Genomic DNA, 121,896 nt, shown 5'->3' with positions numbered 1-121,896 from the left:
AGGAAAATCGGAATGCTGTGAACCAAGAGGTTGTACATTCAAATCCCAGGCAGTAGCGGTGCGTGGGTAAAATGAAGTCAGGGACAAAAATATAAACGCAACATGCAACAATTTCAATTTTTTTTACTGAGTTACAGTTCATATAAGAAAATCAGTCAATTGAAATAAATTCATTAGGCCCTAATCTATGGATTTCACGACTGGGAATACAAATATGCATCTGTTGGTAACAGATACCTTTAAAACAAAGTAGGGGCTTGGATCAGAAAACAAGTCAGTATCTGGTGCGACCACTATTTGCCTCATGCAGCGCGATACATCTCCTTCGCATAGAGTTGATCAGGCTGTTGATTCTGGCCTATGGAATGTTGTCCCACTTCTCTTCAATGGCTGTGCGAAGTTGCTGGATATTGGCGGGAACTGGAACACGCTGTCACATACGTCGTTCCAGAGCATCCCAAACATTCTCAATGGGTGACGTCTGGTGAGTATGCAGGCCATGGAAGAACTAGGACATTTTCAGCTTCCAGGAATTGTGTACAGATCCTTGTGACATGGGCCGTGCATTATCATGCTGAAACATGAGGTGATGGCAGCGGATGTATGGCACGACAATGGGCCTAAGGATCTCGTCACAGTATTTCTGTGCATTCAAATTGCCATCGATAAAATGCAATTGTGTTTGTTGGCCGTAGCTTATGCCTGCCTATACCATAACCCCACCACCACCGTGGGGCACTCTGTTCACAACGTTGACATCAGCAAACCGCTCGCCAAATTCTCTAAAACAACATTGGAGGTGGCTTATGGTAGAGAAATTAACATCAAATTATCTGGCAACAGCTCTGGTGGACATTCCTGCAGTCAGCATGCCAATTGCACGCTTCCTCAAAACTTGAGACATCTGTGGCAATTTGTTGTGTGACAAAACTGCACATTTTAGAGTGGCCTTTTATTGTCCCCAGCACAAGGTGCACCTGTTTAATGATCATGCTGCTTAATCAGCTTCTTGATATGCCACGCCTGCCAGGTGGATGGATTATGTTGGCAAAGGAGAAATTCTCACAAACAGGAATGTAAACAAATTTGTGCACAACATTTTTAAGAAATACGTTTATTGTGCATATGGAACATTTATGGGATCTTTTATTTCAGCTCATGAAACATGGGACCAACACTTTACATGTTGTGTTTATATTTTTGTTCAGTGTACAACCTATATGTTGTTATAATTGCGTTGTTTGCTCTATAACCTTTCTACCAGATCTACCTGATAATTAATTGCACCCACCTGGTGTCCCAGGTCTAAATCAGTCCCTGATTAGAGGGGAACAATGAACAAAAACCAATGGAACTGGCTTCGAGGTCCAGAGTTGAGTTTGAGGGACCTACGGCATTTTCAAGCAAATTGTGAGTGTGATGTGGCTGTCCATGGTACTGATTTGTGTGTGTGTGTGTGTGTGTGTGTGTGTGTGTGTGTGTGTGTGTGTGTGTGTGTGTGTGTGTGTGTGTGTGTGTGTGTGTATGTGTGTATGTGTGTATGTGTGTATGTGTGTGTGTGTGTGTGTGTGTGTGTGTGTGTGTGTGTGTGTGTGTGTGTGTGTGCAAGTAGAAAAAACATGTTGACTAACCCTGCTTGTAGAGGAACGCCAATGCCATCCTCCTCTCTTTCATATTGCCGAAATGATCTATGACCTTGTCATACATTACACGCTTTTAGTTTTTCTTGTCCTAGACTACCTGGCTAAAATGCTTACTCGCTAGCCTAACTTCCTTTCATGGGCAACGATGAGCCAGCTAGTTAATTTTAGCCTACCACTTCTAGCTACATATTGAACTTCCATCCTTTCAGGCCAGGGGCACAATGTATGAATTGATGGTTGGACCAGAGAATCACTTTATAATCATTGGCCAGTACAGAGAATTAAGTAAAACCACAAGTCCAAATCCCTATCTCCATCCATGGCTAATTTAGGACAAGGAAGATTTTAGCTAGCTAGCCACCGGAGGACAAGGACAAAACGAGATGCAACAATTGATGTTTTTTTATGTCAATTATGTTTTGCTTTTGATGTGATGTGATTGGTGTGAAGCCAAATCCAAACTGACTTCCCTTGACACTTTCTTTTGATGCGCCAGGTAGGGCTGTGGCAGTCATGACATTTTGTCAGCTGGTTATTGTCATGCAAACGACTGCCGGTCTCACTGTAATTGACTGCAATTAACATAAACATGTTTAGCATCTCCAGCCCTCCAAGAATACAAGCTGCTGTTGCGCACCTTTGGAACATCTACATTTAAAAAAGTATAATAAATGCAATAAATCCATGATTAATTTTAGGCAGGTCTAAAGAAACATTATTATATGAAGAAAATGTATTTCAGAAGAACCTAATATGAGTCGGCCTACTGTATGTTATCTGGCTATGTGCCATGCCATAGGTTGTAGGCTAGCTAGTTAATTTAGCAGGCAAGATATGCTTATAAGTCCCATGTATGGAGTGATTTCAGTGCCAATATTTTATGTTATATGATTTTATCGTAAGAATTATGTAATTGAACTTAGCTGAATAAAATAGAAAGGATATTTTTCCCATTCCGGAGCGAGTGCCCATATGAAGTGGCTATGTTGAGCGTAAGGAGAGATAATTTGGAACAGGTCGCTAGATTTGGTTATTTTGCTAATTTAGTTGTGAATGATACAAACCTTAGAATGTCTTAGAAATCAAAACATACACTGAGTATACAAAACATTAAGAACACTTGCTCTTTCCATGACTTTAACCTGTCTAGGTAAATCCATGTGAAAGCTATGATCTCTTATTGATGTCACTTGCTAAATCCACTTAAATCAGTGTAGATGAAGGGGAGGAGACAGGTTAAAGAAGGATTTTTAAACCTTGAGACAATTGAAATATGGATTGTGTATGTGTACCATTCAAAGGGTGAATGGGCAAGACAAAATATTTAAGTGCCTTTAAACAGGGTATGGTAGTAGGTACCAGGCGCACCGGTTTGTGTCAAGAACTGCAACGCTGCTGGGTTTTTCAAGCTCAACAGTTTTCTGTGTGTTTCAAGAATGGTCCACCACCCAAAGGACATCCAGCCAACTTGACACAACTGTGAGAAGCATTGGAGTCAACATGGGCCAGCATCCCTGTGGAACACTTTCGACACCTTGTAGAGTCCATGCCCCAACGAATTGAGACTGTTCTGAGGGGGGGAATACATGTAATCCGTATGCACTCAAATAGCAGATGGAGGCCGCTTTCCCAAATTGCTGGGTAGGCTACTCCGGTTTTAGCAGTTGAGAAATAGGCCTACATATAGTAGCAGCTGGGAACCTCCTCTTTTTAGTGGCAACCATCAAAACTCTGCTTTCACATGGGATTGCATTTAGAAATATCTGGGCTTATTTCACTTCACGCATCAACCACTGTTTCAGGAGCATGCAGTCTCTCGCTGTGCGACAGGTGATAATCTGGCCAAACTCTGTATGCCATGGATTCTCCAACCATGTTCCTGCAGCTACCCAGTTCTTAATTTGGGAAACCAAGTGAAATCTGTTCGGAAACATTGATAGTAACATGTTTTCACAATGAAACATATTTAATTCAACTGTTTACAGCCCCTATCTCTGCGTGCTCGAGAAAGGAATGAAGGAGTGAAAGGAGGAATGGAACGCATGGTGGCGCAGGAATACGTAATATTTTTTTTTATTACTCAATCCAACATAAGGTACGTCATGGAAAACGACGTGGACGAAGCCCAAAACAAACACGTGTATATATATATATATATATATATATATATATATATATATATATATATATATATATATATATATATATAACAGGGCTGTAACCCAAACAAAAGAACGAGGTGTAAACCTCTAAATAATACACGGGCGAGACCCGTAATAACAAGTGCAGAATTACTCGGCATGTAAACTGTGATACAATGTACTCACGAGACCAACGGAAATGGGACAATAATCGACAAGGACAATGGGGAACAGAGGGCACATACAGTGGGGAGAACAAGTATTTGATACACTGCCGATTTTGCAGGTTTTCCTACTTACAAAGCATGTAGAGGTCTGTAATTTTTATCATAGGTACACTTCAACTGTGAGAGACGGAATCTAAAACAAAAATCCAGAAAATCACATTGTATGATTTTTAAGTAATTCATTTGCATTTTATTGCATGACATAAGTATTTGATACATCAGAAAAGCAGAACTTAATATTTGGTACAGAAACCTTTGTTTGCAATTACAGAGATCATACGTTTCCTGTAGGTCTTGACCAGGTTTGCACACACTGCAGCAGGGATTTTGGCCCACTCCTCCATACAGACCTTCTCCAGATCCTTCAGGTTTCGGGGCTGTCGCTGGGCAATACGGACTTTCAGCTCCCTCCAAAGATTTTAGATTTACATTTTTTACATTTTAGTCATTTAGCAGACGCTCTTATCCAGAGCGACTTACACTTAGTGAGTGCATACATTATTATTTTTATTCATACTGGCCCCTCCGTGGGAATCGAACCGACAACCCTGGCGTTGCAAACGCCATGCTCTACCAACTGAGCTACATCCCTGCCGGCCATTCCCTCCCCTACCCTGGACGACGCTGGGCCAAATGTGCACCGCCCCATGGGTTCAGGTCTGGAGACTGGCTAGGCTACTCCAGGACCTTGAGATGCTTCTTACGGAGCCACTCCTTAGTTGCCCTGGCTGTGTGTTTCAGGTCGTTGTCATGCTGGAAGACCCAGCCACGACCCATCTTCAATGCTCTTACTGAGGGAAGGAGGTTGTTGGCCAAGATCTCGCGATACATGGCCCCATCCATCCTCCCCTCAATACGGTGCAGTCGTCCTGTCCCCTTTGCAGAAAAGCATCCCCAAAGAATGATGTTTCCACCTCCATGCTTCACGGTTGGGATGGTGTTCTTGGGGTTGTACTCATTCATCTCTCCCAGTTGAAGTGTACCTATTATAAAAATTACAGACCTCTACAAGTAGGAAAACCTGCAAAATCGGCAGTGTATCAAATACTTGTTCTCCCCACTGTATATACACACACTAATCAGGTGGAATGGGAACCAGGTGTGTGTAATGACACAAGACAGTCCGGGGTTGGTGGTAATGAACCAGGTCAGTGACGCCTGGAAGGCCAGTGACGTAGACCTCCGGAGCTGGTGAATGGAATGAGCAGCAGTACCGGGGGGATCCGTGACAGGTGAGATATTCTGTCAGCCTATTAATTATGAAAATATAAATAAAATGCCCTATTACTAGGCTATTAATATTCAAATACAAATTCACTATAATTGTAGGCTAACTCTGTAAGCCGCCCTGCGCAATCAATGACCCAACAGCATCGCCTAGGCCTAGAAGTTCTCTTCCAGACTCATGGATAGAAAGTTTGGAGCTTAGCATAAGGTAACCAGTCCATCCAGTATGCATAATAATACAGTCCACACTCAAAGGCTAGACCAATTATGTACCAAAGACATCTTAAATGCGTTTTTTTTAAATGTTTTTCTGCCGTGCATAATATGCGGTAGGCTCTTAGGCTATGTATTGTATAATGGCACAATCGTTATTTTAATTCATATTTTTTGGGGCATATGCGTATGCATAAGCTCTACTATACATATGGGTGTTCTACATGCAACGTCTTAAATGTTTTGAATTAATCATCACCTTAGAAACAACATCCACAACAACAATTTTTTCCACTTAGTTTCAACCTGTTGTTGAACTTCTTTCTTCAAATTGATCACAGTGAGGTCCAAAAATGTAGTCTAATGGTGCATTTTAAAAGATACTGTTTTGATGATGTGTTTGTGATTTTGGATTGCATTTGCACTGATGTCAGAGTGGTTAGAGGGACAATAGAGCACTGAGTCCCAGGCCATTAGCGACCTGATGGTCGTTAGCGAGTTGGGTACTACCAACGCATGTCCAGAGTGCATAAGAGGAGATTACCGTGACTCCACAGTCACGTGGAATTTAATTGCGGTCATGACTCATGACTGCCGATGTGGCGGTAATATGGTCATTGCAACAGCCCTAGCGCCAGGACCTTTCACATTTGAGCTCACTCAGTTTAGCTCAACGCTAATTGGCTATTATTTTAGATTATTTATTTTTATCAAGGGAGGCCAAATGCTCACTGGCTTCCTTTGCTATTGAATTCAATGCTACGGGCAGCAACAATGTCATACACTTTTAGGCCAGACAGCTTCAGATACATAGGCTACACATACTGAGACAGAGGGCACTGTTTCGCTGCTCGGATGCTTTCTCCTGTGAGATAAATTCAGCCTCTTGCGAATTGAAGGAAAATTATGAAACACAGAGACGAAAGATACATTATTTTATACATTATTTCGTATTTTTCTTGGTAAATATTTTGGGGAAGACTGGCTTCCCTTGGCATTCACGAATACACAGCACTGATCCTAGGTAAGGACATGTTGAATAATAATTACTGTATAAATAAACATGCACAATGTCGTCTTGTATGTCAGTGTGTCAGATATGTAAGTTGAAAACACTGTATGTTGAAAGCACTGTCAGTGTATAATAATGACTCATTTTTGTTTGCAGGGCAAACTCACGTGAAAATGTTAATCCAAATGTGAAAGGTTATGTAATCACGTGCAAATCTACATGTGAAACTTCATGTGAAATATCAACACATGTGAAGTGTTCCAAAACACATGGTTTCACATGATTTCACATGTGCAAAACATGTGGAAATGTCACATGTGAAATCATGTCGTTTTTCGTATGGGTTCTCTTATCTGCTACCACCTTGTCACGCCCTGGCTCTGGGGACACTGTTATGTTGAGCCAGGGTGTGTAATTCTATGTTTGTATTTCTATGTTGGCCTGAGTGACTCCCAATCAGAGGCAACGAGTGTCAGCTGGTTGTCTCTGATTGGGAGCCATATTTAACTGTCTGTCTTTCACTTTGTGTTTGTGGTTTCTTGTTCTTGTTTGGTTTGTGTTAAACCGTAGACATCACGTTATCGTCCGTTGTTTTGATCGTGTGATCATTCTATTAATAAATATGTACGCTTTCAACGCTGCGCCTTGGTCTCTCCCTGACGTTCGTGACAGAAGAAACCACCAGAACTGGACCAAGCAGCCTAGTGAGGAGCAGAGTGGGTGGACTTGGCAACAGTGGAGGCAGAGCTTCGACTGGGTCAAGCCGAATGAGGAGCTGAATGGCGGAGATTGGAAGCAGAAGAGCGAGAGTTGGGCGAGAATTATCGAGGCCTGGCCCACGGGAGGAGAGACTCCCAGAAAATTTTTAGGGGGGGGCTCACGACGTCGGACCAGCAGGAGGCCGCGATAGAGCGGCCCAGCGGGTTGCCAGAGGAGGCCGCCAGGTTACGGGGGCCACTGGTCGAAGAGGGGATGGAGGATGTAGAGGCACGGCGAGAGGTACTGGCGTGTGTTGCCAGTCCGGTCCGGCCCGTTCCAGATCCCGGTGTAGGGCCAGTGGTGTGTGTCCCCAGTACGGTCCGGTCCATTCCTGCTCCCCGCACCAAGTCTGTGGTGCGTTTCGTCAGCCCTGTCCGGCCCGTTCCTGCTCTCCGCACCAAGTCTGTGGTGCGCGTCGCCAGCCCAGTCCGGCCCATTCCTGCTCCCCGCACCAAGTCTGTGGTGCGTTTCGTCAGCCCTGTCCGGCCCGTTCCTGCTCTCCGCACCAAGTCTGTGGTGCGCGTCGCCAGCCCAGTCCGGCCCATTCCTGCTCCCCGCACCAAGTCTGTGGTGCGTTTCGTCAGCCCTGTCCGGCCCGTTCCTGCTCTCCGCACCAAGTCTGTGGTGCGCGTCGCCAGCCCAGTCCGGCCCATTCCTGCTCCCCGCACCAAGTCTGTGGTGCGTTTCATCAGCCCTGTCCGGCCCGTTCCTGCTCTCCGCATCAAGTCTGTGGTGCGCGTCGCCAGCCCAGTCCGGCCCATCCAAGCTCCCCGCACCAAGTCAGTGGTGCGCTTCGTCAGCCCGGTCCGGCCCGCTCCTGCTCCCCACACCAAGCCAGTGGTGTGCGTCGTCGGTCCGGCACGGCCCGTGCCTGTTCCACTGGTGCCTGGTCCGGCACCGGTCAGATGCGTTACGCCGGAGCTAGAGCAATCCGCTCCATCAGTGTGCAGTCCAGCTCCGGCCAGCGGGGCCAGACCGGACCAGGGGTACTTTGGGGGGTTGGAGAGGGAGTGGGGATCAGGCCCGAGCCGGATCCGCCGCCAAGGCGGAGTGCCCACCCGGTCCCTCCCCTGTGGTAGCTTAGTTGGCGCGGTCGGAGTCCGCGCCTTTAGGGGGTACTGTCACGCCCTGGCTCTGGGGACACTGTTATGTTGAGCCAGGGTGTGTAATTCTATGTTTGTATTTCTATGTTGGCCTGAGTGACTCCCAATCAGAGGCAACGAGTGTCAGCTGGTTGTCTCTGATTGGGAGCCATATTTAACTGTCTGTCTTTCACTTTGTGTTTGTGGTTTCTTGTTCTTGTTTGGTTTGTGTTAAACCGTAGACATCACGTTATCGTCCGTTGTTTTGATCGTGTGATCATTCTATTAATAAATATGTACGCTTTCAACGCTGCGCCTTGGTCTCTCCCTGTCGTTCGTGACACACCTCCCCTTCCCTGCTGGGTGCATCTCAGCTCACTGTGGCAGGTTCATAAAAAATATTCAGATGTTGCACCGGTATGCCCCCCCCCAAAGGTTACAGACAATTGTGATACAATGCGAGATTCAATGGTTTTTTACTTAGAAGAAAGACTGTTTAGCATCAGGACATAATGGAGAGCCCTTAACCTCAGAACGCAAGAAAAATACACTGAGTTGCTATTAGATTTGTAAACCAGGAGGAATGAGGAGGATAAGGCCAATGTTTAGACTCTCGAAAACATTTGGTCAATATGTGGAGCAGGGCTGTTGCTTTCTATGAACAAATCATTGATATCTATCACGACTCAGGATATGACCCAGATGCAGACACAGGAGGCATATGGTTCAGTTCTCAGATAATTTATTAAAACACGGGGAGAAGGCAAAGGACAGGTCGAGGACAGGCAGAGGTTCGTAACCAGATCAGAGTCCGACAGGTACAGGACAGCAGACAGGGTCATGGCAGGCAGAAGTTCATAAACCAGGTCAGAATCAGGCAGGTACAGAACGGCAGGCAGGCTCAGGGTCAGGGCAGACAGAAAGGTCAGAACCGGAAAAGCTAGAAACAAAAAACTATAGAGCAGGGAAAAACAGGAAACAAGCTGGGACGACCTGACAATACAAGACGAACCGGCAACAGACAAACAGAAAACCCAGGTATAAATACACAGGGGATCATGGGGAAAATGGGAAACCCCTTGGTGGGGGGTGGAGACAAGCACAAGACAGGTGAAACAGATCAGGGTGTGACAATATCTCAACACCAGGGACAAGTCCATCCATCTTCTTAACAGTCCTGTCACTCCACCCTGACTAGAATGTCAATACAAACCTGCTCCATGTTTTAAACATATAGTGGTTTCAATCCCTGCTGCCATCGCATGGAAAAATAAATCAGAGGTTGTAGCTGTTGCGTAGTCTAATGGGTTGGAGGTTGGTGTTCTAGGTGTGTGCACCATAGGTGATGGAGAGTAGAGCCAGCATTCAACCAGCACTGGCTCTCTCTGCATGCTGTGACAGCCAGCGTCCTCACATATTCATGTGAAAATAAAACTAGTAAAAGTCAACCATTAAATGTTTAATGGCCGTGCCAGAGCTGAACTTTCGGGATGCTGGTTCGAGGAACAAACAAGCGTGAGGCAGGAAGAGAGTGCTGTTTGCTGTGGCCGCATGAAACAGTCAGCAAATGGAGAGAGGCGGAGTTATGGCCTGCTGTAAACAGAGCTTGTGTGTGCATCACTGAATCACACAAAGATGTTCAGGCCTTTTTCTTTGTTATTTATAAACCAGGGAGCGGACGATAAGAGCCATCTTGGATGATCACATGCGAGTGGAGCTGAGACCAGAGAGTAGTGTTCTCCTTCTCCCAGAGGAGCAGAGGGATCGGCGATGCTGCAGAATCACACAGTATGGCCTGTATTCAGGCGAAATGGAACTCAGTCTCTGAGCCGATGATGCATTGCTAACGTAACGCTAAAACAGTGGATGCTTTATCAGGGTAGATTTGTAGTGTTGTTTGAGTGGCACTTAGCTGTTTATCAATATCCTGCTACTATGTCTGAGAACCCATTTCATTCCAATCTGTTGAGGGAGCTGAACAGTAAATGGTCTGATTATTGAGATTCTGGCCACATACATTTCTCTGGTCTCAGTTGAGTAATGCTGCATTGAGACTGGAGTGCCCTGTAATAGCCATGCAAGCCACAGCAGCAGCAGCTGGGCTGGCTCATACAGTCAGAGCCCGAGCCACAGGGGTTAAGGTTGTAACCCACATCTTTAATTTGGGATATATCCGGTGGACTTAATAACAGGCCTGTCTGACACTGATGCACACTGACTGCCATTCATTACCAACACAGCCCTCCGCTCGCTGCCCTCCACCCTGCGCCAGCCAACCTCCCCCACCAACCACCCCAGCCCTCCTCAGTCTGCCTCCTCACGGCCAGTGGTGAATGCCTCATCTCATCCCATCAAAGAACCCCCCTCCTCCTCCTCCTCCACCATGCGGGGTAGAACCAGAGGCTGGTACGGGCATTGCATTGGTCTGCCCACTATGAATAGAATAGTAGAGGGATGATGTCAGCGTAGAGAGGAGAGTCCAGATGGGTTCTCTGTCTGTCACATCTTATTGATGTGGGTTAGGATGAGGCAATGGTGGTCATATAGTTCACTCTGTCGGCTGTATTTCCCACATGATGCCTGGTTGGGGAGTGTCTCTATTTCTGAGATTAAAGACTCCTCTCCATCACTGCTGTTTTGTCTCTGTGACCAGATGAGGAATAGATGAGGAAATACGATCCCAATATGACTGTAGATTCTAGAGGCTGTTGCTTTTTCAATTGTGATTGTAATCCTTATTCTGGCCATAAAGACAAACAAGAGTTGAGGGGTGGGCCATAGCTAGGACCATTTATTAAGGCTTTAGCAGTCTGTGCAAGCGTATCAATAAATAACCATTTAGTTAAATGACTGCACACACATTACACAATAATTTAGAAGGTCAGGATCTTGGGCACTGCCTTTGATCCTAGGGGAGTTGGGAGTAGGGTTGCAAAATTCCAGGAACATTCAATAAATTCCATGGTTTTCCCTGCTTATTCCCTCCTGATTTCGGGAATCCTCCAACTGGGATTTTGGGAAAACCAGGGAATTTATTGAAAGTTCCTGGAAATTTGCAACCCTAGTTGGGAGTGGGTCAAGCACTGTGTCACATTAATGGTAAAAGTCAAGTGACAAGGCAGGGCAAATCGCTTACCAGGATTCCCCATATTGAGACCCAGTACTACAAGGCTGTATCAATGTCCATGAGCTGTACTGTAGGTCTGTCTCTATACATGATCTATGCTGTGATGGCCAGGCTATTTATGGTCATATAGAGGGTTGGATGACTAAGATCCTCTGCTCAATGCGTTGTGTAACCAGGCGTGATGATGCTCAGCTCTGTCGAGCTCCTGTTTGCTTCGTGGGGATTGGCATGTTGGTGTTCTCCTCAAGCCCTCAAATTCTTCCTCTCCATGGGGACCTACTAGAGCGGAAACGATGTTCCTGCATGCGTTAGGCATTCCGTGCACATTCAGCCAGCGCCCGCCATACTCCCTCCCGAGGAGGTTCTGTGACATCAGACAGAATTGGGTCTGTGATTAGTAGTGGTGGGCCTCAGGCTCCAGGCCTGATGGATGTTGATGCTGCAGTAGAACAACCAGGGTCCTGTTCTTTTTAAAGGGTACAGTGGAGGGATCCCCCAGGCCAGGCATGCTGAGTCACACGGCTCCCAGTCAGCTCTGCCCACACATCTACACAACCAAATGTCAACATTTACAAACACACAGTTGGAAGCCTAGTTATAGAGCGATAGTATAATGAGATACAAGTCTCTTTGTGGCAAACGGTAAAGATGCAGTTTGTAGAATGGGTGTTTATATATTGTAGAATGTGTGTATATTGTGCATACAGTGTATATGTTGTTGCATGTATGGAGTTACGTATGGAATCTGGTAGTTGTGTATGTACTGTGTTATTTAAGATTTTGTCCTAAAGCTGAGATCCGCATAAGGTGAAACAGCGCCACTAGTTGCCCTAGATGCAGTTGTTAAGAAGTACATACTCTGCTGTTCTATCGCGCGTGCAATGATGTCTGAGGGACAAAAAGCAGTATTCGTTGTTTGAAGTAACTTTGTTGTAATATTGCAAACAAACCGCAAACTCCGCTATGGATTCCAGCTTTAACTGTCTGTTCTTCATTATGTACTGTCGCTGCGGATGGACCCATCTGGCAGGCTGATGTCTGTGTCTCTGCTGGAAGCCCTTAGGCAGCACAGTGAGTCCACAGAGTGAAATCCCAGCTCCCTGTCATCCTCTCTACTCCATCATGCTCCTGCTAAGGGGAAATGTGAGAACCTGATAGTATACTACTGTGTAAGAAGGCACAAACAGAGACATTTATTTGGGAAGGGCAAGTGGCTTGGGAAGGGCAAGCTTGGCCCAGTGGCTTGGGAAGGGGAAGCTTGGCCCAGTGGCTTGGGAAGGGCAAGCTTGGCCCAGTGGCTTGGGAAGGGCAAGCTTGGCCCAGTGGCTTGGGAAGGGCAAGCTTGGCCCAGTGCCTTGGGAAGTGGAAGCTTGGCCCAGTGGCTTGGGAAGTGGAAGCTTGGCCCAGTGGCTTGGGAAGTGGAAGCTTGGCCCCCAGTGCAGCATCAATGTCAGGGTGTGATCTCCGTGCAACTCCCATAATGTCACTTTAACCTGTGAAGGAATGCACATAATTGACAGTAATTGACTTGCATGTTATCAATAGACAATAAACTCTGCACATACAGCGGAAGCACTATGCTTCCGCTCCCATCCTGTGGCCCTTAGTGTGTATCTGGAAACACAAGCACCACCACAGTCATCAAGCTTGATAATCTCTCCATCCTTCCCTACTGTACATTCCTCCCTTAAAAGCCTCTCCTGGCCACGCTTCAGGATGCATGAATGCAAAGCGGAGAGGCAAATGTGTGGAGACAGCGAGTGCAGTCTGTCCACTCAATCTGGAGGAAACGCTCTTCTCAATGTAACAGCATGAGAAGCAGAGCAAATGGCTGAACAGAGTGGAGCAGGTAGTAAAACCAAACCTGAAAAAGCACCAAGAAACAGAAAAGTGGCCTTCAGAGACCTTTAAATTATCTCGTTCCTGTAAAATCACACAAACTGAGCAGCCAGTGAGGAGTCCGAGTTGTTGTCCTCTGTTGAATAACACAGTGTACTGTTGGATAACCGTCCGCAATGATGCTGGGTGTGAGACAATTTAAGAGATTATTTCCGTTTTAATCTGGATTAATGAAGGGGCTGAGGAGCTGCCATTGGGCCGGGGCCATTTAATCTTTAGTGAGGAGGAAACAGGTCTCAGAGGGACGAGGGGGTGTGTGAGTGCAAACACCCGCTTTAAAGTAGCTAGACACCCCACCAAGATAAGACCAGCTAAATACGAGGCTCAATTATTTAGCGTTCATGGGGTTTAATAGAATTGGAAGAGTTTGTGGGCGTTGGGGGATATTGAGGCCTTTGTTGCCGGGGTGAGTTTTAAACGATGGCCGCTGAGCCGAAGCCACAGAGGTCACTTCTAATCTGTGTGTCGTTCATTCGCACCTCTTCTTCTTCCTGCTCACCCCGCCCTCACCACCGTCCGGGTTCAGACTGAGGACTGCCAGGATGCACATTAACAAACTAGTGACTGTTTACTGATCACTATCACTCCTTCAGTTTGTGTTGCTCACTGAGATTACTTTTTGGTTCATGCTCCACTTGCATCTTGGTTCAAAGCGGTTGTATATATGCTGCAAGTTGGTACAGATCTCTTAAATTGGAGAAGACCGCTCAGTAACGTGTTTTCTCTTTGATGTGGGAATTAAAATGTAAAGCCAACAACAATGACCACCGAAGACATTATTGGTAGAGTCATTTGCACTTCAAAACATTTGAAATTGGAAGGAAAATCTTGCAGGTAATAAAAAGCCTCACTCTGTATCAACACAATCTGGTGGTAGAAGAATCAACATGATCTTACATGTGTAAACATACAGATGGGATTCCTTACATTGTTGAGAATTTGACAGAGAACCAGATGAAATAGTCTTATCATTCACGAGTTTCACCTATCAGAGCACCTATCTGTCTTAACTCCTCTCCTTCTGGGGACCCGTTATCATTATGTGAATCTCAGGTTGGCATAGCCATAACGATTAGCTAAAAAGATGGCACATATTCTTCTGTTTCCCAATTTATTCAAACACAAGTAGCATAGAGCACTAGCCAGAAGCCAAAACATGTTGATCTGTAAGAACATGTTTATTTTGGTAATATGAGATTGTGTCTGTTCTGTTTTGCATGCATCGCTAAATCAAGAGAGAGTGAAAAAAACATATTGTAAAATGAACATGCACTGCAAGAGGCCAGATGGCAAATCCTAAAAGAATCGACCCAGATTTAACTCTTGCTTTTATCCCCTCAAATCTGGCTTTAACTGTACGTCCTTGGTCTGCAGTCTTTTATTTCCAAAAGTACAGCATGGGTGTTTACATGCTATTACAAATTAACTGTGGTTTGCTAGTGTCTACCTGCCTGGCATATGTGTGTGTATCGTGTAGGAAGTTGTTTTTTTTTGCAAAAAAGGAGCATAGATTCTGAGCTTATCGGAGCTGACAAATATAAAAGTGAAATTTGAGCACATTACAGGGAGAGGAGACAGAGCTGTTGGTTGAACAGCTGAGGAGGCTATTGAAAGACCAATGTTGGGAGGTGGGAATCTGAGCCAACATGGATTCCAGGCAGCATGGCCACCCCATCCACCATATCACCCCCTCCATCCCCCCTCCCTTCCAGTATGATAATCCCTCCACTCACTATAAACAAATGCTTTTAATATTATAATCTCTTAATTTCCATCAATACATTTGGGGGAAAGTCAAAGCTCAACTACAATAAGCTGCGAGGGAGGCTGTCTGACTCTTGCAAGGGGTTATATGTATTTCTTGCAGGGTTGTATAACGATGCTGTATGGGTTAAGCATTGTGCCCCAGATCTGTGATCAGGCAGTGCTGTGGCCGAGGCTAGCCTAGGCAGGGCTGTGAGAGAGCGACAGCTGCCTAGCTAGGGGTTGGAGAAAGGAGGGAAAGGGGGGGGATTGGTGGTCAGCAAGCATCTATTGCTTCTCTCCCGATGGAAAACTGGAACCAGGAGAAAGGGACAAATGTTGCAGCTGCCCCCCCTCTCTCTCACACACACACACACACACATGGGAAGAGCCCCAAAACTTCCCATCCAACTCTGCACCTGGAAGTGGACTACTAGCCTACTGTAAGAACTCACTGTAATCCTCCTCCCCCTTCCTACCCCCATGCAGATGACTGTATATTGTATTGCATCTCACAAGCTACTGCAGTCTTTTTAATCTGGAATGCTCACTGACCTGTTCTAAGAACGTCACGTAATGTTGCAACATGTTCCTGTTTGCAGCTGTTGTGAATGTGACTTTTTATGCTAAACAGGTTTTGTACTTGATACAGTTCTGAGAATGCGCAAGTGTTCCATTTATACATCAATGTCAAGTGCATTAGCATCACCTCTGCTTTCTGTAAGGTGAATTGGACAATGACCTGTGCACTGCCCTAATGGTGCCCTTCAGAAAGTAAGGCATTGGGTATACTATATATAATGCTTGTGGATAGGTTGCTGTGTATGAACCCAATGGTCCCTGGCACTGAGTGTCATAGAGTGGTTCTGGAGAAGAGAGAGAGAGAGAGTATCAAAGTGGGCCTGTCTGTATGTTTATTTATTTAAAACACTGATGGAGTTGTGATACAGATTTAGACTTACTTTTTCCTGAGTTGATGCACAGGAGATGACACGCTTCACACTAACCAAATTGTCAGTCATGCTACAGCACTTAGACCTATAGAGAATGCAGGGAGCAGAGTAGAGTAGGGCAGAGTCAAATCCCAGAACTATTCTCAGTAAAGGGAAAGCTTGATCATAGTCTCAGAGGGTACACTGTATGTGGTAAATCTGCCATTTCAATTATATTTAAAAAATATCCCCCCAAAAAACTAAGAACTATTTCAAATATAAACATAGCGAGGCAGACTAATTGTTTTGAAGTATGTTGGGGTGTTAAAATCACCCAATAAAAATGGGTCACCGATCAAAGAGTATATTTATGTTTGGAGTATACAATAAAAATTTCCAGTCAAGAAACCAGAGCGGCACGTCTTTTCAGAAAACAGTTTAATTTACAAAGAGTCAGTGACAGTTTTACACTCAGTAACACTTTGAAGTTCGCAGAACCACAGTTTTAACAACAGTGCTAAAATGACAATTACAGCTGTAAATATGAAGAAGACAGGCTCTTATAGCATTACAGTCTTTGTAGAGACGGTCAGACCATGTGTGACTAATTGAATATAATCTGACCTGAATATTGAATCACCCACCATATGTGTATAGAGATATTTAACACATCCATTTCTGTTGAATGCATGGATGGGGTGATGTTTCACATCGAAATCAACTTCTCAGGCCACTCTTATTACTAGTGAGGGCTGAGGATTGTACTTGCATACCATATGTTTTCTAAAATAAGATAATACGTTTTTGTCATTTCAGTGATTTCCCTGAGGAAATGATGTGGAGCTCAGCTCTGGGAAATGATGGTAAAGGTTGCTAAACCATTCTGACACCACGCTGCTCTGTGAGATCTCCCCACAACGCCTCCTCCATACAGTTTCTTTCATAAAGAGAGCTAGGACTAACCACAGATCTACTGGGTTCAATCTCCCTCTCTTTAAGTCCCTTTAAATAGACTTTGATGACATCATTAACATGTTCATTAACATGTTCTCATGCGGTTCTAGGCGCTAAAACATATGTCTGACTTCATTAGGTATGGTACTGTATGTACATGTGGAAGGATTCACTGTAAACATTCTCCTCCTCAGTCCTCTGCTTTCTACTTGAAATCTCCAGGCCCTGCTTGGCATTACTTACATATTATATACACATGTAACGTCAGCATCGCAGTTTAGGGTTGATTTCAAAACGCTTGACAGCCTACGCTGAATGACTGCACCTCTTGTCTGTGCTGCTGGCTTGTCCTTATGTAACTGTAGGCAACCAGATGGCACACAGCTCTCGCTCTCTCTCTCTGCCATGTGTAATATACTACCCAGGCAGATTGGCTGTAGAGTCAAGATGTGCCATCATGTCTACAAGGCAGAGTTAACCCTATCCTGGAGTGGCTTTGTGTGTGTAGGTGGATGGTGAATGGTGAAGGTGTAACGGAGGTGGTTCGGAACCAAGGATATGTGATGAGTAACCTTGCCTGAGACCTGAAGACTTGTGTTAGCTCCCCAAGCTAACGCCTAGGCTTTACCTCAGCGGGCTAGAACAGTCTTGTGGTGCACAGGAGATCCAGGTTCAAACCCAGTTGGTCACACAGGCCACATCCCGATCCCTGAGTGAGGCTGATGTAACAATATTAGACTCTGTGTGTTCATCTAGCTGTCTGACTCTGGGCAGCGAGGCAGAGAAGCACCTGTGGTCGTGTTTAGTGGCAGTTCAGTGACAACTGTTTCACAACGTCATAGATAAAACATTTACTAGTGCCCATGCAGTACGCGTAACAGCTGTGTTCTATTACTAGATAGAAGTACGAGATGAGACATGAGGGTGGGGATACACTTGGGTGGGACCTAAAGCAGAATTTAAACATAATGAAACAGATTGAGGTTTGAACTATGATGATGAAATTCAGAGCATTTCTGAGCATCATGTCCATATTGAAGTACCGTCTATCGTATAGTCCAGGGCACTTATGGACTCATTCGAATCCTACCAATTTTGGTGAACCCATCTATAAGAGGAAGTCCTGCTTGCTCTCTCAGTCACAGCCAGAGAGGTCTTAGGATTGTCAGACAAACAGTTGCCCTGATAATCTCTCTGTTGGGAAATAGTGTGGATATTCATCCCTCAGTCAGTCCATTCTCTGAGAGGAGACAGACAGACACACAAACCTCCCAGAGCTCCCAGCCAAATCCCCAACACCTGCCACCACCCTGGAGCAGTGTCAGCATCAGACCCACACAGCCGTGTTGTAGTCAAACAAGGGCTGCATTTTCTCCACTCTGGCCTCCTGTCTCCACTCTTGTCTCCTGTCTATGTAAATCCCTGAGAACTGGCCCTGGCTCTGGCTGTGTCTCTCCTCAGCCAGCTGGGGACATGGCCGGCCCTTACCCTGCTGCTGCTGCCCTACACCTGCCCAGAACGGGAGGTAGAAGCTCCCCTTGGTCTGCTGCTTGGCCACTTTCTTGGGCCTCTTGAAGAGCTCGGTCTCCTGGTTCTCGGGGACCATCCAGCCTGGCCTCTCCTTCAGGAGCTTGTCCCTGTCGGGCCTCACGCTGCGCAGGAACTTCTTGAAGATGTTGGTGGTCAGAGAGAATTTTCTGCAGATCTCCTGGGAGCGGCTGAGACGGAGAGGGTGGGCCGGGGTGTCGGGCCTGTCGGCAACGTCCGCCCCCACACCAACACCCCCAATCATCTCCTCCTTCTCCAGCTCAGGCAAGTCCAGCCAGTTGCCCACCAGGTCGGCGAAAACGTTGTCCCCCAGGACCAGGGGCTGCCGGTTGCGGCTGCGGCTCATGAGCGAGGAGGTCCAGTCGCTGGAGTCATCCATGCTGTCCTGGGAGTAGTCGCTGTCCAGCGAGGGGCCTTCCCTGGACAAGCTGTAGAGGATGCCAGGCAGATCCACCACCTTGGCTGGGTAAGCCGGCTGCTGATGCTGCTCTGGAAACACTTGGCTAAGACGTGGGCCACAGTACTCCACCTGTGGGGCGGTGTATCCAGACACTCTGCGGGGGAGAGGGAGAGGCTGGCTCTCACTCTCAGTCTCCAATGTCTCCAGGCTGGAGGAGGAGAGAGAGGTGCTCAGGCTGCTCCGGTGCCCCAACCGGCTCTGCTGCTGCTGCTGCTCCTCCTGACTGGTTGTCTCATCGTGGCCAGGGCCGAGGGTAGGCTTGAGGCTGGGGATAGGGCAAGGGCCACATGTGTCTGCTGCTGGTGGTGGGACCGCCCTTTGGATGGGCCTCCCTGAGATGTCTAGCTGCTCCAGCGCTGTCTGCACTTGTAGAAGCTTGAGTTCCTGAAGAGCCCCCATCATGGAGTTCATCTGAGCATGGAGGCCATCTCCTGCCTCCTTCATAGAGACCTGTAGGGAAAGAGAGGGGAGAGGGAGATGATGAGGGAGAGGAGAGGGGAGGAGGAGGAGGAGGAGGAGGAGGAGGAGGAGGGGGGGGGAGACAAAAACAACAGGGAAATGGCTAGTTAGCTTCACCCGCAAAACTCATCCATTCAAGCACTTGACCTATAACCCTCTGTCAAACATCGACCACTGTTTACATTGACCCTCTACGGTTGAACTTAGTTAGATCACAGCACCTCTTAGGCAAAATTAATGAACTCAAAGACAAACCAAAATGTACACATGGTACTCACATATTTAGCCCTCACAAATAATAATTAGTTTTCCATATCTCCATTGGTGTTGCTACAACTTATCTCTACAGTTTATCTCTCTCTGCACCGTAGCCCTTCTGTGTTTTCAGGCCAGTCATGGTTTTTATTCGGTCACGTGACCCGTTTTGAATGACAGGGCCCCCATATGGCCTGCGTATGTGAGAGGACCCTGTCGCTTGGCAGCTGTAGGGAGGAGTATCTCTGGCTTCAGCTCTCCCAAGCTCTCTCTCTCTCTCTCTCTCTCTCTCTGTCCCAGCATCCTGTGGGACTGAGCTTACGTCATGTGACCATGTTATAACCGTTTCCCCTGCAGCCAAGCAGTGCCTGAGGCAACAGCCTGTCTTTAAAAATGAAGCCATGCTTACTTTGAACTTGGCTGTTGATATGACAGTTATGTCTTTGGAATTAAGAATACACAGATGTGAATTAAACTCATTAAAAGCAAAGCTGTGTGATGTTACAGAAATTGAATAAATCATCTTACCTTGTTATAACTTTTACACAAGTCTTTCCCTCTCTCTTGGCTGCTCTGTCAGTCCGTCTCTACTCTCCACTCTCACCTTTCAAACAGCCCTTCCTGCCAGCTTCTATATGTATCCCCTGCCAATCAGGGCCAGTCTCTGTCCTGGCAGCCAATCAGCTGTGTCTGTCTAGATGTTAATCCCTAAACGTGGGGGTGGGTTCACTCAAGCACACATTAATTGACAAAGACCGGGTGAGAGTCAGCAGCAGTGGAAGTGGTGTTTGGGGTAACAGCAGGGTGAGTTGGGGTGGTGGGGGGGTGTGAAGGGTGTTGGGGTGGGTGTTATGGGTGGGTGTTATGGCGGCCTTGCCATATGTTTAGATGTCTAGAGGGATTCAATTATTGAAGAACAGGAGGGGGGTGGGTATCATAAGTAACAAGGTCAATGATATTGTATCTGGGGACTCTGGTGCACATAAGTGCCAAGTGGGAAAGCATTGGATGCTGTTGTACAGTAACTAACACAATAGCATACGACAGACAGGAAAGTATCACCAGAAGTGATTGAGCTGTGAGAGGTGAATATAATAATCTGCAGTATGTCCTGATGTATGACATTTCAACATGTTACAATATGTTAATAACCTGTTGTAATACTTAATACGAAGAGCGAACTCATAAATCATATCGAAAAAACCTGCAGGCCTACATCAAAATAATAAATCAAGATAATTTGCATGAAAAATAATTCAACATTTTGCGGAAATTCTTGTTTAGAACTGATAAGACAACATGGTCAATCCGTTGAATCTTGTAATTTGGCTGCTTTCAACAGTTACAAGAGCCACTGCACTGACCAACCCTAGCCTTTCATTCCTGCATATTCAAACAAAGATAATTATGCATGAAGAAGCACTTGAAAAGGTCTCACAGAAGATATCATAATCCCATATGCAGTTCAGTTGACATTTCCACCGAAAATGAAAAGCAACATCAGTAGGCCTACTCTTGAAGCATATGGGTAGATAGTGGAATGACTTAGGGTATGAATAATAACACTGTCAAAGGTCATATAATAAGCCTGTCTATGCATGGTTTGTGGCCCCGTGTAGCTCAGTTGGTAGAGCATGGCGCTTGCAACGCCAGGGTTGTGGGTTCGATTCCCACGGGGGGCCAGTATGAAAAAATGTATGCACTAACTGTAAATCGCTCTGGATAAGAGCGTCTGCTAAATGACTCAAATGTAATATGCTGGAGACAAAGGAGTCTTTGTTCCTGAGTAGCCATTATAGAAGGAGAAGGTAATTGGAACAATGAGGTCGTCTCTGTGTTCTCCCGCGGTTCTAGGCGCTAAAACATATGGTTGACTTCATTAGGTATAATTAGCTGGAGTCTTTAGAAGCTGGTGAACAGGCTTTATGTAATTACTGTTTACCTCCAACCACATCAAAGTTCAACCAGCATTGCCACATGATGCACACAGTTGGGTTTTCCCGATAATCTCCATAAAACAACGTGGTATTTTCAATAACATTACATCAGAATAATTCAAAAGATGACATCAGAAGGTGTAGAAGCTGACCTTCTACAGCTGCACTGCAGCCTCTGTTTGAAGATGCTACTATTCCTCCTATTCACATGGAATCTAGCTGGCTAACTTGTTCATGCATGCAATGTTTTTTAACGCCCTGCTTACTCCTCACATGCAACTCTTCTTCCATCCCAAATACATGAATCCCCTCCAATTATCCAAAAGCACACGTTGTTTACCCCATGTGATTCTCTGGCTCTCTTAAATTATTCATAATGTGCCCTGCGGAGCAGCCCCATTGTTGACCTCACTGTGCCAACTAAGGCACTTAATTGACCTCACATGACCCCAAAACGTTGTGGCCCAAATAGGTCAGACGTTTCCAGATGATAGCCTAGCTGGAATCAGCTTTCTGCTGGATCAAATCAAGTCACATTCTTTGACTGACTGTCTCCCCCATGGCAGTGTACTGTCCCACCCCAGATGTTTACTGTATTGTGTTGCAGAGATGGCTTGAGTCAGTGGTTCATAGAAATGTGCTGATAATCACCCCCTTCTCATTAACTGGATCCTCCTGGTCTAAAACTCAGCAAATGGAGAGGATAATGGTTCCAATCTACAATCTCATTTTGGGGGGAAACTGTGAAGCGGGAGCTTCAGGGCATCGAACGCTGTCTCTCTGGTACCATTAACTTATTAAAGCCATATGTCAAATACTGAAGATAAGTCAGCAGCTTTCCGTAATGTTGGTATGTTAGCGTTGCTTCAGCAGTTTGATCTGTCAGTGTCTACCTGTTAGCATTACATTTGACATTTTAGTCATTTAGCAGACGCTCTTATCCAGAGCGACTTACAGTTAGTGAGTGCATACATTTTCATACATTACTTCAGCAGTTTGATCTGTCAGTGTCTACCAGTGAACTATAGACAGTTGTTAGTGACTGAAAAAGTATTAAGAAGTAAAAAGTGCAGGTTAAGGACAATCCAGCCATCCCCAGACAACAAATGCAGTGATGCAAACTGAAGCTAATTGGCAATTAAGTACCGAATGCTTCAGATTTGGGGAGTAATCGCTGGCAGTCCAGAATTAATGTTGGATGATTACCCATTAAAAGTTATGTCTCTTAAAAAGGCTATGTGGTGCTTCTTTCTGCAAAGTCATATAAAGTGTGCAAAGGAGTGTTTGTTCAACTATTATACAGTTAACATTCACGCTAGTCATTGAATATGCATGAATGTGAATTAAATCCCACCCAGCATAAATAAATGAACACTATCCTTGCACTCAGTTGAGATTAGGGTCTCTGCTTTTACGTGTTGTCTCCTCATTCAGTTAAGTGGGAAATAAAATGTGAGCAAGTGTGACGCATTTGGTACGGTTAAATATATCTCCCTGCATGTACACAGAACCCTTATTGACACGGTTTATCTGGATAAATTGAAAAAATGAACAGCACACAAACACATTTCTTTAAGTGGCAGTTCAGTCTAATAAGGGAGTGTCAACTAAACATACGTACTTCATGTCATGAATGGAAAGAGAGCCATTCAGTGTTGATGGCCAGAGGCAGGAGAAATGAGAGGCCAAGGAAAGGTTATTAAACCCTGGGCTATTAGAGAGGGCATTTATCACACACACACACACAAAATCCCCATAACCCCTCACACACTTATTGAGTATGAATGGTAGGTTGTGTTGGTCAAGGGCAGTAATGGGATCTGTGTCCAGGGCATTCAGGCTATGCCTCTGTACTGCCCAGAGACCAGAGGTGGGGGTGAGCCAGGCCTCCTGGTGCCTTTAACACTGGGAGGTGGTCTAATGGGCAGTTTCCTGGCCTGGCCTTGTTTCTGCCTTAAATTATATGAGTAAAGCTGGAAGGGACCAGTGGGTTGCTTAAGCCTTAGAGGACATTAGCGACTTCTTTAGAAGATAATGTTTGTAGACAGTTGGTGGTCAAATCTGGAGACTTGGCTCATAATGATCGACAGCAGATTTGAGCCTGGAACAGAAGTCAGTAGATGTTGTGTGCTGTGCAAGTGCACATAGGTCTCTCCAAATGCATAACAATAAAAATATAAAACGTTACTGGATCATTGTACTGCAAACACTCAAGATAATTGTAATTACTTAACCTACTACCATGACATTCATTATGTAGGTCTTGAGCAACTTGCTTATATTTTCGGTTGAATCATTTATTTTCACTGTGAATCACTTTCATCCGATCTCAATGATCACATCATACAAACCAGCTGCCACCGTGACCCCGGACAATTTTAGCCAAGGGGAAGGAAGGGCCAGCTGGAGAATGGAACCACAAGAGAGGCTCCAAACAAACCAACTGAGACCACTGCTCCGACTCAGGTCCGTACCACTACCAGCCCTACGCCCTGGAGTAACAAAGAACAAAGAGAGTCTCCGTGAGTATAGTAGCTTGGCTCACCACCTCAGGACGTAACGGCATTGGCAAAGTTTTTCTCCAAGACCTTACAGCTCACGCACACCCTCCCTTGAATAGAATTCCAAACTGACAGACTGTTATGTTTCAAATGTGTTGAGGCGAATAAGAGATAAAGATGAACCATAAAAGTGAAATTAGTGTTAGTATCGATGTCAAAAGCTTTGATATCCGTTTACAATCTGAAGTTACAGCACCATGCAGGTGTTCTGGAGGTACTCAGAGGAACATTAGTTGTCTTGAAAAGGACTGAATCTTTGTATGATACATGATGTATCATCGTCGTTGTGCTTAGCAATGTTCATTGTTATACACCCAAGAATTTGTTTTGCCATGCAGGACTTTTATATGAAAGGAAATGTAAGTAAAGAGTCATGCCACAAGAGTCATGGTTAGGAGATCTATCAGTCTCTGGTATCAGTGGAGGCTGGTGGGAGGAGCTATAGGAGGACGGGCTCATTGTAATGGCTGAAATGGAATTAATGGAACGGTATCAAACACATCAAACATATGGAAACCACATTTTGGACTCCGTTCCATTTATTCCCGTCCTCCTATAGCTCTTCCCACCAGCCTCCACTGTCTGGTATGTTTCCAGCAGTCAGCAGAGGTTTAAATAGTCCTACAGAGGTCATAGTTCATAGTTCACTGTTCAGCTTGACACTACTCCACACATACTGCACTTCCTGAATCCATACACTTACAGATGACATGAAACACTTTCCATTTAGCAGCTATAGGGGGGTGGGGGTGATGTTAGATTGTTTTCTGGACATTACAGACTCTCATATGATAAAACAGTCCATAACATGAGATAAAACATCCACAATAAGATGATCAGACTTAGGTAATTAGGCAGCATAATCTACAGCCCTTATTCTATTATATTATATTGCCCTTATTCACACACCCTTGCTTGTTCTCTGCACTGGCATAATGGTAAATGGGGGTTCAGGGGAACCAGCATAGGCAGACACAGACAGCCATGTGGGAACTTTGGCATGGGCAACACCTTGTTGGAACAAGACACTCCAACAGATTGTGCTCTGCATGGTACAGGAGTGGACAGACTGGGAGAGTTTTTTAAACTTGCATCTGGTATCTGTTTCTGCTTCAACACAGGGATGACAGACTCCCTCTTCTTTTGGGTTTGCAAACTGTGATATGGCAACCATCACTTCACACAACATGCTGTACCATGGCTCCCTCCTATTGTGATTAGGGTGCCAAGCCAGTTGACAGACGTGGAGCTAATTCAGTGCAAACAACCCAGAAGCCACAGAAGTGTCATGTTACAGACCGTGCATGCTTTGCCCTGGGCATGAGGGTTAAAGAACATTCTACCCGTTTGAAGAGCGTTCCAATAGTTGTGCCAGTTAATGCTGAATTGAAAATGCTGTGTGTGCATCTGCCAAAAGATCTGGAATGTGAGCAGTGTGAACCCAGAATGTGGTTCGTACATTTCAAACTGAAAGAATACCATTTTTTTCCTGGGTATCTTTGACCAAAGAGTCTTACGGCAATAGCCTATCTATTTGAGAAGACTGTCTTCAAAATCCATCACAGTGTCAAGTGAGTGTATAGCCTACACATGCCTCTGTGTTTGAAAGTTAGGAATATTAAAAAAGCAATATTAAAGCTGCAATGTGTAACCGAATTTACATACAAATGTGATTTATAGATTCTGTCATTCTCATTGAAAGCGTCTAAGAAGCGGTAGATCTGTTCTATGTGCACTATTTCTATGCTTCCCTTTGTTAAGTTTCGTTTTTGCTTCTTTTACTTTCGGTTTTGTACACCAGCTTCAAACAGCTGAAAATACTGTGAAATATATTTCACAGCGGTTTCGATGGTACAATGATTTTCTACACTTGTTTTGTCACATAAACTGAAATTAGGCAAACTATTAGAATTTTTGTGACCAGGAAATGGCTGAGCGATTTCTGCATATTGCACCATTAATACAGACATCAGTTGAATATGCATTGAATATATGAAGAGTTTCATTCCAAAACACTATATATCCATTTTCAGAAATGTTGATGAATTAGCTTTTATTGTTTAAAGAAATTATGAAAGAGATGGGTGTGTTTTTTCAATATCTAATCATGGCATGGGGTTGTTCAATGACAGACATGTCACTTGATGGTTTCATTTCAGAGACAAATAATCATGTTTTTCTGCAAAATGCTATATATCCACATCATTTTCAGATAAATAAGTAGTACTGATAGGTTTTACACAGTCAAATGTAACAAATAACTGTACAAATGCTACATTTGTGACATCAATGTTTAAAAAATGTTTTACTAAATAATTAGATACAGTAATATGAGATCTGTATGTAAAACATTTGACATTTTAGTCTTTTAGCAGATGCTTTTATCCAGAGCGACTTCCAGTAAGTGCTTTCATCTTAACATAGCTAGGTGTGAGACAACCACATATCACAGTCAAATATATAGGATACGAACATTCCATTCCAGCGAAACAATGGATATATAGAATTTTGCAAAAAAACAACAACATTTTCATACACGACTAAAATCTACGAATTAAAAATCTGAAAACAGTCATTTTTACACCACATGAAAGTACCCATAAGCAATCATTTCTGATGAAAAAACACAAAATGTGAAACATTGGTGGATATAGCGTTTTAGAAATAGTCTTCATAAAACATTGAGCATCTCATGGAAAGAAAAGAGAGCAGGAAACTGCTTGACCATTCATTAGTCTGTACTATTTCTTCCAGTCCATGGCCCCCAGACGCATGAATAACGGTCTGCTAAAATTATAGGATCGAATGTTCGAGCTGAGCTATTTGATTTGCTTGAGTTAAGTTATTTATAAACGGAGTCAACGGCACTATGCCTTATTATGCAACCTCAGCTGTATAACAACTCAATATGAATAATTCAATATTATAATTTATATTTTTTGCAGCTGTTTACTTCTTTTGTGACCCAGTTACATTTGCATTTGAACTTTCCAAAACACGCTAAATCTGAATGCATATACTCAAATTGGATATCAGAACAATAGTTGCAGTAGAAACAGAAAACAGACATTGTATAATCAAAAACTCAAATAAGATGACATACCAGTTCCTGCTTCAGACGTCTCAAGCAAGTATCCATATTTTTGCGCTCTGCCTTGGAAAGCTGTCGTTCCATTTTTGTAAACTTAAGTAGGCTTTTTCAAATAAAATACTTGCTCATTATTTGAAGCATGCCTATCGCAAATGTCACAGTCTAAGTCACTTAATTGTCCGCGTCCTGATGATGGAACAAGCAAAAACTATCGATTCTGTCGCTCTGTGTAGGCTATATTTACTCCAAATAAGATTGATTGTTTAGTCCAAAGGAAGATTTAGGTTTGCGCGATTGCCTGTCGATATCTCTGAGTTGTCATCCCCTGCTTTAAGTACGGTGTGTAACCTATTATTTTTCTCATTCATGGGGGCGCTTACGTTGACCATTCCATTTCCTCCAATGAGGTTGCAATGTTTTTTTTTATGGCACAGTGCTGACGTTGTTAGAGCTGTAATAAAAAAAATGAATCTATTTGCAATGGATTTTATGAGTTATGGCCATGTGGTATTAAAATAAATAAATCTACATTTCATTAACAATATATAGTAGATAGGCGTTGACAGTGTTTTAGACTAGACAAAATACACATTTGAATGAACTAGCAATTGCACTCGTGTGTAGACATCTGCTCATTTGAAATGATTGAAATGGAATTTAAATGGAATGGAATTGACATTGTAATTGTAATGGAATTGTACCAGTGGAGGCTGCTGAGGGGAGGACAGCTCATAATAATGGCTGGAATGGAGTCAATGGAGTGGGATCAACCACATGGAAACTACGTCTTTGATACAATTCCATTTACTCCATTCCAGCCATTATTATGAGCCGTCCTCCCCTCAGCAGCCTCCACTGAATTGTACATACTCTCGAAGGATGGGCTCTAACACTGGACAACTTGAAGCCTCCACTTTCGATACACAGACAATGATTGGTTGAAAGGCGAGTTGGGTTATGCATTGAATTGGTGTTCCTCAGAAAAATAAACCAAAAAAGCATAATTCACATGACCAGTGCTGGTGTCCTGCCACTCAGGTCATACACATAAGATTTCCAAGTCATTTTATGCACTGCAAAAAGGTTTTACTCAGAGGAAGTGTTCAAGTTAGGTAGGTAGTGGCAGGAAGCCTAGCGGTTAAGAGCGTTGGGCCAGTAACCAACAAGTTGTTGGTTCAAATCCCCAAGCTGACTAGGTGTAAAATCTGTTGATGTGCCCTTGAGCAAGGCACTTCACCCTAATTGCTCCTGTAAGTCGCTCTGCTAAATGACTAAAACTACAAAGTGTTCTTCTAACATGAGCAGCACATACTGTAGGTTATCTCAGGAGGGCAGAGCATTGTCACCCTTACAGTCAGCAAGGAAGCACCTGAGTGACAGTCCTTTGTTGTGTGACCTGGATACAATACTCCGTGGAGGAATGAAGGGGTTGATCTTGTAAATATCCCTCTCTTGCTCAATTGACATGCTCTTTGTATTGAGACACTTGGACCAGACTTCAGAAATGGAACTTGGAGTTGGAGCTCCAGAGCTCCTTGTGTATGACCCGATTCCATCTAAATTAGCACTATTATCATCTTGTATCTGCCACATGTTGGGCTTTCCCAGATGGATGAGAGAGGAGGAAGTAGCTCTGATGCCAATTCCAAAAGCAAGGAAATGGGGCTGGATGTATGAATAAATCATCTGAAACATCGGTGTACTTTAGGGAGAAGAAGAGAGGATGCCTTCAACACGCAGTCTCCTTTTATTAGCCAGCTTGATTTCTCACTGTTATTATGGATTATGCAAATATATTTGCAAGACAGACTTGTACAGTCTGTCCTTTTGTTGCATTCATTAATGTGCAACGAGAAGCTCTGTTACCATTGTTGGGTTTATGTCTTTATGCAGAGTTTCTTGCCCAGCAGCGTACTGTAACTGGATGTATGTTAAATATGACAACCTGACTTTCTTTTAGTAAAGAATGTGAACCCATGCCTGACCCTGACCTGCAGCTGCCCCCCAGCTGTCCGCAGGACTAAGCCGTCTGAGGAAACGTATCCAGCGCCAGACCACACAGCACACATTACTGCAGACACATGCAGCAGCAACAACTGTTCTCCTTCCATCATCCCACTGCAGAGCCAAATAACATGCTTTTGTATAGCATTTATTGAGTTTAGTAATAGGAAGTGCATCTTGTCTTCAGTTTCTGGCCAACCACCTGCTTCAAACCCAGTTCCATGTACTCTTCTTTCTGTTCTTAAAGGGGTCACTGCATCAGCCCCTCCCTGTTTGGCAAGTTGAGGGTCACACCAAGTCAACAGTTAGTGCGCAGATATCAGTATGCTTCTTAGTTAGCATTCATTCATGACGCAATGCAGTAGTAGCGTCCGAGTCTTTTTCAATTGGTGTGCTCTGGGCTGAACTGTTGTGTGAGCTAGAACCAGGAGCCAGATTGTCATCAGTTTATGTTGGATTGCATGCTCACCCAGTTTGAGCAAAATTGGCCCAATGCGCCATCATCATAACGGGCGGCAGGTAGCTTAGTGGTTAAGAGCGTTGTGCCAGTAACCGAAAAGTCGCTGGTTCTAATCCCCGAGCCGACTAGGTGAAAAATCTGTCGATGTGCCCTTGAGCAAGGCACTTAACCCTAATTGCTCCTGTAAGTCGCTCTGGATAAGAGCGTCTGCTAAATGACTAATTATTAATTATTGTCTTGCACAGTTTTTCCTCATCATCGTTGACTGTTCCTGGCATTAAGGGATTAAGGGAATAGATAGGGCCTGATCAGATGTTACCTTGTTTTGAAATGAATATGATCTCCACAAGCCGCTTTCTAAAATGCAGGAGCGTTGGCTCAATGGTTGAAGACAGGCCTGACCCCTTATGGCTGTCATTGGAATAACACAGTATGAGATTGATAACACTATTTTACATTGAACGAGAATTCTAACCATTTCAACCATGAAATGAATCATTTGAACCACCAAGAAGAAAAACACATGCAAAATATCTTCATATGTCTCTCCACCAGTAATAACTTATAATCATCGCCTCTGAATTTGTGCTTTTCATCTAATTCTCTTCAGTTTTCTCTCTTATAACTTAACAAGCTGCTCAGTAGCTGTGTGGTCACACTGTCAAGTTAGACACAATCTGACCACATAGAGTTGAGGATATGCAACGACTCTACGGGGTGGCAAAGCCGAGCACGGAACCCCCAGATAGAATTTGTGCCCCCATAAACATAACAAATGGTATATGAATTACCTTGCCAGGTTTTGCCAATGTAGCGCTGCTGGGCCTGCCAGTAGCGCAGACCGGGACAGAGGCTATGCCGGGTGTGCTCATGATCTGAGGAGGGTGGATGTAATAATATAATATTTAGTAGTTAGTTAAAATCCAAAAATGCATTCTGATTGGGCACCTAGCCATGCAATGTCATAAGGCTCCGCCTTCATTACCTTGTTTAGGAAGCTCATTGGGTCCCAAGGCGTTTTATTCGCTCACACAAACTAGGTTTCCATCCAATCTGCAACAGATTTCCATGCAAATATTCTGCATGAATTTTTTTGCAGATTGGATGGAAACCTAGTTTGTGTGAGAGAGAAAAACAAACTATTGTTTATTCCATATGTAACTCTGTGTTGTTGTTGTTTTTATCGCACTGCTTTGCTTTATGTTGGCCAGGTCGCAGTTGTAAATGAGAACTTGTTCTCAACTGGCTTACCTGGTTAAATAAAGGTGGAAAAAAAATAAAAAAAACATCTGCATAAAACAATACGCGCATTTTCCCACCAGAGAAGTGTTTCCATCAAACGGATTTATTGTGAATGAAAGTCTGTGCATGATGACATAGTGCATATAAAAATAACCTTTGCGGTTCAATTTCCATGTACCGAATGAAAAATACAAGTTAAATGGGTTTCCAGGTCATTTTGAACTCTACAGATGGTTTTGTCACAAAAACTGTTACGTTATATTATAGCAAACGTAGCCAACAGTTCGCGTTTAGGATACATTTTACATTTACGTTTTAGTCATTTAGCAGACGCTCTTATCCAGAGCGATTTACAGTTAGTGAGTGCGTACATTTTCATACTGCCGGGATACCTGCATTATGAGATTATATTGATAAAAGCAGTATTATTTTTATTTGTCAAAAGGCGGCCAAGCATCGATCATCATGTCACCAGAATAAGATATTTATTGGAAAGGAGCATCAAGCTCCTCACATGCACTTTCAACACCCTGTGAAGTTCATCATCATTTATTTCATCTGTAGCCTAATAAACTACATGGTTTCCCGAGTCAGTAGCTAGGTTTCCATCCTATTGGTGACAGATGTTCATGCAAATATTCTAAAATCTGCATAAAACAATTTGCTCATTGTCCCGCCATACATTTCCATCAAACTGACGTATTGTGGATAAAAGACTGTGCGTGATGACGTAAGGCACTTAAAAATACCTTTTGCGGTTAAATTCACATGTACCTAATAAAAACTACAAGTTAAATGATTTTCCATCATATATTTTCAGCTCTACTGTTGGTTTACAAAAATTTCATTATATAGCTTGCCCTCAATATGCTCTAGCCAACCCCCTACATGATGAGATTATTATCGACTAAAGAGCGAGATTATGTTTATTTGTTCAACGGCAGCCAAGCATCGATGATCATGTCACCAGAATAAGACCATCGATAGAGTGAGGGAAAAAAGTATTTGATCCCCTGCTGATTTTGTACGTTTGCCCACTGACAAAGAAATGATCAGTCTATAATTTTTATGGTAGGTTTATTTGAACAGTGAGAGACAGAATAACAACAAAAAAATCCAGAAAAACACATGTCAAAAATGTTATTTATTGATTTGCATTTTAATGAGGGAAATAAGTATTTGACCCCTCTGCAAAACATGACTTAGTACTTGGTGGCAAAACCCTTGTTGGCAATCACAGAGGTCAGACGTTTCTTGTAGTTGGCCACCAGGTTTGCACACATCTCAGGAGGGATTTTGTTCCACTCCTCTTTGCAGATCTTCTCCAAGTCATTAAGGTTTCGAGGCTGACGTTTGGCAACTCGAACCTTCAGCTCCCTCCACAGATTTTCTATGGGATTAAGGTCTGGAGACTAGCTAGGCTACTCCAGGACCTTAATGTGCTGCTTCTTGAGCCACTCCTTTGTTGCCTTGGCCGTGTGTTTTGGGTCATTGTCATGCTGGAATACCCATCCATGACCCATTTTCAATGCCCTGGCTGAGGGAAGGAGGTTCTCACCCAAGATCTGATGGTACATGGCCCCGTCCATCGTCCCTTTGATGCGGTGAAGTTGTCCTGTCCCCTTAGCAGAAAAACACCCCCAAAGCATAATGTTTCCACCTCCATGTTTGACGGTGGGGATGGTGTTCTTGGGGTCATAGGCAGCATTCCTCCTCCTCCAAACACGGCGAGTTGAGTTGATGCCAAAGAGCTCGATTTTGGTCTCATCTGACCACAACACTTTCACCCAGTTCTCCTATGAATCATTCAGATGTTCATTGGCTAACTTCAGATGGGCCTGTATATGTGCTTTCTTGAGCAGGGGGACCTTGCAGGCACTGCAGGATTTCAGTCCTTCACGGCGTAGTGTGTTACCAATTGTTTTCTTGGTGACTATGGTCCCAGCTGCCTTGAGATAATTGACAAGATCCTCCCGTGTAGTTCTGGGCTGATTCCTCACCGTTCTCATGATCATTGCAACTCCACAAGGTGAGATCTTGCATGGAGCCCCAGGCCGAGGGAGATTGACAGTTCTTTTGTGTTTCTTCCATTTGCGAATAATCGCACCAACTGTTGTCACCTTCTCACCAAGCTGCTTGGCGATGATCTTGTAGCCCATTCCAGCCTTGTGTAGGTCTACAATCTTGTCCCTGACATCCTTGGAGAGCTCTTAGGTCTTGGCCATGGTGGAGAGTTTGGAATCTGATTGATTGATTGCTTCTGTGGACAGGTGTCTTTTATACAGGTAACAAACTGAGATTAGGAGCACTCCCTTTAAGAGTGTGCTCCTAATCTCAGCTCGTTACCTGTATAAAAGACACCTGGGAGCCAGAAATCTTTCTGATTGAGAGGGGGTCAAATACTTATTTCTCTCATTAAAATGCAAATCAATTTATAACATTTTTGACATGCGTTCTTCTGGATTTTTTTGTTGTTATTCTGTCTCTCACTGTTCAAATAAACCTACCATTAAAATTATAGACTGATAATTTCTTTGTCAGTGGGCAAACGTACAAAATCAGCAGGGGATCAAATACTTTTTTCCCCTCACTGTATCTATTGGAAATGAGCATCAAGCTCATCACCTTGCACTTTCACCACCCTGTGAATTTCATCATAATTTATTTATTCTGTAGCATAATAAACTGACGAGTCATAGTGGGAGGACCACACAGCATGTCATTGCATGACTCCAAGTTTACTTTGATATGATTGTTATTATATCAATATTTGCAAATAAAATTGTTTCCACCGACATTTCTCGCATAATTCATTTTTACCAACACAAAAGATCCCACCTTGTCTAGCATATTTTGTTTAGTCAACATTTGCTAAGTTTACTGAAAAAAAGTATCTTTCTATCAGGCCTGTAATTAAATTTTTTCCCGACATGTACATTACTTTACTGGCATAAAAAGGTTGGATGGAAGCCTGGTTACTGGGGGACAATTTTCATACACATCGCTGCATTTTGTATAGTTCTGTTGGTTGGGAGTCTCTGACTACCAGAAAGGCCCATCATTGGCTACTTTTTGAATATAAAGTGGTTATTCTGAGACTTCTCCACTATCTCAGCTCACTTATTAATTGGAGAACCAGCATTTGTCAGACCCGCTCTCTGGACTGACTTATTCTGGGGGTCCGGTGGGTCTCCACTGAGCTGGGGATGTTTTTATTTTTATGCCCCAAGCTCATGGATTAGCCTTCAGGCCACCTTGAAGCTGTACTAGCTGGTCTCCATTGGACAGTTTAGATACATTTTGAGGGAGATAATATGTGATAGTAGTGTTTGTTTTGATGAATCTTGTTGTATTTTTTGTATTGTGTTGTTGTTATGTTGCTTTATGTTGTATTGAATTGTGTGTTCATGTTCACAGGGCTCCCTTGAGAATGAGACCCTGGCCTCAATGGTGATCCCCGTCTAAATAAAAGTAAAAAATAAAAAAGTAGTGGGAGGACCACACAACATATCATCGCGTGACTCAAAGTTTACTTCGATATGATGGTTATTACATCAATATTTATGCATTAAAAAAAAGTTGACACTGCCATTTCTCGCATGATACATTTTACCGACTCAAAAAGATTCCCACCATGTTGAATGAACAAATTGTCTGTTGGCATTTATAAACTGTAACGGCATACCCTGTTTCCATCAGCCCAGACTTTTTCATGAGTCAGGTAATTCATCCGCATGAAATGGTTGGATGGAAACGTGGTTAGAGAGGGGAAAAAGTTGTTCACTTTTGCAGACAGCTACAGCTATAGGCTACCTAGTAGCTACTGGTTTTGTTAAGTTTTGGTAGCGGCGCGTTGAATAATTATAGCTAGTTGGCTAAGCTTTGATCAGCATAGATATCCGAAAATGGCTGGGCACTGCCAAGAGCAAAAACCACCATGTCGAGGGCGATGCCAAGCTCACCAACCAGCCTGTAGGCCCAATCACCGAAGTTTAGGAGCCTAGAAGCAAATGTAATACCCGCCCATCCCCCACACCGCCTGCTGACGAACAAGATCGAGAACAGCCAGGGCTTAGCACCAGGAGCATAAGGGTAACATCACAACAAGCACCTGTACCTCCGTTACCCCAGCCACTAGCACCTGAAGGCCTGTTGAATCGAACCAAAACTGAACCAGTGGAAGCAGAGTTTATTGTGGCTCGCACATTCTTGCAAAATGAAATCGCAACCACAGTGTTCTTCAAAGATACGGCGGGCCTTTGTCAGCAATGCCGACTGTGCTGTTGGCACTGAAACAAAATAAAACATTTTAGGCATCTATAGCAATGTGCGAAAATGTGTTCTCCACCAAGAAGAACGTATTCAGTGAACACAGACTCTGAACACCGAGCACGTTAGATAAACGAAAAGCCCAGCTTGTCCAGCTGGCATTTGAGAGGGACCTGACAAGCAAATTTTGCCAGAAGGAAAATGGAATCAGAAACTTCTCATGAGGTTCAACACAGCATCGAGGAGGCTGCAACTCTTCTAAATCAGTGTTTCCCAACCCTGGTCCTCGAGTACCCCCAACAGTACACAGTTTCGTTGTAGCCCTTGACAAACAGACCTCATTCAACTCATTGAGGGCTTGATAATTAGTTGACAAGTTGGATTAGGTGTGCTTGTTCATGGTTACAATACAAATGTGTACTGTTGGGAGTACTCGAGGACCAGGTTTGGGAAACACTGTTATAAATGGTAAGTTACAGCCTTTATGGCCATGGCCACGTGCCATAATTATTTATTCATTGGTTTTCCCTCATGTACAGGTAAGCCTACTGGTTGTTTGGCTCATTTGTTTATGTAATGTATAGTTTAGACCTTTGCTTTTTATTTCAATGCATATTTTAGATTTATCTGTGATAAAGATTCTTTATGCCATTAGCCTACTTGCTTTTGCGGGTCTAATTGCTATTGATTAATACACAGTTTTGCGTTATTTGATGGGTATAGGGACAATGACCAATGTAGCCTAATTGGTTGTGCTCTGAGGTGAGCCTGTTGTCCTGGCGGTCCACTCTGGTGGTGCTGAAATTGACAGCGCATCTAACATTATCCTTTCATCGCGCTGACTGCCGGTAGCCTTCTGTCCATGGTCCTGAATCGATGGTTACAGTGTTTGCTGTTTTAATGAACGCATCTTGGGCTACCAGTCTTCGGTGCTTCTCTTCAACATCACGTCCTTTCTTGTGTGCAAAATGACAGTTGTTGTGTATATGGCTGCATTTCAGATAGGCCTACATTTTTGTACATTTTGTATGTTGCAGTAGTAGGACCAATACCGTGTGTAGCCTACTAAAAGAAGTAGGCAAACGTTCACTCTGTTATCATTCATTTGCATTACACAGTCGTTGTGTGATAGGCTACTGTAAAAGTGATGTCAATACTAGGAAAACAACAACTAGCCTACTTTTTCACCCAGTCCCTAATATCTTGCTACAGCATGTGTGTGTGAAACTCCCACACATAAGATATTGCGCACCTGGAGAAGTGGCGGCTTGGTTAGGCTCATTGCGTAGTGTCACAAATTCGACAGCAATGTAGCCTATCTATCTAATTATTGACGTTTAAGCTATGAAGTCTGTAAGAATCTTTGATAGGGTTGCTCATACTGTGGAGCTGATCTGTGCGTGTTGGTAGGCGCAAATTATGTTTAGGCCTATGGCATCTACGGCTGCATTTCTTATACACGTGTATGTCGAAGTGGGGCGCATATCTTTTTTGTGTTATAATATAAAACGACGATTGTTGATGTGTACCGCTACATTTCAAATACATTTTTGTACATTTGAACTGTAGTAGGACCAATCTACCGTGTTTTATTAGGTTTATAAAGCAATACTAGTTGTGCCCACCAATGGATATTTTTTGTAATAAACCTGCCATATCACAAATTATGTTATACACCCTACCACATGTGTTTTTAAGACTGTGTGAACATAGCAAAAATGAGTCAAATTAAACTGTTTTTGATATCAAGTTTACATGCAAATTGCCCCACCATATGGCTCAATCTGCTCCAGCTGTGGTTTCACTCAGGGTTACATTGGAAGGGATAAACTGTGTTTGTGTGACAACACCCAGAATCCATTCACTTTTAATGAGGCAGGATGCTAAGCACCTGAAGAACAGAAGACAAGACATGATGTGCAGTAATATCCCACTGGGCACATATGTCAATTAAATGTCTATTCCACGTTGGTTCAATGTAATTTCATTGAAATGATGTGGAAACAATGTTGATTCAACCAGTGTGTGCCCAGTGGAATGCTTCAGATGTCTCCATTACCTCTCTGTTGTAGTTCTTTGTACCAACTTCATGTGTGAAAAATAACATGGACATTTCCACATCAACCACTGTTTGAGCAAAAGAAAGCTCACAAGCCAGGTTTGGGTGGCAGATGTAAATCTTTATCTGACACTAGTTTATAGTCATTATGACACAAGGAAAAGTCAAATGATAAACAACATCGGACATAGAATACGGAGCAGACAGAAAAGCCCTATTAAAAAAGAACCAAACCTAAGGAGGCGAAAGGTAAGAAACACACACTTTTTGACAAGTGACCTTTTCAATTCCTTCTCAAATGGATAAATGTGTCTATTATCCTTCCAACATAACACAGTAATGAGACCACATCAGTGTTTACTGTAGAGGTTAGCCTTGTATTCTCTGATGACTTCGCTAAGCATGAAACAGTACAGAGAATGTGTAATAGGCCTACTGTTGAATTCACATTACTAGGGGCAGCAGAACAACTCCAGGCACTAGTCCAGGACATACAGTATACTATACAGTGCCTTCAGAAAGTATTCATAATCATACCCCTTGACTTATTTCACATTTTGTTGTGTTACAGCCTAAATTTAAAATAGATTACATTGAGATTTTTTGTCAATGGCCTATACACAATACCCCATAATGTCAAAGTGGAATAATGTTTTTAGAAATATTTACATTTTAATAAAAATGAAAAGCTGAAATGTCTTGAGTCAATAAGTATTCAACCCCTTTGTTATGGCAAGCCTAAATAAGTTCAGCAGTAGAAATGTGCTTAACAAGTCACATAATAAGTTGCATGGACTCACTCTGTGTTTAACATGATTTTTTAAGGACTACCTCATCTCTGTACCCCACATATACAATTATCTGTAAGATCCCTCAGTCGAGCAGTGAATTTCAAACACAGATTAAACCACAAAGACCAGGGAGGTTTTCCAATGCCTCACATAGAAGTGCACATATTGGTAAAAATCAGCCATTGAATATCCCTTTGAGCATGGTGAAGTTATTCATTAGACTTTGGATGATGTATCAATACACCCAGTCACTACAAAGATACAGGTGTCCTTCCTAACAGTTGCCGGAGAGGAAGGAAGCCACCCAGGGATTTCACCATGATACTAATGGTGACTTTAAAACAATTACAGAGTTTAATGGCTGTAAGGGGAGAAAACAGGCTGGTTCAACAACATTGCAGTTACACAATACTAACCTAATTGACAGAGTGAAAAGGAGGAAGCCTGTACAGAATACAAACATTACAAAACGTGCAACCTGTTTGCAACAAGACGCTAAAGTAATACCGCAAAAAATTTGTCAAAGCAATTAACTTTTTGTCGTAAATACAAAGTGTTATGTTTGGGGCAAATCCAATACAACACATTACTGAGTACCACTCTCCATATTTTCAAGCATAGTGGTGGCTGCATCACGTTATGGGTGTGCTTGTTATTGTTAAGGACTGCAGAGTTTTTCAGGATAAAAAATAAATGGAATGGAGCGAAGCACAGGCAAAATCTTACAGGAAAACCTGGTTCAGTCTGCTTTCCACCAGACACTATGAGATGAATTCACCTTTCAGCAGGACAATAACCTAAAACAAAAGGCCAAATCTTCACTGGATTTGCTTACCAAGAAAACAGTGAATGTTCCTGAGTGATGGAGTGACAGTTTTGACTTAAAGATGTTTGAAAAACTATGACAAGACTTGAAAATGTCTGTCTAGCTATGATGAACAACCAATTTCACAGAGCATGAATCATTTTGGTCAGCTTACAGTATATAGTCAGGCAGCATTCTTTATTAAAGGGTATGGTAAATGTGACAAGGCCTTATCCTGCATGGGAGACAAAATGATCATTTTTGGGACTCCACCTCCAAATACACTGAGTGTACAAAACATTAGGAACACTTTCCATGACATAGACTGACCAGGTGAATGTAGAGGAGGCCTGTTCACATCATAGCAGAGCACTAACCAGGTTTCCATTCAACCTTTTTATGCGAGTAAAGTACGTTGGATAAAAAATGTCATCACAGGCCTGATGGAAACAGAACATTTGTCAGTAAACTTTCCAAATGTCGACAAAACTAAATATGCTAGATAAGGTGGGATCTTTTTGTGTCGGTTAAATTAATAATGCGAGAAAAGGTGGTGGAAACGCTTTTATGCGCAAATATTGATATAATAACCATCATATCGAAGTAAACTTGGAGTCATTTCAATCAGTATAGATGAAGGGGAAGAGACAGGTTAAAGAATGATTTTTATGCCATGAGACAATTGAGACATGGATTGTGTATATGTGCCATTCAGAGGGTGAATGGGCAAGACAAAATATTTAAGTGTCTTTGAATGGGGTAGGTGCCAGGTGCACTGGTTTAAATGTGTCAAGAACTGCAATGCTGCTGGGTTTTTCATGCTTAAGTTTCCCGTGTGTATCAAGAATGGTTCACCACCCAAAGGACATCCAGCCAACTTGACACAACTGTGGGAAGCATTGGAGTCAACATTGGCCTGCATCCCTGTAACACTTGACACCTTGTAGAGTCCATACCCCGACGAATTGAGGCTGTTCTGAGGGCAAAAGGGGGTGCAACTCAATATTAGGATGGTGTTCCTAATGTTTTGTACACTCTGTGTATATTCAGTTGAAGTCGGAGGTTTACATACACCTTAGCCAAATACATTTAAACTCAGTTTTTCACAATTCCTGACATTTAATCCTAGTAAAGATTCCCTGTCTTATGTCATTTAGGATCACCACTTTATTTTAAGAATGTGAAATGTCAGAATAATAGTAGAGAGAATTATTTATTTCAGCTTTTATTTATTTCATCACATTCCCAGTGGGTCAGAAGCTTACATACACTCAATTAGTATTTGGTAGCATTGCCTTTAAATTGTTTAACTTGGGTCAAACCACAAGCTTCCCACAATAAGTTGGGTGAATTTTGGCCCACTCCTCCTGACAGAGCTGGTGTAACTGAGTCAGGTTTGTAGGCCTCCTTGCACGCAAACGCTTTTCAGTTCTGCCCACACATTTTCTATAGGATTGAGGTCAGGGCTTTGTGATGGTCACTCCAATACCTTGACTTTGTTGTCCTTAAGCCATTTTGCCACAACTTTGGAAGTATGCTTGGGGTATGCATTGTCCATTTGGAAGACCCATTTGTGACCAAGCTTTAACTTCCTGACTGATGTCTTGATATGTTGCTTCAATATATCCACATAATTTTCCTTCCTCATGAAGCCATCTATTTTGTGAAGTGCACCAGTCCCTCCTGCAGCAAAGCACCCCCATAGCATGATGCTGCCACCCCCGTGTTTCACGGTTGGGATGGTGTTCTTCGGCTTGCAAGCAACCCCCTTTTTCCTCCAAACATAACAATGGTCATTATGGCCAAACAGTTCTATTTTTGTTTCATCAGACCAGAGGACATTTCTCCAAAAAGTATGATCTTTGTCCCCATGTGCAGTTGCAAACCGTAGTCTGGCTTTTTTATGGCGGTTTTGGAGCAGTGGCTTCTTCCTTTCTGAGCAGCCTTTCAGGTTATGTCGATACAGGAATCGTTTTACTGTGGATATAGATACTTTTGTACCCGTTTCCTCCAGCATCTTCACAAGGTCCTTTGCTGTTGTTCTGGGATTGATTTGCACTTTTCGCACCAAAGTATGTTAATCTCTAGGAGACAGAACACGTCTCCTTCCTGAGCGGTATGACGGCTGTGTGGTCCCATGGTGTTTATACTTGCATACTTTTGTTTGTACAGATGAACGTGGTACCTTCAGGTGTTTGGAAATTGCTCCCAAGGATGAACCAGACTTGTGGAGGTCTACAAATTTTTTTCTGAGGTCTTTGCTGATTTCTTTTGATTTTCCCATGATGTCAAGCAAAGGGGCACTGAGTTTGAAGGTAGATCTTGAAATACATCCACAGGTACACCTCCAATTGACTCAAATGATGTCAATTAGCCTATCAGAAGCTTCTAAAGCCATGACATCATTTTCTGGAATTTTCCAAGCTGTTTAAAGGCACAATCAACTTAGTGTATGTAAACTTCTGACCCACTGGAATTGTGATACAGTGAATTATAAAAATAAAAATAATCTGTCTGTAAACAATTGTTGGAAAAATTACTTGTATCATGCGCAAAGTAGATGTCCTAACCGACTTGCCAAAACTATAGTTTGTTAACAAGAAATGTGTGGAGTGGTTGAAAAACAAGTTTAAATGACTCCAACCTAAGTGTATGTAAACTTCCGACTTTAACTGTAGGGTTTATATACTATAGATATGATTTTAACTCATCTTTCACGTGACATGGTCAACAACAAGTTAACTATCTCTTTTTAACATCCATAATTACACATAGGCTCACAACCATGGACTAGTTGGGGATAGTGTAACTGCATGTCCTAACCTCTGATTAATACATGGACGGGTACACAAAGTCAAGTCAAAAACATACTGATACCTCAAATAGTATTTTCATTTTCATTATTCAAAAACCTACAGAGTGAAATAATAAATTTACACATAAAGAACAAAACAAAATGTGTTTATCTGTTATAATTTTACTGTAGCACATCTTGGCAAGTTGTCACAAGCTATTCCAAACACCAGGCACCTACAGTATGGACCTCCAATGGACAACAGTTAATGCAACATGTAGAGGATGCCTGTTCACAACATAGTTTCCATCCAACATTTTTATGCAAATAAAGTACATGTCGATTAAAAAAATATCACGACAGGCCTGATGGAAACAGAACATGTCGGTAAACTTTCCAAATGTCGACAAAACTAAATATGCTAGACAAGGTGGGATCTTTTTGTGTTTTGCTTTTATGCGCAAATATTGATATAATAACCATCATATCGAAGTAAACATGGAGTTATGTGATGACATGTGTGGTCCTCCCACTACGACTTGATGGACTTCGCAGGATGGTGAAAGTGCAAGGTGATGAGCTTGATGCACCTTTCCAATAAATATCGAGGGTCTTATTCTGGTGACAACTAAAAATATTCTCGCTCTTATCCATAATAATCTCATCATGTTAACTAGCCTACCAGCACTGACAAAACTATCGGTAGAGTGGAAAATGCGATGGAAACACATTGAACTTTAGATTTTTATTTGGTACATGACTTTTTATGTGCACTACGTCATCACGCCCTGATTTTTATCCGCAACAAGTCTGTTTGGTGGAAACATACCACTGGTGGGGAAATGCGCATACTTTCTTTATGCAGATTTTTTAATATTCACATGAAACTCTGTCGCCAATTAGATGAAAACCTAGCTAATGACTCATGGTTGCATGGGACCATGGTGATTATACGGTCTTCCACTGAGCTGAAAAAACAACGACTAAACTGCTATTCTAAAGTCTTAAAAATGAGGACATTCTGGAAGAGAGAGAAAGAGAGAGACAGAGATAGAGAGAGAGCAAGGGAGAAAGGGAGAAAGCAAGGGAGAGACAGAGTTGGGTAGAGCATCAACAATGGTACTGTAGTGTGTCTGATAATATATTTCTAGCAAAAAAATAGTTAGCCCATAAAATATTTGTCTGAGTAGGCATTTATGTTACTTTGATTTTAAAAGGGCGACTGCACTTCCTGATTTGGCCTTGTTTTAGATTTGGTTCATTAAGAAATGCTAGCGGCCATGACTGAATTCAAACGTGAGTTGGTTTCAGGGTGTGGTTTGATGTGGGTGTCTCGTGTGTGTTTGCAGGTGGGAAGAGTTAGACAAATTATTTTGGTAATTAGCTTCAGCTGACTGGTGTGCCACCGTGGCAATGTTGGTTGGCTTTGGATAGCCTATCTCTGGGGATAGTTAGGGACCGTCAATGAATTACACAATGTAAATGGGACACTATTTTCATGTTGCCCATCTTTTAGTTCTCTCATTAAATGCTTTAAATATTTGTATATGAATTTCTACAATTTATAATTTGTTTGAGGTTTTAAAGTTATTGAAATTTGGAGCTATTGTGGTCCCTAACTAGCCCCATAGGGATATCGAATGTCAAACCAAATTCACCATGGGCATTACAATCTGGGCTTAGGTGCTGCCAGCTGTAGGCAGGATTAAAATAAACCCAACCCAAGGAAAACTGTTACGGTACCCTTCATTCCATGACATACATTTTTTTCCTATCATCTCGTAAATCTGAATGAGACCCTAATTATCCTATTCACATTTTGTAGTCAATTTTGACAGTAGAATAAATGTGTCTGACTCATATCAATGCCATATAGGCCATTTTCAAAACGAGAAATTGCTTTTTAGGGGCAGTCGCTCTTTAAGGGCATTGTGGACAGATGAAAATCTAATCAGGTTAAAACCCACTAAAATATTAACATTTCATAAAAGTATCATCACACACATACACACAAAATCACAACAGTCATATTAACCGACACACCTCGTCCACTGGAGAAGTGAAAAACTCCAAAACTGTATCAATCAAGGTAAAACTAGATACGACAAACAGAAAAACGTAAAGAAGACCAACCAAACTCAAGTTAAAACATTGATAGTTGTCTTCATCCTCCTTTGAACCTTGTAAGTGTAAGAAGAATATCTTTCACACATTTAGGGTTGAGCTGTAGCCAGAAAATAAAGTGTAGGTGCGAAGTGCACAAAAACACAGTGACTTCCTTTGTCCTGTCGAATCCCAGAATTCACACATACTGGCCCGTGTTTGGGAAATGCGCACACCGTAGCCTACCATCAGCTGCCTTGCCTTGCAGCATTTCTCTCAGTATACAGTAGCCTATCCCCTGGCTGCTCAAAAGGCCAAGTACATTCCTTGGAACACGGGGGTTCCCTCCCATTTCTCTACCTCTAAACAGGCGACAGGGGTCCTTCAAGGCAGAGTTCAAGTGAAAGTCCCCTTCACCTCTCCTCCTGCTCAGTCAGTCTGTCGATTGGGTTAGCCACACAGTCACAGAGCGGACACTTTAATGACATTGGAGCTGGCGGTGGTGTTGATGCTGGGGGCCTGTGGGCCGGTGGGGGGTGGGGGGGGTCTGCGCTGGGGAGGTCCGTGGAGACCGTCCCCGTCAGTGGTGTCGGAGGGGGCCATGGGGATGCTGATGATCGCCGTGGTGATCTGACTGCCCTTGCAGTTGATCAGGCCCACCTCGTCTGTCTTCATGTTGAGACTGGAGCGACTGAGAGAAAGAGAGAGAGAGTGTGAGAGAAGAATGAGAGAGTAATGAGATAGCGACAGACACAGACAGACAGAGGGAGGGAGAGGGTGGAAAAATACTGTAAAAGTGCAGTCATTTTACAAACGGCCCAACAACTTGTTGTAACAAAAGCAATCGATACGATCCTACAGTGCCCTCTAGTGTTTTCTATGGGGACAGCATGTGTGCATGACGCACATTTATTTTACCTTTATTTAACTAGGCAAGTCAGTTAAGAACAAATTCTTATTTACAATGACGGCCTACACCGGCCAAACACGGACGACGCTGGGCCACATCTGTGCTGAGTATGATGAAGTTGCCCTAAGACACTGATCTAAGATCAGTTTAGTATATTAATGGTAAGGGATTTCCCCCATAAGTTGATTGTAGATTTGTGTCAACTTCAACCTGTATCCATGTGCCTGGCTGCCTGCAGTCTCTAACCTGGTGGTATGCGGCAGCTTATCCCCACACTGGATGTGCAGGGCGCTGAGCTCCTGTAGTAGGCCCTGCTGATGGCTGGGCTGCAGGGGCAGGCTGGAGTTGGGCAGGGGGGAGTTCATCTTCCCCCGGCGGGTACAGCAGGTGCCTATGGGCCCGTCCTGGCTGGAGAAGGAGGGGCTGCGGGAGGTGTAACTCTGGACCGTGGTCTCCAGGCAGTTCTGCTCATACAGCTGCTCATCCACAAACTCATGGGCCTGCGGAGGAGGAGAGGGATCAAAAGACAGCTGCTGCCGGGTTGATTATATATTCACACTATATAAGTGAATATATAAGGTTTATATAGTGATATAATAGTTGTTATCACTATATAAAATAAGACCTCAGAGGATGTGTTCCATGCTAGGTAACAAGTCAACCAGTGTTTCCCCTAGGATTGTTTTCAGCAGTGGTGGCAAGGTTAGCATGGGTGGGGTGCTCCAGGGGGCATCCTTTTGCTGGGGGGAGAGAACATTTTACGGTTTTAAAGCTAGTTTCCTGCAATTGTACACATTTTGCCATGGGGCTGAGAAACAAAAATCTGTTTTAAATAAAATGTTCTGCAATTCTACACAGTTTGCTGTGGCTTATGCCGTGTGCTTATGCTATCTGAGTGACTCAAACATAACAAAATCTATGGCCCCCGAGCATGACATTTTTGGAATTTTAGATTGTCCCTGCTGTCTACTTTTTATTTAGGTGATTATTAGTTCTCAAAGACGATCTTATTAAAACATATATATAGGTTAATTTACTTTTGTACATACTCAATATCTGGTTTTAGTCATTTAAGTTTATACAGAACACGTTTTATTATACTGAAAACTATTTTCAAGGGGGGGAAGGGAGTGGCGGCAATGATTTAGCAGTGGCACTTTGTCATCTCCTATCTCAATAACAACATTGGATAACAATACACTGCCCCTCCGTTCACAGTGGGAAGATGTCACACTTCCGCGTTGTCATGCTGCTGTGCTGTTTGTTGCGACTTGGCTACCTGCCAAAATGTTTACTTTTAATAACCGTTTAATCAAAACTCTGCATTTAACACATTTACCGACGTCTTAGATTTTTCTTCGCTCAACTATTTACATTCAACTTTTTCACCCCGGACGCTTTAGTACCTGGATACCAACAAGCGAGCCAGGCTACCAAGAGCTCAACTCATACAATGCTCTCTATAGGACCACTAAAGGAATTTGCTTATTTCCAGCGTGTGAGTGTGACTCCAATTGTTGGCCAGTACATGCTGTAACAGTATGTTTTGTATCCCCCATGACTACAGACACTGGGGACACGCTCTGAGAGGCTAGACCAAACGCTAACACACAGCCGGGCCGGTGCGTAGCAAGGAACAGCCGGCGACCTGCCACTGACAACCGACCCAGCCATCACACGCCCCATGCGCTTCTCTCTCGCTCTCACATTCAATTAGAGACAGACAACAACACAGTTGTGCGAGTAGGGGCATCCGCGGCCATGGAGGGATCATCTAAGTCCCCGGCGGCGCTGGGAAATGTTTGTTCCCTTGGACTGTCGGCGTTCAGCAGTGAAAACTCCTTTGAATCTGCTGGGGACTCGGTTGCTATTAAGTGTATAATCTGCAACATGTTCGTGTAATATTCATATGTGTCACCATACTGAATTGTAATTGGATGCATCATACTGTGCAATGATTGGTTAAGACCACCCAGGTGGTGAGGTCATTCTAAGATGATCATGGCCAGAGACACATGGACATGCACGTTATAGCTAGTTAATAAAGAGCTACGTTTATAAATATCCTGTCGTCCTGCATTTTATTATTTTGTACAAAGCGTACAAAACAAGACAGTTCGTAGTTGTCACGGGGAAAGGTCCGATGGATACCTTAATTTGTGAAAAATGTATTGAACTCGATGCAGCTAAAGAAAGGCTTTTTACTCTTCATGAAGAAATATAACATTTGACCAAGCGCCTTGAACTGAATAAGGATTCCATGAGACTATCGGCATCTTTAAATGCTTCCTATCAAAACATCCAAGAGGATCATAATGGGACCTTCCTGGACTATGATACATTTACTCCACTGCACCCCTCTACTAGCTTGAACCAGAAAATGGCTGCTCACTGTTCGACTCCAGGTGAGCGTAAATGGATTAGTGTCGGAACCAGAAAGAAGGAGAAGAATTGTCCTCGGCGCGCCTGCCTTCTTCCTCCTGGCCTCGCAGTCAGCTTCGAGACATGGCAGAGGCCAGATCATTCCAGCTATTGTGATAGGGAGTTCGATGGTGAGGCATAGATCTGTACCTGGGGCAAAAGTTCAGGATATCACCAGGTTGCTTCCCGAGGCTGTGTGTCAGTCACCGGGGGCTGATACTGTCATGTTTCATGTGGGGTCGAATGACATTATGAAGGGCAGCTCAAAACAACTGAAGATGGATTTTAAAAAACTGATTGGGTCACTACCTGACACCAACAAACGCCCCATAATACCTGGCTCTCTGCCCTCCCTAAATCATGGCATTGAACGGTTCAGCAGACTTTTAGCCCTCCATAAATGGCTATGAGACTATTGCAGCTCTGTGGGTGTAACATTTATTGCCAATCTCTCCTGGCTCAAAGTGGAGGAGAGATTGACTTCATCACTACTTGTTTTTGTGAGAGGTATTGACATGTTGAATGCACCGAGCTGTCTGTTTGAACTACTGGCACACAGCTCGGACACCTATGCATTCCCCACAAGACATGCCACTAGAGGTCTCTTCACAGTCTCCAAGTCCAGAACAGACTATGGGAGGCGCACAGTACTACATAGAGCCATGACTACATGTAACTCTATTCCACATCAAGTAACTCATGCAAGCAGTAAAATTAGATTTAAAAAACCAGATAAAAATACACCTTATGGAACAGCGGGGACTGTGAAGCAACACAAACATAGACACATGCATACAAACACACAATAACACACGCACTATACACACACGTACACATGGATTTTGTGTTGTAGATATGTGGATTAGAGTAGGGGCCTGAGGGCACACACTTAATATGTTGTGAAATCTGTTGTGAATGTATTGTAATGTGTTTTAAATGTATAACTGCCTTCATTTTGCTGGACCGCATAATGAATACAAATACAAACATGTCTCCATTATTTGAATAATGAATAAGACAATTTTTTTATGAAATGGTTTGTACAGAAGAATCCTAATTTTTATGGTTAGAGTATGGTTACAGTATGGTTTTCTAGTCATTGAGTATGGTAAAGTATGGTTAGAGTATGGTTTTCTATTAATTGAGTATGGTAGAGTATGGTTTTCTAGTCATACAGATGTAGGATCTTAATTTAAGACAGTTTGCTACAGCAGGAAAAGAATCCCGCAGCAACAGGAAATGTGAGTTATTATGTGGACATTTTTGTAGAGGTTGATACATTTTATGTAAGGTAACATCAAGTTTCGAAGTTGAAATTACAAACTTCAGAAGCCTTTTTAAACCTCAAATACACTACAAGTTGTATATTTCCTGCATCAGGGTGATCAAATTAAGATTCTACATCTGTAGAGTATGGTTGAACTAGAGACTCACAGTGGTCTTCTCCAGACAGTGCAATAGGTGGTGGTGTTGGCTCTCTAATAACGACATGCTCTTGTTGAGCGGCTGTTCCTCTTCCTCTGACCCCTTAGTGGACAAACAGAAAACACACAGAAATATAGAGAAAAAATATACAATGCAAACACTGTTAACAGTTACATACATAGTAGTAGAAGTGTGTTGGTTAGCTACTTGACCTCCAGGTATTTTGTTTCATTATCAATATGGCTACTAAACAAACAGGTAAAGATTGTATGTGCCACTGATGTTTCAGTCTTTTCTGACAGAATTAAGTGGCTATAAAATGTTGCACATGTAGAATTTCATTGTAACGTCATGTGATGGCTGATTTAAATACCTCGTGGATATTGTTTTGCTTGTAAGGTTGTTGCTTCAGAGAGTTGAAAAGGAGAGAAGAAGCAGACAAAGAAACAAAAAAAGCAGAAAGTGCTTTACTTATCTGGACAATTCTCTACATTCCTTTCATGAATTACTAGTAAAAAAAAAAAAAATTGGACTTGATTCAATTTCAACTGAACAAAATTGTATCTATCATTTTTAACTGCTTTCAACAACAATCACATACAACACATTTTAAAAACAATATGCAGACACACCTCCCGTTTGCAACAAATGCTGCTAGGTACAACATTGGAACAGCTGGAAATACTTTCATCAACAGAGATCTGTTCCATTTACTGTCATTCAAACTACACACAGTCAGTTCAACGGTGGACAGTAACACAGTGTTTGATGCTTCTGAATGATTACTCTTTGAAGGTTTTTCAGTTGGATGAATTCATCTGGAAGTATAGCCTATCTCCTGTGAGAGGGGTACACTAAATGACCAAAAGTATGTGGACACCTGCTGGTCAAATATCTCATTCCAAAATCATTGCCATTAATATGGAGTTGGTCCCCCCTTTGCTGCTATAACAGCCTCCACTCTTCTGGGAAGGTTTTCCACTAGATGTTTTTGCGGGGACTTGCTTCCATTCAGCCACAATAGCAATAGTGAGGTTGGGCACTGATGTTGGGCGATTAGGACTGGCTCGCAGTCTGCGTTCCAATTTATTCCAAAGGTGTTCGATGGGGTTGAGGTCAGGGCTCTGTGCAGGCCAGTCAAGTTCTTCCACAGCGATCTCGACAAACCATTTCTGTATGGACCTCACTTTGTGCACGGGGTCAATGTCATGCTGGAACAGGAAAGGGCCTTCCCCAAACTGTTGCCACAAAGTTGGAATCACAGAATCATCTAGAATGTCATTGTATTCTGTAGTGTTAAGATTTCCCTTCACTGGAACTAAGGGGCCTAGCCCGGACCATGAAAAACAGCCCCAGACCATTATTCCTCCTCCAACAAACTTTACAGTTGGCACTACGCATTAGGGCAGGTAGTGTTCTCCTGGCATCCGCCAAACCCAGATTCGTCCATTGGACTGCCAGATGGTGAAGCGTGAATCATCACTCCAGAGAACACGTTTCCACTGCTCCAGAGTCCAATGGCGGAGACACCACTCCAGCCGACGCTTGGCATTGCGCATGGTGATCTTAGGTTTGTGTGCGGCTGCTCTGCCATGGAAACCCATTTCATAAAGCTCCTGACGAACAGTTATTGTGCTGACATTGCTTCCAGAAGCAGTTTGGAACTCGGTAGTGAGTGTTGCAACTGAGGACAGACGATTTTTACGCACTACGCGCTTCAGCACTCGGTGGTCCCGTTCTGTGAGCTTGTGTGGACTACCACTTCGCAGCTGAGCCGTTGTTGCTCCTAGACATTTCCACTTCACAACAACAGCAGTTAAAGTTGACTGAGGCAGCTCTAGCAGGACAGAAATTTGAGGAACTGACTTGTTGGAAAGGTGGCATCCTATGATGGTGCCACGTTGAAATTCACTGAGCTCTTCAGTAAGGCCATTCTACTGCCAATGTTTGTCTATAGAGATTGCATGGCTGTGTGCTCGGTTTTATACACCTGTCAGCAATGGGTGTGGCTGAAATAGCTGAATCCACTATATATACAGTGGGGGAAATTAGTCAGCCACCAATTGTGCAAGTTCTCCCACTTAAAAATATGAGAGAGGCCTGTAATTTTCATCATAGGTACACGTCAACTATGACAGACAAATTGAGAATTTTTTTTCCTGAAAATCACATTGTAGGATTTTTAATGAATTTATTTGCAAACTATGGTGGAAAATAAGTATTTGGTCACCTACAAACAAGCAAGATTTCTGGCTCTCACAGACCTGTAACTTCTTCTTTAAGAGGCTCCTCTGTCCTCCACTCATCCTGCAGTGCCAGACGTGTCCCCCTGCTTAAGCCAGTACATGTCCAGGCCCGTCTGAAGTTTGCTAGAGTGCATTTGGATGATCCAGAAGAGGATTGGGAGAATGTCATATGGTCAGATGAAACCAAAATAGAACTTTTTGGTAAAAACTCAACTCGTCGTGTTTGGAGGACAAAGAATGCTGAGTTGCATCCAAAGAACACCATACCTACTGTGAAGCATGGGGGTGGAAACATCATGCTTTGGGGCTGTTCTTCTGCAAAGGGACCAGGACGACTGATCCGTGTAAAGGAAAGAATGAATGGGGCCATGTATCGTGAGATTTTGAGTGAAAACCTCCTTCCATCAGCAAGGGCATTGAAGATGAAACGTGGCTGGGTCTAGCATGACAATGATCCCAAACACACCGCCCGGGCAACGAAGGAGTGGCTTCGTAAGAAGCATTTCAAGGTCCTGGAGTGGCCTAGCCAGTCTCCAGATCTCAACCCCATAGAAAATCTTTGGAGGGAGTTGAAAGTCCGTGTTGCCCAGCGACAGCCCCAAAACATCACTGCTCTAGAGGAGATCTGCATGGAGGAATGGGCCAAAATACCAGCAACAGTGTGTGAAAACCTTGTGAAGACTTACAGAAAACGTTTGACCTGTGTCATTGCCAACAAAGGGTATATAACAAAGTATTGAGAAACTTTTGTTATTGACCAAATACTTATTTTCCACCATAATTTGCAAATAAATTCATTAAAATCCTACAATGAGATTTTCTGGATTTTTTTCCCTCATTTTGTCTGTCATAGTTGACGTGTACCTATGATGAAAATTACAGGCCTCTCTCATCTTTTTAAGTGGGAGAACATGCACAATTGGTGGCTGACTAAATACTTTTTTCCCCCCACTGTATATAGTGTATTTTTGCCTGTTGATGTGTAGGGGTAGTCAGAAACAAATAACCAAGAAGACCTAACGGAGGTTGTCATCTGACTGAGAATAACTACAAGGGGAGAAAATATTCCCAACTCCGTAGAGGACAGAGTTAGCTACACTGTAAAAAAGCCTTGACCAATTGCTTAATCAGCGTTATTCTGTGAGTTTAGTGGACTTCAAAAAGACAAGAATTTGAGCTAATTTGTTTACTCAACAGTCTTCTCGAAGTGAGCTGAATTTAAAGAAGCTTGTTGAGTAACAGTTGGTTTTTCAGAATTGTTTGTTTCAATACCTGTGTTTTTGCATATACTGTGATTGGTTGATTAATCTTATTCTACACAAACATAAATGCCACACTTAAAACATTTTTTTTTTACTAATCCAATCTGTAGGTAGTTGGATTTATTGCACCTGTTACTGAGATGGCTGTTCCAGTTTATATGATTTAGGTAGTCTCAATAATTAATTTTCCCCGGCAATCATTCTGAATGCAGGTCGCGGGTGATTAAAAGTTCAAATGTTTGGATATCCTCACTCTGGCTGGATTCCAATTGGAATTACACATCACTTTGCAAGCCAGCATAATGTGACTTGCAGGCTTGATGTGGCCTGTAAATCAGGAGTTTCAGACTACTGTGTTAGGGTGTAACTAGGCCCTCAAAGAAAGGCCTTATGATACATGTAATGTATTGTCATAAAGACTTTAATTTGAAAGATAACATATTCACTTAGACACTCACTTGGTGAAGGCTACAGTACTGAACACCAATGAATACAACAACCATGTTGCTAACAATCAGTCATTGGTGGTAACTACAATTCAATCGAAAGGCAAGGCACTCTGTGAAATATGCAAATAAGGTTAAATAAATTCTCAAGTTGAATTGCATGTTCACTCAACCGAAAATTCAAAGTTGATTGAACATACAATTTAACTTGAGAATGCATGTTGGTTCAGCTATATGTCCAAATGTTGAGCAAACTCACAATCCTATTGGAGCTGGTTGACTTAAAATTGTACGTTGAATCAACATCTTTTACAGTGCAATTCTTCGGTCAGATATGTGGGCCCACGCAGCCCTAGCTTTCTGCAGTGACATTAACATAATTATAAGTGCCAGAGCACTGGCAGACTCATCACAGCCCTGGTAAAACCACTGACTAAATTAAGCCTCTGAATGCTTTTTTGACACTTCCAGAATTCCCATGGACGCTCAGCTCCAAGTCTTTTACAGAGTAGATGTGAATGGAATTCATCCCGTGACGCAATTTAACAGACTGTTGCTGTGAGCATGTCAGTCACGTCAGTCTGTATGGATGTGTGCAATTTGTTATTGTAATCGATCCACCACGCCATTAATATAGAAGACGTGAAGCAATATGGGAGGTCTGTCCATAAACACCTGCTCTGACGAGCCTCATCTCTTAATTCATCCCACAACATGAATACTAATACCTGATAATTGATAGCGTCGTTTTGAGCCATTTGCTAATGGAATATTTCAATGTAATATCCAGCACAATCATGGACAAAAATGAAGCGTAACACATACAAAAGCAACGCAAATGTGACTGTGGTGCTTAGACACAATAACAGTTTTCCATCTCCATCATGTTTAATTAGGGCTATAGAGAAGACAAAATGCCTGGCTAGGCTTAATGACCTGTAGAACGAGACACAACAGACTTGTGAATTGAAACAAGACAACACAATAGAGAGAACTAAAACGCACAGCAGGGTGAAATGGGAGCAAGCCAAGACATTTAGTAAATAGAGAGGAGATGGTCAGTAATGAAGAAGCCCAGACAATCACAATATTCAGTCTATTCAAAGACATTACAGCTACACGGTGCCTCAATGAATTGATTCACTGCTGTTCAATTCTGCTGTTCTGATGAGTAACCGGCCTGAGATCTGAAAACTTGCGTTAGCCCCCCGAGCTAATGCTTGAGCTTTAGCTCAGCGGGCTAACTCAACCTTGTGGTATGCACCACTTGTGTGCATATCTCAAACTAGGATTGGGTCTTCAGAGGTCAAAGGGCAACCTTACCGTGAGCTCCAGCAGTTCGTTGAGGAGGTCGTTGCGTTTGCTCTGGAGGAAGCCTGTGCAGGAGCTGCCCGCCTGGGCTATCCTTATCCTGGCCAGTCTGGCTTTCTGTGTGGGGAGAGGTCAACGTGTCAAACCCAGACAGGGATGAGAGATCATCTAATGGTGAGAATGTGCAGCCTCATTATCACCCCTTCCCTGGATGATGTAAGTGTGTGACCATGGATTTTTAGGGCTAGAGTGATACAATTATGACTCTTATTATTATGGCTTGAAAGGTTTTAGAATACGTTGAGTTTCCTATGGTATGATTTATTTCATGTTAGCTATTATGATCTATTTCATGTTGGTGCAATTTCTGCTTTTGGCAGGATACTGAGGCACTTCCAATGGATCAGTTGATGGGGCATAACAGAAGCTAATTGAAGAGGGAAATTAAAAATAAGCAATGTAAAACCTGCTGCCAAATCTATCAGTAACAAAACACTGATGTGCCATTGAAATGGTGATAATGATGACGATGATGAAGCGACACTATGCTTAAGCTAGTTTGGGTCTGTCAATCCACGCAGGACTAAGGACTTCCAAAGTTCTCTCTTGTTCTAAATCCTAGAGATATTTTCCTTGGTGTGATCTTGGTCTATGACTTATGAAACAGCTATACAGTATGGTAAATGCAGTTGATGCAAAAGTGTATTCAGTGTCAAGAGAGGTTATAGAATTGATTCACACATGTCTATCTGGCAAAGATAATAGATTACCGCAATCCTATGACTGTAGAAAAAGATTAGATCCACACTATAATGTACTACCACCTACATTGCAAGTCTACCATACTGAAAAATGTTTCCTGCTGACAGCAAGACATTAGCTGGAAATACAGCATAATGTCTTACCAATGTAAACATTGTGGTAGTGATGCATCTCACTTTGTCCTGTTCATTTCACAAGGTATCAAGCTATCCATCAGTCTCAGTCTTCCCCACAGCTAAAGCAGCATGTTCACCTCTTATAGCCTCTCTATACCTATCCATTTCTCTCATCCGTCATGATTCTTTCTCCATCTCTAGGACTGAATTATAAGTGAAGTTATTGGCAAAAAAAAAAAAAAAAAAATCAAGATCACAGGAGAAATCTAAGAGGAGATTCAAGTGACTACTCTGAGAAAACAGTCTAAAGTGCCCTAGAGTACTTTCTTTAACCTTGGTCCAGGTGATTGCTTTGCACAAACAAACTTTAGATATCCCAAAAAGAGTAGCATTGCCTTCCCTGAAGACTCCTGTGATGTTAGGGTTTAGAGGTTTGGTGATTCAACCTGTGAGACAAGCTATGCTGTCTTTGGATATTCTAGGGCGCTAGGCTATGTGTGACTGAGCTAGCACCTATAGCCTGGTCCCAGATCAGTTTGTGCTGTCTTGCCAACTCCTATGTCATTGACAAGACTGCACAAACAGATCTGGGATCAGGCTAGCACCTCTATGCTGCTGCTACTCTCTCTGCCTGTCACCAGTGGGAAATCAAATATAACTTTTAATTTAAGTGAGCTGGCTGTCTGTTTCATGACATCTGCTTTATTCTGACATGTTGATCAAAGGCTTCGTTTGACGCATGAAAAACAAAAATGAAAAACTGGAGCAGTATCTAACTGAAAGGAGTCTTTGAAAATGTTGGTGATGTGTGCTGATGGTTTAAAAAACAATTAAAAACGTTCAAACTTAATCCTGTTCAACTTCCATCTGTATCTCTTCACTCTGCGCTGTCTGACGGGAGTGGATGTTTCACTGATTCAGCTGTGGCCATTCTGCAGCCACAGCCCAGCCACAGCCCAGGAGTAAAGTAATAGCAATCTCTGAGCAGTGTGTTTGTCTGATCTGATCTAATGGAGCCAACATCCTCTCTGTCCAATCAGACGGGCAGCTGGACTGCAGCCGTCTACACATTACACAGGATAGAGTTCCAGAAGTTTCTCTGAAGGGAAGCAAGCCTTGAAACAACTTGGTGACCTTTCCCTCTTCCCTCTCCCTCCGTTGTATGCCTGACGTTTTTCTTCTCCCCTGGACTCCCTCCTCTCTCTGGCTCTGACGGCACACTGTTTCTCTCTGTATGGCTCCACTTGACTTTGCCATTTCATTAACACTGTGACCCCAGACCATTCTGAGCACGCTGTGCTCTGGGTGAGAGCCCTCCCAATTAGTCTAGCAAATACGATTTGTGATTTGCGTTACACAAAAATAAAACCTCAGCCGCCGTGACTCTGGACTTCGTTAGCACATCACTAGAGAATTTGACCTGCCACAAAGTGACTTGTCCTCCTTGGGTGGCTGGCCAAGCTAGAGGTGACCCTCAGTTAAAGCAAAGGGGAGGGTGCATTAGGGGAGACTGCCTCACATTCTTCTTGATACCCTTCTTACATATTATTTTACTTTGCTATGATAATAGAATAACTACCAGTCTATCTGATAGACGCATTTAAATGTCTGTACGAGGACGAGGAAGATAGGATACATGAGAAGTTAATTTTTTTCCAGCTTTGGCCCCAGATGGCCAGCTAATTGTACGGGGAGCCTGGAGCAGCCCACTATTAGAGCGGAATTAAGATGGATGAGGGGGAGGGGGGGGTGAACATGGCTAATTTGAGAGACACCCGCTCTGGCTTGTCAGCGCACATGGAGCAAGGTGCATGCAGTGCACCTCCCCTCCTGTCTCCGTTTCAGCAGCCTGGTATAAGTGAGTAATAACTGTTAACAGATAGGGGGTAGGGGCTGTGAGGGGCACCAGGAAATTAGAGATGAACCACTGCAGTGTTAGAACTCTTGACAGGTTTCCACTGCAATTAGAATACTATAAATCATGATGTTACTCACTGTAGAAGATCAGCGGAAAGCATACACTAGCTATTTGCCTTAACAGTTGACCTCAGGAGTGAGCATAATAGCTCATCTGCATCTACTTTTTTATCTGTCCTTACTCCCGTAAGGTCATTCTAAGGACAGGTATCTGAAGAGGGAGAGGGCATCAAATGAAAGGAGGCTGTTTCTCAGTCTCCAAGCCTCTTACTGGACTCACCTGCACTCTGCCTTGATGGACTCTTATCTTTCTTATGAAAGGTCACCCCCATTGAGGCTATAGTGAGAGTAGTTAGCCACCACTACTTAATGCTTGGTGTGTGTGTGTATTTGTGTGAGTGTTAGGGCTGACCACATTTAGTCGACTGGTCGATTGTTTGGTCGATAGGCTGTTGGTCGCCTGAGAATCTTTTAGTTGAGCAGTAAAAAAAAAAAATATGTTGTGGTACGAGACACCTGTCTGAGTCGCGCCTGTCTCAGTGGACTAAGCCATTGTGGAGGCCGCGGGGTTGGTACAATCCATCACTCTAAGACAGGTATCGGCAACCTAAGGCACACGTGCTGCGAGGGTATTTGCCTTGGCACGCCAAGCAATTTGATAACATTTAGAAAATAAGTGAAATTGCATTTATTTCGAAATTGCATTGGTTTTCCATTAATTGCTACTGCTTTGGACCTGATACGTTTGTGAGAGTATTCCTTAGGCCTACAGTATGTGTGAAGATAATGTGTCTTGGGTATAATTTAAAATGTTGAGTTAAGAAGGGGAGTGTGGCTTAGATGCACAAAGTGCGTCTCTCTCCAGAATGCGCTCTCTACCGCCAATTTGCGTGCATTTATTGTTTCATAACTTCATTGTGTGAATTGTTTGCCCTTTGATTGTTAGTGTCTATCAATTCACCATTACGGTAAATGTACCAGTTGTACATTTAAAGTTAATTCCCATCATTTTTATCAACAATGTTTGTTTGGTTACAGTAATTTCTGTTAATGCATTCAATATATTATTAATACAGTAATTTACCTTTATCATTGTCGGAGTGGACGCTTATTTGCAGAGCTCACAACCTAGGCTACACTTGTGAGAATCAAGTGTTGGTTTATTTCATTCCATTTACGAGTTCTGTCAATTTATTCATTGTATGTTGAGTAAGACGCGCACCTGATTATGCATAGAAGTAGGCTACCTGGCCTGCGCACAAATGTATAACGGCGCCCATTTGGGGATGTCTGATAATATTTTTGATTGTCTAAACTCACCACCACTAATGCGCTGTGGAGCTTCTCAAAGTATATTTCTTCACCTCAAACTGCAAATAAACAAAGTCTGTTTTGACAAACACTACCAGTCAAAAGTTTGGACACACCTACTCATTCAAGGGTTTTTCTTTATTTTGACTATTTTCTACATGGTAGAATAATAGTGAAGACATCAAAACTATGAAATAACACATATGGAATCATGTAGTAACCAAAAAAGTGTTAAACAAATCAAAATATATTTTATATTTGAGATTCTTCAAATACCCACCCTTTGCCTTGATGACAGCTTTGCACACTCTTGGAATTATCTCAACCAGCTTCATGAGGTAGTCACCTGGAAGGCATTTCAATTAACAGATGTGCCTTCCTAAAAGTTAATTTGTGGAATTTCTTTCCTTCTTAATGCGTTTGAGCCAATCAGTTGTGTTGTGACAAGGTAGGGGGGTATACAGAAGATAGCCCTATTTGGTAAAAGACCAAGTCCATATTATGGCAAGAACAGCTCAAATAAGCAAAGAGAAACTACAGTCCATCATTACTTTAAGACATGAAGGTCAGTCAATACGGAACATTTCAAGAACTTTGAAAGGTTCTTCAAGTGCAGTCGCAAAAACCATCAAGCGCTATAATGAAACTGGCTCTCATGAGGACCGCCACAGGAATGGAAGACCCAGAGTTACCTCTGCTGCAGAGGATACGTTCATTAGAGTTACCAGCCTCGGATATTGCAGCCCAAATAAATGCTTCACAGAGTTCAAGTCACAGACACATCTCAACATCAACTGTTCAGAGGGGACTGTGTGAATCAGGCCTTCATGGTCGAATTGCTGCAAAGAAACCACTACTAAAGGACACCAATAATAAGAAGAGACCTGCTTGGGCCAAGAAACACGAGCAATGGACATTAGACCGGTGGAAATTTGTTCTTTGGTCTGGAGTCCAAATTTGAGATTTTTGGTTCCAACCGCTGTGTCTTTGTGAGACGTGGTGTGGGTGAACGGATGATCTCTGCATGTGTAGTTCCCACCATAAAGCATGGAGGAGGAGGTGTTATGGTCTGGGGATTCTTTGCTGGTGACACTGTCTGTGATTAATTTAAAATTCAAGGTGCACTTAACCAGCATGGCTACCACAGCATTCTGCAGCGATACACCATTTGGTTTGGGCTTAGTGGGACTATCATTTGTTTTTCAACAGGACAATGACCCAACACACATTCAGGCTGTGTAAGGGCTATTTTACCAAGAAGGAGAGTGATGGAGTGCTGCATCAGATGACCTGGCCTCCACAATCCCCCGACCTCAACCCAATTGAGATGGTTTGGGATGAGTCAGACGGCAGGGTGAAGGAAAAGCAGCCAACAAGTGCTCAGCATATGTGGGAACTCCTTCAAGACTGTTGGAAAAGCATTCCAGGTGAAGCTGGTTGAGTGAATGCCAAAAGTGTGCAAAGCTGTCATCAAGGCAAAGGGTGGCTATTTGAAGAATCTCAAATATAAAATATATTTTGATTTGTTGAACACTTTTTTGGTTACTAGATGATTCCATATGTGTTATTTCATAGTTTTGATGTCTTCGCTATTATTCTATCTTGTAACTTTTTTTAAAAATAAATAAAAACCCTTGAATGAGTAGGTGTGTCCAAACCTTTGACTGGTACTGTACATTGAAAATGACAATAGTTCCTCAGTGTATTAGAAAAATCTTTCCAGTCCCCTCCTTTTCGATAATCACAGAGCCTCTGCGTGAAAGAGAAAAAGGTCATGCTCTGATCCAGTGGAAACATCATAACATTCCTGACTACTTCTTATCCCTTGCACAAATACAGCTGTGTCTGTCTGGAGCTCACTGGAGCGGGAAACTCTGAGGGCCCAGAATAGTTGATACAATGTTGCAAGTTTTCTAGCATGAGTTGTGGGATGGACCCAGTTGACAGTTGATACAATGTTTCAAGTTTGTTGCAGACAGGCGAAGTAGAGAGATTAATGTAATTGTAGAAGATGAAAAAACCTCCATGCATATCCCAATTTGATTTATAGGACATTTATTTTATCAGGATATTTTTTTACCTGCAATGTTTTGATTTGTTGGCTTTATGTGGGCTATTTTCTACTTAGTTGGCAATAGAACAAAAATACACAATTTCTCATTTATAATAATAAATAATAATAATAATAATAATAATAATAATAATATGCCATTTAGCAGACGCTTTTATCCAAAGCGACTTACAGTCATGTGCGCATACATTTTTACGTATGGGTGGTCCCGGGGATCGAACCCACTACCCTGGCGTTACAAGCGCCATGCTCTACCAATTGAGCTACAGAGGACCACCCATACGTTAAATGAAACTGTTCCATGAAAATGTGCATATGAAAATCATAACTGGCACGCAGATTGATAGAAATGGTAAGATACATTGTAAATTGGCACTCCACATGAAAAAGGTTGCCGACCCCTGGTGTAGCCTATTACCGGCAACTTCAGGAGCTTAATCGCAGAATCTGTGAAGGCCAGCAGGAGCGGGAGGAGGAGGGTTGTGAACAGGTCTTTTTCTTCTGGTTATCTTGATCTCTGGTTCCCTCGAGTCATTTGTGTGTCTTAATTATTTCATCAAACAGTGTACTTAAAGCATCAGACTGTCACGGTCGTCATCTACAGAGGAGGACCAAGGCGCAGCGTTGAATGCGAACATATTCTTTAATACGTGAAACACGATCAAACCAAACAAAGACGACGTGACAGTCAATGGCCATACACTAACCAAACACGAACAAGAAACCACAAAACACAAAGTGAAAACAGACAGTTTAAATATGGCTCCCAATCAGAGACAACGAGCCAACAGCTGACACTCGTTACCTCTGATTGGGAGTCACTCAAACAAAGAAATACAATAACCTAGACCCACAACAAAACATAGAAACTAACACCCTGGCTCAACATACGAGAGTCCCCCGAGCCAGGGCGTGACAGTACCCCCCTAAAGGCGCGGACTCCGACCGCGCCAACGAAACACAACAGGGGAGGGACCGGGTGGGCACTCCGCCTAGGCGGCGGATCCGGCTCCAGTGGAACAGGCACGTGCCGTGCCGGACCGGCAACGCACACCACTGGCTTGGTGTGGGGAACAGGCACGGGCCGTGCTGCACTGACAACGCACACCACTGGCTTGGTGTGGGGAGCAGGAGCGGGCCGGACAGGGCTGACGAAACGCCCCACAGACTTGGTGCTGGGAGCAGGAATGGGCCGGACTGGGCTGGCGACGCGCACCACAGACCTGGTGCGGAGAGCAGGAACGGGCAGAGCCGGGCTGACGAGACGCACCACCGACTTGATGCGGGGAGCAGGAATGGGCCGGACTGGGCTGGCGACGCGCACCACAGACCTGGTGCGGAGAGCTGGAACGGGCAGAGCCGGGCTGACGAGACGCACCACAGGCTTGATGCGGGGAGCAGGAATGGGCCGGACTGGGCTGGCGACGCGCACCACAGACCTGGTGCGGGGAGCAGGAACGGGCCGTGCCGGACTGACGACGCACACCACTGGCTTGGTGCAGGAAGCTTGGATGGGCCGGACTGTACTGGGGACACACACCACTGGCCCTACACCGGGATCTGGAACGGGCCGGACCGGACTGGCAACACACGCCAGTACCTCTCGCCGTGCCTCTACTTCCTCCATCCCCTCTTCGACCAGTGGCCCCCGTAACCCGGCGGCCTTCTCCGGCAACCCACTGGGCCGCTCTATCGCGGCCTCCTGCTGGTCCGACGTCGTGAGCCCCCCCCTAAAAATTTTCGGGGCGTCTCTCCTACCCGTGGACCAGGTCTCCATGTCCCTCGCCAGCCGTTCGCCCTTCTGCCATAATGTCAAGCCCTTCTCTTCCTCACTCGGCTTGACCCAGTCGAGGAGGCGAAGGAGATCTGTGAGGGATCTCCCTGGCGATGGCTCCTGGACACGCTGCTTGGTCACATATTGGTGGTTTCTTCTGTCACGGTCGTCATCTACAGAGGAGGACCAAGGCGCAGCGTTGAATGCGAACATATTCTTTAATACGTGAAACACGATCAAACCAAACAAAGACGACGTGACAGTCAATGGCCATACACTAACCAAACACGAACAAGAAACCACAAAACACAAAGTGAAAACAGACAGTTTAAATATGGCTCCCAATCAGAGACAACGAGCCAACAGCTGACACTCGTTACCTCTGATTGGGAGTCACTCAAACAAAGAAATACAATAACCTAGACCCACAACAAAACATAGAAACTAACACCCTGGCTCAATATACGAGAGTCCCCCGAGCCAGGGCGTGACACAGACAAGCTCCGTGCAGTTGATAGTTGATTTTATTAAAATACTGGGTGTCTATGTATGGAAAAATACACGTTTTAAAATTTGATTGATCGAAAGAACAGACGACTCTGAGTCGACCAAGATTTGTTTAGTCGGGGACAGCCAGTGTTGTGTTCGAGACCACCTAAAGCGAGACCGATTCAAGACCAAGACTGGAGCAAATCGAGTCTGAGTCAAGACCAAGACCGAAGGGGGGGCAAGGGGTCCGAGACCAAGTCAAGGCCGAGACCAGAAAAATGCGAGTCCAATTCAAGACCATGATTGTAATTTTGTCAAATCACCACCATAATAAGAGTTCAAAATGTCCAGTATTTCTGTGTTCATATTTCAGAACAACATATAGATTCTTTAGAATAGTGAAAAAATGCATGCTGGGGGAAAATAGAGCCACTCTACAAATTATTAAGAACCCAAACACAGTGGGGAACAATGGGCCTTCACACCTTCAGAGAAGGGCTAAGGATTTATAAAATCATAATAATAACAATAATAATAATAATAATATTATTATTATTTTCAATGATGTTCTGATTTAATCTCTTCAGTTTTTGTTGGAAAGAAAAGGGTTAACGCTGGTCTCTGGGGAGATAAATCTAGCTAGCTACAGTTGAAGTCGGAAATGTATATACACTTAGGTTGGAGTCATTAAAACTCGTTTTTCAACTACTCCACAAATTTCTTGTTAACAAACTATCGTTTTGTCAAGTTGGTTAGGACATCTACTTTGTGCATGACACAAGTCATTTTTCCAACAATTGTTTACAGACAGATGATTTCACTGATAATTCACTGTATCACAATTCCAGTGGGTCAGAAGTTTACATACACTAAGTTGATTGTGCCTTTAAACAGCTTGGAAAATTCCAGAAAATTATGTCATGGCTTTAGAAGCTTCTGATAGGCTAATTGACATCATTTGAGTCAGTTGGTGGTGTACCTGTAGATGTATTTCAAGGCCTACCTTCAAAAGCAGTGCCTCTTTGCTTGACATCATGGGAAAATCAAAAGAAATCAGCCAAGACCTCAGAAAAAATTGTAGACCTCCACAAGTCTGGTTCATCCTTGGGAGCAATTTCCAAATGCCTGAAGGTACCACGTTCATCTGTACAAACAATAGTATGCAACTATAAACACCATGGGACCACGCAGCAGTCATACCGCTCAGGACGGAGACGTGTTCCATCTCCTAGAGATGAACGTACTTTGGTGCGAAAAGTGCAAATCAATCCCAGAACAACAGCAAAGGACCTTGTGAAGATGCAGGAGGAAACCGGTACAAAATAATCTATATCCACAGTAAAACGAGTCCTATATCGACATAACCTGAAAGGCCGCTCAGCAAGGAAGAAGCCACTGCTCCAAAACCGCCATAAAAAAGCCAGACTATGGTTTGCAACTGCACATGGGGACAAAGATCATACTTTTTGGAGAAATGTCCTCTGGTCTGATGAAACAAAAATAGAACTGTTTGGCCATAATGACCATCGTTATGTTTGGAGGAAAAAAGGGGTTGCTTGTAAGCCGAAGAACACCATCCCAACTGTGAAGCACGGGGGTGGCAGCATCATGCTGTGTGGGTGCTTTGCTGCAGGAGGGACTGGTGCACTTCACAAAATAGATGGCATCATGAGGAAGGAAAATTATGTGGATATTTTGAAGCAACATCAAGACATCAGTCAGGAAGTTAAAGATTGGTCACAAATGTGTCTTCCAAATGGACAATGACCCCAAGCATACTTCCAAAGTTGTGGCAAAATGGCTTAAGGACAACAAAGTCAAGGTATTGGAGTTGCCATCACAAAGCCCTGACCTCAATCCTATAGAAATTGTGTGGGCAGAACTGAAAAAGCGTTTGCGAGCAAGGAGGCCTCCAAACCTGACTCAGTTACACCAGCTCTATCAGGAAGGAATGGGCCAAAATTCACCCAACTTATTGTGGGAAGCTTGTGGGGCTACCCGAAACGTTTGACCCAAGTTAAACAATTTAAAGGCAATGCTACCAAATACTAATTGAGTGTATGTAAACTTCTGACCCACTGGGAATGTGATGAATGAAGTAAAAGCTGAGATAAATCATTCTCTCTACTATTATTGACATTTCACATTCTTAAAATAAAGTGGTGATCCTAACTGACCTAAAACAGGGAATATTTACTAGGATTAAATGTCAGGAATTGTGAAAAACTGAGTTTAAATGTATTTGGCTAAGGTGTATGTAAACTTCCGACTTCAACTGTAAGTCAGCCATTGGCTAGGCCATCAGAAGCTAATAAAGGTATCTGCCTTTCAACTGTATTAGGGCAAAATGTTGGAGTGACAGTGGAATCACCCAATCGCATTTTCACTTAATGGTGGGACCGTTTTAACAAAAACGTATGGAAACTTCTGCCTTCTTGAAGGCCAACAGGTCACTGCGCAATAGCGAGCAGTAGTTTTCCCATGGTCTAGCTAGCTAGCTTCTGTTGTCGGCTAGTTTGCAGCGGCTGCAGCAGGTCTTTTGGCTAATTTGTTAGTGTAGTGTATTAAGATTATGACTATTCTAGAGGAACAAAGAGGGGATGTTTATCTTAGTTCAAATATAACCATTTGTAGGGTGACGCCCCAGGGGAGACAGGTGATTGGACAGCAGAGGGAGCAACCCATATTTTTGCATTCCTTATAAGTATGGGCTAGACAGAGAGGGGGTTAGAAACAGACAGATTATTTTGGGACACTGTTTCTCCAGACACTGCAGGTCTGTAAAACTCATGCTGAAAGCTTGTGATATGAATAAAACGTATGATCAAAGGTTCAGTATGAGCGGACTCCTTTGTTTATCAGCAATGACTAGCAACATTTACTCGATACTACAAATGGCGTCACGAAAAGGGAAGGACTGCATCTCTTTGTTCCATTCAAGCGCCAAGCTAACTCCTTCTGAAGTCATGGCCAGATAAGGGTGAGTTTTTCCTCACCGCTTTGGGAGTTTGTTAGTTTGGATGCTATTTGAGTGTGGACTGGAGAGATGTACCATTAGGACCGAAGTGTGCTTTGTGTTGCGTTATTGCTGAGAACTGGGGGTCTGGCTAATCATTAAATTTTTTTGCACTGGTAAACAGCGCAAAAGGGGGGAGAGCCTATAGATTGGCTATAGAGATGTGTTGCTTGAATAGGAAGTCAAGAACAATCGGGGGCCAAGATATGTATACAAGTTAGGACATTGCAGGATTTGATAAGCCCTCGGAACAAACGAGGCGACCATAGGGTGGGCCATAAATTCTAATAACGCATTCGGTGTGATTAGGTGTGTTCTGGGAACACGGGGTTTGGAATATACATTCTATTGATGTTACCTCTCAGCTGGTGGTTGACGAAGCATTTGTCTGAAGTAACCTCTCATAAAATATCCAGAACTCACGGCAGCCTAAAGTTAGTAGGAACAAAGAAAAGTAATTTAAGGCGCAATGTCGGGTACATTGTTTTCATGCTACATGGTGCATACAGGCTAATGCTAATGCTAAATGCTAATATGCTGCATGCTAACATGTGACCTTAGAGGTCCACTGCGATGGAATAAAGCCTCTTAAATTATGTTTGTGTGTGTAGAATTTCGGTTCTAGGTTTTGTGAGCGCTGTTAAATGTTGTTTGACTATGAGGGGAAAACGGAGGTACAGCAGGACTGGTAACTGTCTATTTGGGTTGGGGAGAGAGCTAAGAATCTCCCTTCCACGGTGAAATCGTATTTTTGAATGTATCGCGCATGCGTGTGATTTTACTAAACTACAACACGTTTGATTTTACTACACTAGGTTACGACACGGGGGAGTTTACGGCACGAGATTACGACACGTTTGTTTTACGACACTAAACTACAACACGTTGTTTACTAAAACTACAACAAGGGTGGATTGTGGGTAAATGGGTCATACTTCTGTTACACTGCAGGGGGAGACAGAGACACAGACGAGGGAACAAAGAGGAGAGATTTTAACACGAATGGAATCTTCTAGTTGTTAAAGCGGCTGTTGGTTAAAGATGAAACTGGTTTTGTGACCTATTGAATTGATAAATGAGAGAGATATATGTTGACTAATTAAAATAAATAAAATAAAATGACGGATTAAAATAAAATAAAAATGTTATTGAGCTATCTATATTTATTCCTGAGTTGATTCTTAGAGCGAATGTGAACGAAGGAATATTGAATGCTGGAAATAACTCAGTGAATGTATAAACTTTAAATTATTGTCTGTTTCTATGCTCTTTTGTCATATGAGAGGAACGATAGGACGAGAGGAGAGAGAGGAGAAAGAGGGGAGGTGCTGACGTGACAAGGGGTGACGCGACAGAGGATCGAGTCAGATATCAGGCTGGTTCTGTTTACAAAATCTTCCCCTACAGGATATTTGATGTTATGACAATTTCACAGAGGCTTGGCAAATACTGATTCATAAAAAATTGCATTTTGGAGTTTCTGTGCATCACTTGGGTTGATTACAGTTGTGTTGGAAATCGAGTACTGACATTATTCTGTAAAATTAAGATAATTAGGTGCTTATAGAGCAAGGGGGTTTATGGGTATTGTAGTGATTGTAGGGTTAGAGGGCTTTGTTTTTAGGATTGCTGTGAAGTTGACTACTTGCATTTACTTTCCTGATGGGTTGTGGTAAGATAGCCACTAATTGATAAATTGGTAAGATAGGATATATAAATAAAAAATTGGTTTTAATTATTCATAATTTTTAATTGGTTTTATAATTGATTTTTTATTTAAATTAAAAAAAAAATTGATAAAATTTTTAATTGCATTTTTAATATTCATATTTTTGTTGATTGATTTTGGGTTGTTTAGTTTATATTAATAATTAAAGGGGGGAAGCCATAGGCTATATAGTCTAAAATAAAATAATTCACAATAAAGGAATATAAAAGGGTTGTTACAATGGGGAGAAAGGACAGCAAGGCTATGAAGGTAATTACACCTGTTGATATAGTACAAAATAGTAATCCTTTAACTAAAGTATTGCTAGGTTATCCGGCAAATGAAACAAAAGTTGCCCTTCATTCTCAAACAAAAACTGATAAAAGATTCCAGCGATAAGATAAACAAAGGTATAGAGAAAAGGCTAAAGGAAGAGAAGGTGACAGAAAAACTAATGGCAGAAGTTAGTACACCTTTCTCACATACGGATTCAGCAAAAACACCCCCACCTTATGAGAAGGAAGTAGAGCTTAGGGATGTTTATCCTCAGCTTCCGGTGATCATCCAGGAGGGTGATTATTGCATCAGAGATGAAGATGAACGAATAATAGATAGAGGACAAGCAGAAACGACCAGAAAGATGAATCCAAAACTCCAGAAGTAAGAAAAACCGAGATGTCTGGAAACTAAGAGAAGAATACAGTGAGGCCAAGGGAAAAGGCCACTAGTAAGAAGATGATGGAAGATGATATTTCGGGGACAGAACTTAGAATATAAGCTGTTGAAGAATCCTGATATGTCAACAACAAGAAAGAACAGGATCAAGAAACTCTCAGAAAACTCAATCAAATACAACTTACAACTGGTGGAGAAGAAGAAGGAGAAGAGAAGCTTTGGTTATGAAGAATCAGAGTGAACCAAATCAACAATCACTGCTACAGCTTCAACTGAACAAGGTCAGTACCGCTCGTTAGGGAAGAGAGAAACTAAATGGGAGGCTTATGGGTTTGATTCTTCTGTTGTGAAAATTAAAGATGGATGGGCAGGTAGGAATTGTACCAGCCACCATTGGGGGTACCAGTTGTTTCATATTCACAGACAGTTTCTGGACAGACACAGAATTGGAGAGGAAGAGGACGAGAAGGCTTAGAAGGAGGAGGAAGATTTCAGCCACACTTCCAGCAACTTTCAGAAGAGTGTTATAATTGTGGACAGGTTGGTTACTTTACCTGTGAGTGCAATGGGCCAGGAGGAAACAACAGAGGACATTTCTGAGGAAGATAAAGGAGCAAGTGAAGATCACCTGTTCTCTAGGTGAACCCTTAAAGGATTCTAGAGTGCCTAGAAGATACGAAGGGGGGTGTCAGCTGATAGTATCGATTAGAGAAGAAGAGAAAATATCTAACAATTGAAGTAAAAACAAAGGACTAGGAGAGGTGAATAGTGGAAAAGCTTTTATCTGTGTTCAGCCTAAAGAGGTTAAACATCTCACTATGTAAAATTAACTAATTAGGATAGGGATTTGAGGTAGTAAAACAGTTGATTACTCTTAAGGAACCAATTGAGCTCTGCTATAAAAATCAAAGAGAAATTAAAATAGACATACTAATATTAGAACATATACCTATTGCATTGTTGGGAAGAGATGCATGGTGTAAATTGAACTGTACAATAAGATGTACACTAAACGGCTGTCTGGTAGAAGATTAAAAAAAAAGTAGGGTTTTTGGGAATCATATTTGCTTAAAAAGATAATATCATAGGAAGGATGACAATCTATTAGGCTGCCTATTAGACAATCTGTCTGAAAAATAAAGTTAAAAGGGGTGACTGTTATTCTTGGTTACATTCCTACACCAAGGGATTTCAAACTAGGCTAAAAGGTGTTTAGTCGTTTGCCAAGTCTGTGTGTGAAGAAGTCAGAAGCAGGTGGGGACTTCCCAATCACATATTCTAAAAATTGGTGGTAAAGGGATTTTGTGAATAAATCAGTGGAAAAGGTTTTTAAAGGTTAGGAGAAAAGATTAGATTAAAAAAGTTAGGAGAACTAGGGTTGAAGGAACTCTAAGACAGTAAGCTAAGTTTCAATGTTAGTTAGTCGTAAGAGAGAGAGAACAGTGGTGAAGGACATTTTAGAGTTTAGTGGGAAGATAGATATGATAGGAGTTTAGATCTGTTAGGAGCAGATGCATTGAGAAAGTATGCGTTGCTGAATGATAAGAGAAGATTGAGGGTGATTGAGTATCTATACTTACAGTTCCCAGCAGGAAGATCAAGGTAATTGTAGGTGTATTTTTTATAATCAAAAGTTTGAAAGTCAGGGATTAGAGGTAGGATGGAGAGCTAAAAAAAAAAAAGTGACACTAGTGGTGATAGAGGGAAATACAAGTAAGGAGTTAAAAGTCTTAGGGAAAATAGATGAAGTAACAATAATGACATTAACACTTCAGTATATTAAAACAACAGTGAGAAGCAATTTAACTCTTTCAACATTGATAGTTATTAAAGCCATAAATATATCGCATTTGATTATAAGGGAACCAATAGCTCCAGCACCAATTTTAGGGGGAAAAAGACTGTTATTAGGGTTAGGATGGGGACGTTCCTCCCACATGGAGAGATAATTAGGGAGAAGAAGTAGTGTTATCAGGACCAGAAGTAGAAGCTGTTGCACCTAGTCAAAGGAAGTATAGTTTGTACAACGATATGAAGTGGAAGAGGGTTATGAGTGATTGTTCATTTATTTTGCGTAATGTTACAGAGAAAGATCAGGGAGAATATATGTGTACTTATCTAGTGCAAGCATAAAAATTTGTTCCGGTTAAGAATTATTGGTTAAAAGGCTATGTAATTCGTAAAGTGACGCTTATAATGGAAGAGTTGAAGTCTGTTGAAGCTTCCACAGTCACCAAAGGAGTTCAGGAGAAGTATATTACAGTAGCCACTCCAACAGTAAATAATACACAGAGGATATTGGTAGCTTTCCCACTAGAAGTAGTCAAGGGTGTAATACATCAACTAAATCAACTACTTTAATGGTAACTTTGGAAGGGATTAATGATGCGACGGCAATAACAAATGTAGGAAGTATGACACCGACACCGACAACAACTTTTCTGAAATTAAAGGGGGTAGCAAGAAGGACTCAGGGGTTTATGGTACGGATAGAGAGTGCTGTCAATGATAGTAAGGATAGGGTTAAAATAGGAGAGCAGATAGTGGTAGAGAACAATATAGATTCATCTGAAATAGTGAAGGATACTATCATGGAGGTACAGGATGAGGTCTTTGATTTTAATGACAGACAAGGAGAGGTATCTGATCAGTACCGCTCGTTAGGGAAGAGAGAAACTAAATGGGAGGCTTATGGGTTTGATTCTTCTGTTGTGAAAATTAAAGATGTATGGGCAGGTAGGAATCTTTGGTTCCAGCAGCTAGCTCATTCTGTAAGATCAGTGAGGAATCTTGAGGGTCCATGTCTGTTGAGAATTCCAGCACCAAACATTTTAGAGACGGTCGCTCAACCTCTATCGAGTATGTGTCAATCTTATGCTTTGTCATGACTGTTGTATCAGCAACAATCATTAACAGATAAAATAATGTCATTGTCAAAACATTTGTTTAGGCCTAGGTTTAGGTGTTCTTGGTTAAATGAATTACCCTATGTGAATTTGTTAGATGGTAAGGAAAATCAGGTAACAGCGAACCCTGATGCATTGGAGGTGAAACCACTGAGGGCTAAAAGTTGTTTTTGTTCTAATAAAACATATGATGTAAGGGGTATGTTTATGGGAATATCAGATTGTGAGGATTATATGATGACTTTGGGTAAGCATGACCTTAAGGGTAGTAATGAGAAATATAATGTTACTTTTTATGTTCCAGTTAGTAAGAAGAGCAGGACTTTGATGGTGAAAGATTAACTTTTGCCTGACAATGTGACTATTGGGAATTTTAGAGATATTTGGAGGGTTTGTGGTGATAAAGCGTATATATTCTTACCCTATGGATGGATAGGATGTTGTTACATGTCAACGTTGAAGCTTCCATATGAGGTTTCTACCATTAAAAGAGGGGTAGCACCGGACACAGATAAATCTGAATCTAGGTTTGGAAGTAGGGTGAAAAGAGACATGGCGACATTTCATAGTCTGGGAAGCCTACCATTGGAGGATAAGTCTAGGAGAGAAGTGGGGACTGGGACTTTTTCCATGGTATGGGGTAACATTTTTGGTAGATCATATTGATAATATTACCTATACTTTGCAGGGGTTTGCGAATGAAACAATAAGAGGGTTTAACCTTCTGTCAAATACTCAAAGAAGTCACAGACTGACGCTGTTGAAACATGACATGGCTCTTGACTATACTTTAGCAAAACAAGGTGGCTTATGTTTGGCTATGAATCTGACGGGGGATAATTAGCTATACTTTGATTCCAGATAGTTCAGATAGTATCACTATGCGTTGAAGAATATAAGGGATGCGTTTGGTAGATCTGAAGGAGCTGGATGGTCAGCGAAGACTTGGTTGCAAGATCAGTTAGGCCCAGTAGGAGCAGTGATGGATTAGATTTTAATGGCAGTTTTGATAGCACTGTGTGTGATGTTTGTAATTTGTTACTGACCTTTGAGAAAGCTATGATATTGAGATAGGTTGGAGTTGTGATGCCTGGAGACAACACTCAGATGCCGTTGTTGACTGTTCCTGATCTGGATGAAGATGGACAAGTGGGACTGGATGGATAAATATCCTTTTTGATTATTTGATCATTTTTCATATATTTTTTTCAATATTAGTGTGATTTTAGTATGATTTTATGAATCAAAGGGGGGAATAGGATAATGTGATTCATACATCATTTATATATAATTTTTATATTCTTAGTTGATATTGATGTTTAATTTGAAAGTGTTGTTTTGCAAAAGATACTGTTTGGTCTTTTCTTTTCTTCCAGAAGCATTTGGGGGGAAATGTAGAGATTGAAATACTCAAACAAGGACAATATGAAGGGACAATATGAAAGGACAATGACTGGAGGAGATGGAACAAGGAAGGTGTGGAAAGATTCCCATTCCATCATCAACAATGCATTGGAAGAGGAGACTACGGGGGAGATGAAGTGTAGTGGACTACATTCCATTGTCTGCAATGAAATATAGACATATTTGCATGTGTAAATACATAATTTGTGTCATATTCTTAGGTATTAATTTTTGTAGAATGATATTTGATGTTATTGGATACATGTGGGGATCTTAGATGTTTTTGTTTATTTCGTGAATGCTTAGGGACAGGGAGTCTAGGCAGGGATAGAGGTCCACGATAGGGTCCGATGGGTTGACCAGCCTTAGAGTGGACATTTTGGATAGTATTTTGTTTGCAGGGGCTTACATGTGTATTTAATTGCATCATAGTTTCAAATGCATTGATAAGGATTTATGAGTTCATCGGGAGTACCTAGGTGGTTGCCTGGGGCAGAGGGACCGTGAGAGAATTTTACTGTCTTGATTGATGGATGGATATTTGGAACGAAGTTGCCAGACAGTTTTTCGCTCTCACACTCCATAAAGATTTGTTCATATTTCATAGTAATGTATTCACACTTCATAAACAGTTATTCATATTTCATAGTAATGTATTCACACTTCATAAACAGTTATTCATATTTCATAGAAAGGTATTTACACTCTAGAGGGAAATGTTTTTTTGGTTTAATGTTAAAGATACTCAATAAGATAAATTGTTACTTGTCATAATCCTGTTCTTTTTGTTTTCGAGACTTTTAGTTCGTCTCGAAGGGGGGAATGTAGTGTATTAAGATTATGACTATTCTAGAGGAACAAAGAGGGGATGTTTATCTTAGTTCAAATATAACCATTTGTAGGGTGACGCCCCAGGGGAGACAGGTGATTGGACAGCAGAGGGAGCAACCCATATTTTTGCATTCCTTATAAGTATGGGCTAGACAGAGAGGGGGTTAGAAACAGACAGATTATTTTGGGACACTGTTTCTCCAGACACTGCAGGTCTGTAAAACTCATGCTGAAAGCTTGTGATATGAATAAAACGTATGATCAAAGGTTCAGTATGAGCGGACTCCTTTGTTTATCAGCAATGACTAGCAACATTTACTCGATACTACATTAGCTACTCCCTTTTCAAGAATAACTTTCAACAAGAAGTTAAGTTTAACATGATCTGGTGAGTCGAACTGTGTTTTTTATTGCAGCGCCCTTGCTGTTGTTAGCCATCTCTTTGAAAATAACTTGTGTGTGTGAAACATTGTTGCATTTAAAGTGGAACTGACAGTATTTTAGCAACATGAGATCTATTAAAATCTGTTCATTTACACCCCCAGGAAGAATATGACACCTTTTAAAACATTTTCTGTCAAGCGACCACTTAGATATGGTATTTTTCACATTTTCATAAATTCTTAGAATTTGGGGGAATTACATATAGTAAGGCATTTGTGAAAATTCTATAGCAATATAGACTGGGAAAGCAGCTTTTCGTTTGGACAATTAATAGACACCGCAGGAAATAACACAAAATATTAACATCTGTCTTGTCCAGGACCAGAGTCTACACAGACTGGTGCGCTATAGCCAATCAGAGCTACAGTAGGCCTTTATACAAACAAGCCATTTTCCACATGGCCTACCATCATTCACTTTGAACTGGAATGTGTGTTTACAGGCTGTTGCAACTTTATATCATTAAAACGCATTCGCCAAACGCCACAAAATACACCTGAATGGATTTCTGCAAATATATAAACACCACGGGAGTCCTCTTACATTTGAGAACTTTACAGTCCTATTGATCAAACAACCATGAAAAAGGTAGGCTCTCGCTCCCTCAGTTATGCACATCAACAACAAGATCAACAACTAATGCTAGCCAGAGCAAGATTAGCTAAAATCTAACGAAGGAACATTAGATAAACCCTCTCAAACTTTTTCAGCTAGTTGGCCGTCAAAATGTCACTGATAAACTATGGGGAATTGCAGACGCCTCGTCCTTCTGCAGGTTGCCTGCCAATGTATGCTTGTCTCAATCAAGCACAGAAGATAGATACTTCCAGACACAAATGAGAGAACACCTCACTCTGACCATTTTACTCACCGTAGCAGAGCTGGTAAAGCTGTTTACATGTTATCTAGAGCGTTCTTGACTAACTATTACTTTTTTGCCTACATTTACTGACACCGGTCATATTCAGCTGCTGTTGCGCGTTCATAAATTCATATAATTTTTACTGCGCTTTCGCACACTCAGACGAGAGTGCTCTAAAAATCAGAGTAGATAGCCAGAGTGGATTTGCGAACGCAAAAGATATGCTAACTGGATAACAGTCGTTCAAGTTCTTGCTAGCTAACCAAATGACACCTGCATCTCTAGCTGTGTATAGCCACCGAAAAACTGCATGAGGGGAAAAAGTCAGTCACTCACCCACTCCTCCAATGGCATGACATGACATCCTCCTAGTAGATAGCTTGCTATCTAGCTAACGTTAGGCTCCGTGTGTTTAGCTTGCTACATAAATAGATATGCTAGCCTTATGCCTGACTTGTGATCATTGCCCTTGCTAGTTTGATTGTATTGACATTCCCAGCCTTAGTTACATTCGCCTGTTTTTGTACAGAATATTGAGTCATTTAAACTGAAACAGTGCATCCCGAATGGAGGCAACAAACAATGTACCAGGCCAGCTGTGATTTGCAACCTGACAGCAATATTTTTTGTACTACCAAGAAATGCATTGGTGAATAATATGAATCATGGATTGAACTGCATCCATCTATGCCGTAGTGTACACCATGGAACGTTGAGTCAAATATAACCTATTTTTAAAACCTCTCATAAAGTTGGTTTTGTAGCATAAACTGGGAATTTGATATTTTTGACTGATGTTATGATTGTCTGTCTGTTTCATATCTGCAAAGTAGTTAAAACGATGTTAGTTCCACTTTAAACTTTAGGTCACCGGTTACTTTGTGCGCTAAACATGAAATGTTATTTGCAATGGGAAGTAATAGTTGTACATTTCGATTGGTTGTGTTTAAGTATTCTTATGATTGGGACCTACTGGCTTATTATGTCCGAGTTTATGGACTGCTTATCCTCTACTGGATCAGTGTCCCGAAATTGGGACAGTTGCTGCTCAATATGCAATATTTGACTAGAATGGCTATGTAAACAAAAGGCAACTTTACGGGACATAGCCATGTCTTATATTGTAAGAAAGCTTAAATGATTGTTAATCTAACTGCAGTGTATAATTTACAGTAACTATTACAGCAAAAAATACCATGCTATTGTTTGAGGATAGTGCACAACAACAAAACACTTTTATCAAGGCAACTGGTATATAATGTACTTACATTCAGTAATCTTGCTCTGATTTGTCATCCTGAGGATGTGTTTATAGATATGTGTTGTGTATTTGATATATTGATGCAGTGCTCACCCCCTGCTAAAATAAATGTTAAATAAAATAAGTAATAGTAAACTTGAGTTCTAAATGATTTTTCTTTTTATCCTCAATAGTAGTAGAACCTAAGATGACCTTTTGGAGCCAACTTTAAAGACACCACATTCGTCCTTCATCCCCCACTCATTCAAATGTAGGAACTGGCTTTTCCAGTCTGACCCCTCTGCTGTCTCTGGCTCCACCCCCACCCCCCGCCCGCCATCTAGAGGTGTAGGGAGCTAATGAGCCATCATGTATGACATTCCTGGGAGTGTGTAAACTTTAATTGATTATTACCATAGCATTTTTGTATGTTCCCTATAGTTATGTACTTGGAAAATTATCAATTGACCAATTCGGCCACTTGGGTACATTTGGGCAAACTCGTGAGGGACACCTGGGAGACTTGATACAAAATATTATGTAGCGCTCTCGTTCTTGAATGTATCAGTCTGAAACTTTGCACATACACTGCTGCCCTCTTGTGGACAACATCTAAATTACACCCAGCTTCCTAGATCAATGTATCAAAATATAGATTTCAAAGATAATGCAAAAAATAAATAATAGAAAACGAATGTGTTATATTCTCCTACATTCATTTCACATTTCCATAAACTTCAAAGTGTTTCCTTTCAAATAGTATCAAGAATATGCATATCCTTGCTTCAGGTCCTGAGCTACAGGCAGTTCGATTTGGGTATGTAATTTTAGGCTGAAATTGAGATGAAGGGTCCGATCCTTAAGAGGTTCATCATGCTGTGTGTGACTGCTGTCTTTCCATCGGCCCTATGCAGTGGTGCCTGGAGAAGTGGGTATACGCTAATTTTGCCAAAAGTTCCCAAACGGCCCATCCAGTAAAGGAAAGGCACTCTCAAAATCACAAAAATGTAATAAAATGATGGTCTAAGTCCATAACAATGCTTAAACCACATCAATCTGATTGGGTGGGCCTGACAGAGCCTGGCTCCCCAATAGGTGGGCCTGTGTTCACCCAGGTCCATCCATGTCTACGCCCCTGATGCAAACAGCTCATGATGACAATTGCGCATCACAAATAGCCTACTAGCCAACACTTCAGACGAAACTTTTTCAATACCTGGTTTGCATACCAATTGTTGCATTAGTTCGCATTTACTGATAGATATCATAAGTTGAAACGTATTTCCTACCCTACCGGCTACTGCTCCATGCCAAAACCAGTTGAGAGCTGCACACTCTTGCTGCCTGCAGATTATATTCCGTTGAAACTAGGCTACAGTATGTGTGTGGTGCGCATGTGAATACTGTTTATTTCACATGCTTTGCGATTGTGTAGGCTACTTTGTGCATGATTTCTCTATTGTACTACATTGATAAGTCATATACCTCCACTACACTACTTTGACATGCATCAGTAGGGATTAAGAAGTGAGTATACGCAATGCCAACTGAAAGAAAAAGTGGGTATACGGTTTATACCTGCATGTACCCTCCACTACACCACTGGCCCTTTGTGTTTTACAAAAAGTGCACTCACCTACAGTGGGGAGAACAAGTATTTGATACACTGCCGATTTTGCAGGTTTTCCTACTTACAAAAATCCAGAAAATCACATTGTATGATTTTTAAGTAATTCATTTGCATTTTATTGCATGACATGAAGTATTTGATACATCAGAAAAGCAGAACTTAATATTTGGTACAGAAACCTTTGTTTGCAATTACAGAGATCATACGTTTCCTGTAGGTCTTGACCAAGTTTGCACACACTGCAGCAGGGACTTTGGCCCACTCCTCCATACAGACCTTCTCCAGATCCTTCAGGTTTCGGGGCTGTCGCTGGGCAATACAGACTTTAAGCTCCCTCCAAATATTTTCTATTTGGTTCAGGTCTGGAGACTGGCTAGGCCACTCCAGGACCTTGAGATGCTTCTTACGGAGCCACTCCTTAGTTGCCCTGGCTGTGTGTTTCAGGTCGTTGTCATGCTGGAAGACCCAGCCACGACCCATCTTCAATGCTCTTACTGAGGGAAGGAGGTTGTTGGCCAAGATCTTGCGATACATGGCCCCATCCATCCTCCCCTCAATACGGTGCCGTCGTCCTGTCCCCTTTGCAGAAAAGCATCCCCAAAGAATGATGTTTCCACCTCCATGCTTCACGGTTGGGATGGTGTTCTTGGGGTTGTACTCATCCTTCTCTTCCTCCAAACACGGCGAGTGGAGTTTAGACCAAAAAGCTCTATTTTTGTCTCATCAGACCACATGACCTTCTCCCATTCCTCCTCTGGATCATTCAGATGGTCATTGGCAAACTTCAGACGGCCTGGACATGCGCTGGCTTGAGCAAGGGGACCTTGCATGCGCTGCAGGATTTTAATCCATGACGGCGTAGTGTGTTACTAATGGTTTTCTTTGAGACTGTGGTCCCAGCTCTCTTCAAGTCATTGACCAGGTCCTGCCGTGTAGTTCTGGGCTGATCCCTCACCTTCCTCATGATCATTGATGCCCCACGAGGTGAGATCTTGCATGGAGCCCCAGACCGAGGGTGATTGACCATCATCTTGAACTTCTTCCATTTTCTAATAATTGCGCCAACAGTTGTTGCCTTCTCACCAAGCTGCTTGCCTATTGTCCTGTAGCCCATCCCAGCCTTGTGCAGGTCTACAATTTTATCCCTGATGTCCTTACACAGCTCTCTGGTCTTGGCCATTGTGGAGAGGTTGGAGTCTGTTTGATTGAGTGTGTGGACAGGTGTCTTTTATACAGGTAATGAGTTCAAACAGGTGCAGTTAATACAGGTAATGAGTGGAGAACTGGAGGGCTTCTTAAAGAAAAACTAACAGGTCTGTGAGAGCCGGAATTCTTCCTGGTTGGTAGGTGATCAAATACTTATGTCATGCAATAAAATGCAAAATAATTACTTAAAAATCATACAATGTGATTTTCTGGATTTTTGTTTTAGATTCCGTCTCTCACAGTTGAAGTGTACCTATGATAAAAATGACAGACCTCTACATGCTTTGTAAGTAGGAAAACCTGCAAAATCGGCAGTGTATCAAATACTTGTTCTCCCCACTGTACATGAGTGTGCTGGTATTACGGTTGCTGTCCTTTCAGAATCACGAAACTGTCACACACTGAAGGCCTATAGGTTCGCCACTGTCAAACATGTCTATAATAGATAAGGCTGTTACGATATTAATGTTTCAAGAAAGGAGTGTATATGTTTAGCCTGGCGAAGCAGTTTTATGCGCTGACTGAATGGAAGCTGATAATTATGAGTTTTTTACTCTGCTTGTCTCGACTGGTCTCGGGAAGAAATGATGAGTCCTCACTGTCCAAGACCAAAGTCAAGACCGAATACAAATGTATCCGACGCCGAGACAAGACCGAGACACTCAATATGTGGTCTCGAGTACTACAACACTGGGGACAGCCCTAGTGTGTGTACTTAACGCTTAGTGTGTCTGGTCAGCGCACATGTGGAGGGTTATCGCTCTGAGAGAAAACACAGCAGGGTGTGTACAGTCTGATGGACAAAGATCTGCTACTCAGCCACTAAGTATTAAAGTACTTCATGGGTGAACACTCAGCTCAAAATGTCAAAAATGTGCCTTTCATAAAAAAAATGAGATTTGTCATCCGATCTTTGCCACTGCCATTAAACTAATGATGTTTTGCGTTAATAGTGGTTTGATTGTGTGATGCTGGACCAAGGGCATGCAGTCCCATTCCGTCGACCCCCCCCCAAACAGTTTCCAGTATGGAACCTCTCACGTATGTCTGTCTGTCTGCAGCTCATGCCAGAGGTTAGTGGAGTCTCCGAAGTCAGGGGGGCGGGGGGTGTCGTATACACACACACCTCGCCTCCCTACAGCCGGAAGCAGGTCATCTAATAGGTGAATGGTGTTCACCTGTACCTTCTGCGCACGCCGTTTGTCTGCTCTCTGGTTCTGGTGATAGATTCGGCTAAAGTTGGACACGATGACGGGAACAGGCAGGGCGATTACCAGCACCCCGCTCAGAGAACAGATAGAACCAAAGATCTTCCCCGCGATCGTCTTGGGCACCATGTCCCCGTAACTACAGCGAGAGAGAAAGAGAGAGAGAGAGGAGAGGGGGGAGGGGGGATAAGAGAGGGAAGTAGGGAGAGAGAAAGAGTGGGAAAGATGAAATACTGTATTGGATACATTTAAAATTCAGTCTACAGTTCTGAATCCGTACGTGTGGCCTTCCAAAGGGTTAGTATCTCTCTGTGTGTGTGTGTGTGTGTGTGTGTGTGTGTGTGTGTGTCGAGATGCTCTCTACTGTTTGGCCTGGGGGTTAAACCCATATCTACAACTCCCTCTTTCATTCCCAGCCTTCCCTTTTGTTTCTCTCTATGCAATTACATGTTCATCTCTCAGTTTCCTAGGCTGGGGCTAATTTGATTACACAGGTGGAGGAAGCAGTGACAGGCAGGCTCAGTAAGAGGTGGGGAGGAGCAGTGAGATAGAGCTGCTATCTGGGCTGCTCAGGCAGGGCACAACAAAGTCATGCCAGCGGGCAGCATGCCAGGGAGGTACCAGCGCAGCTCCCCTGTTGTGAGCTCAGGGGCAGGCAGGGTGAGCACAGGGGAACAAATCACTTTATCAATGGGCACTTCAGGGACAAGCTCTCGTGAAGGCAAGCCAAAACAGAGGTGTGTGTGTGTGTGTGTGTGTGTGTGTGTGTGTGTGTGTGTGTGTGTGTGTGTGTGTGTGTGTTTAGGGGGTTTAGGGTGTTGAGAGAGTGTTGGCAGACCTACTCAGAATCAATAAACCAGGAAAAGCCCTGAAATACAAAATCCAGTTGTGGAGTTGGGAGAATGTCTGCAGACACACACAGACACAGACCAGGTGCATTACAGTTGGTTTGACTTGGATCCTCTCACTATTTTACTAGAGTACTCACGCCAGACACATCCTTTGACTTAAAGGTTCAATGCAGCCGTTTCTATCTCAATATCAAATCATTTCTGGGTAACAATTAAGTACCTTACTGTGATTTCAATTAAAATAGTCAAAAATAAACAAAAATAGCTTCTTAGCAAAGAGTAATTTCTCAAGCAAGAATTTAGCAAGGTCTGTCTGGGAATGGTCTGAGTGCGGAGGGAAAAACTGAAAACTAGCTGTTATTGGCAGAGCGGTTTGGAACTCTTACTTATTGGTCTATTAACTAATTTACAACCAGGCAGGCCAAAACTCCATCTCACCAAAACAGGCAGACATTTCAGGCAGTCTTTTCAAACAGCTCACAGTATTATTCCAACCTCATAATTTGGAAATATATATATATATTTACAGTGAGGGGAAAAAAGTATTTGATCCCCTGATGATTTTGTATGTTTGCCCACTGACAAAGAAATGATCAGTCTATAATTTTAATGGTAGGTTTATTTGAACAGTGAGAGACAGAATAACAACAACAAAAATCCAGAAAAATTCATGTCAAAAATGTTATAAATTGAAAGTAATGCACTACAGTATAATATCTAGAATATGGTGTCATTTGAGATGCAGCCAGAGTCATATAATAATTTCCCATCAATCTCCCAGCTGTCAGAATGGAGTCTCAGAGCTGCAGCATCTCTGAAGCATCGAGACGGGTATGTTGTGTTGTGTCCTGGCTGTCAAGTGGTGGATCTCTCAGTCCGTGTTCTCTGTCTGTCTGTCACTCTATTATTGATGACACCCCCTTGGCTCTGTCTCTGCATGACAGCTCTACAGTCCAACAGAAATGTGAAAAAAATAACCCCTCATGAATAGCTGTTTTCTTTCTCCCTCTCGCTGTGTAGCCATTTTGAAAATTCCTGGCGGTTATGATCGAGTCAATTTAATTTATTTTCTTTTAGACTTACGAACCAACCATTTACAAAACAGCAACAATTATATTGGATGTGGAGGCTTGGAACTCAGGGCTAAAGTAGTTCAAGCGAACTGTGAAACAGTAAAGTCAGTACTGTGGCTAAACTACAGAGTGTGATTTTCAGACACAAATACAGGAACTAGCATCCATTCGACACAACCATGGAAGATGACAGAAGCAATTAGGAGAGAGATAAACAAACAGCTACACTGAGAGAAAGAGAGCGAAAGAGAGCTCCTAAACCACATTGTGAATGGCACTGGAATGGAACCTCACTATAACCAGGTGATTATAATTCATCAGGAAGTTAGCAGCTTGTTTTTATGATGGAAAGAAAGCAAATTAGACATTTGTACATGCTAATTTATCCAACTCATACAGGTCAATAAAGTGAACATGTGACAGAACAAATGGTCTATGGTTAAGATTTTTTGACAAATGAGCTTCTTCAGACATTATATTGCCATTGTGGGATGATCCGTATTGGCATTATCCATTGTCTGGTTTAGAGAGGGATGAGGATGATGGGGAGGAGAAAGTAAATTGTGAAGAAATGTATTCAGTCTGTGTCCGCGTTTCATCTGGCCAATTTCTTGGTCTTCATTAAAGAAACGTCTGCAATTGTTTCCACATCAGAATTGAAATAGTTTAAAGCTCTTGATTGTATTCAATTTGCTAAATTGAATCGGTCGCAGCATTTCAAAAAGACACAGCAGAACCAAAACAATAAATTTAACTCACTGATTTCAGCTTGTTTGAGGACCAAATGAAAGCCAAGCAACTTCAGTCTGTACATGTAGATTATGGGAGAGTAATCATCAGCAATGTCGACATTGATCAGCCTCCTCTATTCCATGTTTGCCAGCCACTCCACACTGAGTGTGACATTTCAGGAGATCCATTTTCATCATACTAGTGTTAAATTGACACCAGCTATGCTGGGAAAGTTTTAACAGTTTTTTTAATAATTAAACATACCATTTATTCATTATTCCTTTAATCTTACTGATAAAGGTGATTAAACAAAGTATGAAAACGACTAATCTCCTAAAGCGTTGTTCAACTGCAAAAACCTGACTTCAGACAAAGGTGGCTGCTAATCCTCCTCTGTGTTGTCAGGCTTTCACCTCAGTCATACACCAGTGGCGATATCTAATAGAAGGATTGCATTAATTCTTCCGACAATAACAGCTGTGGCTACCTCTAACTGCATGATAACAGTGCCTACCTCAAACTGCATGATAACAGTGCCTAAAACTACTTGATTCATCACCATGGTCATTTTCTGTGGAGTATTTGCCTGGTCTAACAAGGCAGGAAAGACAATGGGAAAAAATATGTTTACACATTCCCCGCAATTATGAAACACCATTGGTGATACCAATGAGATAACACTAAGAACTGTCAGAAGAGCGAAGAAACCTTTTTGCCTGTCAAGACCTGAACCCAGACAGCTGTCAGTACAGGGTCTGCTACGATTATTTCATCACTGGTAAATAAAGTCTGATTGATTTCAAGTTTAGTTTAGCTGTTATGCTAACCAGGTGTTAACGGGTAAGAGCGTTGTGCCAGTAACCGAAAGGTCGCTGGTTCTAATCCCCGAGCCGACTAGGTGAAAAATCTGTCGATGTGCCCTTGAGCAAGGCACTTAACCCTAATTGCTCCTGTAAGTCGCTCTGGATAAGAGCGTCTGCTAAATGACTAAAATGTAAATGTAAACACTACAGTAAGTTAGCCAAAATTAGCTAGCTAGATAGCTTGTAGTCTTAGCATGTGTCGTATGAGTTTCAAGTTTTGGGGAAGCTATTTTTTCACCATAAAAATGCCCCTTTATAACAATCAAAGGATTGCATGCCTCTATCATCTCATCACAGACTAATGTAAGCCTACTATTCCTAATGTGATGAGTAGATTGGATAGTGATAATTTAGGCTTTTAATAAGAGCGTAGTGGCATAGGCTTATAGGCTATATCAGAGACATTTCTTTCCTTTGCACAGGAAAAATGTGACTTTTGATAAACATTTCATGCAATTCTACTACACTTTATATGACTGGAGACATTAGCAGAATATTTTAATACGATGGTAGCCTAGGCCTACTCTACTGACTGACAACATATCAATAAAAACCACCTTGTCTTGAATGCAACCATGTAATCTAGGCCGAGAAGGGGTCCTGGCTAAAAGGGATTCAGCTTTTGTCAAATTAACGTCAAAAGTAAAAAAAAATGCATTTTAGCTAACCCTAAACCATTTCCTAACCTTAACCTAATTCTCCTAACATGCGGCGTAAATTCTCCTAATCTGCTACGAAATGTCAAATATTACGTTAATTGGACAAAAGATGGATATCTTCTAGCCATGACCATGAAAAGGGGAGACTCAAATTGTATGATAATTGTACATATAGCCTGAAGGACAATGTTTTCCAAAGAACTCCAGTGGTTATCATATATTCATATAATAACCCAATGATAAATAGTTGAGAACTTTATTCATAAGAGGACGGAACATTTATGGACATACGACAAAGGCCACAATACGATAGGACGACCTGCTGTGTTGACTATTGGTTGTTACAGCCCAACAATAGATTTAATCTTTATATGACACTAAAACACCTGAATGAATTAAACACAACCAAACTCTTAAGTGCCCTGATGGTATAGGTGACCTGAAGAAGTGATATTCTAACACTTTTCTAGTGCTTTTCATTAGGTTCACCAGCTGACCTCTATCAAGACACCCATGTGGACTGGATTCCCACTGTGAAGATGAGCAATGCTGCAGCAGCATCCTTTTCTACTTCTACTACCAGATATGAAAGGAGACATCCCTCAGTTATACTAGATGGTTTTCATACTATATGCTATGCTTTGGTCAATCCGAATAATTCTGTTGTGCCATTTGAGTAGAGAGCACCTTCACCTTGTCGTCATGTCAAAAATGACCCTTTAAACCATGTGAATATATAAAATGTAATTTGGAACGTGTAAAATACTGTTGTTGTTGTAGACATACTATACTTTAATAATAGGCTATATTGTTGTATGGGTGAAATGAAAATATTTTTTTCATCTCTGCTTTGCTAAGCCCCATTGAAAAAACTGTATTTATTATATTTTCTTTATTTTACAATTTAAACATTTAGCATAGACAATGTAATTGTTGTGGTAGTCTTAGGCAAACCATCTTCATTATTACAGTAGCACCTCCAAGTACCACTCAGACCTTCTGGGAGAAAAGTATCTGACTGTCACGGTCGTTGAGAGACAGGTCAGACCAAGGTGCAGCGTGGTATGCGTACATGTTTATTAGAACGAATAAACACTCGACAAAACAACATAACCGTGAAGGTCCTAAGGGCTAACACCACAAGCCTATCAGGAACACAAACAAGATCCCACAACTAAGGTAGGCAACATGGCTGCCTAAGTATGATCCCCAATCAGAGACAACGAGCGACAGCTGCCTCTGATTGGGAACCACACCCGGCCAAACATAGAAATATAAAACTAGATCTAAACATAGATATACAATCACATAGATCTCAACTGAAACTCACACCCTGACCCAACCAACAAGAGTTCTCTAGATCAGGGCGTGACACTGACATTGAACTTGGTGGCAGTAGTTGTGTGTACGGATTCCATCATCTCCTGCTTCCATACATTTCACCACCTAGATTACAAGGATTGGATTTGCACTAAAGAATGTCATGTCAGCACAAGGCATGTACAAAATCCAGTATAATGATTAGCCTCATATACATAGTCTACTGGTATCGTTTTGAAATTGAGAACATATATGTAAACAATGTGTGAGTTAAGCTATTCTCTGCTTCAGATGCACAATGTCAAGGCTGCATTGCAAATGCCCATAAGGCTAATGCCATCATACTGTAGGCCAGTGGTTCCCAACTCCGGTCCTCGAGTACCCCCAACAGTACAGTTTATTGTAGCCCCAGACAAACACACCTGAATCAACTTGTCAACTAATCATCAGGCCCTCTGAGTTGAATCAGGTGTGTTTGTCCGGGGCTACAACAAAAATGTGTGCTGTTTGGGGTACTCAAGGACTGGAGTTGGGAACCACTGCTGTAGGCCTATGGCTGCATCAGCTGCAAAATGGGTTTACATGGATGATAGCCTGAAAAATAGTAACAATCAAATAAAACTAATTGGAGAGTTTATGACTGAACAAAAAGGTAACGTTCATTTGAGAATACAACACAGAAACAGACAAATTAGAGACAGATTCCCTTCCCCTCTTTATTGCAGGTTTGTGATCTGTGATTAATCAACATCAACACTAGTTAATCTTGAATAATAGTTAACAATTTAAAACAAGTTTACACACTTCAAAGAATCAACACTATTTCATATCATTTCAAAGTGTACAAGTAAGCTAACTCATATGTAAAGGTTAGACATTTTAGTAAGGAGTAGGCTATTATTACTAAAGCATAATTTCAAGTCAACACCAGAGGTGGCCAACCTCGCTCCACTGATCCCTGATCTACGGGGGGGGAGCAGACTTCTGTTCCAGCTCAGCAATAGCACATTTGATTATTAACTGATTAGGTTTGATACATTGAATCAGGTGTGTTAGTGCTGGGCTGGAACAGAAACGTGCACACCCATCAGGGTTGGCCTGCGCCACTTGTAAAAGGTTTATACATTGTGTGTGACTTTTAAAATGTATTTTTGTTTCACGGAATTTGCCAACAAAGGTACACATAATCCATGGTATACAAGGATGTACCCTTATTCTATTGGGACATTCATTGGGACCTCTTCATCTGTAGACAGGGTTTCACGACTCTCTGTATCTGAGGACAGAAAACATCCCAAAAGAAACAGGCACCATTATACTCAAATTAGACAGCACTGAATATTATGTTGCTATATCTCTCTGTCTTCAGTTTTTCTCACTAGGGATGGGAATTAGAGAATATTTTCATAATGTCCTCCCACAAAGGTACCTGCCCTATCCAGAGTAGCTTACTCTTCCTTCTGACAGCTGGAACTGCTAGCTAATCATTTCACCCTCTCCCATGGCTGTTAGCTAGCTACCTAGCTACAAATGCATTTAGAGTTACAACGATACATAAAGATAGCTAGCTAACTAGCTAATATGAAGTTAGCAAGCTGGTGATATTTAATTCACTTAGCTAGCTATACAGTATGTAAAGTTAGCTAACTAGCGAACATTATGTTAGCAGCTCATTTGAGTTAGCCTGCGCACTAAGTTTCTGTAGCAAGCTAGCTAGCTAATAATACATCGTTTTTGATAATTGTCTAAATATACAGTTGAAGTCTTTTAGTTCACTAAAACTCGTTTTTCAACCACTCCACACATTTGCTAACAAACTATAGTTTTGGCAAGTCGGTTAGGACATCTAAATTGTGCATGACACAAGTAATTCCTCTAACAATTGTTAACAGACAGATTATTTCACTTATAATTCACTGTATCACAATTCCAGTGGGTCAGAAGTTTACATACAGTCAGTTGACTGTGCCTTTAAACAGCTTGGAAAATTCCAGAAAATGATGTCATGGCTTTAGAAGCTTCTGATAGGCTAATTGACATCATTTGAGTCAATTGGAGGTGTACCTGTGGATGTGTTTCAAGGCCTACCTTCAAACTCAGTGCCTCTTTGCTTGACATCATGGGAAAATCAAAATAAATCAGCCAAGACCTCAGAAAAAAACTCCACAAGTCTGGTTCTTCCTTGGAGCAATTTCCAAATGTCTGAAGGTACCACGTTCATCTGTACAAAAAATAGTATGCAAATATAAACACCATGGGACCACGCAGCCGTCATACCGCTCAGGACGGAGACGAGTTCTGTCTCCAAGAGATGAACGTACTTTACATTTAAGTAATTTAGCAGACGCTCTTATCCAGAGCGACTTACAGTTAGTGAGTGCATACATTATTTTTAAATGTTTCATACTGGCCCCCCGTGGGAATCGAACCCACAACCCTGGTGTTGCAAACGCCATGCTCTACATCCCTGCCAGCCATTTCCTCCCCTACCCTGGACCAATTGTGCGCCGCCCCATGGGTCTCCCGGTCACGGCTGGCTACAACAGAGCCTGGATTTGAACCAGGATCTCTAGTGGCACAGCTAGCACTGCATTGCAGTGCTTTAGACCACTACGCCACTCGTGCGAAAAGTGAAAATTATTCCCAGAACAACAGCAAAGGACCTTGTGAAGATGCTGGAGGAAACAGGTACAAAAGTATCTATATCCACAGTAAAACAAGTCCTATATCGACATAATCTGAAAGGCCGCTCAGCAAGGAAGAAGCCACTGCTTCAAAATCGCCATAAAAAAGCCAGACTACGGTTTGCAACTGCACATGGGGACAAAGATTGTACTTTTTGGAGAAATGGCTATCATAAGTTGAATGCACCAATTTGTAAGTCGCTCTGGATAAGAGCGTCTGCTAAATGATGTAAATGTAAATGTAAATGGTCTGATGAAACAAAAATAGAACTGTTTGGCCATAATGGTGCTTGCCTACGGAGCTGTGAGGGGAACGGCACCTCCTTACCTTCAGGCTCTGATCAGTCCCTACACCCAAACGAGGACATTGCGTTCTTCCACCTCTGGCCTGCTGGTCCACCTACCTCTGCGAAAGCACAGTTCCCGCTCAGCCCAGTCAAAACTGTTCGCTGCTCTGGCACCCCAATGGTGGAACAAGCTCTCTCACGACGCCAGGACAGCAAAGTCACTGACCACCTTCCGGAGACACTTGAAACCCTACCTCTTTAAGGAATACCTGGGATAGTATAAAAGTAATCCCCCCCCTACCCCACCCCCACATTTTTTGTTGTTGTTGATATATATACATATATAAAACAATTGAAAATTAAAAATTAAAAATACAAAAAATAATACATAACCAAATTAAAAACCATTAAAAAGACAAAAAGTCTAAAATAATATTTGTAAAGCAGTTGTCCCACTGGCTATCACAAGGTTAATGCACCAATTTGTAAGTCGCTCTTTAGCTTACTGCTAAATGACGTAAATGTAAATAATGACCATCATTATCATTATGTTTGGAGGAAAAGGGGGCGCTTGCAAGCCGAAGAACACCATCCCAACCGTGAAGCACGGGTGTGGCAGCATCATGCTGTGGGGGTGCTTTGCTGCAGGAGGGACTGGTGCACTTCACAAAATAGATGGTATCATGAGGAAGGAAAATTATGTGGATATATTGAAGCAACATCTCAAGACATCAGTCAGGAAGTTAAAGCTTGGTCGCAAATGGGTCTTCCAAATGGACAATAACCCCAAGCATACTTCCAAAGTTGTGGCAAAATGGCTGAAGGACAACAAAGTCAAGGTATTGGAGTGGCCATCACAAAGCCCTGACCTCAATCCTATAGAAAATTTGTGAGAAAATTTGTGGGCAGAACTGAAAAAGTGTGTGTGAGTAAGGAGGCCTACAAAACTGACTCAGTTACACCAGCTCTGTCAGGAGGAATGGGCCAAAATTCACCCAACTTATTGTGGGAAGCTTATGGAAGGCTACCCGAAACGTTTGACCCAAGTTAAACAATTGAAAGGCAATGCTACCAAATACTAATTGAGTGTATGTAAACTTCTGACCCACTGGGAATGTGATGAAATAAATAAAAGCTGAAATAAATCATTCTCTCTACTATTATTCTGACATTTCACATTCTGAAAATAAAGTGGTGATCCTAACTGACCTAAAACAGGGAATATTTACTAGGATTAAATGTTAGGAATTGTGAAAAACTGAGTTTAAATGTATTTGGCTAAGGTGTATGTAAACTTCGACTTCAACTGTATTTACTTACTTGAATAGGTTCTCCCAATGCCTCTGTTTTCTGGGTCCTTAGAAAAACGAAATAATGGGTAATCTTCCCGAAGTTTCCGATAGTAGCAAAACGCAGCCAGCCATGTGAACGATTGGAGAACTTCCAACAGACTTTGGTCTTCCAATATGGCACCTGGTGCGGTTGCTAGGTGATTTGTGATGCAACTGCAAGCCCTCTGTAATGGGGTTTCTAGAAACAAATAGCAGATCTGTCTGTCTGCATGAAATTAACATAATCTGGATTATATCAGTTGCCTGATAATAATCATTATCACCAAATTATGGCTTTTATCATTAAATAATTGGAATATGTGAAAGCATTGAAATAATAAGAATGTACTTTTGACAAAGCAAAGATATAATCCAAATGAGCAGGTGAACAAATTCTCACTGTCTGTTCATGACCTTTGGGACATAGCTTACCCACATAAAAAAATACTACAGTTTACTAAAGACTGCTATAATACTTATTTTAGAATTGTAGTAGTAAACTGTAGTATACTGTAGAATACTATACCCCACACTGTAGTATCCCTCGATCATGTGTAGTACTTACTACATAACTTTGTAGTATACTGTAGAATACTATACTACACAATGTAGTATCCTCCTTGATCATGTAGTGCTTACTATACAATTATGTAGTAAACTGTAGTATACTGTAGAATACTATACTACACACTGTAGTATCCCTCGATCATGTGTAGTATTTACTATAGAATTTTGTAGTGAAACACTAGCGTTTTTTAACAATAGTAATATTGCAGTATTTAATTTAATACCCCACCCATTCCCATCTCCAATATCCCAATTTGTGTCACCCATGAGTGAGAAACCTACATGCCAAGTATAGACCATATATTGTGTTACCTACAGGTTATAGAAAAGAGCAGTAACTCTAAACTATCCATTAAGACTCTAGTACTACCTACCTACAGGCTATGGAAAATATGCTATTTTAGTATTTGTCCTGTAGATTTCCTCAAGGAGAAAGCCCCCACTTCTATGTCAAAGATAGTAAAACAAAAACACTATATTAAATACTACAGTAATGTCTGCAAAAACACTACAGTAATTACTATAGTACAGTGGGGAAAAAAAGTATTTAGTCAGCCACCAATTGTGCAAGTTCTCCCACTTAAAAAGATGAGAGAGGCCTGTAATTTTCATCATAGGTACACGTCAACTATGACGGACAAAATGAGAAAAAAAATTCCAGAAAATCACATTGTAGGATTTTTAATGAATTGATTTGCAAATTATGGTGGAAAATAAGTATTTGGTCAATAACAAAAGTTTCTCAATACTTTGTTATATACCCTTTGTTGGCAATGACACAGGTCAAACGTTTTCTGTAAGTCTTCACAAGGTTTTCACACACTGTTGCTGGTATTTTGGCCCATTCCTCCATGCAGATCTCCTCTAGAGCAGTGATGTTTTGGGGCTGTCGCTGGGCAACACGGACTTTCAACTCCCTCTAAAGATTTTCTATGGGGTTGAGATCTGGAGACTGGCTAGGCCACTCCAGGACCGTGAAATGCTTCTTATGAAGCCACTCCTTCGTTGCCCGGGCGGTGTGTTTGGGATCATTGTCATGCTGAAAGACCCAGCCACGTTTCATCTTCAATGCCCTTGCTGATGGAAGGAGGTTTTCACTCAAAATCTCACGATACATGGCCCCATTCATTCTTTCCTTTACACGGATCAGTCGTCCTGGTCCCTTTGCAGAAAAACAGCCCCAAAGCATGATGTTTCCACCCCCATGCTTCACAGTAGGTATGGTGTTCTTTGGATGCAACTCAGTATTCTTTGTCCTCCAAACACGACGAGTTGAGTTTTTACCAAAAAGTTCTATTTTGGTTTCATCTGACCATATGACATTCTCCCAATCCTCTTCTGGATCATCCAAATCCACTCTAGCAAACTTCAGACGGGCCTGGACATGTACTGGCTTAAGCAGGGGGACACGTCTGGCACTGCAGGATTTGAGTCCCTGGCGGCGTAGTGTGTTACTGATGGTAGGCTTTGTTACTTTGGTCCCAGCTCTCTGCAGGTCATTCACTAGGTCCCCCCATGTGGTTCTGGGATTTTTGACCCCACGGGGTGAGATCTTGCGTGGAGCCCCAGATCGAGGGAGATTATCAGTGGTCTTGTATGTCTTCCATTTCCTAATAATTGCTCCCACAGTTGATTTCTTCAAACCAAGCTGCTTACCTATTGCAGATTCAGTCTTCCCAGCCTGGTGCAGGTCTACAATTTTGTTTCTGGTGTCCTTTGACAGCTCTTTGGTCTTGGCCATAGTGGAGTTTGGAGTGTGACTGTTTGAGGTTGTGGACAGGTGTCTTTTATACTGATAACAAGTTCAAACAGGTGACATTAATACAGGTAACGAGTGGAGGACAGAGGAGCCTCTTAAAGAAGAAGTTACAGGTCTGTGAGAGCCAGAAATCTTGCTTGTTTGTAGGTGACCAAATACTTATTTTCCACCATAATTTGCAAATAAATTCATTAAAAATCCTACAATGTGATTTTCTGGATTTTTTTTCCTCAATTTGTCTGTCATAGTTGACGTGTATCTATGATGAAAATTACAGGCCTCTCTCATCTTTTTAAGTGGGAGAACTTGCACAATTGGTGGCTGACTAAATACTTTTTTCCCCCACTGTATATACTATAGTTTTTCAACTATAGTAATAAAACAGTATAAACACTACAGTATACTACAGTCATGTCCGCAAAAAAAACGCTACAGTAAATACTACATTATACTAAAATCATGTCCGCAGAAACACTACAGTGCATACTACAGTAAAGTCTGCAAAAACACTACAGTCAATACTATACTATATAAATATAGTAATACTCGATACCATAGTATACTATAGTCTTTTTTCATGTGTGATAATCTAAACAGAGAAAAGTGACTTCTGAAAGAAGTAGAGTAGCCTCAGAGGCGGAGCTTTCACTCCCATGGGTGTGAGGCATAGCCAGGGGCCCCCTTCTGTGCATAACATCTTACTCAGCATGGGTAATCGCTACCTGATTTCCGAAGATGAACATGTACAGAGAATATTGCTTTTTTAATATAATTTGCCAATTATTTAAGCAACTTTTATCTACCATGATGAACACAAGTTTGTATTAGGCTACAGGAATTCATATAGGCCTACCTGCAGTTACAAGGCAAGGCCTAAACTATATATCTACATAACCATGCAGTAAATAATACGCACAGACAAATGACATGGTGTAGCCTATGAAATGAATATTTATTAGGCTCATAATTCAAATCATTATGACAACAAATAGATTCTATGCATGCCAAACAGCTCAATTGGAAACAAGCTCAATTGCATTTAGGCCTGCATTTAGAACAACAAAATAAATAGCTCATATACAGTGGGTATCATAAATACTGTTTTTCAAATGTTGCTGAGTTACAAAGTGGGATTGAAATATATTTAACTGTGAATTTTGTCATTGATCTAGACCAAATACTCGAAGTCAAAGTGAAAATATTTGTTTTACAAATTAATAACAATTTTAATAACTATAATATATTTGTAGCATTATTTCATCCCCTTTGTTTAGGCAAGCCTAAATTAGTTCAGGAGTAAAATTTGGTTTCACAAATCACATAATAACTTACATGGACTCGCTCTGTGTGAAATAATAGGTGTTGATGTGATTTTTTAAATGATCACCCCTTCCTCTGTCCATCATATTGTACATACAACATCTGTAAGGTACCTTACAGAAAAAACACATGATTTCACATGTGGAAAATCACATGATTTCCCATGGAAATGCACGTGAAATCATGTGAAAACATTTGTTTTTGTGATCACGTGCAATTCATCTGTTTTTTTTCCCATGCTGAGTGAAGTATTGAATTTCAAGCACAGATTCAACTACAAACACCAGGGAGCTTTTTGAAAAGCCTTAAGAAGGGCAGGCTAGCTCCATCTCAGTGTGCTTCAATCTATAGCTAGATGACTCCTGATATCTCCAGGAGTGATAAGTATAATTTTTGTCTCAATCTGTTGTTGTCTAGTAGTCTTTTTGCTAGCTAGGGCCATTTACTTTATGTGCTGTCTGTCTTCCTAGTAACCTACTTGTTGTGTGAACTGCTGACTGCTCATAACTTGCAGTTGATTGTTGACACATCAACCAGGATTAAGGGGCAGGGAAATTTGTGACTGTTGTTTTGGTAATCAGTGGCTGTATTGGAGGGGGAGTGGATTTTCCTCTCCTAGGCAATCAGCAATTAGTACCGGGAGGTGTGCTCTTCACCTCTGCTAGGCAATTAGCAATTAGTGTTAGTACTTCAGTCTCCTGTTTTCTCATCGGTGGCCATGTCAGCGGTAGTCTCGTCGCCGAAACAAAGACGGTTCTGCCGAGTTGTTCGAGGAAGGAAAGAGAGGTAGGCTCCACACCACTCTCTCACATGAGTATCATACCTAGTTATTTTCAGATCTCATTTTGCTCTTTTGTAGCTTTGTCAACTGTGTGTTTTCTATACCTGTTCGTTCCTCTCCCTGTAGGCTTTACAGATGCTCCCCACCAATTGGCTGCAACCCTTCTAATTTAGTGTAACCTGCAGGCACAACCCATGTGGAGTTCATGGTCTCCGGCAGCGGTTGGAACTGCCGATCTGAGGTCAAAACGCAGAGTTCATCTCAGCCCATGTTGCCCTTCAGTCCCTATACTTTAGGGCCCCGAAGGAGACTTGGATTAGCCCTGAGAACACTGCTACTCCAGCTGCGCTCTCTTCATCTGACTATGTGTTCTCTCATTGTCCGAGAGCATCTGGTCGTTGCGGTGGTGGCACAGGGCTACTAATTCCATGCTGTCACTGTCACTCAAGCTTAACATTGTTGTCATCTAACGCCCACCAGGTACCCTTAGAGTTCCTCAATGAGCTTGACACTGTGATAAGCTTATTTCCTGACGATGGCTTACCGCTCATCGTACTGGGTGACTTAAACCTCCCTACATCTGCCTTTGATTAATTTCATTCCATCTTTCTATCCTTGCCTCTTTTGACCTCACTCTTTCCCAGTCCCCTCCCACTCACAAGGCAGGCAATTTGCTTTACCTATATTTACTAGAGGCTGTTCGCCTACTAATCTCACTGCAACCCCCATCCAGGTCTCTGATCACTACTTTGTTTCCTTTTCTGTCTCCTTCTATTCCAACCCTACCCAGTCAGCCCTTATCCAGATGGTCATGCGCCATTGTAATCATTGCTCTCCCTCTTCCACTGCTCTTTCCTCTTCTATTTTTATCATCTCTCCCTTCTGCTAAATCCTTCTCCCTCCTGTCTCTTCGGCCCTACTCTCCTCCCTTTCCGCATCCTATGACTTGCACTGTCTCCTTTCCTCTCGGCCCTTGCCTCCTGCTCCATGGCTGAGTGACTCATTGCGAGCTTATAGAACAGGGCTGCGGGCAGCTTGGAGGAAAACTAAACTTCCAGAGGACGTATCATCCTTTCACTATCTCCTCTCTACGTTCTCTTCCTCTTTATCCACTGCTAAAGCCACTTTCTATCACTCTAAACCCAAGGAAACACTTTTCCACCTTATCCTCCCTCCTTAATCCTCCACTCCACTGGTCCCACTCAAACAGAACTACCCTACGCCTTGACCTTTTTCTCCCCTCTCTCCAGACGAAATCCTGTGACTAGTGAGGTCGGGCCACCCGACCACCTGCCCGCTCGACCCCATCCCCTCCTCCCTTCTCCAGACCATCTCTGGAGACCTTCTCCCTGACCACTGGCTGCATCCCCTCTGACTTAAAAATGGCCGGAGTCGCTGCCCTCAAGAAACCAACACTCGACCCCTCTGACATCAAACTACAGACCAGTATTCCTTTATTTTCTTTTCCAAAACACTTGAGTGTGCTGTCTCTGACAAACTCTCTCGTTATCTCTTTCAGAACGATCTTCTTGACCCTAACCAGTCAGGTTTCAAGACTGGTCATTCAACTGAGACTACTCTCTGTTTCACGGAGGCTCTCTGCACTGCCAAAGCTGACTCTCTCTCCTCTGTTCTCATCCTCCTAGATCTATCCGCTGCCTTCGACACTGAACCATCAGATCCTCCTCTTCACCTTGTTAGGGCTGGGCATCTCAGGCTCTGCACACTCATGGATTGCAGCCTACCTGGCAGGCCGCTCCTACCAGGTGACGTGGAGAGGATCTGTCTGCACCACGTACTCTCACTACTGATGTCCCCCAGGGCTCGGTTCTAGGCCCTATCCTCTTCTCTCTATACACCAAGTCACTGTGCTCCGTCGTATCCTCACATGATCTCTCCTATCATTGCTATGCGGATGACACTCAACTACTTTTCTACTTCCCTCTTTTCTGACACCCAGGTGGTGACACACATATCTGCTTGCCTGGCAGATACCTCAGCTTGGATATTGGCCCACCACCTCAAGCTCAACCTCGACAAGACGGAGCTGCTCTTCCTCCCGGGGAAGGCCTGCCCGCTCTAAGACCTCACCATCACGGTTGAAAACTCTATGGTGTCCCCCTCCCAGAGTGCAAAGAACCTTGGCAACAACCTGTCGTTCTCTGCAAACATCAAAGCAGTGACTCGCTCCTGCAGGTTCATGCTCTGCAACATCCGTAGAGTACAACCCTACCTCACACAGGAAGTGGTGCAGGTCCTAATCCAGACACTTGTCATCTCCCGTCTGAACTACTGTAGCTCGCTCTTGGCTGGGCACCCCGCTTGTATTTGTATTTATTATGGATCCCCATTAGCTGCTGCCAAGGCAGCAAAATACCTGGGGTCCAGCAAAATTAAGGCAGTTATACAATTCTTAAAACATTACAATACAGTCACAACATGTTAAGTGTGTGCCCTCAGGCCCCTACTCTACTACCACATATCTACAACACAAAATCCATGTGTACATGTGTATAGTGCATATGCTATTGTATGTTTGTATTGCTACACAGTTCCATAAGGTGTATTTTTATTTGTTTTTTAAATCTAATTTTACTGCTTGCATGAGCTACTTGATGTGGAATAGAGTTCCATGTAGTCATAAGAGTTTGGAGTTTGAGGTTGTGGACAGGTGTCTTTTTTACTGATAACAAGTTCAAACGGGTGCCATTAATACAGGTAACGAGTGGAGGACAGAGGAGCCTCTTAAAGAAGAAGTTACAGGTCTGTGAGAGCCAGAAATCTTGCTTGTTTGTAGGTGACCAAATACTTATTTTCCACCATAATTTGCAAATAAATTCATAAAAAATCCTACAATGTGATTTTCTGGATTTCTTTTTCTCATTTCGTCTGTCATAGTTGACGTGTACCTATGATGAAAATTACAGGCCTCTCTCATCTTTTTAAGTGGGAGAACTTGCACAATTGGTGGCTGACTAAATACTTTTTTTCCCCCACTGTATGAGCTTTGTTTCCAGAAGGTATCAAAATTGGAAATAAATGTTACACCCACAGAGCTGCAATAATCTCATAGCCAGTTATGGGAGGGCTAAAAGTTATGGAGGGCAGAGGACACCAATGAACGCCCCATAATATCTGGCCAAGTAGTGACCCAATCAGTTCTTTAAAATCTATCTTCAGCTGTTCTGAGTGGACTTTCATAATGTCATTGAATCACACATGTACTATGATAGACTTGATTTCCTGATGCTGGTTTAAAATGTTTAGGAGCAGTTTATTGATGTCCTGTACTCGTGCTCCTGGATAGTACAATGTTTTTGCTCCAGGGACTGAGACATTTCTCACCATTGAACTGCCCAATACAATGGACGGAGAAGGTAATTGAGAAATCCACCCATTCCCACCCCTCGAGAAGCAGGATAGCGTACGCCTTGTTGTGCCTGCAACTTATCTAGAATGCCGCACCTCACCTGGTGTTCAACCTTCCCTACCTCTTCAAAGAGTATCTTAAATAATCCCACAACAAACCCCCCCCCCAAAAAAAACATTTTGTAAACTAACACTCGCAGGAAAACCTGCTTCAGTCTGCGTTACACCATACACTGGGAGAGGAATTCACCTTTCAGCATGGCAATAACCTACAACACAATGCCAAATCTACACAGGAGTTACTTTCCAAGAAGACAGTGAATGTTCCTGATTGGCCAAGTTACCGGAATAAGGAATAATGGGAAAGAATTGCGCAATCCAGGTGTTCAAAGATCTTAGACTTACTAAAGAAGACTCACAGTTGCAATCACTGCCAAAGGTGTTTATCAAATGTATTGACTCAGGGGGGTGAATACTTATTTAATCAAGATATATTAGTGTTTTATTTTTCATTCATCTTTAAAAAATGCTAGAATCGTTCTTCCACTTTGACATTACACAGTATTTTCTGTAGATCGTTGATAAAAAAGTGACAAATCAATTTGAATCCCACTTTGTAACACAATAAAATTTGAAGAAATCCAAAGGGGGTGAATATTTACGATACCCACTGTAGGCTTGCTTCTAACAACAACAAACAAATGAAGCTCCCGCACAGCGGTAACATGAGTTATCCTGAAGACAAGATTAAATTGACAATAGTCTGATGGTGAGAATATTATCAATTGTTAAATTGTAGACCTATTAGAATAATCTGATGAACAGCGCAGCTTGGAATTGACACAGAGGCAAATCATCTATCCTTGCCAAACACCTCTAAAATGACCCCTTGAGCTCTATTTCAAAATATAACTTTTTGACAGTGATTCCATGTGCTGCCTGCACCTGCACTCGCAACACTCAAAGCACAGTAATACAGTATATTTAAACTCCAAATATGCCATTCCGTTCTTTTGAAATGCATTTTCTTAAATTCACAATGTTCCTTAAGACCTGCCCTTAATGAATTAATAATGAAAGATCTTTGAAATTGTGTTTATTTAATGGATTTTAACACTTGAATTCTGGTGTTTTTAGTGGTTTTGTACATATAGCCTACAACAGTGGTCACCAACCGGTCGATCGTGATCTTCAAGGCGTTCCTAGTCGATCACCAAATATTTCAGTAGAAAAGCCAACAATAAAGGCTTGTGCTCCTTTTTTTTATTATTCGTCTTGCGCTGTTGGTGGTAGGTGCATTTGATTCAGAAGCCCTGTGCAAAGTGTTCCCATTCTGAACCATTTCATTTGGTTGAAAATACAAACTGGGAGATTTGCTGCTAAATCTAGTGTGCCTACTGCGCTGGCCAATCGGATAGCTCACCAAGCCTACAAGTTTGATACTAGCCTACTTTTTAAAACCATGACCAGAGACAGACGGTCAAAGAATACAGCAAAGAGATACTGTTTTTATGAGTGAGTTCCTGTAAAAAAAAAATATTCAGCACTGTCAACACTGATTTTATTCAACACTATTACAAAACATAAAACGCCTTCTCCCTACTCCCACTCGAACTGCAGCTGCAATGAACGAGTAGTTCTGCATTTTTATTATTATTAGCAGCTCGTCGTGTCTATTTTAATATCAAGTAATATTTCACTTTCTCTGGTCATAGGAACAACATGAAATTGTGCTTGAGGCAGATGCGGATGTGGTGCGACTCAAGTTTCGCCATCAGGTGGAAGACGGTGCCCCCTCTAACTGGTCAGTCTCACCGGAGGAAAGGAAGAGGCTGACACTCTCCTGCTCTCTCTCTCTCTCCGCTGAGACTAATGCAGTGTTCAAGGCAACTGGGAACTCGCAAAAAAACTAGATCCGACTGGGAATAATAGTTCTGAACAGTCATCCAACTCGGAATTCCAAGTCGGAAACTCAGGCATCTTTCTATAGCCCCGACTTTCCGACCTGAACACCATGACCATCAAATACAGGTACCATCGGTCCTGTTAAATAAAAAAGCAAATTATTTCAGTTTATACTCACCTGTGCCTCGCAAGTGCTACACCAACTGATGATCTATTTTGTTATCAAAGCTTGAGTTTTGAAATATAATATGGACTGAGAAGAACAATATTGGCAGGCCAGGCATATACAGTATCCAATATGCTGTGATAATGTATTAGGCCTGCCTACTACACAAAAAACCTAATTCCTACAGAACTGTTTTTTATTAGGTAAGAAAATCTGAGCGGTAGAGCTCGGCTTGCTTTTTGACTGTGAAAGTGATCTTTACTCAGAAAAGGTCAGTGACCACTGGCCTACAGTTACATAAACTAATTAAAATGCTATTGTGTTCTTTGACATACATTTTCTTTAATATTCTGATGTTACCTAAGACCTTCATAAACACAATTGAATGATCATTTTTGCAATAGCATACACAAAATGTATTTATTAGACTGTTAGAATGTTGACATCCAAAAGTCTCATCATTAGCTTTAATGGGGGTCCATTGTGGCCAGGCTTGTCTAGTGTTAAACAAATGCAGATAGAAATCACTTATCAATGCCAAAATAGCTATTTTCTAAACGAAATATAGCAATCAACAACAATACATTTATAATCAAATTTTATTCTGCTTGTGACAATTTTTTTCAATGTTATGACAAACGTTCTTGGGGGCCCCTCAAATTGAAGCTCCCAGAGTAGCCTAGTACAGGTCAAACAAAACTCCCCCACAGCGTTTTTCTTATTGGTTCCTTTTTCACTCTTCGAGGTACTGCCAACACAGAAACCAATCTAGTCCACTAAACGACCATCAACAAAGCGAACACAAGCTATAAGTGAAAAACGACCCAAGGGGAATTACAGGTTACACAACCTTCTGTGTTAATCTTCTCCACCTCACCATACAATCTCTCCTTTAAATTCAGCAGAGGAGGAGGAGGAGGAGGAGGAGGAGGATGAGGGGAGGGATGATAACAGCAGACAGAGGAAAAACACACAGAACAGGACCTTTTGTGTGTCTATTATCACAGCATGTGGGGGATATTAGGACTTGTGTAACTCTTTCACCTTTTGGAGGTAGACTCATTCATCACGACCTAAGTGGGCTCCAAAAACAGCCTGGCTAAATTAGTGGCCATTGTATCACAGCTGTGTGTGGGTCAGCCGTGAGCACCAAGGACAGCTCCGCTGTAGGGGAAAGCAAGAGACACTGGAGGTCTGTGTATTGTAACCAACCAGGTATCAAACACAGGTCATTGGTGTGTCCCAAGAGCTAAGCTAAAGCTGAATCCTATAGGTTTTAGCTATGGAAGTCATCACAAGTTTTCTAGTTCTACATTTACCTCCATTTGACCTACCTCTCTATGTCCCAAAAGCTAAAAAACATCAACTGTATGAGTCAAGGCCAAGGGCACTAAAGAAACAACTGGGTATCAAACCTGGGTTGTCAACTTACCACAAGACTGTTGGCTTGTTGAGCTAAAGCTTATTCTCTGCCCTATACCAATGCTTCACCAGCTCCTTGACTGAGTTTTCTCCCCATCAAATTGGAAAGCATGCTGTCACACTGTATTCATTGACATTGTCAGCTATGCAATCAGCCAAGGTAATGGACCATGGTTTTCAGAGAATGTGATGGAAATGTATATTTGTCTTTTGTTTTACTGTGACAGGAGCTGTGCTCCAGAAATGCTGTGGCAGCAGTACACTCAGGAGCAGTGTGTGTCAGTGCTGAACCATGCACTGTTGGTGCTATGGCCTTCTTTTAATGCAATGGAATGACATGACTGGGTGGTGGACTGAACTATAGTATGTCTGTTGGTGTTATGACTATGTATAACAGTATCAAGGAGAAGCGTTAGACAGTATCAAATGTTTCTCTGACTATAAATGGGATGCATTTATCATCAATGCATAGCAACTACTGTCACACATGGCATCTGATCTAAATAAGATATGGCATATGTGCCATACTTTTGGCTTGTGAAAACATCGTCTGTCTCCCACGGGGTGCCAGTATGAAAATGTATGCACTCACTAACTGTAAGTTGCTCTGGATAAGAGCGTCTGCTAAATTACAAAAAAAAAATGTTTTAATGTTTAAAATGTCTCCTCTTTAATCACTTGTTACCTCAGAATCCTTATAACTTCAACCACAAAAAGCCTAACATGTCAATCTCCACATTCCATTATGTTATCAACCTCTTTTATCAAGTCCTCATTCATGTACATGCCCATCTAAAGGCCTACAGAAAACACATTAATTTACAATCTTCATGGTGTGTTACTTAACTAGTTGTCCCAATGCTAATTAATTAGACTAACATAGGAGACTCTTCCTCAAACTTATCCAGGGTAAATCAGTGCAGTGCGCTATCTAATGGGACTAAGTCAGTGTGGTACATATCACTTAATCAGTGTATTATCTGGTGGGACTAATACTGGACAAGACAACTCCTAATTGCTCCAGAGGATTGAACTCATAACTCATTCGCTTTCTCTTCTTTCCTCACCGGTTCTAATCTTTATCTTTTATCGAAGGACTTGTAATATACAATCGATGACAGTTTGAATCTCTCCACAACATGATGGGACAGTAACTAATTAGTAACTAATTAGTTTATCTTCTCTGTTTCTCTTCTTTCCTCTCCGGTTCTAATCTTTATCTTTTACCGAAGGACTTGCACCATACAACCGATGACAGTTTGAGTCTCTCCGCAACATGATGGGACAGTGAACCATAAGTAATTAAAGGGGGACTTGCCTCAGTCAGGGGAAGTAAGGGGAGAAATGAAAACATGGCAATTAAGAGAGAGCTTGTCCTGTTCTGCCTTTCTATTTCTCTGTCTAATGGGATAATCTAGCAGCTTGATCTGGCTTTGCCACACACTGTGCTGACAAATAGTGTCCCTGTTGAACTATTAGACGGGATCAAAAGACCGCTTGGTTTTAATACGTTAGGATTTCCTGCAGATGTAATGATGTTACAAAAGCAATTCCTGTTACACACAGACTCCACCCAGACATTTAAAGATGATGTCATTACCTGGTCACTTGAAAGGGAAATTAATCAAGTTATAAGAGGATGACACCAACAATATCAGTTTGGACACTCTGATCAAGACTCACTCACAAGAATGTCTCTTGACTAGTACAAAGGTCTGTTTGAGAAAACATTTCCAGAATTTTAAGTAGAAGGGGGCTTTTAGAAACGTGTTTAACTTCCTACAACTGCAAGTTTTAGGTCACCTCAGTCCACCGGCATCCAGAGATGTGGGCTGGGAGAGTGGATAGGGACCTGGGTAAAGATGCAGGTAGGTGTTTTGGACAGGTGGCTGTTAGATGCAGATAGATGTTTGGGGCAGGTGCTGTCGAGAAAGCAGGTCAGAGATCAGGGTCCTGTGTCTGCTGCATATGGTGTACCAGACGGATACTAACATGGTGTTCTGGTGGAGGGGGAGTGTACACACACACACACACACACACACACACGCTTACAGTGCATTCGGAAAGTATTCAGAACCCTTGACTTTTTCCACATTTTGTTACGTTACAGCCTTATTCTAAAATGGATTCAATAAAAAAATGTCCTCATCAATCTACACACAATACCCCATAATGACAAAGCGGAAACAGGTTTTTATACATTTTTTCAAATTGATAAAAAATAAAATATATATATATACCTTATTTACATAAGTGTTCAGACCCTTTGCTACGTGACTCGAAATTGAGCTCAGGTGTATCCTGTTTCTATTCTGTAAATTCAATTGATTGGTCATGATTTGGAAAGGCACACACCTGTCTATATAAGGTCCCACAGTTGACAGTGCATGTCAGTGCAAAAACCAAGTCATGAGGTCGAAGGAATTGTCCGTAGAGCAATTGTTTTGAGGCACAGATCTGGGGAAGGGTACCAAAACATTTCTGCAGCATTGGATCTGGGGAAGGGTACCAAAACATTTCTGCAGCATTGAAGGTCCCCAAGAACACAGTGGCCTCCATCATTCTTAAATGGAATAAGTTTGGAACCACCAAGACTCTTCCTAGAGCTGGCCGCCCGGCCAAACTGAGCAATCGTGGGAGAAGGGCCTTGGTCAGCGAGGTGACCAAGAATCCGATGGTCACACTGACAAAACCTTCCAGAAGGACAACCATCTCTGCAGCACTCCACCAATCAGGCCTTTATGGTAAAGTGGCCAGACGAAAGCCACTCCTCAGTAAAAGGCACTTGAAGGCCCGCTTGGAGTTTGCCAAAAGGCACCTAAAGACTCTCAGACCATGAGAAACAAGATTCTCTGGTCTGATGAAACCAAGATTGAACTCTTCAGCCTGAATGCCAAGTGTCACGTCTGGAGGAAACCTGGCACCATCCCTACGGTGAAGCATGGTGGTGGCAGCATCATGCTGTGGGGATGTTTTTCAGCGGCAGGGACTGGGAGACTAGTCAGGATCGGGGGAAAGATTAACAGAGCAAAGTACAGAGAGGTCCTTGATGAAAACCTGCTCCAGAGTGCTCAGGACCTCAGACTGGGGGCAAGGTTCACCTTTCAACAGGACAACGAACCTAAGCACACAGCCAAGACAATGCAGGAGTGGCTTCGGGACAAGTCTCTGAATGTCCTTGAGTGGCCCAGCCAGAGCCCGGACTTGAACCCGATCAACCATCTCTTGAGAGACCTGAAAATAGCTGTACAGCAACGCTCCCCATCCAACCTGACAGAGCTTGAGAGGATCTGCAGAGAAGAATGGGAAAAACTCCCCAAATACAGGTGTGCCAAGCTTGTAGCGTCATACCCAAGAAGACTTGAGGCTGTAATCGCTGCCAAAGGTGCTTCAACAAAGGACTGAGTAAAGGGTCTGAATACTTATGTAAATGTGATATTTCAGTATTCTTTTTTTGCAGCAATTTCTAAAAACCTGTTTTTGCTTTGTCATTATGGGGTATTGTGTGTAGTTTGATGAGAAAAAAAAACAATTTAATCTATTTTAGAATAAGGCTGTAATTAACAAAATGTGAAAAAGTTCAAGGGGTCTGAATACTTTCCGAATGCACTGTATATTGTTCATCTACTGTAACTTTTCTGATTCAGCAACTTAAAAACATTAATAATCTACATTTTGTCGGTAAGTGTCTGGAGTGAGCGAATACTAAATTAGACCATCCGAAGACAGCCACAGTGCAGAGGCAGTGACAGGAACTACGCAATTGTTATGTACCTTAGTGAACTCCAGTAATAATGACTCATGTCATGTCCCCCTCTGTCCAGGTGAGACACAGAGCACAGACACACCTGGCTTGTTCTGTCACCTGTCCCTCCCCACCTCCCTCCACCTCTATTTCATTTTTAATTAAAAATGCTCCCTTCAACCTCCCACCTCCCCTCAGCTCGGTGATTGAGGAGAAAAGAGATGAACAGCTTCCTTGGGTTCCCATGCTGGCCTTTTTAAAAAGCTTCTAAACTAGGTTGCATGCAAAAGTAGGCTGCCAGCGAGGCTCAGGAGACCTGAGGAGCTACTGTTGTACCACTCCAGAGGGCCCCCATCCCACTTCAGGAGTTGACACTGAGGGAACCAGATAGAGAGAGAGAGATGATGTGTGATGCAGTATACTGTAAGCTAAGCTGTTGTTGTTGGATGTAAGAGAAGATCAGTCTCATGCAGGTTCACTCAGACATGGTCATTAATATACAGTGGGGAAAAAAAGTATTTAGTCAGCCACCAATTGTGCAAGTTCTCCCACTTAAAAAGATGAGAGAGGCCTGTAATTTTCATCATAGGTACACGTCAACTATGACAGACAAATTGAGAGAAAAAAATCCAGAAAATCACATTGTAGGATTTTTAATGAATTTATATGCAAATTATGGTGGAAAATAAGTATTTGGTCACCTACAAACAAGCAAGATTTCTGGCTCTCACAGACCTGTAACTTCTTCTTTAAGAGGCTCCTCTGTCCTCCACTCGTTACCTGTATTAATTGCACCTGTTTGAACTTGTTATCAGTATAAAATACACCTGTCCACAACCTCAAACAGTCACACTCCAAACTCCACTATGGCCAAGACCAAAGAGCTGTCAAAGGACACCAGAAACAAAATTGTAGACCTGCACCAGGCTGGGAAGACTGAATCTGCAATAGGTAAGCAGCTTGGTTTGAAGAAATCAACTGTGGGAGCAATTATTAGGAAATGGAAGACATACAAGACCACTGATAATCTCCCTCGATCTGGGGCTCCACGCAAGATCTCACCCCGTGGGGTCAAAATGATCACAAGAACGGTGAGCAAAAATCCCAGAACCACACGGGGGGACCTAGTGAATGACCTGCAGAGAGCTGGGACCAAAGTAACAAAGCCTACCATCAGTAACACATTACGCCGCCAGGGACTCAAATCCTGCAGTGACAGACGTGTCCCCCTGCTTAAGCCAGTACATGTCCAGGCCCGTCTGAAGTTTGCTAGAGTGCATTTGGATGATCCAGAAGAGGATTGGGAGAATGTCATATGGTCAGATGAAACCAAAATATAACTTTTTGGTAAAAACTCAACTCGTCGTGTTTGGAGGACAAAGAATGCTGAGTTGCATCCAAAGAACACCATACCTACTGTGAAGCATGGGGGTGGAAACATCATGCTTTGGGGCTGTTTTTCTGCAAAGGGACCAGGACGACTGATCCGTGTAAAGGAAAGAATGAATGGGGCCATGTATTGTGAGATTTTGAGTGAAAACCTCCTTCCATCAGCAAGGACATTGAACGTGGCTGGGTCTTTCAGCATGACAATGATCCCAAACACACCGCCCGGGCAACGAAGGAGTGGCTTCGTAAGAAGCATTTCAAGGTCCTGGAGTGGCCTAGCCAGTCTCCAGATCTCAACCCCATAGAAAATCTTTGGAGGGAGTTGAAAGTCCGTGTTGCCCAGCGACAGCCCCAAAACATCACTGCTCTAGAGGAGATCTGCATGGAGGAATGGGCCAAAATACCAGCAACAGTGTGTGAAAACCTTGTGAAGACTTACAGAAAACGTTTGACCTGTGTCATTGCCAACAAAGGGTATATAACAAAGTATTGAGAAACTTTTGTTATTGACCAAATACTTATTTTCCACCATAATTTGCAAATAAATTCATTAAAAATCCTACAATGTGATTTTCTGGATTTTTTTTTCTCATTCTGTCTGTCATAGTTGACGTGTACCTATGATGAAAATTACAGGCCTCTCTCATCTTTTTAAGTGGGAGAACTTGCACAATTGGTGGCTGACTAAATACTTTTTTTCCCCACTGTATACTGTAGAATGTGGTAGGTACTGTCCACAGTAACAGAGGTGGATCGGTTGAACCACACTCTCACGTGACGAGTAACCCTGTCTGAGATGGGAAGACTTATGTTTGCTCCCTGAGCTAATGCCTAGGTTTTAGCTCAGCAGGTTCAGCAGTCTTGTGGCGTGCATGAGACCTGTGTTCGAAACCCAGTATGTCACACCAGCATGACCATCCTGACCTGCAGGAAAACCTCTGGGGCACAATGAGGGTCAATGTGACCTGTCCAACTACATATTTTTAACAGCTAGGACCACTTAACAGACAGGATCAAGCCTGCTTGACAGAGTCGCTAAGCTGCTAGCCATCAAGCTAATGAAGTTGGTATCAGATGAGTTTTGCAATGGAGCCCTCTTTGTCTGGAGAAATAAATGAACAGTTCCAGCGCTGTAGGAGCTATATCTATTACGTTTTGTTTCGGGACAAACCGGATCACTCTGAGTTCCAATGCGGCAATTGTTTACTTGCCGAGGATTATAGACTTGAGGTCGCTTCCTTGATCACTCAGGTCGCCAGCCTACGTAAGAAACTGGGGAAAATGCAGAGTGGAACGTTTAAATTTTCTACGCTGGTGGCTGGACGGCGTTTGAGCTTGTTGGATGCATCTCTGCCTTGTTGTTTGTCGTTATCCGACTGGCCGGTGTTGCCCGGAGCTCCCCCATCTGATAGCGGAGTCGAAGGAGCACAGTAAGAGGAGCAAGGCAATCAACAATGGTCGCATGTCACGAGCCGTGGAAGCCGAAGACAGCGGCCTCCCGCAAAGCGGTCTACACTCCCTACACTGGATACAAACAACGAATAGTTTCGCCATCCTGGAGCCTGATCTTCCTGCATCTTCGTCGCTGGGGGTGCCTGTGTCTGTGGCCGCAATGCCTACTACTACAATTTAAAAGTCGACGTTGGTAACCTTCCGTCCCTGCTCTGGATCAAGCGGGGCTTCTCCATCTGTCGGAGGCCTGCACCAGGCGCCAGGAGCAACGGGCTCAAGTTATCCTGCCTCTTGCCCGTCCATAAAGGGTTCTCAGAATCCTGTAAAGCGTGGGAGTGGGCGGATTTCCTCGTCCTTCTCGCCAGCCGTGATAATTGGGCAGCTCCATGGTAAGAAATGTGACCGTTCCTGGTGCAAAAACAATGTCCTATCCCGGAGCTCGAGTAAATGACATTACTAAGCTGCTCCCAAATGTACTACGTCAGGACATGGAAATCGATTCTATCGTAGTCCATGTGGGTTTTAATGACATTATGAAGGGCTCTGAACAGTTGAAAGTGGATTTTAAAGAGCTGATTGACTCTCTGCTAGACACTAACAAAAGACCCATCATATCTGGACCTGTGCCCTCTCTGAATCGTGGCATTGAACACTTTAACAGGCTCTTTCTCTTCACAACAGGCTACGTGATTATTGCAGCTCAATGCGTGTAACTTTTGTTGACAATTTCAATAACTTTTGGAAACAAAACACGTTTTATAAGGAGGATGGGATCCACCCAAATCATTTGGGTTCCTGGATCCTTTCACAGCATTATTAGGCTGCGTTGAGACAATTACTTATCAATGACCCAAGCCCAGCTCAGCTAATCCCTACCATTGTGATACAGAGTTGTCAGAATGCCTCAGCAAATGTACATTACACCAGGGGCGTCGGTAGACACAATATAAGTAACCTCATTTATGTCCCTCTAACTGCCCTGAATGCCTCTGCTGATCCTACAGCTATTGTATGCAGTAATCATGTGCCTATGAACCAGATTTATACCGTTAGCACTGAGCCGGTGTGCCCTAGGAGGAAGTCCACTGATATCAACAGAGAGGTATATTTTCTGGGTGATTTAAATATTGACTGGCTTTCATCAAGCTGCCCACTCAAGAAAAAGATTCAAACTGTAACCAGTGCCTGCAACCTGGTTCAGGTTATCAGTCAACCTACCAGCACAGGAATTAAATCATCAACATGTATTGATCACATCTTTACTAATGCTGCAGAAATTTGCTTGAAAGCAGTATCCAGATCCATCGGATGTAGTGATCACAATATAGTAGCCATATCTAGGAAAAACAAAGTTCCAAAGGCTGGGCCTAATACAGTGTATAAGAGGTCATACAATAAGTGTTGTAGTGATTCCTATGTTGTTGATGTAAAGACTATTTGTTGATCCGTGGTTGAGAGGGATGAGGCAAAAGGAATGGCAAATAAGTCTGGCTGCACAACCGATTGGCAAACGTACTGCAAATTGAGAAATCATGTGACTAAACGGAATAAAAATAAGAAGAAACTACACTATAAAATAAAGGTAAATGACAAAAAGAATGATAGTAAAAAGCTTTGGAGCACCTTAAATGAAATTTTTTGGGAAAAGGCAAACTCAGCTCCATCATTCATTGAATCAAATGGCTCATTCATCACAAAACCAACTGATATTGCCAACTATTTTAATATTTTTTTCATTGGCAAGATTAGCAGATTTAGGCATGACATGCCAGCAACAAACACTGACACTACACATCCAAGTATATCTGACCAAATTATGAAAGACAAGCATTGCAATTTTGAATTCCGTAAAGTGAGTGTAGAAGAGGTGAAAACATTATTGTTGTCTATCAACAATAATAAGCCACCGGGGTCTGACAACTTGGATGGAAAATTACTGAGGATAATAGTGTACGATATTGCACTCCTATTTGCCATATTTTCAATTTAAGCCATGCGGTTGACTCAATACTATCCATGTCAGCTACTACAGCGACTGAAATGACTGCAACACTTAACAAAGAGTTGCAGTTAGTTTCAGAGTGGGTGGCAAGGAATAAGTTAGTCCTAAATATTTCTGAAACTAAAAGCATTGTGTACATGTTGAATGCACCAAGCTGTCTGTTTGAACTACTGGCGCACAGCTCGGACACCCATGCATACCCCACAAGACATGCCACAAGAGGTCTCTTCACAGTCCCCAAGTCCAGAACAGACTATGGGAGGCGCACAGTACTACATAGAGCCATGACTACATGGAACTCTATTTACATCAAGTAACTGATGCAAGCAGTAAAATTAGATTTAAAAAACAGATTAAAAAACACCTTTTGGAACAGCTGGGACTGTGAATCTACACAAACATAGGCACAGGCACAGACACGTGCATACACACACAATAACATATACACTATACACACACGTACACATGGATTTTGTACTGTAGATATGTGGTAGTGGTGGAGTAGGGGCCTGAGGGCACACAGTGTGTTGTGAAATCTGTGAATGTATTGTTTTTAAAATGGTGAATGTAATGTTTTTTAAATGGTCTAAACTGCTTTAATTTTGCTAGACCCCAAGAAGAGTATCTGCTGCCTTGGATCCATAGTAAATACAAATACAAATACTGTACACTTCACTATGCTGCTTGCTGTACCCATTTAGATCAGCCTATTGTTAACAAGCTAAGCAATAACCACCAATACAGTCAACGTGAGGCCAAGAACAAACCAATAGAGATATGTTCTAATCCAATCCCTTGATTGAAGTCTTGAGATGTTACAAAGCTCATTAAATGATAACCACTTCTCTTTTGTTAGCTTCTCTTCAGACAAACCAAGTTCACAGACACTGTGATTGTTAAAAATAAATCAAAACTATTTTATTTTTTCTTTAATTGTGCCTGAGAGCAGACTAAAATTCAGAATCTGATGGGGAAAAGCAAACAATAAAGGAGCTTCAAAGCTCCATGTCTGTAGTATTGTGTATAGCAACAGCAAGATTCTGATTGGTCCCTGGCTGCTTCTGGTTGTAACACCTAGTCAATCTCAGGTCCAATTAAGAATCCAGATCCCATACCCTCTTATGGTAATCTCTTGTGGGTTTACTAATTGCAACATACAATGCATGTTATATCACACAGAGATTGGTTCCCTGTCAAAACAGAATACAAATATACAGTACATGGTTGTTGTGCAGTGTAAAGATTTTAATAGACTAGAGGAACCACAAGCTTACTGCATGGCAAACCATGCGAACAGCGAAGAGCCACAGTGTTCAGCAGTGCGTCTGCCAGAGCATAAGCCGGGACAGGCTGACTGGCATGAGGGACGACTGGCATGAGCCCAAAAGGCATGGGCCAAAATTATCTGGCTTCTCATGGCAACATACCAAAGCATCTTGCTTTTAATGATATGGGCCTAAAACAACTTTGTCACAAGATGGTCTGCCAACACTTCATGCTTGTGTGATAGACAGATCAAAACATGTCCCTCTCTTTCTACAAAGAGCCTGGCTGGGGCTGCACACCATAATAAGTGTAGATAGATACCACTATAAAGGGGAGGAGGGGAGTTAGATTTGGCATGGGAGTTTAAAGTACATCATTAGTATAGGGCAATGGTTCCCAAACTGTGGTCCAGGTGGGTCGCGGGATGACATTATTAGTGCATTGTAAAAAAAAAAAAAAACTCTGGAAAAACATTTACATTACATTTTACATTTTTGTCATCTAGCAGACACTCTTATCCAGAGCGACTTACAGTTAGTGAGTGCATACATTATTATTATTATTATTATTATTTCATACTGGCCCCCCGTGGGAATCGAACCCACAACCCTGGCGTTGCAAACGCCATGGTCTACCAACTGAGCTACATCCCTGCCGGCCATTCCCTCCCCTACCCTGGACGACGCTGGGCCAATTGTGCACCGCCCCATGGGTCTCCCGGTCACGGCCGGCTACGACAGAGCCTGGATTCGAACCAGGATCTCTAGTGGCACAGCTAGCGCTGCGATGCAGTGCCTTGGACCACTGCGCCACTCGGGAGACAAAAACGCTTTCAGTGTAAACTTCAACAACTATATAGGACAGATAATAAATGGACCAATATACAGTATTTTTCAATAATAGCCTATAATCTTTGAGAACTTACAATCAACAAAATAAAAGCTAGACAATCAGGCCCCCATTGAATTTGTTATAATGTTTGAGCATAAGAACACAGCATTAGCCATGTCAGAATGTGTAGAATTGTAGTAAATTAGCTTAAAAATAGAAAAATGTTATCTCAACACCATGGCAAAATGAATAGAATTGCAGGAAATTGGCTTTGAAACAACAACAACAAAAAATCTGCTCCATGGCAGGATGTGTGGAATTGCAGGAGATTCGTTTTGAAATGGCAAGCTGTTCTCTCTGCTGCAAAGATTATATTTTTTACTTATTCTTTGGTCTGTGTATGTTTTTTCACTTCTCAACCCCTATGGGGGTTCACGACTCAAAAGACAACTCAATTAGTGGGTGACGAAGCAAAAAAGTTTGGGAACCCTTGCTATAGGGGACAAAAAGGAGATATGTGTGGGAGTACTCCTATCTTCCCCATCTCCCATATTTAGCCATGTTCTAACTCAATACGTTAACATCTGCCCCCTCCATGAGAAGAGACTCCAGATTCATGTTTTCCCTTGGGTTTTTAAATGAGTAAGGGAGACAGTGAGAAAGGTTTGAAAAGCTTTTCATGAGAAAGTTTGGCATGAATAACCCATGTTAGGCTTGTCTCTGAGTGACCCCAGACTGAGTGACCTCTGGTCATTATCTGTAAAATTATATATATATTTTCTGACTGCTCTGGATATTTCAGTAAGAGAAAAGCAGTGAGAATGAGGGCTCTATTTTCAGCTGCCGCTAAGGCGGCGCAAGTGTCAAACGCACGTTAGTTTGCAATTTTGTCAAGTAAAAACTGGCCCTAACGCCAGGTTCGGCAATTTACCTGTCTATCATCAGCTCGCTTGCGCTGAGGTGGGAAGGGTGGCAATATTTGAGGTGTGTCCTTAAAAACAAGTGCAAAAGTGACAATTTCAAGCAGCGCTAATGGGAAGTTATGTGTAAAGACATTTAGTTCAACGTATGCACACAGTGCCATGGAACGAGAAAAGCGATTCATGACATCATGCTTCTGACCCCATCCTATTTATAAATATTGTTGTTAGTTTGAAAAATAGATTTAATTTCACTAAAAAATCCAACTTATTAGAAAGATTCACCATCCATGGGTTTATGGTGAGAACGTACATGGCTCGAATGCAATGCAATTTCATCTGCTATTTCTGGAGTGCAAATATTATCTGTAAGATGGTTCCATTATGTTTATAAGACATTACATTTGTGAGCAGTATAACGGTGAGTGGACATTCCCCCTTTATCTTTATATTGGATCTTTATCCAGCTCCAGTGAACATTTTGGATGTGCGTAAAACCCTCGATAGTCTAAGTTGCCTTGTCTGTATTATACGCCCATTGGGAGCAATTATGATGCCTGTTACTGTATTTAGACAGAAGGTTAGCATTTTTCTTCATGAATCTTGTTCTGGAGGCAGCTCTGCAGAGGGGTCACTAGCTGGCACAGCCACAAAGTCATAAAATCTGATTTTAAACCTAACCTTAACCCTAACATTAACCACACTGCTAACCCTACTGCCTAACCCTAACTTTATATTAAGACCAAAACACTAATTTTTGTTTTCATAAATTTTTACAATATATCCAATTTTGACTTTGCAGCTGGCCCATCAAGCAGAAATTGCTCAGTTCTGCCTCAAGGACCCATCCAATAAACGTCAAGCTGCAGATGTAGCCTATTTAAAACAAGTTGTTTTGTTTTTATTAGAATTTGATTAGAATTATACACTGTCTTTTCATTCCTTATCAATAGTCTAGTGAATTTCATCTTGCTTATTGACTACGTTTGGCATGTCCATGTCCAGACTGCAATTTACAGTAGGCCTAGCCCCTAAATCAGTGTGAATGCTATAGCCTATGTTTAAAAATGTATTTCCATATTGAAGCAATGCAATTAGAACAATGTGGACTGCAAACATGTTCCAAATATTTAGCAAATATGGAGCTGGCTATTTAACAAACTAGGCTCTAACAGACTACCATTCAAATTGGAGTTGATGACAACGCAATACATAAAAGACTGTAAATACACAACTTGAAGCAACCACGTACCCTGCCTTCAGAAAGTATTCACACCCCTTGACTTTTTCCACATTTTGTTGGGTTACAGCCTGAATTTAAAATTGATTAAATTTAGATTTGTGTTGTCACTGGCTGACACAAAATACCCCATAATGTCTAAGTGGAATTATGTTTTTATACATTTTTACAAATTAATAAAAAAAGGAAAGTTGAAATGTCTTGTGTCATTAATCAGAGAGGCAACAAAGAGACCAAAGATAACCCTGAAGGAGCTGCAAAGCTCCACAGCGGAGATTGGAGTATCTGTCTATAGCACCACTTTAAGCCATACACTCCAAAGAGCTGGGCTTTACAGAAGAGTGGCCAGAAAAAAGCCATTGCTTAAATAAAAAAATAAGCAAAAACGTTTGGTGTATGCCAAAGGGCATGTGGGATCTCCCCAAACATATGGAAGAAGGTACTCTGGTCAGATGAGACTAAAATTGAGCTTTTTGGCCATCAAGGAAAACGTTATGTCTGGCGCAAGTTTTCCGTTTTTTTGTCTTATTTCTTGTTTGTTTCACAACAAAAAATATTTTGCATCTTCAAAGTGGTAGGCATGTTGTGTAAATCAAATGATACAAAACCCCCAAAAAATCAATTTTAATTCCAGGTTGTAAGGCCACAAAATAGGAAAAATGCCAAGGGGTGTGAATACTTTTGCAAGCCACTGTAAGTTGTATGGACCTCACTCTGTGTGCAATAATAGAGTTTAACATGATTTTTGAATGACTGCCTCATCTCTGTACCCCACACATACAATTACCTGTAAGGTCCCTCAGTCGAGCAGTGAATTTCAAACACAGATTCAACCACAAAGACCAGGGAGGTTTTCCAATGCCTCCCAAAGAAGGGCACCTATTGATAGATGGGTAAAAAAAAAAGAAGCAGACATTTAATATCCCTTTGAGCATGGTGGTTATTAATAACACTTTGGATGGTGTATCAATACACCCAGTCACTACAAAGATACAGGTGTCCTTCCTAACTCAGTTGCCGGAGAGGAAGGAAACCGCTCAGGGATTTACCATGATGCCAATGGTGACTTTAAAACAATTACAGAGTTTAATGGCTGTGATAGGAGAAAACTGAGGATGGATCAACAACATTGTAGTTACTTCATAATACCAACCTAATTGTCAGAGTGAAAAGAAGGAAGCCTGTTCAGAATATAAATATTCAAAAACTTGCATCCTGTTTGCAACAAGGCACTAAAGTAATACTGCAAAAAATGTGGCAAAGCAATTCACTTTTTGTCGTGAATACAAAGTGTTATGTTTGGGGCAAATCCAATACAACACATCACATAGTGGTGGCTGCATCATGTTATGGGTATGCTTGTAATAGTTAAGGACTGGGGAGTTTTTCAGGATAAAAAATAAATGGAATAGAGCTAAGCACAGGCAAAATCGTAGAGTAAAACTTGGTTCAGTCTGCTTTCCACCAGACACTGGGAGATGAATTCACCTTTCAGAAGAATAACCTAAAGCACAAGGCCAAATCTACACTGGAGTTGCTTACCAAGAACACAGTGAATGTTCCTGAGTAGCCGAGTTACAGTTTTGACTTAAATCTGCTCAAAAATCTATGGCAAGACCTGAAAATGGTTGTCTAGCAATGATCCCCAACACCTTGACAGAGCTTGAAGAATTCTGAAAAGAATAATGGGCAAATGATGCACAATCCAGTTGTAGAAAGCTCTTAGAGACTTTCCCATAAAGACTCACAGCCGTAATCGCTGCCAAAGGTGATTCTAACATGTATTGACTCAGGGGGTTGAATTCGTACAGTGGGGAGAACAAGTATTTGATACACTGCCGATTTTGCAGGTTTTCCTACTTACAAAGCATGTAGAGGTCTGTAATTTGTATCATAGGTACACTTCAACTGTGAGAGACGGAATCTAAAACAGAAATCCAGAAAATCACATTGTATGATTTTTAAGTAATTAATTTGCATTTTATTGCATGACATAAGTATTTGATACATCAGAAAAGCAGAACTTAATATTTGGTACAGAAACCTTTGTTTGCAATTACAGAGATCATAGGTTTCCTGTAGGTCTTGACCAGGTTTGCACACACTACAGCAGGGATTTTGGCCCACTCCTCCATACAGACCTTATCCAGATCCTTCCAGTTTCGGGGCTGTCGCTGGGCAATACGGACTTTCTGCTCCCTCCAAAGATTTTCTATTGGGTTCAGGTCTGGAGACTGGCTAGGCCACTCCAGGACCTTGGGACGCTTCTTACGGAGCCACTCCTTAGTTGCCCTGGCTGTGTGTTTCGGGTCATTGTCATGCTGGAAGACCCAGCCACGACCCATCTTCAATGCTCTTACTGAGGGAAGGAGGTTGTTGGCCAAGATCTTGTGATACATGGCCCCATCCATCCTCCCCTCAATACGGTGCAGTCGTCCTGTCCCCTTTGCAGAAAAGCATCCCCAAAGAATGATGTTTCCACCTCCATGCTTCACGGTTGGGATAGTGTTCTTGGGGTTGTACTCATCCTTCTTCTTCCTCCAAACACGGCGAGTGGAGTTTAGACCAAAAAGCTCTATTTTTGTCTCATCAGACCACATGACCTTCTCCCATTCCTCCTCTGGATCATCCAGATTGTCATTGGAAAACTTCAGACGGGCCTGGACATGCGCTGGCTTGAGCAGGGGGACCTTGCGTGCGCTGCAGGATTTTAATCCATGACGGCGTAGTGTGTTACTAATGGTTTTCTTTGAGACTGTGGTCCCAGCTCTCTTCAGGTCATTGACCAGGTCCTGCCGTGTAGTTCTGGGCTGATCCCTCACCTTCCTCATGATCATTGATGCCCCACGAGGTGAGATCTTGCATGGAGCCCCAGACCGAGGGTGATTGACCGTCATCTTGAACTTCTTCCATTTTCTAATAATTGCGCCAACAGTTGTTGCCTTCTCACCAAGCTGCTTGCCTATTGTCCTGTAGCCCATCCCAGCCTTGTGCAGGTCTACAATTGTATCCCTGATGTCCTTACACAGCTCTCTGGTCTTGGCCATTGTGGAGAGGTTGGAGTCTGTTTGATTGAGTGTGTGGACAGGTGTCTGTTATACAGGTAATGAGTTCAAACAGGTGCAGTTAATATAGGTAATGAGTGGAGAACAGGAGGGCTTCTTAAAGAAAAAACTAACAGGTCTGTGAGAGCCGGAATTCTTACTGGTTGGTAGGTGATCAAATACTTATGTCATGCAATAAAATGCAAATTAATTACTTAAAAATCATACAATGTGATTTTCTGGATTTTTGTTTTAGATTCCGTCTCTCACAGTTGAAGTGTACCTATGATAAAAATTACAGACCTCTACATGCTTTGTAAGTAGGAAAACCTGGAAAATCGGCAGTGTATCAAATACTTGTTCTCCCCACTGTATCTAATCAATATATATTAGTGTTTTATTTTTCACAAATATTATAATTTTTCTTCAACTTTTTTTTTGTCGTTGTAATATTTACCCCCTATTTCGTGATTATGATCTTGTCTCATCGCTGCAGCTCCCCAACGGGCTTGGGAGAAGCGAAGGTCGAGTCATGCGTCCTCCGAAACATGACCTGCCAAGCCGCGCTTCTTAACACCTGCTCACTTAACCCGGAAGCCAGCTGCACCAATGTATCGGAGGAAAAAACGTTCAACTGATGACCGAAGTCAGCCTGCAGGCGCCCGGCCCACCACAAGGAGTTGCTAGAGCGCGATGAGCCAAGTAAAGCCCCCCCGGCCAAACCCTCCCCTAACCCGGACGACGCTGCACCGCCCTATGGGACTGGTATGGTTCGATCCCAGGCTGTAGTGACGCCTCAACACTGCAATACAGTGCCTTAGACCGCTGTGCCACTCGGAAGGCCCCATTTTTCTTCTACTTTGACATTACAGAGTATTTTGTGTAGATCATTGACAAAAAATTACAATTAAATCAATTTTAATCCCACTTTGTGACACAACAAAATGTGGAAAAAATCAAGGGGTGTGAATACTTTTTGAAGGCACTTTATTTAGCAATGGAGCAAGTTCTGATTGGCCAGTGAGGGGACAAGCCTCGACACACCCACAACTTATTTATTCATCAAAACCCAACCCTTTCGCACCACCACGACTACCGCGCCCATAATTCCAGTTGTGAAATTGGCAAAAATATAACGAACACACCCCCGAACCTCTAACACTACAGCCAGCACTAAGATTTACCATTGCGTTAGGTTTGTTATAGAGCCCACAATGTGATCGTATCAGTGTAAAAAGGAAGAAAAAAAACTCTCACTTTCCATTTATCTCTTTCCCTGCAAATGAAACTGTGATAGCCTACTGGAGCTGGTGTAATTTATCATCTGTGGTAAAACCTGTATTTCAGACAACAATATTATCGTCATGCAGGTTTACTAAAGGGCTTACTGATATATATAATCAGTGGCCAGTTTATTAGGTACACCTCCTCGTTCACGAAAATGGTTCGCTAGTATAGACAGTGAGTCACGTGGCCATGGCGTGTTATATAAAACAGGCATCGAGGCATTCAGTTACTGCTTGATTGAATGTTAGAATGGGCAAAACGAGTGACCTAAGTGACTTTGAGCGTGGTATGATCGTCGTTGCCAGAAGCGCCGGTTCCAGTATCTCAGAAACGGCCGGCCTCCTGGGCTTTTCACACACGACAGTGTCTAGGGTTTACCGTGAATGGTACGACAAACAAAAAACATCCAGTCAGCGGCAGTCCTGTGGGCGAAAACAGGTAGTTGATGAGAGGTTTAAGGAGAATGGCAAGAATCGAACAAGCTAACACGTGGGCCACAAACAGGCAAATAATGGTGCAGTACAACAGTTGTGTGCAGGTCAGCATCTCGGAACGCACAACTCGTCGGTCACTGTCACGGATGAGCTATTACAGCAGACGACCACACCGGGTTCCACTCCTATCAGCTAAAAACAAGAAGGGGCTCCAGTACAGGCTGGTGGTGTAATGGTGTGGGGAACGTTTTCCTGGCACACGTTAGGTCCCTTGATACCAATTGAGCAACGTTTCCATTTCCCAAAGAATTCAGGCTGTTCTGGAGGCAAAATGGGTGTACCTAATAATAAACTAGCCACTGAGGATACAGTAGCTCTGGGGGCTACATGACATATGAGTCAACATATACCTGTTATTAACTATGGTTGCCATGGTGGCAACACAAAACTTCACCTTTATTGTCCAAGTCTTGTCAAATGCGTTATATGTTTCATATCTCTTATTAATAGGTGAATGGCACTACGACAACACGTCTGTGCTTGCCTGGCTAGTACTTGCCATGCGAAATGTCAACACAAAGTTAGCCAAATGAAGAACACAAACTTTTTCCACAGTATCATTTATTAGTCTGAATTCTGCATTATGAAATACCCAGCAGGCATGCATATTGCTCAATCACAGTAGCAACAATTCTCTAGAGTCAGGGCTTCCCAATTAGTACTTCTAAGCCACTTTCATTAAGACTCTGTGGTGTATTTCCATTTAAGAGAGAGACACAGCTCCAGGCTCAGTGTTTCAGTAAACTGTGCCTTCAGGCTCATTCACTAGTCCCTGCTAGTTTTTTAGAAACATCACAGCGAGAATGTAATTCTTTGAACAGTGTGTGTGGATTCAATAACAACCAAGAACCATACAATGTTAGACTACAATACTACTGTGATGAACTTCAGTTTCAATTAATATGTCAGTATAATGGAACGTCTTTATAAAGGGACTTTAATCAAATCCTTTACAAAGTGCTTCTTGAGGTAGCTAACATCAAAGAAAAGAGAAACCCACACACTGCTCCTCATATCACTTATTTGATTAAAATGTACATGTCAGCCTCTTGGCCTTCGCTTTTCACCCAAAAGCTCTGACAGCGACCAAGAGGCTGACAGGTACATTTTAATAAAATGAATTATATGAGCAAGAGCAGTGTACAGGTTTTTTGTTCTTTAAGTAATTGCATTGTTCCCACATTCCTGCAACGACATAGCCAGATTGACATTAAAACATAAAAAACTCACATAAAACCTGTAACACATTACAGAATGTAAGATGACAGTGAATCTGATATGAATCAGTAGTGTTCAGCTGTAGACGACTAGACAAGGAAATCAATGAGGAGTAAAAAAAAAAATATATATATATATATATATATTGCTGCTGCGCTGAGTGACAGTGGCATTTGAAAGTGGTCAAGCCTGAATTAGTTACATAAAGGTTTCACATAATGCTATTAAAACCAGGGATTTTGTCGCCAATGCCCCTACAGACACATGTAGAGGTAATTCCTAGTCATTACCATCTGGTTGGATATGTCGTTAAAACAAATATAATTAGTTTTGCCATTCAGCAACCAGCTACATAGCAGAAAAAGGTTTTAAGTACAGTGGATTGCGAAAGTATTCACCCCTCTTGGCATTTTTCCTATTTTGTTGCCTTTCAACCTGGAATTAAAATGGATTTTTGGGGGGTTTGTATCATTTGATTTACACAACATGCCTACCACTTTGAAGATGCAAAATATGTTTTCTTGTGAAACAAACAAGAAAACAGAAAACTTGAGTGTGCATAACTATTCACACTCCCCCAAAGTCAATACTTTGTAGAGCCACCTTTTGCAGCAATTACAGCTGCAAGTCTCTTGGGGTATGTTTCTATAAGCTTGGCACATCTAGCCACTGGGAGTTTTGCCCATTCTTCAAGGCAAAACTGCTCCAGCTCCTTCAAGTTGGATGGGTTCCACTGGTGTACAGCAATCATTAAGTCATACCACAGATTCTCAATTGGATTGAGGTCTGGGCTTTGACTAGGCCATTCCAATACATTTAAATGTTTCCCCTTAAACCACTCGAGTGTTGCTTTAGCAGTATACTTAGGGTCATTGTCCTGCTGGAAGGTGAACCTCCGTCCCAGTCTCAAATCTCTGGAAGACTGAAACAGGTTTCCCTCAAGAATTTCCCTGTATTTAGCGCCATCCATCATTCCTTCAATTCTGACCAGTTTCCCAGTCCCTGCCGATGAAAAACGGCAGGGACTGGGAAGTGTTCTCGGAGTGATGAGAGGTGAAGGGTTTGCGCCAGACATAGCGTTTTCCGTGATGGCCAAAAAGCTCAATTTTAGTCTCAACGTCAACAGTGAAGAGGCGACTCCGGGATGCTGACCTTCTAGGCAGAGTTGCAAAGAAAAAGCCATATCTCAGACTGGCCAATAAAAATTAAATATTAAGATGGGCAGTCTGAGATATGGCTTTTTCTTTGCAACTCTGCCTAGAAGGTCAGCATCCCGGAGTCGCTTCTTCACTGTTGACGTTGAGACTGTTTTTTTGCGGGTAATATTTAATGAAGCTGCCAGTTGAGGACCTGTGAGGCGCCTGTTTCTAAAACTAGACACTAATGTATTTGTCCTCTTGCTCAGTTGTGCACCGGGGCCTCCCACTCCTCTTTCTATTCTGGTTAGAGCCAATTTGCGTTGTTCTGTGAAGAGAGTAGTACACAGTGTTGTACGAGATCTTCAGTTTCTTGGCAATTTCTCACATGGAATAGCCTTCATTTCTCAGAACAAGAATAGACTGACGAGTTTCAGAAGAAAGTTCTTTGTTTCTGGCCATTTTGAGCCTGTAATCGAACATGAAGTGCTAATGCTCCAGATACTCAACTAGTCTCAAGAAGGTCAGTTTTATTGATTCTTTAATCAGCACAACAGTTTTCAGCTGTGCTAACATAATTGCAAAAAGGTTTTCTAATGATCAATTAGCCTTTTAAAATGATAAACCTGGATTAGCAAACACAACGTGCCATTGGAACACAGGACTGATGGTTGCTGATAATGGGCCTCTGTACGCCTATGTAGATATTCCATTAAAAAACAGCAGTTTCCAGCTACAATAGCCATTTACAACATTAACAATGTCTACACTGTATTTCTGATCAATTTTATGTTATTTTAATGGATTTTGTTTTTGCTTTTCTTTCAAAAACAAGGACATTTCTAAGTGACCCCACACTTTTGAACAGTAGTGTAAGTTTCTCAAAAGCCTGTGAAATCACAAAAAAGCTGTCTGGACCCTTCTATAACTTGCCATTTACATACAAAATAGAGATTTGGTTGTAAAAAAGGAAACTTCTCCTTTAACTACAGTGGGGAGAACAAGTATTTGATACACTGCCGATTTTGCAGGTTTTCCTACTTACAAAGCATGTAGAGGTCTGTAATTTTTATCCTAGGTACACTTCAACTGTGAGAGACGGAATCTAAAACAAAAATCCAGAAAATCACATTGTATGATTTTTAAGTAATTAATTTGCATTTTATTGCATGACATAAGTATTTGATCACCTACCAACCAGTAAGAATTCCGGCTCTCACTGACCTGTTAGTTTTTCTTTAAGAAGTCCTCCTGTTCTCCACTCATTACCTGTATTAACTGCACCTGTTTGAACTCGTTACCTGTATAAAAGACACCTGTCCACACACTCAATCAAACAGACTCCAACCTCTCCACAATGGCCAAGACCAGAGAGCTGTGTAAGGACATCAGGGA

General features: G+C 42.2%; 2 protein-coding genes across 4 annotated transcripts; both read right to left on the bottom strand.

Annotated features, from left to right (window-relative positions):
* Positions 1–16,428: 16,428 nt before the first annotated feature.
* Positions 16,429–27,656, bottom strand: LOC121578375 (PAK4-inhibitor INKA2). 3 transcript variants are annotated; one of them, XM_041892724.2, is made up of 3 exons: positions 27,283–27,356; positions 23,970–24,110; positions 16,429–19,417 (listed from the first exon to the last, which is right to left on the bottom strand). In XM_041892724.2, the coding sequence occupies exon 3, from the start codon at positions 19,409–19,411 to the stop codon at positions 18,287–18,289; it is 1,125 nt and encodes a 374-aa protein (XP_041748658.1). In that variant the 5' UTR covers positions 19,412–19,417; positions 23,970–24,110; positions 27,283–27,356; the 3' UTR covers positions 16,429–18,286. The 3 variants fall into 3 exon arrangements, with proteins under 3 accessions (XP_041748658.1, XP_041748656.1, XP_041748657.1); XM_041892722.2 differs by lacking the exon at positions 23,970–24,110 and having other exon boundaries at positions 27,283–27,656; XM_041892723.2 differs by lacking the exons at positions 23,970–24,110; positions 27,283–27,356 and adding an exon at positions 20,210–20,468.
* Positions 27,657–42,449: 14,793 nt separating this feature from the next.
* Positions 42,450–79,517, bottom strand: LOC121578494 (potassium voltage-gated channel subfamily D member 3-like). The gene is made up of 6 exons (XM_041892857.2): positions 79,359–79,517; positions 53,831–53,935; positions 48,927–48,959; positions 48,563–48,655; positions 44,954–45,207; positions 42,450–44,488 (listed from the first exon to the last, which is right to left on the bottom strand). Exons 1-6 carry the CDS (start codon positions 79,515–79,517, stop codon positions 44,260–44,262), a joined length of 873 nt encoding a protein of 290 aa, XP_041748791.2. The 3' UTR covers positions 42,450–44,259.
* Positions 79,518–121,896: the final 42,379 nt, after the last annotated feature.

This window comes from Coregonus clupeaformis, chromosome 12 (genome assembly GCF_020615455.1).
Source record: "Coregonus clupeaformis isolate EN_2021a chromosome 12, ASM2061545v1, whole genome shotgun sequence".
In the NCBI taxonomy this organism is placed as follows: Eukaryota; Metazoa; Chordata; class Actinopteri; order Salmoniformes; family Salmonidae; genus Coregonus; species Coregonus clupeaformis.
This window is presented reverse-complemented; position numbering and strand designations above follow the sequence as displayed.

Bases quoted from the DNA above. Each gene is read 5' to 3' on its own strand.
- LOC121578375 (XM_041892722.2), bottom strand. From the start codon at position 27,354: ATGGAACGACAGCTTTCCAAGGCAGAGCGCAAAAATATGGATACTTGC. The intron at 19,418-27,282 runs GTATGTCATCTT...CTTTCCCTACAG, and splicing joins GACGTCTGAAGCAGGAACTG to GTCTCTATGAAGGAGGCAGG.
- LOC121578494 (XM_041892857.2), bottom strand. From the start codon at position 79,517: ATGGTGCCCAAGACGATCGCGGGGAAGATCTTTGGTTCTATCTGTTCT. The intron at 48,960-53,830 runs GTAAGGTTGCCC...AACTCTCTGAAG, and splicing joins ACGAACTGCTGGAGCTCACG to CAACAACCTTACAAGCAAAA. The intron at 48,656-48,926 runs GTATTTAAATCA...TTGTCCACTAAG, and splicing joins AGCAAAACAATATCCACGAG to GGGTCAGAGGAAGAGGAACA.